The sequence below is a fragment of the Vulpes vulpes genome, chromosome 15 (assembly GCF_048418805.1).
Source record: "Vulpes vulpes isolate BD-2025 chromosome 15, VulVul3, whole genome shotgun sequence".
In the NCBI taxonomy this organism is placed as follows: Eukaryota; Metazoa; Chordata; class Mammalia; order Carnivora; family Canidae; genus Vulpes; species Vulpes vulpes.
The window spans coordinates 78,605,169-78,716,355 of NC_132794.1; the positions used below are offsets into that span (position 1 = coordinate 78,605,169).

At 47.3% G+C, this 111,187-nt stretch overlaps 1 protein-coding gene and 1 long non-coding RNA gene across 5 annotated transcripts; one reads left to right on the forward strand and one right to left on the reverse strand.

Annotated features, from left to right (window-relative positions):
- Positions 1-25,020: 25,020 nt before the first annotated feature.
- Positions 25,021-53,016, reverse strand: LOC140595677 (uncharacterized). The gene is made up of 5 exons (XR_011997479.1): positions 52,881-53,016; positions 45,388-45,424; positions 43,098-43,239; positions 31,292-31,454; positions 25,021-28,208 (listed from the first exon to the last, which is right to left on the reverse strand). It is a non-coding gene; the product is annotated as an uncharacterized lncRNA (long non-coding RNA).
- Positions 51,234-80,399, forward strand: C15H10orf71 (chromosome 15 C10orf71 homolog). 4 transcript variants are annotated; one of them, XM_072739284.1, is made up of 5 exons: positions 53,458-53,598; positions 70,383-70,485; positions 70,726-70,890; positions 74,908-75,026; positions 75,280-80,399. In XM_072739284.1, exon 5 carries the CDS (start codon positions 75,417-75,419, stop codon positions 79,683-79,685), a length of 4,269 nt encoding a protein of 1,422 aa, XP_072595385.1. In that variant the 5' UTR covers positions 53,458-53,598; positions 70,383-70,485; positions 70,726-70,890; positions 74,908-75,026; positions 75,280-75,416; the 3' UTR covers positions 79,686-80,399. The 4 variants fall into 4 exon arrangements, with proteins under 4 accessions (XP_072595386.1, XP_072595387.1, XP_025851307.2 ...); XM_072739285.1 differs by lacking the exons at positions 53,458-53,598; positions 74,908-75,026 and adding an exon at positions 51,234-51,396; XM_072739286.1 differs by lacking the exon at positions 74,908-75,026 and having other exon boundaries at positions 52,466-53,479.
- The last annotated feature ends 30,788 nt before the right edge of the window (positions 80,400-111,187 follow it).

Genomic DNA, 111,187 nt, shown 5'->3' on the forward strand with positions numbered 1-111,187 from the left:
GAAAGAAAGAAAGAAAGAAGAAAGAAAGAAAGAAAGAAAGAAAGAAAGAAAGAAAGAAAGAAAAGAAAGAAAGAGGAAAGAAAGAAAGAAAGAAAGAAAGAAAGAAAGAAAGAAAGAAAGAAAAAGAAAGAAAGAAAGAAAAAGAAAGATAAATAAATATAATTAGTTAAGTGAGGGAGGAGGGGCAAGACTGCGGAAGAGTAGGGTCCCCAAGTCACCTGTCCCCACCAAGTTACCTAGAGAACCTTCAAACCATCCTGAAAATCTACGAATTCGGCCTGAGATTTAGAGAGAGACCAGCTGGAATGCTACAGTGAGAAGAGTTCGGCTTCTATCAAGGTAGGAAGACGGGGAAAAAGAAATAAAGAAACAAAAGGCCTCCAAGGGGGAGGGGCCCCGCGAGGAGCCGGGCTGAGGCTGGGGCGAGTGTCCCCAGGGCAGGAGAGCCCCGGCCCGGAGAAGCAGGAGCTGCACCAACCTTCCTGGGCGGAAAGGGGCCCGCAGGGAGTTAGAGCAGGACCCAGGAGGGCTCCTAAGGGAGACAGCGCAGACACCTGCGCCCCGGGAGAGTGCACTGAGCTCCCTAAGGGCTGCAGCGCGCACGGTGGGACCCGGAGCAGCTCGGAGGGCCTCGGGCGGCGGCTCCGCGGAGGGGGCTGCGGGGCGGGAGCGCGAATCCAACAGGGCAGGCCCCGGAGCACAGGGCGCCGGGACACAGCCCAGGACCCAGCCTCCCCCGGGACAGGCAGAGGCCGAGAGGGCCCAGGACAGGGAGGACGCTCCTGCCCCGAGCTGAGCAGATCAGCGGCCCCGCCCCGGAGCCCCCAGGCCCTGCAGATGGAGAGCCCCGGAATTACTGCGGGGGCTGACTCCAGGGCTGCAGAGCTGGCCCCGCCACTGCGGTTGTTCCTCCTGGGGCCTCACGGGGTGAACAACCCCCACTGAGCCCTGCACCAGGCAGGGGCAGAGCAGCTCCCCCAAGTGCTAACACCTGAGAATCAGCACAGCAGGCCCCTCCCCCAGAAGACCAGCTAGACGGACCAGTTCCAGGGGAAGTCGAGGGACTTAAAGTATACAGAATCAGAGGATACTCCCCTGTGGTGTTTGTTTGTTTGTTTGTTTGTTTGTTTGTTTTTGCTTTTTGATTTCTGTTTGCTTCCCTCACCCTTTTTTTCCCTTTCTTTTTCTTTCTCCTTTTCTTCTCTTTTTTTCCTATTTTTCTTCCTTTTTTCTTTTTTCTTTTTCTCTTTCTTTCCTGCTTTCCTCTCTTTTTCTCCTTTTCCCAATACAACTTGTTTTTGGCCACTCTGCACTGAGCAAAATGACTAGAAGGAAAACCTCACCTCAAAAGAAAGAATCAGAAACAGTCCTCTCTCCCACAGAGTTACAAAATCTGGATTACAATTCAATGTCAGAAAGCCAATTCAGAAGCACTATTATAAAGCTACTGGTGGCTCTAGAAAAAAGCATAAAGGACTCAAGAGACTTCATGACTGCAGAATTTAGATCTAATCAGGCTGAAATTAAAAATCAATTGAATGAGATGCAATCCAAACTAGAGGTCCTAACGACGAGGGTTAATGAGATGAAAGAACAAGTGAGTGACATAGAAGACAAGTTGATGGCAAAGAGGGAAACTGAGGAAAAAAGAGACAAACAATTAAAAGACCATGAGGATAGATTAAGGGAAATAAATGACAGCCTGAGGAAGAAAAACCTATGTTTAATTGGGGTTCCCAAGGGCGCCGAAAGGGACAGAGGGCCAGAATATGTATTTGAACAAATAATAGCTGAAAACTTTCCGAATCTGAGAAGGGAAACAGGCATTCAGATCCAGGAAATAGAGAGATCCCCCCCTAAAATCAATAAAAACCGTTCAACACCTCAACATGTAATAGTGAAGCTTGCAAATTCCAAAGATAAAGAGAAGATCCTTAAAGCAGCAAGAGACAAGAAATCCCTGACTTTTATGGGGAGGAGTATTAGGGTAACAGCAGACCTCTCCATAGAGACCTGGCAGGCCAGAAAGGGCTGGCAGGATATATTCAGGGTCCTAAATGAGAAGAACATGCAACCAAGAATACTTTATCCAGCAAGGCTCTCATTCAGAATGGAAGGAGAGATAAAGAGCTTCCAAGACAGGCAGCAACTGAAAGAATATGTGACCTCCAAACCAGCTCTGCAAGAAATTTTAAGGGGGACTCTTAAAATTTCCCTTTAAGAGGAAGTCCAGTGGAACAATCCACAAAAACAAGGACTGAATAGATATCATGATGACACTAAACTCATATCTGTCAATAGTAACTCTGAACGTGAACGGGCTTAATGACCCCATCAAAAGGCACAGAGTTTCAGACTGGATAAAAAAGCAGGACCCATCTATTTGCTGTCTCCAAGAGACTCATTTTAGACAGAAGGACACCTACAGCCTGAAAAGAAAAGGTTGGAGAACCATTTACCATTCAAATGGTCCCCAAAAGAAAGCAGGGGTAGCCATCCTTATATCAGATAAATTAAAATTTACCCCGAAGACTGTAATGAGAGATGAAGAGGGACACTATATAATACTTAAAGGATCTATCCAACAAGAGGACTTAACAGTCCTCAATATATATGCCCCAAATGTGGGAGCTGCCAAATATATCAATCAATTAATAACCAAAGTGAAGAAATACTTAGATAATAATACACTTATACTTGGTGACTTCAATCTAGCACTTTCTACACTCGATAGGTCTTCTAAACACAACATCTCCAAAGAAACGAGAGCTTTAAATGATACACTGGACCAGATGGATTTCACAGATATCTACAGAACTTTACATCCAAACTCAACTGAAGACACATTCTTCTCAAGTGCACATGGAACTTTCTCCAGAATAGACCATATACTGGGTCACAAATCGGGTCTGAACCAATACCAAAAGATTGGGATCATCCCCTGCATATTCTCAGATCATAATGCCTTGAAATTAGAACTAAATCACAACAAGAAGTTTGGAAGGACTTCAAACACGTGGAGGTTAAGAACCATCCTGCAAAAGATGAAAGGGTCAATCAGTAAATTAAGGAAGAATTAAAAAGATTCATGGAAACTAATGAGAATGAAGATACAACCGTTCAAAATCTTTGGGATGCAGCAAAAGCAGTCCTGAGGGGGAAATACATCGCAATACAAGCATCCATTCAAAAACTGGAAAGAACTCAAATACAAAAGCTAACCTTACACCTCAAGAAGCTGGAGAAAAAAACAGCAAATAGATCCCACACCCAGCAGAAGAAGAGAGTTAATAAAGATTCGAGGAGAACTCAACGAAATCGAGACCAGAAGAACTGTGGAACAGATCAACAAAACCAGGAGTTGGTTCTTTGAAAGAATTAACAAGATAGATAAACCATTAGCCAGCCTTATTAAAAAGAAGAGAGAGAAGACTCAAATTAATAAAATCGTGAATGAGAAAGGAGAGATCACTACCAACACCAAGGAAATACAAACGATTTTAAAAACATATTATGAACAGCTCTACGCCAATAAATTGGGCAATCTAGAAGAAATGGACGCATTCCTGGAAAGCCACAAACTACCAAAACTGGAACAGGAAGAATAGAAAACCTGAACAGGCCAATAACCAGGGAGGAAATTGAAGCAGTCATCAAAAACCTCCCAAGACACAAAAGTCCAGCGCCAGATGGCTTCCCAGGGGAATTCTATCAAACATTTAAAGAAGAAACCATACCTATTCTACTAAAGCTGTTTGGAAAGATAGAAAGAGATGGAGTACTTCCAAATTCGTTCTATCACCTTAATTCCAAAACCAGACAAAGACCCCACCAAAAAGGAGAATTACAGACCAATATCCCTGATGAGCATGGATGCAAAAATTCTCAACAAGATACTAGCCAATAGGATCCAACAGTACATTAAGAAAATTATTCACCATGACCAAGTAGGATTTATCCCCGGGACACAAGGCTGGTTCCACACTCGTAAAACAATCAATGTGATTCATCATATCAGCAAGAGAAAAACCAAGAACCATATGATCCTCTCAATAGATGCAGAGAAAGCATTTGACAAAATAAGCATCCATTCCTGATCAAAACTCTTCAGAGTGTAGGGATAGAGGGAGCATTCCTCGACATCTTAAAACCCATCTACAAAAAGCCTACAGCAAATATCATTCTCAATGGGGAAACACTGGGAGCCTTTCCCCTAAGATCAGGAACAAGACAGGGATGTACACTCTCACCACTGCTATTCAGCATAGTACTGGAAATCCTAGCCTCAACAATCAGACAACAAAAAGACACTAAAGGCATTCAAATTGGCAAAGAAGAAGTCAAACTCTCCCTCTTTGCCGGTGACATGATATTCTACATAGAAAACCCAAAAGCCTCCACCCCAAGATTGTTAGAACTCGTACAGCAAATTGGTAGCATTGCAGGATACAAAATCAATGCCCAGAAGTCAGTGGCATTTCTATACACTAACAGTGAGACTGAAGAAAGAGAAATTAAGGAGTCAATTCCATTGACAATTGCACCCAAAAGCTTAACATACCTAGGAATAAACCTAACCAAAGAGTTAAAGGATCTATACCCTAAAAACTACAGAACACTTCTGAAATAAATTGAGGAAGACACAAAGAGATGGAAAAATATTCCATGCTCATGGATTGGCAGAATTAATATTGTGAAAATGTCAATGTTACCCAGGGCAATTTACACGTTTATTGCAATCCCTATCAAAATACCATGGACTTTCTTCAGAGAGTTAGAACAAATATTTTAAGATTTGTGTGGAATCAGAAAAGACCCCAAATAGCCAGGGGAATTTAAAAAAAAGAAAACCATATCTGGGGGCATCACAATGCCAGATTTCAGGTTGTCCTACAAAGCTGTGGTCATCAAGACAGTGTGGTTCTGGCACAAAAACAGACACATAGATCAGTGGAACAGAATAGAGAATCCAGACGTGGACCCTCAACTTTATGGTCAACTAATATTCGATAAAGGAGGAAAGACTATCCACTGGAAGAAAGACAGTCTCTTCAATAAATGGTGCTGGGAAAATGGGGCATCCACATGCAGAAGAATGAAACTGGACCACTCTCTTGCACCATACACAAAGATAAACTCAAAATGGATGAAAGATCTAAACGTGAGACAAGATTCCATCAAAATCCTAGAGGAGAACACAGGCAACACCCTTTTTAAAGCTTTTGAACAGTAACTTCTTGCAAGATACATCCATGAAGACAAAAGAAACAAAAGCAAAAATGAACTATTGGGACTTCATCAAGTTAAGAAGCTTTTGCACAGCAAAAGAAACAGTCAACAAAACTGAAAGACAACCTACAGAATGGGAGAAGATATTTGCAAATGACCTATCAGATAAAGGGCTAGTTTCCAAGATCTATAAAGAACTTATTAAACTCAACACCAAAGAAACAAACAACCCAATCATGAAATGAGCAAATGACCTGAAGAGAAATCTCACAGAGGAAGACGTGGACATGGCCAACATGCACATGAGAAAATGCTCCGCATCACTTGCCATCAGGGAAATATAAATCAAAACCACAATGAGATACCACCTCACACCAGTGAGAATGGGGAAAATTAACAAAGCAGGAAACCACAAATGTTGGAGAGGATGTGGAGAAAGGGGAACCCTCCTGAACTGTTGGTGAGAATGTGAACTGGTGCAGCCACTCTGGAAAACTGTGTGGAGGTTCCTCAAAGAGTTAAAAATAGATCTGCCCCACAACCCAGCAATTGTACTGCTGGGGATTTACCCCAAAGATACAGATGCAGTGAAACACTGGGACACCTGCACCCCGATGTTTCTAGCAGCAATGTCCACAATAGCCAAACTGTGGAAGGAGCCTCGGTGTCCATCGAAAGATGAATGGATAAAGAAGATGTGGTCTATGTATACAATGGAATATTCCTCAGCCATTAGAAAGGACAAATACCCACCATTTGCTTCAACGTGGATGGAACTGGAGGGTATTATGCTGAGTGAATTAAGTCAATTGGAGAAGGACAAACATTATACGTTCTCATTCACTTGGGGAATATAAATCACAGTGAAAGGGAATAAAGGGAAGGGAGAAGAAATGTGTGGGAAATATCAGAAAGGGAGACAGAACATAAAGACTCCTAACTCTGGGAAATGAACTAGGGGTGGTGGAAGGGGAGGAGGGCGGGGGGTGGGGATGAATGGGTGACGGGCACTGAGGGGGGCACTTGACGGGATGAGCACTGGGTGTTATTCTGTAATTTGGCAAATTGAACACCAATAAAAAATAAATTTATTATAAAAATTAGTTATGTAAAATGAGACGTAACAAAGGTAAGGAAGTTGCAAAGAGTGTTATGAAATCTGACATTGAAATTTCCTCCAAAGAATATAAACATTCAAGTAAAGTTGATCGATTTTCTGGGGGGATAAAAAAAAACATGATAAAAATTGGCTTTAGAAAATCAGGAAATCTGGAGGGGAGGTGGGGACAGACAATATTCATGTTGAAATTTTTTTAATACTTCAAAATATCTCCTCCAGAATGCCCCATGGCTAGACGACCACATCTGTGTGTTATCCTTCACATTTTCAAGGCAAAGTTGATTCCCATGCTATATACACTCTACAGGAACAAAAAAATATGGTGAGTTCTCCTACTCATTCTCCAAAATGGACTTGAATGTGATATTAAAATGTGACCCAGAGAACACAGAAGAGCAACCATGGACCAATTTCAACCTCATGCATAAATATAAATATAAAAACAAAAATCAAGCCCAGCTTCATGGTCATGGAACCTGTGTTAGCACAGGGCCCTATGCTCTCAGAAGGGCCCCATGGTTGATTTAATACTGCCACCCATTTGAGATTCTTAATAATTTTTCAACTACAGGCCCCACATTTACACTGGGCTCTAAGTATTGCAAATTATGTAGCCTGATGTAAATATTAGCAAATCAAATATGATAGTACAATAAAATAATCCCTACCTCAGTCAGGGCAATTTTCTTTGCAGATTCAAGGAGGACTCCACCTTAGGAAACCTACTAACTTACCTCTGTGATACATTAAGACAATAGTGTTACTCATATTGAGCAGACATTTGAGAAAACTGCATTCCCATTATTTTAAAAGTTGAATGACATATTCTTAAATGGTAAAAGCTAAACTTAAGCCAGAACAGTACTTAATTCATTAATATGCAGCCTCATTGCCTTTGAAATGAAGCACATTAAAAGAAGCAGTACAGGGAAGCTCTGAGAAGTTCTGTCTGCTGCAGTAAGCATGCAGGCTAGGAAGTGGAAGGCCTCCAGGAAAGTGCAGCATTATGTTATTTACAGACTATATGGTTATAAACTAAGAAGACTCAAGAGGGTTGACCAAAAAACTGTTTAAATCAGTAAGATCGTTGGGTGCAAGATAAACATAAATCAAGATCATCACTAAATACTGGTGAGACTCACTAAAAAGGAATAATAAGAAAATGACATCTTCATAATAGATTTTTTTAAGTAACCACAAATAACTATTACAATGACGTGCATAGTCAACATGAAAGTTTACTGAAATACATAAAGTATTATTTTTGTAAATGGAGAAAAATTTCAAGTGTATTGCAAAGTTGCCATAGGATTCTATAACCAGGCATTAGTTCCTTAATCAATTAGCTAATTAACATTGTTCTCCAATTAAATAGTTAATACAATTACTATCAATACATCAGTAGAATTTTTAAATGAAATGAATATTTATAAAATAATTCTGAACATTACCTGAAAAATAAACAACTGAGAAAGATTGGAAGCATTTTTAAAAAGCAGACTAGACTGTTGTGGCAAATTTTAAAGCATATTCTAAAGTTCCAGCAATTAAGTGTTTTGTTGGTGGAAGAATTTCAAACTGATCAATGGAACAGAGTAAGCACAGAAAGAAATCTCAAAATTATATAAGAATTGAGAAGTTGAGAAAAGGGAACATCACACCCAAGGAAAAAGGAATGGGTTAGTCATAAAATGGAGTTTTTATTCATAATGAAACCTTAGAAAAAAAGAAGGGAATACATGTCAATAATTACTGATATTGGAATGAGAAGGCACTTCTAAGATCAGCAATAACAAATACCACAAAGAAGGGGCACCTGGGTGGCTCAGTCAGTTTCTGTAGTCAGAAATCCAACTCTTGATTTCAACTCAGGTCATGATCTCAGGGCCGTGAGATCGAGCCCTGCATCAGGCTCAACAGTCAGTGAGGAATCAGCATGAGATTCTCTTTTGCTCCCTTTTCCTCTGCCCCTCCCCCTTCTTGTACTCATACATGCTCTCTCTCTCTCTCTCTCAAATAAATAAAATCTTTTAAAAAACACAAAGCAAAGTACTGATAAACTGTATAATCTATATTTGTATGTTACATGTATATCACATCAAAAGTGCCACATTTAAATAATAAAAGGTGAAGACAAGCTGAAAAGGAACACTTTTGACAAATATGACAAAAGGGGTTTCTATTCTTATAAAAAAAACTCTAAAATTTAGAAAGAAAAAATTATCAAGATCCCAATAGAAACATGAGTTAAGTTGAAAGCAGATGCCCAATAAGCCATCAGTATGTGAAAAAATGTTCACCTCACTAGTAATCAATGGGATGAGAACTAAAGCAATGAAATATTTTCTAGTGTATGTGGAGTTGATGATGAGGAAGGGACTAATTTTTGTTCTTGTTTTTAACATTGAAAGAGAATACTACTATGGGCACAAAACGAACTCTGAAGGGTTCATAAGTTGTGCACATTTTCTGGAAACAATTTGATAATATGTATTAGAAACTTCTAAAAAATTGTACCTTTTGATTCAATAATTCCATTTCTACAAATCTATACTAAGAAAGAGTTATCAGAGAAGCACCACAAGATATAAGAAGAGGAAAGCCAATACAATATTCACTTTTTCCCACGTACTTTCACCTTTAATTAGGAGATACATCCTTTACACTGATTCCCATTTTTTGGTTAGAAAATTTAATTTCTTAACTTTCTCTTTGAGGTAGCTGAGATTCCCATGCAGTTATAAGAAGATATAATAGAGATCTGGCCTATCCTTCCCTCAGTTTCCCCCACAGTAACATCCTATATAATTGTAGTACAATATCACAACCAGGAAACTGGCACAGATACATCATTATTCATACTGTCTCCTGCTTTACTTGCTCGTGTGTGTGTGTGTGTGTGTGTGTGTGTGTGTGTGTGTGTGTAATTCTATGCAATTTCATCACATGTGTAGATTAGGGGGCACCACATAACCAAAGTACCAGCAGTTGTCTCCACAAGGATCTCTTGCATTTTTATAACCACACCCCCTCCATCCCATCACAGGCCCTCTCCTCAGTTACTACTCTGTCCTCCAAAACTATCATTTTGTCATTGCAGGAATGTTGTATGAAGGGAATCAGACAGTGGGTAACCCTTTGGGATTGAGTTTTTTTCATTCAGCCTAATTCCCTTGAGATCATCTAAGTTGTGGCATGTATTAATATTTTATTCCTTGCTGAGTAGGATTCCATGGTATGGATGGACCACAGTTTTGTTTCATTGCTCACCTGCTGGAGGACATTTGAGTTGCCTCCAATTTGGGGCTGCTATGAACATTTATGTATAGGTTTTGCAGTATTATTCTTAAGAGTAAAAAAGTAAATAAATAAATACATACATACATACATACATACAACATGAATTCAGATGTCTAGTAGCAAGGAAATAACTATGTAGATTATGGCAAACTGAATATTTCAGTTATATGGACTTAAAAATCCATATATGGATTTAAAAATCCATATAACTGGGCCACCTGGGTGGCTCCATTGGTTAAGCAGCCGACTCTTGGTTTCAGCTCAGGTCATGATCTCAAGATCATGAGATCAAGCCTGGAGTTGGTCTCCACATTCAGGGCAAAGTGTGCTTGAGATTCTCTGCCTCTCCCTCTCCCTTTGCCCCTCCCCCCACTCATGCACCCTCTCTAAAATAAATAAATAAAATATTTTTAAAAATACATATAATAGGGAGATAAACCATAAGAGACTTTTAATCATGGAAACAAACTGATGGTCACTGGAGGGGAGGGGGTATGGGGATGGGGTAACTGCGTGATGGGCATTAAGGAGGGCATGTGATGCAATGAGCACTGGGTGTTACATAAGAATGACAAAACACTGACCTCTACTTCTGAAACATTTAGTTAATTACTGGAAGTTAAATTTTTAAAAATGTTTTAATTAAAAAACCATAATAGACATATTCAATGAGCTGGACTCAAAGGTACAAACAGAAAACGACTTTCTCCCCTCAACCACTGGGTTTAGGAAGGGAAGGTCTGATCTCCCTTGCTCACCCAGGCAGCATTGACCATACCCCTTAGCCTTCCATTCACTGTGAGGTATTTCATAATTTGTTCTTCAGGTATTTAAAGTCTTGTCCAATCAGAATCGAAAGCTCCATCTCTCATCCATTTAAAATCTCCCCCCACACACAATGGGAAATGAGGCATGGTGCAGCTTTTCTTGCTGAGGGTCCTGTACCCCTCCCTCTGTATTCTGCACCCCCTGCACCCCAGGGGCTGTGGAGAAGAAAGAGAACAGGATGCCCTCCTGCTACTGTGGGGTTCCTTTGCAGCCTCTTGCCACCCTCCCGTCCCTGTCAGCTGTGCAGTGCAAGTGCTCTCTCCCTCTCTCTCTCTCTCCCGACTCCCCTCCCTCCTCTTCCACACTTGCCCCCTCTCACTGTTCTCACTGTTCTCTGCCCAGCCCCTAGGCCCTCCAGGACAGTCAGGCTAAGTTCTCCTAAACCACCCCCTGCCCTAGTCAAAGAATCCTTACTCTGAGCCATTTCACACTGAGCATACATTAGGGATTGGTGACTGGCTGAAGGAACCAGGCCCTATTGTCATTGATCAGGTAAGAATATGTATAGAACCTCATTTTAGAATGTGTATACCCCATACCTTTGTTTGTGGCATTATGGTCTTATATGAGACAAAACAGAAAAGCACATAAACTTTCCATAGTGGACATGACAGTGCCCTTCCCTGGTCCCCTGAGATCTGTTTGACCAGATCTCTGCTCTCTCTCCCAGCTCAGTTATGCTTTCCCCCTCCCACTCAGAGCACGGCTGGGTGTCAGAAGTGCCCCTTAGTCTATAGCTGAAAAGTATAAGGGTCCAGAAACTGCCCCTTGGCTGTAGGTTGGAACAGCTGTAAGGTGGAAATAACCTTCCAGAAACCCCCAGAATCGGGCTGAGGCTAAGTGCTATGGGGTTTTCCCTGAAATCACACCACACTGGCCTTCTCACTCTCCCTGCCATCCCCCCACTCCCTCTGCAGTGTCTCCTGGGAGCACTGCTTTAGCAACCCTCATCTACCCCAGGAAATCCTGACCTAAGAGGTTTTTAAACAGATGACGTTAAACCCATACTTTGGGGATGTCAAAAATGCTTCCTTGCATTACCTAGGAGCTACGGATAAGGGGACCACATACGGAGCCTCTGTTACATAAGGGTGCTGATCACACAGCATCTCATTCAATCTGCACAGTAGCCCAAAGTGTAGGGATTGTGTTCCTATTTTACAAAAAAGGAAAATGGGATTTACTCTGAAGGTAAATACTGACTCTAAACTATATGTTCTCAGAGTCAGTGTGCCAGATTACTAGCAGCAGCAGCAGCATCTTGACAAGAACCAGGCCGGCCACCATTCTCAAGATAGTCCTGACAGATAAGGGTCATTATCCCCCTTTGGCAGACCAGGAACCTGTGGTTCACCACGTTGAGGGCTGGTATCAAAATCATTGTAGGACTTGAACCCATGACTTTCTGGCTCCAAAGTTGTACTACTCTCACCAAACCCCCAGAACTTTTCAGCAGCCCCCAAAACTTTCTTATAACAATAGGACCCAGGCAGACCAGAGGCACCCCCAAATTGCTGGCTGGTTGGCCCTGCAGCCCATGCTTTGAAAACCACAAAGGTGCCATCCATCAGAAACAGATCTGTCACCATGGTTTTTTCCCCTGGAAGAATGTCCGTGCCTCTGTGTGCTGGCTGAGTGCTAGAACAAGAAGTCCCTGGGAACAAGAACACCCTTGTCTCTGTAGACTCAATCCTAACAGGAAGAGGCACTCCATAAACAATTGCTAAATGAACAAGAGGTCACCCTTATGCCGCCTCTGTGCTTAAGTCTCAGTATGTTACCTAGTGGAATCCCGTGACAGAGACAGTGACTGTCTACCCCAACCATCACCCTTCTTTCTTCCTTAGTCATAGAGCCCTGGTTTTTTAGCTGGTAGAAAATACATCAGCAAAAATACTTGGTTCCCTCTCTCCCTTGCAGTTAAAGATAGCCTGTGGCTGACTCTGGCCAATGGAGTAGAAATGAGTTCTAGCATTCAATGGGAATGCTAGAAAATCTATTCAACTGGGCAGGGCAGCCTTCAATCTCTCCTTTCCCCCACCTTCCTTCCCACCACCAGCCTGGAATACTGATGTGATGGCTCAAACTTTTCAACCAGTTTGGACCATGAGGTGTCCTCATCGCTGAAAAGTACACATCAGGTGCACCATGATGGCACCATAGGACTGCCTTTCTACTGCAGGGATGCCCAGCTCCAGACTTCCTTAAATCATCATGATTTTTATTTTGAGAAAGAGAGATTTAGAGGGTAGGGGCAGAGGGAGAGAGAGAGGGAGAATCTCAAACAGCCTCCATGCTCTTCACTAGTGGGAGAAGAGGCAGAGGGAGAGAGGAAATCTCCAGCAGACTCTCCACTGAGCATGGAGTGAATGCAGGACTCCATCTCATGATCTTGAGATCATGACCTGAGCTGAAACCAAGAGTCAGATGTTTAACCCACTGAGCCACCCAGGCACCCCTAAACCACCCAGATTTTTTATTTCTTAATAAAAGAAATTTATTATTATTTTTATTTTTTATTTTTTTTATTTTATTTTTTATTCTATTGCACTTAAGCTTAACCCAAAATATTATAAATCCTTTCAATAATTCTGAAAGGTAGACTAGGAAGTTTTGCAGTTGATAGCTAAATTGTCCACTCCCCAAAAATTATGGCATTTGAGGGACTACAGTAAAGTCAGATTGAATCTTCAGATACCACGGAGCATTCTGAAGTGTCCCAGAGAAGTGCTCTTCCCCCACAGTGGGAAATGATGGCTGACTATCAAGAATTGGAGTGTGTAAGGGGTGTCCCACAGACGTTTTCTTCATGCCCTTTCTCGGCTATTTAGTTAAACAAATAGCAATAGGCTGCCTAGGCTTAACTTTGAAGGCAAAGAGAAAAGATATTTAAATACTTCCTCCAGACTGCTTTCAGCTACAGAAGAATTAACCACCATTAATTACAATGGTGATCATTATACAATGTGTAAAATACAGCTATGTAGATAAAACATGCAATTAAATAATTACCATTTTTCACGAGCTCTTATGGGTTCATTCCAGAATAATGAACAAGGTTAACAATGTTGTCAAATTAAGCCTACCTCATTTCCATGCCCATTGCCCAGGCATTTACCTTCCTGGACCTCAGTGTCCTCATTTATGAGATGAGGGGTTTGAGTGAAGTGTTCTTAGGAGCCTTTGGATCTCCTGGATCTGGCAGATGAAGCATGGCTGTTCTGCACCCTGGCAGAAAGAGGGCCCGTTTCCTTTGGCACATGGGATTTGACTTGGAAAACTGAGAAAGATGTTTATGGCAATGCAAAAGTGATTTTGTCTCCTTATTGGAGATACACAGCACTTTTTGCCTCTAACACTCAAAGCAAGTTCTCAGCGGCAAAAGGATTTACAAGGTACAACCCAATCTTTTCTAGGTTATGGTGCACATATAACATGGAAATAAAAAGAGGCTGCCTGTGGTTGTGCCCCTCCACAGCTTACCACCTTTCCCAGTGCTGAGGGAAGAGGTATGTTAGCACTTCTGTAACCTATGCATGGCACACTGAGAGGTGCCAGATTCAAGGACCAGAAAATCAAGAAAAGTAAACATTTCTGTCATGTTTGTCCTGCTATCAGATTTAGTTTTGTTTTTGTTTTGCCTAAAGGGGCTGAGACCTTGTGACAACCTATCCAAAGCCATGTCAGGGCAACTTGCCTCAAAGGCTGGGCCTGTATGTCCACAGGCTCTGTCCTCTTTGCCAGGACCCCAGCTCCAGGCTTGCTAAAACCCCTTGGGTCGGCCAAAACCATGGAACCATATCGTGGACAAAAGGGCCCACTCCTCACGGGGTGGGAAGGGTTCTCGAACTCAGGGCCAAGTTTGTTCAGCTTACTGGACAAGCTCTGTCCTTCCTCTTGCAACCATGACAATCTTCCACGCAATGGCTAACCTAGGTTGGGATTCAGGGAAAAACCTTGAAAGAGAGAAACCCTAGATATCTTCTTTGGGCACTGAAATGTGAACTTCATTTTGTTTGTCCCATCAGCCAGATGACCATCACCCAGATGTCCTCTTTCACATATGTCACTGTTCGTGAGTAGGGATAGGAGGCAGTGGCCAGGGCTAAGATCTGTTAGGGACATTCCTTCTAAGTCTAGTTCCATCATTTACTTTACTTTACTTTACTTTACTTTACTTTACTTTACTTAACTTTTTACTTTACTTTACTAAGACTGGGTGTTTTCTGTGTGAAATAGGTATATTCTAACTACATTAACAAATATTGATTAAAAAACCTACTTTGTACCAGATACTATGTTAGAGTCAAGGGAGATTTTGATGAACAAAACTGCAGAGGATGTTGCCATGTGCCATCCGGAACCCACCTCAGAGAAGGACTTGCTGCCCCAGCTGCAGGATGTGCTGTGGGGGAGGGGTTGCTGTAGTGGGGAGGGAGGATGCTGTGGGTGGGGGGCTTAGCTGTCAGGCCCGGCACAGGCCCTGTCAGGACAGAGCAACCTGGCACAAGGTTTCATCTTTCTGAGGGCAGCTCCCATCCAATGACTGACCAAAGCCAAAAGATGAAGAACTGGCTATCTCAGGCGAAAACACCTCTGAAGGGCCACCCCACCCCCAAAGCTCCCAAAGATGTTGGACAGGATCAAAGCTTGATTGTGCCTCCACCTCCACCTGCTTCTAACTCCTCCCTTCTACAGGAGTTGGTCCCAAGGGCCCTCATTAATAGACATCCTGCCCACTAAAACCCATCTGGGGAAGAGTCTGCTTCCCCAGGAAACCCAACATACAACATAAACAACCTTCCCTTTCTTAAGCAATAAGCTTGGGGAGAGAAATTTTAATTCTGTGAGGACTGTTGAGAAGGGCAAATGAGATGTGTGGGAAAGCACTGTTGAGGCTATGAGTAACTTTTATTTCTAGTGGTTTGAAGTGAGTCGAGTTGCAATGTGAAAACATCTCTGATTGCTTGTAAAGAAGATATGCCAACCAACCCAACCCATACCCCCATCCCCCATACCCCTGCCCAGCCACGGTGCCACACACACACACACACACACACACACACACACACACCCCTTTTCCCCCCTATCTTCAAAATCTCATTTTCAGTAGCCTGAAAGGGGTTACCCACCCAGACAGATGTGGCATTGTCCGGGTCCACTCTGGGGACAGGAGCTGAGGTTACTGCAGGCATTCCAAGGAGATCTCTTGGCTCATGCCTGTTAGGTACCTATCCTTAGCACAAGCCCGATTCCAGAAGCCACAAAAAGGAGAGAACCACATGACCCCAAGCCCAGCTGACAACTTTCCAAGTTCTACAGTGCTATAACCTACTGCAGAAGCAGAATCCTTGGCTCCAAACCACTAATGAACTCCTTCTAGCTCCAGGTTTAATTAGTTTTCATTGCAATATTAATGATCCTAACAAACCATTTCAACTTTCCTGTTGCACAGCTGGAATTCTTTTATTTGGCATTTGGTCTCTTTATAAGAAAATCCCACATGCATCCTCCTCCCTGCCTGTTCCATCGAGAGGGAATAAGATCACATTCTTACTTTGCTTATGACTTTGGCCAGCCCGGGGACAGTAGCTTTAATAATTGTGAAACTCAGAGCATCAAACACATCACAAACTGCCATGCAAATAACATATAATATAACTCCAGGATTTTAATTACAGTGACTAATATATGTACCAATCCTTAAATCTCTATAGTACCATTAGGGCACATGCATGGACATTATTGGGAGGCTTAAAATCTGCACAAGGTGTGTCATTAGTTGATCCAAGACCTTTTAGATCTAGAGTTCTCACCTGGGACTCAGAATTCATTTGCTGGGCACTTTGGACTACCCCAGTGAGAGGCAGAGCTATTTTCATTAGTGACTATGAAAAATGATTAAACCTTGCTACCAGCCCGAGTCAGTTCATGTTGAGAGCAGGTTTGGCTGCATGGCAGAACGGTCAGGCATTTGAGGGTGGATTCCAAAGCCTCTTTATTCTCTCTGCCTCTTCAAAGGAAGAGAGAAGCAACAGCAAACTGACATGGGATAGAACGATGTCCCACCTATTTCCAGACATTCTCTAGCCCAGCCCCAGTGGAAACTGATCTGGATTTATAGAAGAATCCACTGAATTATAAGCACAGTGTTCTCCCAGGCAGAAACTTGGACTTGGGTGGAACGGTTGGGTGATGACTGATAGAAATTGAGTTAGGTTCCCCAGTAGGCATCTCCAAAGGAAGACCAGCATCCCCAAAGTTCAAGGATACATGATGAACTCAATCTCAACACCATCAGCATCAGCACTTAGAGGCCATGCTGTGTGGGATTTGCAGTGCTGAGCTTGTGGTGAGAGTCCAAGCTCAGATATACAGCCAGTGTGACTCAGTCCCAATAGATACCCAGAGAAGGAATAAGGAAGAAGAGAGTCAGACTTGCCACATAGATGTGGCAAGGAACAGAGGCAATCATGAAGGTTCACATTAGAGATGAAAAGCAAGCCATTCCAGAGTCTGTTCTCTAGTGGGAAAGGATCTCCTCCTGTTCTTCCAACACCTCGGGAGGGAAAGTCTTCAGTGCCCATGGTTGGGGGAGCGACTTCAGTCAGGACATGGACATGGCTTCCTTAGGGAGAGGCCCCTCACCCCCACTACAAAGTCATGCAGTCTGGGACCACTCCCATGACAACACTCTCCAAACCACTGTCCTCTGCATGGCCCCACTCCCTGTGCTTCTGAATACTATATGCACTATGGCGAGAGGACTCTTTCCCAAACTTAGATCAGACTGTGTCCCTTTCCTGCTCACAACTCCTTGAAATCCATAAGTGTTATCAGCTACACCAACAAAGGGGACCCCAGGTCCCAGAGGGCCTCATGAGACTTGCCTACTTCACTGTCCAGGACTTCAAAGGGGTCTGAGAGCTCCTGGTGTCCTGATGAGGTCTTCATAATCAGTCAAAAAATGGAAAAGGATAAAAAGTCCCATGTACAACCATGACTATAAAGTGTTTATAAATAAACTTAACATGAAATGTGAAAGATGTATATTTCTTAAAAACTATTAAATATTAGTGAAGGAAATAAAAGACAATAAAGGAAATACCTTGTTACCATATGGAAGCTCTTAATATTTTTAATATATCAATTTGCTCCAAATTGTTCTATCCATTTATTTCAACCCCAATTTGTGGAAAGTGACAAATGATTCTAAATTTACATAGAAATGTGAAGACCTAGAGTAGCGAGGCTAATCTTGGGGGAAAAAAGAACAAAATTAAGGACTTAAGCCACCAGATTTCAAGACTTACCATGAAGCTATAGTAATCAATAATGTGTGGTTTTAGCATAAGAATAAACAAAGATGCCTTAAAATCCTGATAGAAAAGTATCTTTTGGGATGTCTGCATGGCTCAGCAGTTGAGTGTCTGCCTTTGGCTCAGGGTGTGATCCTGGAGTCCGGGAATCGAGTCCCACCACAGGCTCCCTGCAAGGAGCCTGCTTCTCCCTCTGCCTGTGTCTCTCTCTGCCTCTCTCTCTCTGTATCTCTCATGAATAAATAAATAAAATCTTTAAAAAAAAAGGAAAAATATTTTTCATGAACTTAGAGGTAAAAACCCTCAACGGAGTATAAGCAAATATAATTCAGTGATATGCCAAAAGAATTACATGCTGTAACCAAGTGCAATTTATTTCAAGCGCGCAAGGCTTCGTCAATATTCAAAAATTAATCAGTGTAATCCACCATTGGATTTCTAACCTGTAATCCAGGTTAAAAAATAAAAATCATGTGATCATATCAATTGACACAGGAAAAACATTTAACAAATCACAACACTCATCTATGATAATAATAAGGAAAATAAAACACCCAGTAAGTTAGGAATAGAGGGGAACCACCTCAACATGATAAAGGGCATTTACAAAAAGCCTTTAATTAACATCATACTTAAAAGGGAAAAACTGAGCAAGGGAAGGATGTCTGTCTCATCCATTCCTCTTCAACATAGTTGAAGTTCTATCCATTGCAATAAGGTAAAAAAATAAAACAAAAGGCATACAGATCGGAAGAAACAAAATTCTCCTTATTTGCAGATGTCTACATAGAAAATTCCAAGAAACACACACATAAAAAAACTAAAACTAATAAGTGAGTTTAGTAAAGTTGCAGAATAAAAGACCAAAAAAAAATTGCATTTCTACATACACAAATGAACATTTTGAAACAAAAATAAAAACAGTACCATTGACTATGCTTCAAAGAAAATGAAACACATAGGTATAAATTTGGCAAAACAGGTACAAGATCTATATGCTGAAATTATGAAATAGTGAAGGAAGAATCAAAGAAGACCTAAATAAGGGAGACATACCAGGTTTATAGATTAGAAGACTCAACATAATAAAGATGCCAATGCTCCCAACTTAATTTATAGGTATAATGCAACTCCTACCAGAATTCCAGGAAGGTTATTTTGCAGACATAGACAACATTTTTCCAAAATTTATAATGAAAGGCACAAACCCTCAAATAGCTTAAACATAAAGAAAAACAAGAATATAGTGGGACTAATCACTCTACTCAATATGAATCTTACTACAAAGCTACAGTAATGCTGCCAGTCTGGTGTTTGTGGAAGGATAGAAACATAAAACAATGAACATTATAGAGAGCCTAGAAATGGATCCACACTACTATATTTTCATTAATTTGTTAGGCCTGCCATACAAAGTACCACAGACTAAGTGGCTTAAACAATAGAAATTTATTTTTTCACAATTCCAGAGGCTAGAAATCTGAAATCAATGTGTCATCAGGGTTGGTTTCTTCTGAGACCTCTCTTTTTGGCTTGCAGATGGCTGTCTTCTCCCTATGTCTCCGCATGGTCTTCCCTCTGGGTGTGTCTCAGTCCACATCTCTTCTTCTTACAAGGATACAAGTCATATTGGATTAGGGCCCAGCCTGATGATCTCTTTTTAACTTAATCTCTTTAAAGACCCAATCACCAAATACAGTCACGTTCTAAGATACTGGAGGTTAGGACTTCCATATAGGAATTCTGGATGGATACAATTCAGCCCATAAAAATGCCCAAATGATTTTTGACAAAGAGACCAAAGCAATTCCATGGAGGAAGGACAGCCTTTACAACATATATAGTGCCAGCACAATTATACATAATTGGGGGAAAAAATGATCATCGACCTAAGTCTTCCAGAGATGAACACAAAATGGATCACAGATTTCAATGTTCAAACTATAAATCTTTTAGAAGAAAAGGAAAAAAGTATTGTGATCTAGAAGTAGACAATGTATTCTTTAACTTGACATAAAATGCACAGAATAACCATAAAATAAAAATTAAGCTACATCAAAATTAAAAACTTTTGTCCTGGGCAGCCCCGGTGGTGCAGCGGTTTGGCGCCTCCTGCAGCCCAGGGCGTGATCCTGGAGTCCCGGGATCGAGTCCCGCGTCGGCCCTGTCGGGCTCCCTGCATGGAGCCTGCTTCTCCCTCTGCCTGTGTCTCTGCCTCTCTCTCTGTCTCTCTCTCTCTCTCTCTCTCTCTGTGTGTGTCTCTATGAATAAATAAATAAAATCTTTAAAAAAAGTAAAATAAAAACTTTTGTCCTGCAGAAGACTTTGCTAAGAGGATCAAAGACTAGTCGAAAATATTTGCAAGCCAAATATCTAATAAATGTCTTATATTTCCATGTATAAAGAATTTTCAAAACCCAACTGAAAAGAGTAAAAAGGAAATAACCCAATTAGAAAATGGATGAAAGCCATGACCAGATATTTCATCAAAAATGATATGTAGAAGATACACTTGGACTATTTACACTCTCACTGTTGTGAAGCCAGGCAAAGTCATATGTGATTTTGTTTTTAATTTGCTAGCACATCCTCAAATCTGTTTCTCCGCTTGGTATGACAACTTGTCCTTCAAGCTATCTGGGATCTCTGGACACATGTTTTCTTCCACTGTCAGTTTGCAGCCCTTTGGATCAGGATGGCTGCACTCGACCACAGCTCCTGTCCTGGTTCTGTAGTGACCCTGAAGCTCAGAACATCAGGCCAATTTACCGCCTCACCTATGAGGCCAGCTGGCCACCTCCCAGAGGTTCCTACCCTTCCTTTCAAACCAGGCCCTTCAGTAAGATGGAAATGCCAACTGCATCCTCAAGACTTCCTTTCTTACCCAGGTCATGGGAGGCCCTGAATGCCAAAGCAGTGTTCTGTCTGATACCAACCCTGTGAGACTGGGGGAGGCTTTGGGGGGTGGCTGGGTCAGTCAGAAGCCTTTAAGTGGAGACTGGCAGAGCTCCTCACGAGCTCTCTGATCCTGATGCTTTACCTGTCACTTACCTGCCAGCCCTGCACTTGGACTAGCCCCATGGAGGTGGAGCCTCACACTCACCGCCTGGGCTTGGTGCTTCCAGTCACTGACCTGGATTCCAGTCTCAGCTGGACCCGCCTTGGCTGGACCTGGTGCCCAGTTTCTCTCTTCCTACCTAAGCTGCTCTATCCTCACTTCTTCATGTTGGTACCAATGGCATAAAGGGATCTTAGTCCCTACTAGGAAGCATTGGAGGCTGCGGCAGCGCCTTTGACTGTGGCATTCAGTCAGCCTTTATTGCATTCTTCTTTGGGATCTTCTTGGGTGGTCCCAGCTGAGACCAAATTAAAGGGTTGATGCAGGCAATGGCTTAGGGAAGAATCCCAGAGATATGGAAGGTAGGTCTGGGGGCCTGGACAAAGACAACATGAGAGGCAGCTCAGGGATTGGTTTACAGGTGACCCACTGCTGAGGGACATGGCACTCCATCTGGCCAAAACCTTCAGGAGAGCTTTTGAAATGACTTTCAGAATTATTCTCCCAGGGCTCAAATGGGAAGCAGCCCATCTTCCATTGTTCTCCCCCAAGACAAAGGCGGCCCAGGGACACACACCTCTGTGCTTTGGGACCTCACCTGTGTGAGTGCTCAGTGGGTTCCCACAGGTGTCCCCACATGTCCTGAGGGAAACCCTGAGACAGGAAGTGAGAGGCATGCAGTGTGGCACCCAGAAAGGGAAGGGGTGGTCCCCAGAGGGCTTGTTTATCCCAGATAGAGGCAGCAGCAAGCAGAACAAGAGGTGTCAACCATCTGATCAGCATGGTGCTCAAAAGGTATCCTACACCACAGAACCAGGGGTGTCAGTCTCTGAAAGGTATCGACAACCGTGACACAGTCCTGTCCTAGGGTGGCTCATGGCCTCTCAAGGAAGGCTGTTGCCATATCCAGGGGTCCTGGTTAATGAGGCACTCCTTCTTGTCCCTTCCCTGCAGCCATATTTCCCTTATCAAACGGAGTCATGAATACTTATCTTGCCTGACGTCCCCACTGGCTATAAAGTCCATGAGGGAAAGCGCTCACACAGGCCAACATACACAACCATGCTCAGGGCCCTGCATGTGTTAAGTCAGGGCAATGCAAGTCACAGAAACTTCACAGCTGACAAAAACGAGGCCCAAAGAGGGAAAGTGATTTGCCCAAGGTCACACAAGCGGTCCAATGTCAGATGTTGCGCTCCAGAGCTGGGGCCCTGGACCATGACCCTCCTCATCCTGCAGGAGAGCCAGCTAGGTGGGCTGCATTCGCTGCAGAGTGCCAGCACCTAGCCCAGTGCTCAGTCTGGACAATGGGGAGCGGCAGGAGGAGGGGGAGAATGAAGAGCTAAGGAGGAGCACAAAGAAGGGGGCTGACAGGAAGAAAGAGAGGAGAGAGGAGGGAAAATGACGGCTGAGAGAAGGAGGGGTGTGGAGGTGGGCTGGGGAGGAGACGGGTGCTCTGAGCTGGGTTCATGCGGTTTGGGGTGCAGGGCATGAAGGAGGAGCTGTGATCCCTGAGGCTGCCACGTGGGTGGAGCTGATTCTGAGGGACTTGATCCAGCAAGGGTGCAAAAGCCTCAACATGTCTGAGCAGGGAATGTGACCAAGCCAAAGCTATCGCTGGCCCCGGGCCACTAAGTGAAATGGGGCTACAGGAGAAGCCTGAGGCAAGAGCAGTGCCCCAGAGGCTGCTGCAGGGGCCCAGGGAAGCAGGCAAGGCACGGCAGGACTCGGAGAGAGGGAGGGGGAGAAGGAGGAGGCAGTGGGAAGTTTCAGGCTTCTGGGGACGGTGGGCAGTGGCACCCTCCCCATCCTGACATCAAAAACAACCGTTTAACGAGTGCCTACTATGTGCCAGGCCCTTGAAATACAATCTGCCTCCATAATGACAGCAATGTTTCCAGGTGGGTTTACCTCTTCTCATTTTACCTAGGAGAAAATTCTCAGAGCCTCGAGAAGTTCCCACCAGCCTCCGTGTTGGAGGGGACACAGCCAGGGTGTCTGTGCGAGTCCACAGACCACGTTCTTTCCGTGCATCGTGAAATTACACTCAGGTCATTTCAGTCAGCAGAGAGCATGACCAGGTGACAGCTGACCAGGCTTGGTGAGCTTCGTAGTGGCTGAGCACCAGGCCACAAATCATGCCACGTCACCATGAAAGCCAAAATAACAAGTGCCGATGTGTGGTCTGATTACTCCAGCTGTCTCAGCTCAACCGGATCTATTGACGATTTACTAATCCAGCCGATAGCCGAGGCTGGGCTGCGGACACACAAAGTGCCAAGCCGAAGAGGACACGCAGCCTGTCCTGAGTCCTCGGCTTAGCCAGCGGCAGTTCACTGGCAGAGTCGCTTTCAGGGTCAGCATGATTTACCTGGCGCCGGAGCTGGGAGGCCAGGCAGCAGACCAGTAGGCATCCCCCTGCTTGTGTCTCTCTGTTACAAATCCCTTTTCTTGGGCTTCCTCGCTGGACCCACTCGCAGATGGCCATCTCCAGCACTTTCATTCATGACAAGCTGCAGCGAGCTGATGGTGACACCCAAGCCATACTTTCAACATCCTAATCCCCAGAACCTGCGAATGTGAACTTAATTAGAAAAAGTTTCACTGCAGATGGAATTAAGGATCTCGTGATGAGGAAATCATCCTAAAGTATCCTGCTGGCCCTAAGTCCATAGACAAGTGTCCTTCTAGCAGAAAAAGGTAGAGAGACATTCGAGACAGACACCAAAGAGGTGATGCAGCCACAGAGGCAGGGACCGGAGTGGTATGTCCACAGCCAAGGAGTGAATGGTGCCACCCGAAGCCAGAGAAGGCAGAGAAAGGTCCTCCCTCTGGACCTTGGGAGGGAGAGTGGCCCTGCCAACCCCCGGATTTTGGACTTCTGGACTCCCAATATGAAGATGTGTGTGTATGCAGGGATCTGTTAGGATGGTCACAGGAAAGGAACTCACAGGCTGGCTTGCGCTTTGCACTGTCCAGGGCGAGTTGCTATTTGCAGGAGAATTTGTGACCTCATCCCTCAGGCCCACAAGCCCGTCGGGTCCTGCTCTGCCCTTGGCTGGAAAGGGAATCCCGAGGTTGCATCTGCTTCTTGGGTGTGGAGCTCTGGGCTGGAGCAAGATGAGAAATAGGCCTATTTATAAACAAATAGAACCAGAGGGCAGGCACAGAGTTTGCCAAGGGCTTTACCAAGGTCAGAGGCCCAGTCCCTAGGGACAGGACACATCGCTGAAAAGCAGTGCTCCCAGAAGAAGGGGGTGGGAGCAGGGGGCACTGGGGGCCTCTCTGAGCAGTGGGGCTGTGGTCCATTTCTGAACAGCCTAACTCAGGAATGTCCAGCTGGCTTCCAAGTCATATCTGGTGTCTCGAGTGAAGGGCAGGCCCGGCTGGGTGGGAGGGGATTCTTTCCCACTGCCTCATTGCTGCTCCAAGAAAGGAAGTGCAAGTGCCCGGGGCCGTGCAAGGAGCCTGCGTCCTGTCTGTGGGCTGTTGTGCCACCCACCCACCCACACTCCTGCTGCCTCAAAGGCTGCACTGTGACTGGGCCTTGGAACTCCTCTGTGTCATGGTGACTGGGCCTTGGAACTCCTCTGTGTTCCTCACTGTAAAGCCCACTCTGTCAGCAGGACCAAGTCAGAGGGACACACTGGGTGGTGTGTCAGCCCAGGCTGCCCCATGGAGAGTGGGGAGCTGTGCAGCAGTGCCAGGGATGAGGGTGGACAGTGGCTCTGATTAGTGGCTGGGCCAGGGTCCACTCTCATCTGGGTGGGTGCTGGGCCCAGCTGTCCAGAGGAGGCCGTGCTGCACAGGCTGCCTTACCCAGCCCCTCCCACAGGCCTGCGCTCAGTTGATGCCCAGCTATCTTGCACCAGGGCTCCTGGCAGACGGGTTTCCTCCATGTCAGGAGCAGCCTCTGACATGGCCAGGAGACCTTCCTCATTTATATCTGTGACCATATCACATCTTTGAGTCTTGTACTTGTTAACACTTCTCCCTGTGGGAGTAAATTTCTGACTGCATAGCTGTAGCAGGAGGAAGAACAGAGGCAGACATTCACCTGCTTGGGTCCAGAAGACATGACCTTTAGTAAACCTTCAATCCCTGCTTCATCCCCTTCTCATTGTGTGACCCTGGATAAGTCAACAACTCAGCCTCTCTGAGCCCCATTTTCTTTTTTTAATTTTTTATTAAATTTAATTAGTTAACATATAGTGTGTCACTAGTTTTAGGTGCAGAGTTCAGGAATTCATCAGTGGTATATAACACCCAGTGCTCATTCCATCAGGTGCCCTCCTTAATGTCCATCAGCCAGTTGCCCCATTCCCCTACTCCCCTCCCCTCCAGAAACCCTAAGTTTGTTCCCTAAGGTTAAGAGTCTTTTATGCTTTGCCTCTCTCTCCGTTTTCATCTTATTTTATTTTTCCTTCCCTTCCTCTATGTTCATCTGTTTTGTTTCTTAAATTCCACATAGGAGTGAAATCATAGGGTATTTCTCTTTCTCTGATCAATTTGTTTTGCTTAGTGTAATACCCTCTAGTTCCATCCATGTCATTGCAAATGGCAAGATTTCATTCTTTTTGATGGTTGAGTAATATTCATATGTGTGTGTGCGTGCGTGTGTGTGTGTGTGTGTGTGTGTGTGCTACATCTTTATCCATTCATCTGTGAGCCTCATTTTTTCATCTGTAGTGCGGATAACATGGCCTACCTCACCAAGCCCCTGGGGAGGTTAGATGGGTGGTGTGAGACTGAGAAAGCCTGCCACAGGTCAGGGGCCCTGTGCACTCTAGCTATGCACCCAGTCACATGGAACACTCAGCACAGCACCTTGCACTCAGGCTGCTCTCTGTCTGCTGAGGATGCTCATGGGGGCATCCATGCAGCTCATGTGATACCTGTAGCCCCCAGACGTCCTCTCTGCCTTCCCCTCCTAATTCTGGCTCTGGCCCAGCTGGTCCCCATCAGGGGACCTGTATTCCAAGCCTAAAACCAAACTTGTAGGGCACTTGGGTGGCTCAGTGGTTGAGCATCTGCCTTTGGCTCTGGTCATGATCTCTGGGTCCCGGGATTAAGTCCCACATCAGGCTCCCCACAGGGAGCCTGCTTCTCCCTCTGCCTATGTCCCTGCATCTCTCTGTGTGTGTCTCATGAATAAATAAAGTCTTTAAAGAAAACTCGTATCTTTATCACTCACTTGCCAAGTCCTATCTTTCCTGCAGAGATCTGGCTATGACCTTCTCACGTTGAAGGGAATGTAGACTCTGCATATGCTAGGGACTGACCTACCACCGCCACCACAGACTCATGGGACACTGCTCCATGTCGCATGGATGGCCCTGGATAAGTCATTTTTCCCTCCGTTTCTTCATCTTTAAAGTGGATATAATTATACCTACGTTTCAGAGTGACCATAGTTTGGTGGTTTGTTACTGGGCCCCACCCTGCCACATCGTAGGAGCACAGTTAACATTAGGTCCCCCCTCTCCTCTTGCCCAGAAGCCCCGTGCATGAACACAGTGATGTGATGCAGGCCCCAGCACAGGCCCTAGCTGGTCCAAGGAGGCTGCAAGACCCAGGAGCCCAATCACAGGAGGAAGGGCAATGCCATCGCTCCTCTGCCCGGAGCAGTGCTTCTCATCTGTAATGGCCAAGCTGAACTCACTCATCTTCCTGACCACCTGCCCCCACAACACACACACACCCAACACTCCTACCTCCCCTATGCTCAGGAGCATCCAAGTGTGAGGGCAGTTCTCTTCTGCCCCGTGCCCACTTGGTTGTCATGGGCTATTGTGGGACTTCGGGCTGCCTCCCTCTTTCCTCTGTTGCCTGGGTCGGACCCTCACAGTACCCGCCACACTGTCATAACAGCCTCCAAGGGCCCCCTGCCTTGCTTCTGCCCCTCTCAGACTGCCCCACATCAGGAAGGCTTCCTGACAGGCAGCTCCCAGAACCTCCATTCCCACCTCAGAAGAGGGCGTTAGCTGGATCTGGACATTGGCCTTCAATGTGCATGACAGGAGGGTCTCTAAGGTTGTTTAGCTTGGCAGCCTGCATTTTTCTGACAACCGTGACACTGGAGAAACAGACCCAACCCCTGCATGCTCAGACATTCCAGAGAAGAGCTCCACCACCCCTCAGGGGCCTGCCCTAGCACCCACTCCCTCCAAGCCCCAGAAGTTGGCACCTTGCACACTGAAACCAGCACCAAGCTGACAGCAGCACCTCCCCAACACACACACACATGCTCACTCATGCATACACACACACACACACACACACACACACATACACACTGACTTGCATGTGCACACACACGTACTCTCTTACACAACCATCTCCAGGGCAGGTAAAGGGGAAAGCAGGATGGAGGGGTCATGTCCCGCAGGTGTCCAGCTGGGAATAAGGGGCTCCACCTTCATGAATGGCTGCCCACACTGCTTTCTGCATGCACGTGATGGTGCCACCACCTCCAGTTCCCCACAGTCTGTGGGGGGCCCACTCAGACTCTAAGGGTGCAGCTGAGGCTGGAGCAAGCTGACCCAAATGGGGACACAGTGCTGTGGCTCAGCACGGGCCAAGCAATGTAGGTCCACTCTCCTCAGTCAGTCTCTAGGGCCCTGGGACAGCAAGGCAGTGCCCCAGCATCTGTAGAGCACCTGCCAGGAGCAGGCCCTGACCCCAGCAGCCGTTCCCATAGCAGGTGCCATGATTACAGGACAGCATCCTTGGGAGGCACATCTTCAGAACCATCATGGATCTGTGTTTAAAGACTGTCTGAGACTGCAGAGAGCTCCCTGACACCACCACACCAGGTCCTCATGACGTCCTCTATGTCACAGCCAAACTTGCTCCTTCTCTGTGAGTGCCACCGCCCCACAGTGCCGCTACTGGGAAACAGAAACCCAGTCATCCGAGTTCCTGGGCTTGAGCAGTCTTCCTTCCAGCCGGTCACATTAATAACTATGATAGAGGCCTCACCAGGAGGCACCTGGTGAGGCAGGATTTGAACCAGGACCCAGTTACCGGTATAGACAGCCATACATCAATGTGAACTGAGAATAACTAGGGGGTTACCAGAGCCAACCCTCAGGCCCAGAGTAAAAAATGGGGGCAAGTGAGTAGCCAGGCCCACTCAGAGGCATCTCCCCCAGCTTCTTATCCATCCATCTTTTCATATATTCATCAGATTTGCAAAGCAGTGGGCAAGGCAATACCACTCTTAGGAACCTTGCTTGAGCTTCTCAGCAACTCTGGCCATATGGGGAGGTCAAGTATCTAGAGATGGTGCTGTGGGGGGTTGTGTCCCACAGACCTCAATGAGGAGGTAGGGCAGGTACTCTCTGGGGCCGCCCTGGAGAGGGAGAGAAGATAGAAGCAGTTAGGGCAAAGCTTGTCTGGATCCAGGTGGTGCTACTGATACCTGAGGTGTCCAAAAGGGTGGACAGTGGGTTGGGACAACAGAAATCCCAGGGGTTGCTCATGCTTGCTAAACTGTGAGTATTGGCTCCTGTTAGAATTGATGCTAAAGCCCAGGCACCCAGGGTGGGAGACTGCAGCTGGGCGGGCAGGTGGCCAGGCTGGCCCCACCCACCAGTAGGACATATCTGAGGATGACATCTGCTGGTCCTACCCTCAAGGGTGACTGGGCCTGGCAAGGACAGAGAAGAGCCAGTGCATCTGACAAAGAGGTCTTTAAAACAAAAAATCTAAAAGATGACTCTCATGTAGGCAAAAAGATGTTCAGACAAATTAAACCTGCTTAGGCCAAATGCCTAGGTTAGAATCCACTACCTAAAGCCTTGTGGCCTTGGGCAAGTGTCCTGGCTGGAATGGGCTGAATGGTGTCCTCCAAAAATATATGTCCACACCACAACCCCTAGAACTTGTGAATGTGACTTTATTTGGAGAAAGAGTCTTTTTGCAGGCTTTGCATCCAAGGGCAAAGTGTTACAAGAGGCACTTGGGGGAGAGAGGCATACACAGAGGTAAAGCCCTGTGAAGATGGAAGTAGAGATTGGGGTGATGGCAGTCACAAGCCAAGAAATACTGGGAGCCACCAGAAGCTGGCAGAGGCAGGAAGTTTCTCCAGGAGAGCCTTGCAAAGCAGCTCAGCTCTGCAGGCACTTCAGCCATTGATGTCTGGACTCCAGAACTGTGAGAGAATAAGCTTCTATGTTTCAAGCCACTCAGATAATTTGTTACCGCAGCCACAGTGCACTAGCATAAAGAAAACAGGTTAATCATATCTGCTCTTCACAGTCATAGTTATAGAGGACTCAAACAGGAGTGCTCATAAAAGAAAGTATGTAAAGATCCAACAATGGGGGATCCGCATAGGTCACGTACATTCATCAAAAGGAATAGTATGCAGCCATGCAAGAAGCTTGTGGACAATTGTCACTGATGAGACAGATATTCACATTATAATATCAAGCCAGAAAAACAGAGCACCTGAATAGTAAAGTACAAATGCATGTGAATCCAATTTTGTTTTTAAAACTATGCCCAAAAAAGGAAAAAATCACACTGACCATCTTTGGGTGATATGATACCAGTTCTTTTTTTTTCTGCTTTATTTCTTGTATTTTCCAAATTCTCCTCAGTGACTATTACTGCTATTATAAGAAAATAAAAGAGCTGTCCCCAAATTTTCTTCCTGCAAATATCACACAACTGTGCAAGGTCGAGGGGCACTGAGGTGGCTCAGTCAGTTGAACCTCCATCTCTTGGTTTGGGCTTAGGTCATGATCTCAGGGTCCTGGGATCAAGCCCTGAGTTGGGCTCCAGGCTCAGCCAGAAGTCTGTTCGGGATTCTTTCTCTCCCTCTCCCTGACCCTGCCCTCTCTCTCTCTCTTTCTCTCAAAAATAAATAATTCTTTGAAAAAATTGTGCAAGTGTCACTAAAGACCCACTTTGTTTCCAGCTATAATCTCATGAGGTCCTTATAGAAGCCCTTATAGTAGCTCCCACTCTTACTCATTTTGTAGGTGAGAGAACCAGGCACCAAGAGGTGATGGCCCAACCCCAGAGCCAGCCTGTGGCAAATCTGGCAAGGAGCACCTCCAGCCTGCCTTCTGAGCCTTGGGGGGCCCAGCAACCCATAAGGATGGCCACCACTCTGGCCTCCTCTCCTTTCCCTGACCACTCCCAGGGCTTGGCCATGTCCTTCAAGTCAGGATGGCAGATCAAAGTCTCAAGTGCCCTCCAGGCAGAGATAAATAACAGAGAGAGAGAGAGAGAGAGAGATCCTAGGATTCTGCTTTCTTATTTTTAAATGAAATGAAGGATAAATCATTTCTGCTAACTGTTTTTACCTGGCTGTAGGAAATGATGCATCGCCATCTTTTAAAAGAAAATTAAGCCTTTAATTCCATGGCACATGTAATAAAATGGCACTTCAGCTCCCTGCCCTGAATATATGGCCCATCATGTCCTAATTTACTATTTCGAAGCTGCCTGAAATGTTCTGAAGTTATTAATGTGGCAATATATTCAAGCACAAAACCCAGCCTTCAAATGCTGTGAAGCACTCAATTAACGCAATGGATGGCCATGTGGGAGCCAAAGAGGTAACGGCTAGAGGCAGGCCACGTGAGCAAGGTGCACAGCTGGCCTGGCCCTGGGCCAGAGCCTCAGTTTCTTCCTCTGGAAAACAGAGATGATGGGACCTAACTCACAGGTGCAAGCTGCCTGATATGACCCCGAGATCCTGAGGAACACCCTTGCCCTCCCTTACCTGGATCTCTGACTGCACTACCATCTCATCTCTGCCAAGAATGCCCCAAATGCCATCCTCTCTATTCTGACTTGCTCACCATCTGCAGGGGAGCTGCTGCACATCCATGAGCGTACCAGTGCTTAGCACGTTCACGCAACGCACGCAAGGGGCAGTTCAACCCCAGGTTCTGAGCTGGCACATCCCACTGCACTTTGAAGACCAGGCATTTATGACCAGGGAACAGGCCCAATGATCCATGCAAAGGTATACTGGGGTGAAGTCTCAACATCAGAGAAAGGACGGGAGCCAGGGGCTTCTGTGTCTGTCCCCTTCTGCACGTCTCTTCTCTCCCCACAGAATGTGGTGCTAACCCACATGGCCATGGCCAACTTGCAGCCAGCTTCACGAGCTCTCCTTGATGGCTAGCACCTGGAATGGCCACTGCAGGTGTGCATCTGGATGGGCCCACCCGAGTGAGAGCCCTCCTGCAGTGCAGAAAGTTCCAAACAGGCTCAAAGGTACTGCTGGGGTCCCTGGGGTAAGGGACTCCAGACCTTTCTGTGGGCCCCCTCAGCAGGCTAGCCCAACCCCCGGAAGGCACAGGCAGCCCTGCCACCCTACATGTTCTCCAGGATAAGGCTCATCTGCTGTTTAAGGGACAGAGAGCGGGGACTGTTCAGTTAGTCCTCAGCAAACTTGTAAGAGGAATTACAAACCTATGTTTGGAGAAGGCAAATGTCAACTTCTCAGGTGTAGACATGATCCCTTAGCAATGGCGGTGAGCAGAACTCTCTCTGATTGTCAGAGTCTGTGGCCTGAGGAGAAGCTGACAGCTACTGCTGAGACCAATTTTCTGGAGGAGCCAGGATGCCTGGGCAACTGCCAAGTGAATAGAGCAAATTATTTACATAGCAATAGGACCTCTTTCCTAGGATTGCTGTGATTATTAAAATGAGTCAGTGTGTGGCGATCAATCAGTCACATAGACATGGTCACCACCTGTCAGTTGTGGATACCAGCCCCTTGCATGGCGGTTTCCCAAACATACACAGATTCTAGGTGGCAGACAGTGAGTAAATGCTCAGTACTAAGAGGCCTGCTTGTGTGTCTTCCTCATCCCTCACACTCAAGCCTTCAGAGCCAAATTCTATTCCAGATGACCTCCTCCTTGCTCTCCTTGAATCTCAGGGCCACCATCTCTTGCTCACCGGACCCCTACATGTCCTTCTGATTGGCGCCCTGCCCCCCATCTCATCCTACAACATTCTGCATTCCATTCAGCAACCAGAGAAGTCTTTCTAAAATGCCCATCAGATCCTGGTGGCCCTCCGATTGAACCCACCATTGGCTCCCTATAACACTGAAGAAAATGCAAACACTGTGCCCTTGTCCTTCAAAACTCCACACTCTTTGCCTCAAATCCCCCACCCCAATCCCCAAATTTAAGCTGCAGGAAAGCAAGGACCCTGTCTGTCTCCTTCACTGTTGTATCTTTGTTGCCTGGCCCACAGTGGTCCCAAAACAAATGCTTCTAGAATAAAGGAAGGCTACAAATCCAGGCAAACTCACTACACTGTGTTGCACCACTAAACAAGGGAAGACACTCAAAAGTAATCACTTCAACTAAGCTAAGTTCAATCCCTCCTCCTAACCTAGGCTATATCTCTAAAGGGCCAAGGTGGCCTGGAGGGAAAGTGGCCCTAGAGGGACCACCACATTCAGCGCACAGGCTGTGGACCGCACAAATCCAGGAATGCCGTTGATATAGGACAATGCTCTTAGAGTTTTCAGATGAGGCGGTGGAGCAGCTCTGTCCCCCCCACACACACACACAACCTGCTCCACTGGGGATGAGCCCCCTTTGAGCCCCCTTCCTCAGCCCTGTCCAGACCCTCCTGTACTCCTCTGCCCTCAGTTACTTTCCTCCCTAAGAATTTTCAGAACAATAAACCAGAGAAAATTGCAAGTGATCATCTCCTGGGAAGGGAGGAGGATAGAGCGTTGGACAGGGATTGTGGAGACTTTGGCACGATTAAATCCAGCTTTGGGTCCTGTCTCTGCTGCTCACTGTGTGCTCTTGAGCTCAGCGTTCTTCCAAGCCCTGGGCTGCCAGTGCACAGAAACGCTTAGAACCTGTGAGCTGTGCTGGACTGGGTATCCGTATGGCAAGGCTGGTAAAGACATGGCAAAGCCGGAACCTCGTGGCCGACTCAGGACACAGCAACTCCATCAGCATGAGGAGCTTCGCTTCCCGAGAGAGTCAGCACACCGTTGCCTGCTTTTATTCACCATAGAGGTAAGCACGAAGTTACCATGTCGCTTCTTGCACGAGGCCACTGCAGCTTAGAAGGTCAGTGGCTGCCCGCCACCCCACACTGGCGATGGTGGGACAGTAACTGCCCTGGCCCTACAGGTGAGCCTTACAGCTCCTGTGTGGCAGCGGTGTTCCCAAGGCCCTGGAGCATAGGAGTCAGATACCTTGCTCTTGACAACTCAGCCCACTAGGTCTGCAGGGCCAGGGACCGCCACTCCCACCCCACCCCACACCTGCCCTCCCATCTGCTCTGTGGGGTCCATCCCAGTGCCTAAAATCAGAGTGGGGAAGAGGGTAGGCCTCCCGAAAACAAAATCTCGACCCCATAACTGAGCTTGGCTGTCAAGTCACAGGCTGACGCTAAGTCTGAAAACTGGGGACATCACTGACAGTGCTGATGACAGCCCAGCTGGGAGAGTGGCTATATTTAGCCACATGCTTGACCTAAGATGCTATCGGGAGCAGAAGCACAAGGTTGGGGAACAGGAAGGAGGTGGTATAGAGAGCCCCCACCCTGTGCCGCCCCAGCTGTGCAGCCTTGATTAACTGCTCGGGTAAGTTTCCACTTCCCGAACAATCTTTGTTTCCAGCGTTAGGGAGGCTTTGTGATTTCCAAGTGCTTTTGGCCTGGAGGGGGAGGCTGAAACCAATCGGCTCTATTTGCAGCAGGAGGAATTCAGCACAAGAGAGTTAAGAAGCATGTTGGCCATGGGTGACAAAGCCAGGTTTTGCTTCCGTGGCCCTGGGTGCCTGCACCAGGGGGAGAGTCTCTGTGCCATGTTTCGGTGCCAGGAGGGGAACCCAGGCTATTTAGCAGGATGGATCCAAATCCCAGATTGCAATGCTCTCCCTCCTAAAATTTTTGAAAAGATCAAATGAAATAGAACATGAAAAGTATACAACACAGCAAACGGTGTGACTTTCTCCCCCTTTCCCTCTCCTACTGGGCCATTGTACAGATGAAGAAACAGAACAGAATACTCCGAGACGGTGATTTGCCTGAGGTCTCAGCCAGGGTCTCAGCAGTATCCGTGTTGCAGACACATCAATATTTCTCATCTCTGGGTTTGACCTGTGTTAAATGGTCCAAGAAAGTCGAGGTTGGGGCGGAGGTGGTGGTGCTAATTTCCCAGAAGCAATCTTACCTCTGCTCTTTGAAGTGTCACGAAATTGGCTGGAGACTGCTCCCATCAGCAGCACGGCACGAGGCTGCTGAAAACACTTTTAGCCCCTGATTAAAAAGGAGCCTTCCTTTCCTGAGCAATTACCAGCCTGCATCTCCTGATTTCATCCCAAAGACAAGGAAGATGAAAGGCTGGCCTCCAGATGCTCACCCTGCAAAATGCTGAATGCCCTGACCGCCCGCCATGAGGTATGCCAGGCCCAGCTTGGGCAGAGGTGGTTGGAGCTGCTGGACAGCAAGCAGGGTTTGCCATGGCGGTCACTTGTGTCCTTTCAAGCTCTGACACGGGCCCCCCACCTGGGCTGTAGCTGCTGTGGTCTCAGTCATAACCAAGGACATTTCTGTGAGTGGTATGCTCCATTTCCTACAGCTCATAGTAGCAAAAAGCCATAAAAAGGAAATACTCAATGTTGCCAGAGATGTGGTCAAACAGGCAGGCTTCCCATTGCTGGTGACCGCAGAAAACCATTTGGCAAGACGTGTGCAAAAATCTTTGCTCCAGTAATTACACATCTACAAATATATCTTAAAACAAGTCTAAATAAGATTAAGTCTTACCTAAAGACATCTTTACTGTGGCATTTTCCAAGGAGCCAAATACACTGAAATCCTAGAGTATGGAATATTAAACCATTAAAAATAATGTTTCTGAAGAAACCAGAGTAACACAGAAATCTTTTTATTATAATGCTCAATGGCAAAAGAGCATTATGAAATTGTCCTGGTGAAATTGGCCACAACTATATAAAAAAATTAGTGACCTCAACTGTATAAAAAAATTAGGGGGGCACCTGGATGGCTCAGTCAGCTAAGCATCTGACTCTTGATTTCGGCTCAGGTGATGATCTCATGGGTCATGAGATCAAGCCCCACGTCAGACTCCGGGCTCAGTGAGGAGTCCGCTTGAAAGATTCTTACTCTCTGCCCCTCCCCATTCTCTCCTTCTCCCTCTCTCTGTCTCTCTCAAAATAAATAAATATTCAAAAAAAAATTAGAGAACTTATGAGTGGAGGTTTCTGTAATTAACAGATTTTATTTTCTGCAGCAGTTTTAGGTCCACAGCAAAATTGAAAAGAAGTGTAGACTCCCTATACTCCCTACAAGCATAGACTCCCCCACTGTCAACATCCTGGATGGGGTTTCTCTTCCTACTTTTTCCTACTCTTCCCAAAATTGTCTATTATGATAAAACTACATTTTGTTAAGAAGGAAGTAGGAAAGAAGGGAGGGAGGAAGGGAAGGAAGAAAGGCAAGAAAAGGAACACCTCATACCAAATGAAGAACGCAGACAAGGTTATGGCCTTTCACTTTCCAACACTCCTCTTTATTTCACCAGCCATTAGAATTCCTCACCATTAAAAAAAAAAAAAAAAGAATTTCTCACCATTTTGACTTGTGACCTCATTCCCCTAGTCCCCATGCTTCTTCCCAGGGAGGGGAGACCATGTTAATAAGGCTCTATCAGCACTGCAGCCCTCCTGAAAACTCCAAATTCCAGCAGGCCTCCAAGGGAAGCTTCCTGAGCTCACTCTCCCACTCTCTACACCTTAGGCTGTACACACGTGCACACACACACATGCACACGCACCAAGGCCAAAGGGAGAACATAGCAGCAATGTCCACAATAGCCACACTGTGGAAGGAGCCTCAGTGTCCATCGAAAGATGAACGGATAAAGAAGATGTGGTCTATGTATACAACGGGGTATTCTTCAGCCATCAGAAACGACAAATACCCACCATTTGCTTCAACGTGGATGGACCTGGAGGGTATTATGCTGAGTGAAATAAGTCAGTCAGAGAAGGACAAACATTATATGGTCTCATTCATTTGGGAAATATAAATAATAGTGAAAGGGAATAAAGGGGAAGAAAGAACAAATGAGTGGGAAATATCAGAAAGGGAGACAGAACATGAGAGACTCCTAACTCTGGGAAACGAACAAGGGGTGGTGGAAGGGGAGGTGGGTGGGGGGTGGAGGTGACTGGGTGACGGGCACTGAGGGGGCACCTGATGGGATGAGCACCGGGTGTTATGCTATATGCTGTTGGCAAATTGAACTCCAATAAAAACAAAACAAAACAAAACAAAACAAAAAGCACATGACCTGCAATGTCAGCGGCCCACCAGCAGGGGCCGAGCGCTCCAGCTGGGTGGGGGCCAGGGCGGTGTCTGTATCTGAGCCTCCAGTACCCAGAACCAGGGACACAGGAATGTTAAATGAATGAGTGGATGCATCAACAGGCCCATTTTTGGCCCTCTCTTTGCAGCGTTAACTTGGGAAATGGGATGTTCTGGGCAGTGATGGTGGAATTTACATATATTAGATCCTGCCACAGGAAGAACATTTAATACCTGGCCCACTTTAATCTCTGATAGGTCATTCTAAGAGCCAATTCCATCCAATTCTGTGCCACAGAAGAGAGAAGCCAGGACTGAGGTTTACCACCCACACACCACATAACCTTGGAGCCCATTCCTTCTCTCACAGGGCCTGGCTCTCCCCAGATGTAGAATGAGGAGGTAGGGTGACCTCTTTCCAAGATGCTATGATCCCATTAAATATCACCTGAATATATGATGAATTCTCAGCCTGGAAGCATTTACAAAATATGACACATTTTATTTCTTGTGTCATACATAATGATATGTACAAAGAATCCAGGGTAAGTTCCTTAGGAGATTTTCTAATTAGAAAATAAGATCCTTAGAAAGCCATGAGAGCTAAGAAGTGAGCTAACAGTGGAAATCCACTTCTTGTTATTTTTTTTGGTAAGATAATAGTGCAAAGTCTGACCCCCAGGTGTGCCTGTGCCACACACATGCACACACGCACACACTGTCGCACACTCACACATATGCCCATAGGCATTTCCCTTCACCACCCCCACTGCCCCCCACAAATGACTGTATTGTAAGTGCACATGGAAAATGTTTAAGAATGAGGCCACCCAGTGGAATCTAAAAAGGGAAAGATGAAACATGGGTCTCAATGAGGAGGAAAGATACCTGGGAAGTGGAGGCAACCAGCTCCTTGTGGGATTTAAAATAGATCAAACACTGGGCTGTTTTCGTCTTTCTGGGGAGGAAAGCATTCAGGGGTGACCTGCTGACTTTTTGCCCAGAACATGTACTAAGGGCAAAGAGGCATCCTGGCACTGCTTTCTGTTGCCTAAACAGGTAGCCCCAACCAGGCAGGGTCTGTCCAAAGAAGCTTCTTGTTTCAAAGACCACAAGTAACATAGCACTCTCCTAATCTGAGCTGCTTCGCACGGAATGCCCATCTCAGGTTGAGCATGGAACAAAAGACTGAATACACATCGCTTATTTAACCTGTATCAAAACTGCCAGATCAATATTATTATGCCCATTTTATAGATCAGACCACTGAGGCAGAGAGTGGATTAACAATGTGCCAGTATGGTCAGTAAGAGGCCAAGCTGGACTATGTAGTCTGGTACCAGACCCTTTCTCTTGTCTGACTGCTTTGCAATCCCCTTTTATCTGGAAAAGTTGGGAGGGGCATGGAGAGGTGGCCAACATTTCTCAGGGGAAGTGGAGAACATTCCCTGAGGTCACAGCTCTGCCTTTTAAGTCTTGCTCTTCTTTCATCCCTTCCGTTCTTGCATCTCCACATCTCTGGCAATGGAGTTAGATCTGAGATAAGAAGCTGCTGAATACTCAAGCTCCACACCCATCTTTACAGACCCTCATGTTGTCTGGGGAAGAAGTTCATGGGAGTTCTTGGGTCCAGAGTCAGGAACCATGGCTCTGAGTTCCAGCTCTGTGCCCCCTCTAGTGTCTGACTCTGGATGAGTCATGCTGCTCTCTGGGTCTTGGTTTCCCACCTATGAAACATAAGGGATGGAAGAGGTCATGTGTGAAAATGCTTTGTTAAGGCCAGCAGTTGCAGGAGAATCTCCTGGAGGGCTTGAAAAACAGAACTCTCTGAGACAACCCACAGAGTCCGAACCAGTGGAGCCTGAAAAATCTTCATTTCTAACAAGCTTCAAGATACTGCTGCTGCCATTCCAGGGTCCGGCAAACATCCAGATAAGAGTGAAGGGACACACGGTGAGAGGTGTGTTATGGAACTGGAGGGCAGGGTCTGCATCAAAGGGAAGTTGTTCCCCTTGCCACCACCCCTCACTTTAATTCCACATAAAGATCATCTGTGGTGCTTATAACAAAACAAGACAGATTCTTCGACCCTGACCCAGATTTACCAAATCAGAAGCTCCAGGGGGAGGCCTGGTAATCCGTATTGGAACAAGCTTCCTGATCAGTCTTATCATCAAGGTGTTTGGGAAACACTGTAGCTTAACCACTAGTTCCAGATGGCAAAGATTTCCTGTGAAAGCTAATGGTTCATGTCCCCTCCAAGTGGGGACATGGTAATAAGTGTCAGCCTCTTTTCTGCAAGGAAGAGGTATCCTCCCGCCTCCTAGTGAATACCTTATAAGTCCTGCAGGGTAGACTTCAGGGGTTTCAGCATTAGGACAAGTGTCAAAGAAGGAAGGGGACCTTAGTGGACTTCAGTGTGGCCCTCATCATCAGCACCAGGAGAAATCTATCCGGAGCAATGTAGTCATTCACTTGTATGTAGGCAGCTGTGTCCCATCTCTGGTCTCAGAGATCCCCACACCAGGGAACCAACAGCACAGCTTGAAGCAATAGTTCCCATCCTGGCTGCACATCAGATTTGCCCTCCCCTGTATGTGTGGCTGAATGTGGCCCCAGACCGATTCTTTTTTAAAGATTTTATTTATTTATTCATGAGACACACACAGAGACAGAGGGAGAGGCAGAAGGAGAAGCAGGCTCCATGCAGGCAGCCCAATATGGGACCCTATCCCTGGACTCCAGGATCACGCCCTGAGCCAAAGACAGACGCGCAACCACTGAGCCAGCCAGGTGTCCCAGCCCCAGCAAAATTAAATCAGACACATAAGAGGGGAGCCAGCATCACAATATAATGCCCCACAGGTGATCACCATCTGTAGCTGGGCCTGCATTAAAGGGAAGAGGTGACACCCCAGCAGCTGCACACCTTCCTAGGCTCTCACCCTTGATCACCCATCAAGTGGTCAGCCCATCAAAAGTCAGTTACAAACCATATGGCATGTTCAATATAAAGACTCTAATTTAAAATAAAACCTCAAGGGACGCCTTGGGTGGCTTAGCGGTTAAGCCCCTGCCTTCCGCTCAGGGCGCGACCCTGGAATCCCAGGATGGAGTCCCACATCGGGCTCCCTGCATGGAGCCTGCTTCCCCCTTTGCCTGTGTCTCTGCCTCTCTTCTCTCTGTGTCTCTCATGAAGAAATAAATAAAATCTTTAAAAAGATAGAATAAAACCTCATTAAGTGATGTTTACATGCTTCTTTAAAAACTGGTATTTTTTAAAAGATGCTCAACATCACTAACCCTTAGAGAAATGCAAATAAAAACCATAATGAGATACCATCTCATACCCATTAGGATGGCTACTCTAAAACTGTTTTAAAAAGAAAGAAAATAACACGTGTTGGTGAGGATATGGGGAAATGGGAGCCCTTGTACCCTGTTGGTCCCACCAACACTAAGCCACTAAGAAAAACCGCATGGCAACTCCTCCAAAAGCTATAATTAGAATTACCCATAGGATCCAGCAATCCCATTTCTGGGTATATACCCAAAAGAAATGGAAACAAGATCTAGAACAGATATCTGTACACCCATGTTCATAGCAGCACTATTCATAATGGCCAAACCCTGGAAACAAACCAAGTATCCATGAATGGATGAGTGGATACACAAAATGTGGTCTATACACACAATGGAATATTATTCAGCCTTAAAAAGGAAGGAAATTCTGACACATGCTGCAACATGGATGAACCTTGAGGACATTATGTTAAGTGCAATAAGCCAGTCACAAAGGGACAAATACTGCATGGCTCCACTTATATGAGGTACCTAGTGTAGTCACATTCATAGAGACAGAAAGTAGAATGGTGGTTTCCATGGGCCAGGGGAGGGAGGATGGGCAGTTAGTGTTTAGTGGAGACAGAGTCCCAGTTTGGGATGCTGAAATAGTTCTGGAGACGGATAGTGGTGATGGTTGTCCAACTGTATGGACATTCTTACTGCCAAAGAATTATACACTTAAAAATAGTTAAGATGATAAATCTTATGTCAAATGTATTTAGCCATGGCTTGTTTTTTTAATTTATAAAACCCTGATATTTTGTGGAATTGACTGGGTGGGTGATAAGGTGGATTTTATTTGAATCAAGTGCCTAAATCAGGACTAATGCTAAGGGAAGTGTGGCATGCATGTGTCAGTGTTCAAAACACCTCCTATCAAAGGCACAAGAGAACCCAGACTCTTGCCAAACACAGAAACAATCCACCAGAGAAAAACTGTAAGGGAATAAAAGTTGGTCTCAGAGGGTCGGCGCGTATCAATGCCGGGCACACACTGTTTACCATTATGTTCTGTTCACTGACCCTTTCATGCTTTCATTCATTTATATACTCTTTTGCTGTACAAACAATTGCCAGGCCCTGGGGCAGGAAGGAGCAAGAGGAGCACAGAGTATAGGCTCTATGTTGGTGAGCTCACAGCCCAGCAGGTCCTTTTGGGGAGAAGTGGCCTAGTGCAGAGGAAGAAGGAAAATGACAAGTGAGGGAGAAACAGAGAGGAGAGGCCATGGAATCTCTCACAGGCTGCTTTGGAGCAGTTTGAGGGGAACAGATAGAAGTTCCCTGTGGGGCTTTGTCCAGGAACAAGGCTTCCAGGAGGCCCGAGGCAAAAGGTCTGGTACCTTCTGCAAACCCTGGCACACAGGAGGGACCCAGCAAATGTTGGCTTGTGACATGTCAGAGCAAGGCCCATCGTATGAGAAGTACAAAAGTGCCACCCAATCTGGGCCTGGGAATGAGTTTCAAACGCAGACCAAGCTGCCCGTGCCTCTTGGCCTGGGTGGACAGGTGAGGGAAAGAAACGGGGGAGGCTCTGACTCTGCCCACTGGTGCGTGCTAGGAGGCCTCGCTACTCATCAGAGATATTTTGGGGGGACAGCCCTTCTGCACGCCTATCTCTTTTCTAAGCCAGGGATGGATTGTTTTCATTTCATTCAGAATGAACAGCAACGCGAAACTGGATCCAATTTCTGATCAGTGTCATTTCTCAGGCTTGCTCAGAGAAGACAAAATCCATTAAACTACCCCCCCTGTTCCCCTATGAGAGGCACTGAGCTCCCCATAGCAGCAAGATGGGAGCTCTTGAGGGTAAAGACTCATTTTATGTGGATCAGTGACTGGCTTATTGTAGGTGCTTAATAAATATTCAATCATAACAATCTTAATTACTGGATTACATCATGTCTGTCTTAGGGTGGGATATAAATAAATAATGCCATAATAATAATGAGGCTCTAACGGAGGGCTGCTCAGTTTGAGCTCCTACTACTTCGCAGGCGGTTTTAATAAATTTGGGTGGATTTCATATTTCATAAAGACATATCTGCTCACAGCAGGTAAATGCTTCTGGAGATAAGCCTTATATAGTATTAATGCCTGCAGAACACGTCCTGGTTTATGTCCTGTTCAAGGTTTAATTCAACGCAACATAGCTCCCAGTTCTCCAAGCGATTGATGGTATCCAGTGGTGAGGAGGGTGGCGGGGCTGGGCATTCAGGGCTCTGGCCCCACTGCTGGCTTTAGGGAAGACGTTGAGACAGGCCAGCTTTATCGTGATGAGCTATCCGTCTCCAACACTCTCTAGACCACCCCCTGCTTAGAAAGCAATTGAAAACATCAAAGTCTTCTCCTGACAGGTTATGTAAATGAATGAAGTTATCTAAGGGCTAGCCGGAGGGCGCATGCCCCGCCCCTCCAAGGGGCAGCCCTAGCCCCTCCTCCCATGCATGGATGCCATCCAGTGGTGCCTAATCTTCCATTAAAAAGAGCCAAACAGGCCGCTGCCACCACAAAATCTCCTGGTCTTTAAATGCTGCTAACCAATCCAAATTATTTTAAAGCAAAACCCTCCTGCAGCCTTCTGGGCCACACCTGGCCATGGGCTGCTTTATGAGAATCTGGGGTTTGAAGCTGAGAGCCAGGGATGTGTAAGCCATGGTATGTGCTGGTCCCTCCATGAAGGCCAGGAAAGAGCCCAAATCCCCTTCCTAATTGTTGGGCACCTGAGGTATGCACTAGCTTTGTTGTCTGCTGGACACACCATGTGACTCCCATGAAATCCCCAATACCCTGCCCTCTCTGCTGGAAAGTGTGACAAGGTTGTTGAGCCTTCCTCAGAGGACTGCACTGAGAACCAATGTTTCATAAAGTGATGGGGAGCCCTCTGTAGACCAGACGGCACCATCTGTGCCAAGAGAACAGTGACTCATGGATGCCCAGGACATTGTGTGAAACCTCCCTGAAGTCCAGCCTCTGGAAACTTCTGGAAGCAGAGCTAGTCTTGGGGTATGTGGAGATCTGAATGTCCCAGTAAGGGAAATGGTGACCTGCAAAGCTACTCATCCAAGAGTGCAGACTGGTTCTGTCCTCACCTTGCAGGTTGCTTGAGCCAGCCCCTGTCCCACTGTGCGTGTCCGCTAACTACTCTGTGCCCTAAAACAGGACAGGAGAATGCAAATGAACCTCCCCCGGTGGAGCTGAGGTGCCTGGAGTAGGTCTTGGCATCCTCTATTCCCCAACAGGAAACTAAATTAAAGGTACATGAGCTGGGCGGCCCATCTGTGATTGGGAGCACCTTCCACTTCCCTCCTGGGACCCTCTGCAGCAGAGGCAATGCCTTAGGGACTTTGGGATATGCAAGGATCTGAGAAGCAGTATTTGCCCTAGACACGGTCATCACATCACAGCACTGGCCACAGGGGCGTGACCTCCCCAGCCCTTGGGAGAAAGTAGACAGCTACGGACTTTCTAGAGAAACTCCTGCCCTGGGGTATTTTTAGTACCACCATCCCATATAGCCATTCCAGGGGTGTTAACATCATGGGTGAAATTAGCCACTCACCTTTGCCAGGGGAAGGTGGCTCCAGCAGGGCGAGCAGGTGGGGGAGCTGAAAGTGCCCCACTAAAACTCTGCACTCAGGTTTCCTCAAGCTGGTCCAACTATGATCTCTTATCAAAAGTAGGAACAGGTTTTCTTCACCCTGCTACAAATCATCTCAATGAAAAATGCATTATCATTTTTTTAAAAAAGGAAAAAACACACACATTCTGTTTATAAAACAATATCTGTTCGTTTTAGGTATCCTTTTACCTCATGCTTAGTGATATGTTACTAGAGAACGTCTCTTGATGTGACTACAGTTTTATAGGGTTTTTTTCTTTCCATGAATATGCACATTTTTGCTTGATTACTTAATCAACCACCATGAATATTTTCTTCTATTTTAAGTTTTTAATTTTTAAGCATAGCCTTACCCAACCAAACTCTAAAATTGGACATTAATTGTTTCTGGTGTTTTGTATAGCAGCCAGCATTTGTAGAGATGCTGGCCTTCTTGAAGCCACTTAATATCAAATAACCCTAAGTGAGGTTACCAGACAGACTGGAGTCTACGGGTTGGGCCAGGCAGCCCCAGGTGCCATCTCCTTTGCCACATGGCCTGAGGGACAGTCTCAGATCTCACCCTGGATCCCGCGGAGCCACCTGACCACAGTGTTCTCAGACTCCCTGCTGTGTCTCTCTCCTTCCCCAGAGCTCCCATCTCCCCCTCAGCTCACTCTGGCCCTCTTTCTCTCCTCCCTGCCCTAGGGAATTTTTTTAAATTATAGAACTTTTCAAATGTATACAAAAGTTCAGAAGATAGTAAAGCAAATGCCCAAGGCCAAAAAATCATGGTTCATGTACTCTAACCCATGTCCCCATACTGCATGACTTAGAAGTAAGTCCTAGACATAATGTCATTCCATTCATAAATGAGTGTAGGTCTTGCTAGATAATAAAGCTTCTTTCTTTAACATAGTATTACCACGGCTAAAAATATGAGCCATGATCCCTGAACATTATCAAATACCCAGGCAGCACTCAGATTTTTCAAGTTGTCTTATGTTTACTATGTTTGTTGGAGTCAGGATCCAAAAAGAGTGTATATGTGGCATTTCACTACTGTGTCTCTTTAGGGAAGCCTGGATGGCTCAGTGGTTGAGCACCTGCCTTTGGTTCAGGGTGTGATCCTGGGGTACCAGGATCGAGTCCCGCATGGGGCTTCTTGCATGGAGACTGCTTCTCCCTCTGCCTGTGTCTCTGCCTCTCTCTCTCTCTCTCTCTCTCCCTCCCTCCCTCTGTGTGTGTGTGTGTCTCATGAATAAATAAATAATATCTTTAAAAAAAATAGTGTGTCTCTTCAGTGTCTTTTAATCAAGTGATCCCACCTACCTCAATTTCAATGGTTTGTGCGCAAAAGAAATTGACCACTTGTCCTGAAGAGTTTTCCATACCCTGATTTTGCTCCTTGCTTCCTCACAGGGTCATTTAGAGATTTTCTTGGTCCCTGTTATTCCTTTAATCTGGTTGTTAACTCCAGGGTTAGGAACTTGTTATGATTCAGGCTTGATTTTTTTTGGCAAGAATACTTCATGGGCAATATGTATTTTCATAGGGGCCCCATGGTGGTTGTCATCTTAACCCACTGTTTTGTCGGGGGGTTTGAAACTGATAATATTCCAATTCTATCCTTCCTTCTTTATTAGAGAGACTGTTCTTCATCCATCATCCATAGCTCCTTGAACTATTCTATATGGTTCCTTCGGGGAAGTCAGGCAAGGTACTCAACACTATTCCACTTTTCAAAAGAAAGAAGCTGCTCCATATATCTGCCCAGGGGGCCATGGAGGGTGGCTTGAGTTGTTATTTTTTTCAGTATTGTTATGAACTCATGGGCTCAAGCAAATTCAACGTGTTTCAGTCCATATGGTGTTTTCTTACACTGTTCTACTTTTGCTGGTGGGAACCTCTTCACGTTGGCACCTTGTTTTTTTGGTATCCTCTCAAGGGGTTTTCTTAGCCTGCCTGCCTTGCAATGTGACAAGGGGTTCCAGACTCTTTCTTATACATTTTCTGCTCAGGGAACTTTTGTTCTTTTTAATGAGAAATCATGTTTAGAGACAAATATCTTTATCCGAAGGAGATTCATTGCTATTATGTTAGTTATGCCTTTTTATTAAGCAATGCTTTTCTTTTTTAAAAGAAAGTACATTTTGATTTTACGCTTGATTTTTTTATGTTTGATTTTATATACTCTCTTTACTCTATATTGATATTCAATATAAATATAGCAGTACTGGGTTTTACTTACCATTTTGACTTTATATCTGCATCTGTTTTCTCTAACACTAAAAAACAAAAACAAAAACCTTTGCTTTATAATGTCATTAACATACTTACTAATTTGTTTTATCTCTTTCCATCTATATTTCTGAGAACAGTTCAAAATTTTACTTAACAGTTAATTTTGTATTAGGCTATGTCCTGATTATGGGTGTTAAGTCAAATTAATGTATTTCCAAATAATTCTAAATTATTCCCCTCTGTGAAATTAGGCCACCTACACACTAAATTCATTTGTTTCATTTTACTCTAATTTTTAGGGATTGCCTTTTTTTAAAGTTTTGGTTTAATCTAGCTTTATAATCTGGCAAGTACCTACATGGCTCCACATCAAATCCACCAAACACGGGACTCAGAGAAGCTCAGCTCCTATTCCCATTGCCGCACACACCTGTGCTTTCCCTTCCCTACAGGTAACCATTTATGGGTTTTTATTTATTCTATCGTTTTTCTATAATATAAGCAAAAATATATAAATACTCACAGATTTATATCTTCTTCTTTTTAAGTAAATGGCAGCATAGGGTCCTGAGAGTCTCCCTCTAGCCTTGGGAGCAATGGAGAAATGCTCCTCATTGCTTTCTACAGCTGTGCAGTGCTCTACCCTGTGGTGGAGCCCCACTCATGGTCCTCCATTCATCACCTTCTCACCGAGCTCCCAGGTTTCTCCATCACTGCAAACTGGCTGTCACTCTCCTACCCAACTGAGATCCAGCTCAGGTGCTCAGAATTCCATCACAAGAGAGCCTTCCTCAGCATGTCGCACTGTGAGTAGCTACCTGGGTCAACCATTTGCATCCTCTTGTTTACCATTAGCAATAGTCACGTGAAGGAATTATCAAACTGAAGTTTGGAGAAGCCAAATCACATGCCGGAGATCACACAGCTCTTGTTGGTAGGTCTGGGAATGGAATCTGTACATCTCTAAGGTCAAAATCTACAATCTTAGCCACTCAGCTATACATACTCTCCTGGCCATGCCTCCCAAAGTTCTGTCAAGTTCTGCCAAGTATCATGAAGATTACAAGTGGAAATAGGTGGCTGGATATACCTGGCACCTATGACCCACATCCAAAGGCTTCCAGGAGGTGAGACCACAGAGAGGCAGCAGGACAAGTGGGAGCCTACTGATGCTCAGTGCCGAACTCCTGAATTCAAGCCCCAGCCTCATCTTCTCCTATTTATTTAACTCATGTCCTCAGACCTCTTACCTGTAAATTGACCTCAGAGATTCAGTGAGGATAAAGCTTCACCCTGAGTGGGAAGCCATTCTGGAACAGTAACTCCCGGAAAATCACCTGTCACAATAGTGGAGTTGGCTGTGCTTGCTTAGGAGCAGCTCTTTCTTCTCCAGGGGTAGTTCCTGGGCTAGCAGGGTGAGCCCCACCTAGGAACTTGTGAGACATACACACTCTGAGGGAGGGTCATAGCAACCTGTGTTCTCAGCAGCCCTCCAGCTGCTTTGAGAACAGCTGCCCTGAGATAAGGCCCACACTCTTAGTTGGTAATGGTGGGGTGAGATGTAAGGCGGTAAGGAGCCCCCTCACCTGCACTGCTTTCCCATTCATCCACTAGCACGTGTTAGGTGGGGACAAGAAGGCAGACAAAATTAAAATCCTCTTGGAGCTTGAATTCTAGAGAGAGCATAGACAAGGCATAAACCCATGACCGAAGAAGGAGATGGTCCCATTAGGGATTGGTGCCATGAAGGATATAAACAAGATGGAGGATGGACGGGAGCTGAGAGAGAGAGTCAAGAAAGGTCTCTCGAAGGAAGTGACACTTGAGCTGACACTTGAATGGGGAGAAAGAAGAAGCATTGTAAAGATCAGGGGCAGAGAGCTCCAAGCAGAGGATCAGCAGGTGCATTGGCCCTGAGGCAGGATGGAGCTGCATACATGAAAAGGAGCAAGAAGCCTGGAGCCCGGGTGAGAGAAGTGATTCTTATATCGGTCCATCTCTGAGGTCAAAACAATCATACTACTCCTGGCCCAGAGGTGAGTATGAAACAGTTAAACAGTGGCTTTCCTCCCCAGCTACTGCTGGGGGACAGAGCAGGCAATGCCTGGGAGTACAGAACAGCAAGAGAACACATTTTGGCTTTGCACCCCAGCCCTGCCTTTTTTTTTTTAAGATTTTAAAAATGTATTTATTCATGAGAGACACACACACACACAGAGAGAGAGAGAGAGAGAGAGAGAGACCAGCCCTGCCTTATGATCCTCTTCTTCCACAGCCAGGCTGCTCTGTGAGTTCCCTCCACCACCTCTCTGCACTGTAAGGAGAAACAATTCTTCCAGGAGGCCCTGCTTCTAAGGGCACTTTAGTGATTATATCCCCAAGAAAAAGATTCAGTCTGGGGATACAGAGTGACCTGGCTTTGAGACCAGCTCTGCCATCAATTACATAATTTGGGACGAGGGATTTTACCTCTCTGACTTTGTTCTGCAACTGGAAATGAAGATAGGAATGGTCTGCCCACCCCCCTGGGTGATTGTGAAAATTAAAATATCCACTGGATAGGAGACAGGTAACCCAGTATCCAGTGGGTGCTTGGAAAATAGTAACTATCTCCCCTTTTCTTCATCGGCAAAAAGTTTAATTTCTTAAGGTTCAATATTTTACAGATAATGAAAGAACCAAATAGAAACAATGATACTACTAATCTAGGAATACACAGTTCCTGCTTAACTTCCGAACTCAGAGTGGTTGGCAATGGACACGTTGGGACATTTTCACCATAACCACATCAGCTCTGATCCCAGGAACAGACTGGCCTCATGGAAGCAGTGGGTAATGAGGGTCAGGGTCACAGCCAGAAGAGCAGCCCAGCTCTGCCCACTAGAAATACATGGTATGAGCCACATGTGTTATTTTAAATTTGCCAGTAGCCACATTAAAAGAATAAAAAGAAATATGTGAAAACAATCTTAATAATATATTTTATTGGGATGCCTGGGTGGCTCAGCAGTTGAGCATTGGCCTTCGGCTCAGGGGGTGATCCCAGGGTCCCAGGATCCAGTCCCGCATTAGGCTCCCCTCAAGGAGCCTGCTTCTCCCTCTGCCTGTGTCTCTGCCTCTCTATGTCTCTCATGAATAAATAAATAAAATCTTTTTTAAAAAAAATAATAATATATTTTATTAAAGCCAATATCAACACAAGACCCAACACACTATTCTATACAGAACACGACTAGGGAGATCTTTCACATTCTGTTTTGTTTCAGGGGGGGACTTTTTTTTTTTTTTTTTGCACTATCTTGGAAATCCAGTGTGCATAGTTTTACCCCCTTCAGCATGTCCCAGTTAAGACTGGCCAGGTTTCAAGTGCCAATAAGCCACACATGCTTGGCGGTGGCCAAAGGGGACTCAGTGGCACAGTAGTCGACACCTAAGACCCATGAGCCAATCTGTCCTGCCCCTGATTCTGTATAGTCTCATAAGCTAAAAATGACTTTTACATATTTAAGTGGAAAAATCAAAACAAGAATATTCTGTGATATGTGAAAATGATATAAAATTCAAATCTGTGTGTCCATAAATAAAGTTTTATTGGAACCCAGCTACGCCCATTTGTTTACAGATCATCTCTGACCACTTTGCACAGCCAAGCTGAGCAGTTGTAACAAAGACCATCTGGCCCGCAAAGCTGACAACCTTTACCTTAGACTACTACAGAAAAAGTTTATGGACCCCATGTTAAAGAGTAGAGCACACCTCTTCACCCCGTACTCCTTCTGACTCCAGACTTTCAGATCCCTCCATATAGGAGAGAAGACTTATATAAACTCCACATGCACTGTGGCTGACCTCTCAGCTGGCCACCAGGATTTCATTGGTGTTTGATAGCATTTTCATAAACTGGATTTACTTCATTTCATAGCACAGGTTCTATTTCTTGCATTGAAATCATTCATTGGAAAGTCCTAAGCAAAGAATTCTTAAGCAGAACCCCCCAGCCCAGGTGACTCTCAATGGACTATGACACTACCATCCTGGCACCGGGCTAGTTAGGCTAGAAGAGCAACACCCCTGGGGAAGGGGTACCAGCAATCTGAGCCAGTGGTCTGTTTTCCAGCTGTGAGCTGCAAACAGGATGCCCCCCTCCCACCTCCATAAATCCAGCCTCCCTGAGCTAGGCACGCATTATCATGTAACATCCCTTCCCAAAGGAGCCAACTCACCGTTCCTGGTAAGAAAATCCATCTGAAGGGAGGGGTCTGATTGCTCCAAGCCCTCAGCAGGTGAGTAGCCCAGCAAGGCTTGAGCTCCAGAAGTATCTTCCTACAGTGACGTCTCATCCTGCCATCAGCCCTGAGGATATACTTTCACTGTGGTGACACTGAGGTACAGAATCCCCTCAGTTCCCATAACAAATCAGTAGCTAAAGAGGTGCCCTGGCAAGACTTTGCTCTCTTGCCAGAGACAGGCAAGGAAACCAGGTGGATGGAAGACAGCCATGCTCCCTGGATGTCGGGGGTAGGGGGGCACAACAGAGGTAGACACACCACACCGGACAGGCAGACAGAGGGACTCTCATCTGCATCCTCAGTTCACTGAATGACATCCAGGACCACTGCAAGCCTCAGTCTGCTCAGAAGTGGAGGTGTGAACAGACATCAACACTGGGATATCATGAGGATTCAGTGAAAGAACACACAGGCAGTGCCTGCACATAACGCACACTCGGGAAATTACTGGTTTCCTTATCGTGTCTTTGCTCAGCTCCCTGACAGGTAGCAGTTTGTGGGCTAGAACAACATGGCGCCAGGCCCTAAGAGAAAGAGCGTACAGCGTCTAGGTTAATTTAGGTCAAGGCTCAGGATAGTGCAGGGCCTCGAGTACAGGTTTTGTAAGTGCTAGCTGGCATTTTTATTGTGTTGTTATTATTAGGCCCAGGAAACGCTCCACCCTCCTGAAGAACTTTTTGCAAAAAAAAGTTCCTAAAGAAGGCTGAGCGCTAGTGAAGAGCGGGCTGGGGCCTCCTGATGAGCAGGCCGCTGTAACCACAACCGTGGAAGAGGTGGGGAAAATGCCTCCCGCCATTCGCAGGGACATGTGCTTCAAACACCCTGCCCTGGAAATTCTGCACGGCTCTCGCTACCAACTTTTGAACATTCCTGAATAACACAGATGCAAAGCAGAGCTGATTTGCTGCAGAATTAGGTTAGTAAGCACCATGTACGTCCAGGCCAGAGCAAGGCCATTTTCACACTTGCTTTCAGGCAGGAGGGCCCTTCCCACAATGTTCCCGGGGTTCTGCTGCGAGCTGGGGCCAGGGACATCACTGCCAGGTCGGGATGCCGTAGCCCGCCGCCTGAGGACAGCTTTATTTATGCTCCTGCAGAATATACATGCAGGTCTTGTTTTTCTGGATGACTAGGGAGCCAGCTCACATAGCGTCCATGGTTCTACATTTAGAATCGTGTCTTCATTCACATTCTTTCCACGCAGCTCACGGCTCCTGGACTGGGAGAGAGTGGTCACTTTGCCTGGGCCTGGGCCCTGGAAGCCTGCCAGCTCCTCTCGAGCTCCCACTCTCAAGCTGGGGCTGAGGTCTCTGGCGGTGCTCCGTGCTGGGGTAATCCACACCGGTTGTGCCCACCGAGACGGAACCAGATGCAGAGTCCATGGCATGGGGTAGGTAGGGCACATTCTGGGATATGTCAGGTTCTACAGCGGTCAGCTGTGGTCAGGCGAACCAGAGAGGGCCCCTGGCCAAGCTCTGAGGGCTCCTGCTTCCAGGAGCGGGTCAACTGTGTTTTATTGTTCTCTCCCGACCCCTCCTGCTGACGCTGACAGAGCTGCCAGCCAGGGTCCTGCCCCCTGAAAGTCCCCTGGGTCACCCTACTGCTTTTCTTTCCTCAAACAGCCCCTTCAAGCAAACACCGCCAGCTCCTGCTGCACTTCAAAGCTCACGGCTTCTAGGACCCAAACCAGACATGTGGTCAGGCTCTCTACCTGTGAAGAATTAAAAGTAAGCTGGGGAAGGAATGTGCTAAGGAGCGGGAGGAAAGCAAGTTAGGAAGACCAGGGCCCTGCTAAATGGTTTCACACTCCAAAGCAAACTCCCCCATAAAATGGGGTTTAATGATGGAGCCTTCCCTAAAATCTGGAACAAAATGATTTGGGTCATACACGGATAACATGTGAACGGGCTATGAATTTGTTTCAATGCGTAATAGAGGGAAAAAATGAACCAGGACATCAAGCCTATGTTTTTGCAGGGATTGCTATTTACTGCAAAGCTCTATTTTTTAAAAAGTCAATCTACATTCTTCTTACAAAAACATAGTAAGTGATGGTATGGGTGGGTGAAGGTGTGGCAAAAATCATTTAAAAAAACCAAATGACTAGCATTTGAGAAGCTTTGCAATATGCGAGTATATCTGTGTACATGAATTCATTTGATCCTCAACCCAGCAGAGCTGAGGCAGTCTGTCCATCCTAAAGATGAATAAACTGAGGCCCAGAGAGGTTATGCGATTTGGCTGGTGTCAGATAGCTAGGAAATCTAAGAGTTCAGGGTTCCGAGTCTTTGGTGTTGTGTTGTGTTGTGTTGTTTTAACAGTGGCTCACATCTCAGGTTGATTCCTTTCATTGGCCAGGTTGGCTAGTGTTGGTTTTGATAAGCAAAGGAAGTGAGTGGTGGGATGGGGTAAAATCGGGGGGTTCAGTTTGAGCCTCCCTCAAACTGTCTCTGAGTCCTGATCAGTGAGTAGGTGTCCCTGGAGTCAGGTCCTAAGTGCTCAGGGGCAAAAAGCAAGTTTCAAGGCTCCAGGGAAGAAAAGGGGCCGGATAATCCTGCTGGCTGGGGTCTGGCCCCTCCATCTGCAGGGAACAAGGAACTGTTCTTTCTGAGCTGGTTCAAACTGAAGTGCATGGACCCGGGTCCCTGTGACCCTCGCTACCAGCTGATTCAAGGCTGGAGGTGGTGCCAAGCCCTGAGTTAGGGCTGGGACACAGGTTGCTGGCCATGAGGAGCCCACAAGGCCAGGGAGTGGAGGAGGAGCAGTTCACAAATAGATACAGAGATACAGTGCAGTGCAGACTTTCAGGGGCTTTGAGTACCTCATACAGCAGGGCCCCTGGCAGGGACCAGCACCCCTGCTTTTCCAGGCTACCAGGCAGGGGAACATGAGAAAGGGCTCTTGGAAACAAAGACAAAAACTCTTGCCTTAAATCCTGGCAGTGAGTGGACTGTCACAGGGCCGATTTGGGGAGGGGGGTGGGGGGCTCCCAGGGATTGGAACAGCGTGGGCAAAGGCAGAGGCAGGAAGATGTCTGGGGGTCTGCAGGCAGTATGGAGAGCAGGTGAGCCCCAGCCAAGACGGAGAGTGGCCGCCGGAAGCTGAGAGGGGCTCTCTGGGCTGGACAAGACCTGTCCCCTAGGACGTGGGGCTCGTGGGGCTCGCACACAGCGGGGTCTGCTGCAGCCGGGCTCGCCAAGTGGGCACTTACCTTGCCTCTTCCCCGATTATTCCCCATCTTTCTGAAACTGTCCCCCTGACATCCCAGCCTGGCCTTCCCCCAGCCTGTGGCTCGGCCTGTTATTTTGCTGCAAGGGCCCAGCGAGCGCAGTTCCTTCCTCGAGGAATGCGGCCGGTCCTCCGCGGGGATGATGAAACCGGCTATTTCTGCCCGGGACGTCAGCAGGGCCCCGGCCGCCCCGCTCCGGGCGCACCGGGCCTTTTAGCGTCTCCCGGACAAAGGTCGGCGGCCTTCGCGCCTCGGCCGTCGTATGTGCCTCTAAGTGCTGGAACCGCTTTGGGAAGCCACTCGGGGTGGAAGCGGGGCTCACGCGTAGGGCCCAGCTCAGCCGCAAGCCCTCGCTCACTCCCCAAGTTATCTATTACCCGCGGCCCGTCTGGATGTAAAAATAGCTGCTGAGGCTGTTTGTTTAATCTGACTGTTACTCGACACCACGCGGGTGCTGCGGCCCGACTGTTTGCCTCTTCCCCGCCGGGAGCGCGGCACTTGGCGGCTCGGGCCGGCGCCTGCTCGGGGACGCTTCGTGACCTTGCCGCGTCCGGACCACCTCGCGGCCCCGGTGTTCCCAGGTGCGCGGGTCCGAGGGCCGAGCGGCGCGGGTGCGGGGTCGGCCGAGGGGAGGCCGCCGGTCCGTCCCGCCCGCGCCCTTCCCGGGAGGCGGAGGAGCCGCAGCCGGACGCGCGCGGAGGTAGGCGGCGGCCGCCGGGGGGGCGTGGGGCGCGGGTCCTCGGGGCGCGGGTCCTGGGGCGCGGGTCCTCGGGGCGCGGGTCCTGGGGCGCGGGTCCTCGGGGCGCGGGTCCTGGGGCGCGGGTCCGGGGGCGCGGGTCCTGGGGCGCGGGTCCGGGGGCGCGGGTCCTAGGGCGCGGGTCCTCGGGGCGCGGGTCCTGGGGCGCGGGTCCGGGGGCGCGGGTCCTGGGGCGCGGGTCCTCGGGGCGCGGGTCCTGGGGCGCGGGTCCTGGGGCGCGGGTCCTGGGGCGCGGGTCCTCGGGGCGCGGGTCCTGGGGCGCGGGTCCTGGGGCGCGGGTCCGGGGGCGCGGGTCCTGGGGCGCGGGTCCTCGGGGCGCGGGTCCTGGGGCGCGGGTCCGGGGGCGCGGGTCCTGGGGCGCGGGTCCTGGGGCGCGGGTCCTCGGGGCGCGGGTCCTGGGGCTCGGGTCCGGGGGCGCGGGTCCTCGGGGCGCGGGTCCTGGGGCGCGGGTCCGGGGGCGCGGGTCCTGGGGCGCGGGTCCTGGGGCGCGGGTCCGGGGGCGCGGGTCCTGGGGCTCGGGTCCGGGGGCGCGGGTCCTGGGGCGCGGGTCCGGGGGCGCGGGTCCTCGGGCTGGGCCGGGCCGCGTGGGGCGCAGAGGGGCCGGCCGCCCGGGGCCCCGGCGCAGACGTGGGGGCCTCCGTCTCGCGCGTGTCGGGCTCCTCGCTCCCACACGCGGCCCGCGGACGTGCCGAGGTCTCACGGCGCCGGACGGGGGCAAGCCCACGGCCACGGGCTGACCCTGAGACTCCGGGTCGAGGCCAGGACCGAGGGGACAGCGGGTGGTGGGGCGCTCGGGCGCGAGCTCCGACAGTACCGGGCCTCGACCGGATTCACACTGGGCCAAACCTAAAATCGTATCTTTCCTTTCTCATGGAGAGGAACTGAGCCCTCGAGAACAATACTGAATAGGTGTGGGAAACTAGAGAGCCTTAAAAAATTACGATTTAGGACTTGGAAACTCTCCCATGAACGTCGGTCATGGAGGGGGCGATGCGTATGGGGAAGGGGGCGGCAAGGTCAATATGGGAAATCTCTGTACCTTTCACCAAATTGTTCAGTTTCACTGCAAACCTGAAACTCTCTAGAAAATAAAAGCTCTTTTTAAAAACTAAATTATAGACCACTTCTTTCAACGCATCTAGCCCAATTATAACAAACTGTATTTGAGGTAATATTTTCTAAAACCCGTAGTATAGGAATCCTAGAGAGTAGGTTAAACAAATGGTTTTGTTATATGAGGTCCAACTTGCCAGCATTTGAGTTCCCTCTGCAAGGGCGGCTGGTAAACCACAGCTGCGGGCTGGGCACCTGGTTTTGTAAATAAAGTTTTATTGGCACACAGCCACATGTGTTCATTTGCATTTTGCCCATGGCTACAAAGGCTGAGGCCATTCGGCCAGCTAAAAGGGAAACATTTACTATGAGGCCCTTTACAGAAAAAGTGTGCTGACCCCTGCTGTACAGGAACACTCCTTGAGATGGGTCATCTGGTACCCACACAAAAAAGGCAGAGAAATTTCCAGCTGTTAAAACAGCTAGACCCTTCAGTACCAGTGACCGGCTCAGGAACCCCAGTCTGGGCTGGTTCTTCCAGTCTGGCTGGTACAGGAAATGTTCCGTTTGCCCCTGGGATGTTAGTTTTGCTGTGGAGTGTGGCCTGGGCTGAGCAGAGCAGATTGTGCTTATCGGGATGGTTTATAAATAGACATCTCTGGGTGACCCAAGTCCAGCATGTTTCTGTCCCTGGGTCTTTGAGAGGAGAACAATTGTACCCGCTATTTGGTGGCCATAGGCTGGTTGGGATGGGAGCAACTGTGACTACTAGGAGGAAAGAAAGGAAAGGGGTTGATGAGACGCTGGGTCCTGGAAACAGGGGCTTGGATCTCCTGGAAACCTGGGGAGACAGGTGTGTGTGGAGGAGACTGGGAACGCTACAGAGGGCCGTCAGTCCTCAGAGGATGAATGCATTCACCAGTATGCAGGCAAGTGTCTTGGCCTCTCCTCCTCTTCTTTGCTCCTGACCCTAAGAAGCCCTAGATAGAGACCCTTACAGAAAGGGGAAGCCCCATGTCTAGAAATAGCCCTGTCCTCCAGCCTATGCCAGAAATCTCAGTAACCAACACCTGCCAGCCACCAGAGACAGGGCTAGGCCATCTTCTTCATTGTCTCTTGGGATTTCGCTCCGTCCGCCAACGGTTACTGGAGAGATGCAAAGGGCTTTAAGAGAAGGTGGCCCTCGTGGAGACATCAGAGCTGACGTTTCCCAATGAGCTACAGAGGATCTTGGTTTTATTTCCATTTGAGGGTTTAAACCACCTTTCACCAAATCCAGCCAACCTGTAACCCTACAAACTCAATTGTATGTTTCATTTAGTTACTTGAGAACACTGCTTGTCAAAATACCTCTTAGTTTCTGCTTGGTTCCCAGGGGTTGCAAGAGACAAATTGGTGAGGACAGACGGGGTTGGGGGGAACAAGGGATCTGTCAAGGCACATGGATCAAGTCCCAAAAATGGAGAGCATGGAGCACTGCTGAGCTGTGTGTCACCCCCAGCGTAAGTCATCGGTATCCTTATGGAACATCCCCTGGAGGGGTGCGTGTGGGAGCAATACATGTCTTTGATTTAAGGTGGAGGCAGAGCAGGTTCTCAGCTGACCTCGGTTCTCAAGTGGAAGCCTGCAGACCACTTGGCGCAAAGTGCATTCCCTTCTAAGCCTGTGTCTGTCAGCCTTGGAGAGCTTGACCACGGAGTCAGAGTATTCGGGAATCTGACAGCAGCAAGAGGATCTGAGGAGACCATCAAGCAATGATAGCTTTCTCCCCAGGACTTGACAGACAGACCTCCCTTTCCTGGTAGGAGAGGGCAAGGGACCCTTCTGGGCCAGAGCATGTGAAAGTGGGGAGCTTCCCTGTCCTCCATTCTCTACATGGCAGGCCCTCAAAGGTCTGGCCCAGAGAGGAGGAGCACAGCACAGGTGTCTGAGGCCTAGAAGGGCTTCCAAATCCCACTGAGACACCTGTACATGGTGGCAACAGCAGCCCAGGGGCTCTGTCGCCTGGATGCTGTTTCCTGCCTCAGTTGGTCCCTTCGGTCCCTGAGGAGCCCCTTCCAAGGGTGGGGCTTGAGTTTCCGAGTGACTGCAAGGCTGAGCTAACAAGAATTTTATTTCAGCCATGTCTTCACCTGGAGCCTCAGGAAGGCCCGGGGCAGAGGAAACCTTGAGATCAAGTTGAACGACGCACTCCCTGCTGACTGCCAGTGCGGAGGCCGGGTCATGCTGGAGTGGCCCCTTGGTCTGCCCTCTCCTGGGGCAGTCTGGCCACATGCAGCACCAGGTCCCCTCACTTGCCTGTTGGCTCCTCTCTGAGGCAGGTCAAGCCTAATGGCTGCAGAGGCCCCAGAGTCAGGATTCAAACCCACTGAACTAAACCCACCGGCTCAGAGCCACTTCTCTCCCTTTTTCCCCATCGTTTCCATCAGGGCTGGCCCTGGCTGCCTTATTCTCATGTGCAGAGCGCTTGCATCGATTGTCTGAGGTTTACTGCCGGGGTCGTCCAGCGTGGTAGGTCTTAGGATCCCCTTTGCAAAGGCAGGCACTGCAGTTCAGAGAGGTTTAGTAACTTGCCCCGGGAGGCACAGCTAATGAGATGCTAAGATGCAAACCCAGGACCAGAGTCCAAAACCCACTCCTCTTCTGCATCCAAAAGAGTCTCTACGAGGAGGCCAGTCCACTTACCAAAGGGTCAAAACTGTCCTCCAAAAAGCCATGCATACTCAGACAGGCTGCTTCCCTTAGAGCCTCAGAGGTTCCCTGATGCTCCCAAGAGGCCTGCTGGAGGTGCTCTGCAGGGGCTTTGGGGCAGGGCATATCTGGACCAGCTCCACCCTTCTTAGCCAGCCCCTGGGCCTCAATTTTCCTCCTCTGTCAAATGGGAATGCCAACCAATCAGAATCCATCTCAAGGGCTCCTTTATGCATTAACTGAGCAAACATGTGAAAAGTACCAGGCACATAATAAACAGGATAGCTGGTTTCTCACTGCCCTATTTGTCAGTTTCTTTCCTCTCCTGCTTAGACTCCAACTTGGATCTTTTCCTTCCAGAGGTCACTCAAGAGAAACCCCACTGCTAATTCATGTTCCTTGCTTAGCTATAAGGTAGCTGGCACCATGGAGGACTGACCCATCCTCACAGTGACTGCTGGACATTCACACATCATTGTTACCTTCCCTCGTATACCAGATAGCATTGTGGACCTATGCACCTTCCCCACATACGGTGGAAGACTCTAGAGGGGAAGCGAGGTTCCCACCCACACAGCAACCTGGGCAGTATCTGGGCGACTCAGTGCACATCAACATCAGTCCCCTGCTCTGCCCCCCAACCCCTCCCAAGGGAGAGAAAGGAGATTAAAACTAATTAATTTTAGGTAATTTAAATTTACCTAACTTTAACTTAAATCTCAAGGGCAAGGATAGGAGTCTAAATTTTAACTGGAGTAGAAGGTTTCCCCCAATTGCTTCTGGTGACTGCCTAGGAACTCCAGACTCACTGTTTATGGGGAACGCCCTACAAGCACCAGTGCTGTGAAAGGTCAGCCAAGATCCAGTCTGAGAATGAGGGAGCTGAGTGGTTTGCTAAGGCAGAGAAACCAGGTGGAGAGGACACACATGGCGGCGGATCCCAGAGCAGGGAAGCCCGATTGGCATGCTGGTCAGTCACCACCTTGCTTAGAGCCCCCTTTTACATTGGCAAAAGGCAATGGCATCCTAGTGACCTTCGCGCTTCTGCCCTAAGTTGGGCATGATGCATGGTGGCAAAGATAGCAACATTTACAGATAGTTACCAGGGCCCGGCCACCTTGCACAATGCATTAGGTCCTCACAATGACCCCATGAGGTAAGTACTTCTGTTAGTCTCACTTTACAGATGAGGAAACCGAAGCACAAATAGGGTGTGTAATTTGCAGAGGGTCACTCACAGCTAGTATAACCAGGAGCCGTGCCCAAAGGGATCTGGCATTGGTCCATGCCCTTCCCACTATGCTATACTTCCCCCTCTCTGGGGATTGGAAATGATGCCAGCTGGCATTTAGTGAGCACCTACCATGTGCTTTGCACATGTATACTGATTTAATGCACTCAGCAATCTTGTTGGTGGGTGTTAGCAATACCGTGGTCGATACGGGATTCCTTCCCTGCACTGTCAGCTTCAAAAACCCAAGGTCACTGGACTGGTGGAAGCTTCCATTCATTGAGTCCTCATGCTCTGTAAGTCTCCTCTGGGCTCTTGATATTTTTTCTTTTACCCCCACCCTTCACAACTACCCAGTGAGGTGGGAACTGTTGCAGATGAAGCATCGGAAGCTCAGAGAGGGGAGATAACTTGTTGAGATCACCCAGTGCTAGGAAAGGGGAGCCCTGGTCTGATTCTAGATCTTGTGCTCTTCCCACCACCCTCTGCTTTGTGCCCAGGCAGGACCAGGTGGATGCTCATGCACACACTGGCAGCCAAAGGTCTCCTGCAGCTGCCTTCACACAAGCCCCGCCCCATGACACCTCTTTCCTTCCAACTTCTGGACCCACAGCTTGCATTCACCTCTGCTGCTCTCTCCTCCTAGGTGATTGTCCCTTTAAGAGGACAGCATCTCTGATCCACCTCTGTACTCCACACAGGCCCAGCTTGCCCAGAGTTGGGCCTTGAGTGAGGCAGACACAGCCCAAACCACAGTGGTTGATGACCATGGGGCCCAAGTGGCCCAAGAGCCCATGGCTTATCAGTACAACCTCCCAAAAAAAGGGATGCAGCCTCCAACCTAGGGCAGTGGTGTTCCAAGTGCGGTCCCAGAACTGGCAGCACCAGCATCTCCTGTGCCCCACCCAGACCTCCTGAGTGGGCATCTCTGTGGTAGGGCCCAGCACTCTGACAAGCCCTCTGGGGCCTTCTGAGAAGGACCACTGCCTTGGGGAAAGAGGGGACATTGTTCCCAAACATAGTTCAATCTTTGGGAACATTGTTCCCTGCATTGTTCCCAAACATAGTAGGAGATGCTCCGAGAAGCTGATCTTTTCCCATCAACTTAAGCTGTAATCTTAAATAACTTTGCCTGTTGGAAGAGCATTGTTCAGTGTTAATTTTTAGAAGGATAACCTGGATGTCCACATCTGATTCTTTTCCAAGCTTCCCCTGAGGAATTCCACAAAGAAAGCAGGATGATTGTCTCTCCTTCCCTGGAAGAGCTGGGCTCTCTGCTGCCACTCCCCTTGGAGAAAGGACAGCTGTCATCTACCAAACAGACGTCTCCCATCTACTTCCAACTTCCAGCAGGAAGTGGGAAGGCCAGTGACAGCTGGGCTCTGACAAGTGTGTGTGTGTGTGTGTGTGTGTACACATGCACACCCACATGGGGCTTAGAAATTCCTGGGTTTAGGACTTCCTTGACTCTCCATCCCAGAAAGTCATGCCCTCCTGGCTGTGCAAGGACAAGGAAGATGGCACCCTGCAGTATGCTCCCTGAAGGACAGCCAGATACGACAGATGCCATTTCTAGCTTTGCCAAAACCAATGCTCCCTGATGGGAAGAAGAGGAGAGCCACTGAAGGTAGAAGAGAAGGTACTAAGTGAGAAGTTGTTGTCCCTACCCACCCCATGTGGACACCATGGCAGATGGAGACACCCTCAGCAACTCAAGGCGTCCCTCTGCCTTGGCTGCCTAGGAAGGGCAGAGCCATGTAGCACCTGAGTCTGACTCCCCACACGGGCACTCTCTGGCTATGTGACCTTGAGCAAGTTCCTCAACCTCTCTGACCTTCAATTTTCCTGCCTCAAATTCCTTTGGCACCAGCCCTACCTAACTTGCCTCTGGTTGTGACTCCTGAGCAAGACCTTGTAGCAGGTAGTAGGAGCTGGATAAATGGGATGGACACCCAGAATTATCCAGCAGAGTGCTGGTACTCAGCAGGGCCTCTTCTAGCTCTGCTTCTGCCCCTTTGCTGCCCAGCCCCATGGTATCAGTTTACAGATGGGGAAATTGGGCACATGGTGAAAGCTGTAGCACCCCTGACCCTGTGGTCTGGATGCCCTGCCCAGAATCTCCCCTCATCACCCAAACCTGGGACACTCCAGGGCTGCTCTTAGGGGGTTCTCTTCCCCAAATTTCTTGGCTATCCTTCCAGGGGCTGGAGAGAGGATGGGTGCTGAGAGACCTCCACTCTCAACAAAGCCAAGTGTCTCTTCCCCTGGGACACCCTGAAGGGGCTTCCTCTTTGGACAAGGCTCTCCAAGATGGAGTTCAGGCCATTGGCTACAACCCTTTCTCCCTGCAAGACTGTTTCATGAGTCATAGAGATGTCGTGAGTCCTGGGCTGCTGGGACTACCCATAAGCCCCAGCCTACAAAAAGGAGGTGGAGGCTCAGAAACACAAAGAGATTTGCCCCAAGTCTGTCTGACTACAAAGCTCATAACCAGAGAGACCCACTTTCCAATGAGACACAGGGTAGGCTTTCATGGCCTCTGCACCCCTTATGCAGAATCTCAGGTGTGACGGGGTGTGAGCAATAGGACAGCCTGTGACCAAGGGTCTTAAGATGCGCTCCAAAGAAAACCAGGAATGGAGGCTACAGGGAGCCAGGGGTGGGGTAGTACTGAGCAAAGGTTCTCAGCCTGCAGGAGGCATTTCAGGAGCTCCTGGAGGAACCCTTTGAAATGCAGGTTGCAGGCACCCTCTCCCTCTCAGCAGTCCCAGGGAGTGGGACTCAAACTCACTCAAACCCCATGCCCTCAGGGAGTAAACTTCTCTGGACTCCAGGTTCCTCCTCTAAAGAACAAGGCTAATTTCCACCTCTCAAAGCTGTTGCAAATATTAATTGCATAGTAATAAACATGAATCAATAATATTAGAGTATATAAAGTGCTTGTCTTATGCCAGACATACTTAGTACATGGGGATTTCTCTTATTCATTCATTTGCTCCTTTGACAAAAGCACAGGCACTGAGCAGGGCCAGGAGACACAGCAAAGGCAAGGCCCAGCTTGTAAACCCACCACCCGAGGTGGTCTCCTCCCCTGCCCAACAAGAATCTGATCAGATCCTGCCAGTCACAGCGGCTATGCCTGGGGTCCCTATTTCTCCATCCATATGAAAACCCAGCATTGCTACAAACGGAGCAGTGGCAATGGAACCAAAGCAGGAATGCCTGGTGTTACTGGTCCAGAGAAGTTCATAAAAAACACTGTAGATCATAACTCATTATTAGGTCTGAAATCACCTACCTACCAAATTGCAAATAGGTTTTTTTTTTTAATGAAAAAATAGAATAGAACAGAAGATATCAGAGTAGTACAGATAAGTAGGGTGAATTTTGCTTCATGGACTTTCCTTGATGTCTAGTTGATCCTTAAACAATGGGGCGGCGGGGGGGTTAGGGGCACCAACACCCAGCCCACGCAGTAAAAAATCTGAGTATTTTGACTCGCCAACAATGTAACTACTGATAACACAAACAGTCAATGAACACATATTTTGTGTGTTATATGTATTATACGCTGCATTCTTACAATAAAGTAAGCTAGAGGAAAGAAAATATTTTTAAGAAAATCATAAGGAAGAGAAAGCCCACTTACAGTACTGTACTGCATTTACTGAGAAAGTCTGTGCATAAGTGGACCCACGCAGTTCAAAGCCATATTGTTCAAAGGTCAACTGTATGTCTCTGAGAAGTTTCCATGCCATTAATGTAAATATATTTCCTATTACATGTTGAGGGAAAAACAAGCAAGTCTGAAACATCTGCTCCTGAGAGATGTGTAGCAAAGGGCATGCACATAATTCCCTTGGTGCCTGTGACCAGAAGGTAAAACACAGATCTGTGGTGCCTGGGGATCCCTGGGCCTCCTTCTGGGGCAGGCATCCCCCCCGCCCAGGGAGAGAACCCAGGACCTAGTGAGTCAGGGGGCTCCAATCATCTCAGGGACTCAGGCAGTGGCTGCCACAGGGACCAGTTTCATGACCATTCCTTTCCCCATTCTCTCCAGCACGGGGAGCAGCCCTGAAGGGGTGGGCAGAGCCAGAGCCAAGGTGGGTCTTTACTATTCCTATTTTACTGGTATATGTAGAAGTAAAGTGACTTGCCCAAGACCACCTTGGCTTGGCACCAAGTCCCCCACTCTTTCTACTGCCTAAAAGTGCTTATTTGATTACCATCTCACTTCAGCTACTACCGTTTCCACAATTCAGGGCAAGCTGTTCTTGGGAAATATGAAGGGATGACCAGCTGGACTGACTGACTGACTGATGTTCCAGGGGTGGGTCTATGCTTTCTCTTTGATTCCATAACAGCAGTTCTCAACTGGGGTGATTTTGCCCCAGAGGACTTCAGCAAAGTCAATACTGCCAAGGTTGAGAACCCATTTTTTATACACAAGGTAGGTAGCGTTGGCTCCATTTTACAGATGAGAAAGCTGAGGCTCACAGACTTGCTGTAATTTGCCAAGACCATCCCCAGTGACTGTATCAGACCCCCAGGACCTGGCTCACATCCAAGTAGACCCACCATTTTGGTGGTCCCCATGTTTCTGAAAGAGCTGTGTGTCCCCCTTCCAGAGGCTGCTCAGCCCCAGGTCATGCAATCAGGGAATGGGAACAGAAGCCAGGATGCGCAGCTCACTGCATCTTGGAACTCAGCATTATCCACCTCTTTCATGTACCTCCCCTGGCCTCCAGGTCTTGCTTCTCCCCTCTCCTCCTGCAACTGGGCCACCCACTGGGTGTGCGATGCCAGGTGCTGTCACTCTCCTGTTGTGGTGAGCTTGGCGAGAGCAGGCCAGGCATTCCCTATGCCAGGCTCCCTGACCTCTACCTGCAGACATGGGTGATGCTCAGAGGCTCCTAAGGAAATGTCCCCTCCAGTCACAGCACACTGATAACCCAGGTGGGAAGGGGATGCAGGCTGGCCTAACTGTCTGTCGCGGGCAGCAAAATGCTCACAGTAGCTATGATTGCCTGCCCACAATGGGCTCTATGAGCCCAGCAAGTTCAGACATGCTGGTTCCTTCAGCCACATTCCTTTTGACCACTGGACCCCATGCAGCAGGGCTTTGAAGTTCCTTGTGCATGTGATGTGATTCAGGGAGGATCCAGACAATGCCAGGCCAGTGCCCAATCAGGGCTCCCCAGTGCCAACCACACTGTACTCCCAGGGCTGGAGGAAACTGGCCCTGTCCTCTCCCAGGGCACAGGGGTCTGGGGATCAGCCTGAGAGTCCTTGGCTTCCCCAGTCCAGTTCCTAGGTTGGGGCCATTCAACCAGGCCAGGATGCAGGTCAACACTCATCCCCTGCTCACAAGTTTCAGACCAGAGGAGCCAAAATGGCCAAAGCAGATGCACGATGACCCATGAGCAAATCAAAGCTGTGCTTTCCGTGCATGAGAGACACCATCCAGTGGAAGCCAATCAGAGGCCATCTGAGGTAAATGTGGCCCAGTACTCTCAGCGACTCACCACAGCTCCACAAGGTGAGGTCCAGGTCAGTCCCGGCAGGGCCACATCTCCAGCACCAGGACAGGTTTGGCACACGGTGATGCTCTGTGGGAGGTGGCCAAGGGAAGGAGTGCGTGTGTGACAGACCTTCAAGTTTGCCTTATGAGAGCCCATGTGTTCTTCCAGCAGAATGTAATGACCTTGAAATTTCTGATTTCCAAAAGTTAAAAGGATAGAGCAATCATCACACTAGGATAGCTGAGGAGGAATCATCATGGGGCCAGGAAGCAGGACCCTGGAGCCAAAAGCAGGCAACCCCAGCTCCAGCACTCGGCACGACACAGCAAGGAACCCAGGTGGTAGCCTCAGTTCTTGGCCCTGTAAGGTAGGGAGAGGCACTTACCCTGATGTGTTTTCACGAGGAATGGGTGAACACAGGCACACATAGTAGTGGGCCTGAGGCCTGCCACACTGTAGACACTCGACAGGCATCTGCTCCCCCTTCTGGAGGACCCCGACTGTAGAAGCCGATTTTGCCATCATTGTTCACCATTGTCTACAAAATGTAGACAAGGGCATTGTCTCTGAAACTGCAAGGTGAGAGGGCTATTGGCAATTGCACAGAGAGGTCAAGAGCTTGGCCCAAGATTGATCAGCAGGGCAGAGTTCCAGAGCAAGGCACCTCCCTGGTTTGGGGTAGGGTGGTGAAGGCTGCATGTGGGATGTCTGTGTATTCATGAGCTGGACCAGGACCCATCGGCACACAGACAGGGGACTGTCAAGATTCACTACACTCAGCTGTTCCTCAAGGCATACCCGCCTCAACATCTCAAAAAAAACCACCTAGATAGAAGACCAAGAGGCATCAATTCCAATTTGTTAGGGCTTTCTGGGTGTGGTAAAGCCAACCCCTGTCATCTCCACCAGCTTCCTGCTTCCCCTTACTGAGAAGTGAAAACACCATTCAATTAAGGTAATTAAATCCACCCAAAGAGCTCAGGCTCAGAAACCACACTACAGGCAAGTGGTCAAACCCAGCAGCAAAGCAAACCCCAATGGCTTCCGGTGCAAAGACAGGCAGGGACCAGAGGGGAGTGAAACAGCCTCCTTAGCAGGTCGAGAGCATCCTTGCCGGCTCTACAAGGCCCACCCGAACCTTCCTGCTGTCTGCCTTCCCCAGCAGGAGGGCCCTCTGCTTACCAGCTGAATCATCACCTCCATTCCCAGGGTTGTCACCGAAACGTGAGCTGAGGAGATCCATAAGAGGTGATTAGAAACAAAAACCCTCCTTTTCTTCATCCCTGCCCTGGATTCCCCACTGAACAGCAGCCCACAAGCCCACGAGCCCAAGACACACGTGTCTGCCCCTGACCCATGGACCAGAGGGTCAGGGCTGCCTCTCAGAGGAAGCGTGGGGTAACCAAGTTGCAAGCCTGAACTGAATCCCAGCCTGCGTTCTCTTCTCTACATGCTGTCTGCGCCTCTCTGTGTTTTTCCTTCTCCATCCGGAAAATGGTGACAATAAGGCCTGCTCGCCCCACTTCATAGGGACTGCAAGGTTCAAACAAGATAATGTCCACTGAATGTGTCCTGAACTGCAGGGTGATATGCAAACATGAGTCATCCCATACTGACTCATGGTGTTGGCCTCCTCTGATGGTGATTCACTTTGGGTCCCAAAAGCTGGTGAGGACCCCAGGTTGTGAGATAAAAAAACAGGATGTCCAGTGAAACTTAAATTTCAGATAAACAGTGGACACCTATTTTTTAGAAGTATGTGATGATTAACTTTAGGGAGAACTCTAATACAAAGCATATTCCACTATTAGACAAGACACACTCATACTAGGTTGGTTGTTTATCTGGAATTCAAATTTCACTGGATGTCCTGTATTTTTAATTTGCTCAATCTGGCAACCAAGCCAGGACAAACCACCAATGGCTCTCTCCCTTGCTATGTCCAACTCCAGAACCACAACAGGCCCGGATCCCAAGCCCAGCTCTGCCACTCATCAGCTGTGTGACATGGAATATTCGCTTCACGTCTCTGAAGGTCCACAGTCTCATGCCAGAAAGGAAGCTGATAGTGCACAGCCACGCAGGCAATTACGGGGCTGGGGTTGGGGCCTTGGAGCAGGGCTCTGGTTCTGTGGGCCCCTCACACTTCTTCAGCTTTGGATCTTGGATGAGTAGCTATAGGTGGAGCATCTGAAGAAGGGCCTGTAGAGGGTGACCAGAATGAGTCCCTCCTCCAGCCACCTCCTGTCCTCACTGTCTGGGACAGACCAGCAGAAACCGAGCTGCATGCTCTCTCAGGCCTGGGCCAGCCCCAGCCAGGAGCCCCGTGGGAGGAAAGGAGAACGTGGGGTGGCAGTGCTTTAAGCTGTCCTGCACCACACTGCATGCTCACCGCAAAGCTCTGTCTTCCAGACCTGGCATCCAGGAGGCCCACTCAGGATCAGCAGCTGGAAACCCTGGTATGACCACCATGCGCTAGCAATCCTGTCAGTCAAAGACAAACCAGGTCAGGGCTCTCTCTCCCAGGAGTTCAAAGCCTTGTTGGAAAGCTGGATTTACAGCAGATAAAGTGGAATACAGCAGTGCAAGTGGTTAAAAAACCCAACAGGGAAGAGGAGAGCTGAGGATAAGCAGTCAGCCATTGGTGGCCAGGAGACAGAAAGAGACACAGCAGGCAGGTAGCACTCCTAGGAGCCAAGCCAGGACCCACCTGGGCCTGTAGCTGCTTCCCCAGTGCATGCACCACAGGCCTGCAGGGAGGCAGTGTGAGGAGAGCTGGCACTTCGTGAGGGTCACCCAGAGACATTTGTAAGGGACCAGGAGAGAGAACACTGTACCTGCAAAGAGCAGTGTATTCCAGTTCAACCACGTGACATGGGAAAAAGCATCAGGTGAGGAAACATTTCAGAAGAGGTGGAATTCAGTAAGGACCATGCAAAGGATATTTTGTTGCTCGTCGGGAGAAAAAGCTGATTCACGAGGATGTACGCTCAGATCTGCTTTATTTGATATATTCTGATTCAAAAAGATGACCCTAGTTGGGCACCTGGGTGGCTCAGTTAGTTAAGCATCTGCCTTCAGCTCAGGTCATGATCTCAGGGTCCTGGGATCAAGCCCCATATCAGGCTCCCTGCTCAGGAGGGCGTCTGCTTCTCCTTCTGCCCCTCCCCCTGCTCATGCGTGCCTGCTCTCTCAAATAAATACAATCTTAAAAAAAAAAAAAAAAAGATGATCCTGGCAATAAGGGAAAACAAAACACATCCTCATGTATAATTCTCCGTGTCTCAAGGCCACAGGAGCACATACAGGCCCCCAGTTCCCCACCGAGCAACTATAGGATGGGGTGTCACCAAACCCTCCTGACCTCTCCCCAAGGGCTGAACTAGAAAGTCCAGTCCCCTAACTTCTGCATTCTGATGCTTTACAGAGCCTGCTTTACCTGATGCAAGCTTGACCAACATTTAGCATCAGTGGATGAAGTGCTGGAGAACCTGATAACCAAGCCAAGGCTGTGGGTGTTCTCCAGGGTTGCGTGTACAACACAGGGCAGATGCCAACAGTCATCTGCTGACACCTGCAATTTAGATAATGTATCAGTTAATGACCATTTGCAATGCGGTTGTAAACAACACCCCAGTTAATGTACTCAACAAATATTTGCTGGATGCTGGCCCTCCAGAAGTAATCAAATTATCCCCGACTGGAGTCCTGAGTGCAATTCAAATGACAACCAGGAAAATGGAGAAGTCACGAAGTCACTTCTTACTTCTCCCTGATTATCCTGAAACTCAATCCTGACTTAAATGGTCTGTGCCATGGTACAAATGAATACCTTTCACTGTGCCAACCTGGGAGCCGTCTCTAAGACTGATCTGTTCCACCCGCTTCCATCTCTTACCATAGGCAGATTTTATAAATTTTAGGGCTTGGAATCAAAAAATAAGTTAAATGCACTTGAATCCAAATTCACTGATTTGAAATTTGTGATAATTCTGGAATTATCCAATTACGATTGACTTTCAATAAAATTAGTCCTGCTAAGCAGTCAATAGTGTAAATAGATGACTGAGGTGGAATGATTTGCCTACTCATTTAACAGATTTCTCTTGTGCTATGCACTATGCTCCCTAAGGATAGACATATCCTTAGGATATATCTCTCTCTGGAGAGCCAGACGGACACAGACTGACCCAGACTCCTTGAAACTCCCAGGTTATCAGGAAAGATACACATTAAATAATAATCACCCAGTTAACCACTTGAGTACTTGAGTACGTTACAGTAAGTATTGCAAGGGAGAGGGTATAGCAAGCTACAAAAGCATATAACAGGAAGACTTAAAATAGCCTAAAGAAGCTGCCTTACTGAAGGATCATGTGAACTGGGTTCTGAAGCATAGGTAAGACCCAAGCAGGTAACAGGAGAAAATAAAAGTAAAGAATTCCAGGGAGCAGGAGCAATGTGTGCAAAGGCCCTGAGGCATGCTCTGAAAGCCAAGCATGAGGAGGGAGACAGCCCAAGAGGAGGATGGAAAGGGAGGCTCTTTTTAAGGAGGTTCATTTTCATTCTTTAAAACTGGGAGGCCGAGCAGCCCTGGTGGCTCAGCGGTTTAACACCGCCTTCAGCCCAGGGTGTGATCCTGGGGTCCTGGGATCGAGTCCCACATCAAGCTCTCTGCATGGAGCCTGCTTCTCCCTCTGCCTGTGTCTCTGCCTCTCTTTCTGTGTGTGTCTCTCATGAATGAATAAATAAAATCTTTGAAAAAAAATAAAAAATAAAAATAAAACTGGGAGGCCATGGAGGGATTCTAAGCAAGAGCCTGACATGAACAGATTTGAGTTTTACAAGCTGTTCTTGAATGCAGTGTTGAGAATGAATACAGAATAGCCCAAGGGAGTAGCCCAAAGCAGTGAGCAGGACAGATCCACACTGGCCTCTAAAAAGTGTGTTTCAGCAGCAATGACAGAGATCCTGTGAGTCCAAGGACAGAGTGACAGTTTCCCTAACTGTTCACAGAGCAAATGCTACCACATCCTTCTGCGCCCACATCTTAACCAGGTGCAAGTCGGATTGGTTCCATCCTTAGCCCTAAGCTCTATACCTCGGGGGAGCAGCAGGCAGTGGAATGGGCCCACTATTCCGTGACACAGAAGGGTCAGTCCGAAATTTTCTGATGGCCTTAATACACAAGGGCAGTGGTTCTTCTCAAGAGAATGTGTCCTTCAGTCTCACTCCTTCTTTTCTCTGCTTCAATTTGCCCTCCAGAAAAATTGAGCATAAGGATACCCAGCTCAGAACATTCCCACATTTATTCAGTTTCTATGTTGACAAACTGACTCCGCAAAAGTAAATCAGACTTCTCTTCTGAGTCAAGCAATTTTCTTTGTAGTTGAGGAGAAAACAAAACAACCACCCATTCCCAAGACATATGGATTTTTATGTGTGACCTGTGAAAATACAGCATGAGCTATGGAAACAGGACGCCCAGCATGGTGTGAGGACAAATGACAGTCTGGGAGTCAGGGACGAGGCCGGCCCCACGGTAGTAGACACAGGGCCCTCTGTGGGCCTCCAAAGAAATGTCCTCCACAAATCTGAGTGACTGTGATTATTAATATTATTAATAAAATACCATGGACTAGGTTAACATCCAGGAGCTGAGAAGAGGAAGGTCCTTCAGGAAGCCCCAATGGTCTGCATTGAAAATTTGCATAATGGATTTATTTTAATTAGTTTACACTTCATTCTGAGTACTCATAAAATTCTCCTGGGCAGCTTTTTGGTTCTTTAAGCTGTCAAAATAGATACTCAAGCCTCCTGCCAACAATAAATCGAACACTGTGCTACTGCTTGCTGAGTGGATTCAAGTTCTGCCACTTGAGTTCTCTTTATTGCAAAACCTGAGTTATTAATCCACATGGGAAAAGGCCTTTGGTCAGATTCGACTAGCAAAAAATAGTCCACACCCGCGCCAACCATATTAGAAATCCCAAAGGCTTAAAACAGGTTCCTAAAGATTTAATGAATATTGAAAGCAATAGATATGGGCTCTATATTGTTTTCACCAAAAATGCCTATGTCTGGAATTTTGTTGAGGTCAAGTGTGGATTCAAAAATATATATATTTGAAAGCCAACTGTATTATTGACATTTAAAGACATGTTTTGCACCTGATGCATCTTGACCAGTTGGTCAGTTGGGGCCACTGACACTATTTTTCTTCTTTCTAGATGGGCTATGATGATAGCAAATGTAAGCATGAGAAGAAGTTTTAAAACTACAGATCCTAAATCCCAGCAAAGCAGGCACATGCAGCCCCCACTGCTGTAACAGGTATGGAACCAACCCAAAGAAACACCTTCCATTGTCAGCTACAGTGCTGAAGGGCTCCACTGGGCGTTGGGAGAAGAGGGAGTGGGACCAGGCTTGGAGACTACTTTATGAATGTCCCATCCCAACCCAGGAAAATCAAATCAGAATTGACAAAGCTATCTGAATAAAGGTCTCCTTCCTGAGCCAGAAGAAATGTGGTTACAGCAGCTCTTTCTAATCCATGGTTTTGATATTTTGCAGTTTCAGCTACCTACGGTCAACCACGGTCCAGAAGCACATGATCCTCCCTCTGACATATGGTCAGAAGTCAATAGTAACCTAATCCTACATCACAGTGCCCAAGTCATTCGTCCCTCATCATCTTGTCACGTAAACATTTTATCGTCTCACATCATCACAGGAAGGGTGAGTATGATACAATAAGATTTGAAAGAGAGAGAGAGAGAGACCACATTCACATAACTGTTATTATAGTATATTGTTATAGTTGTTCTATTTACTATTGAGTATTGGTAATCTTGTACTGTGTCTAATTTGTCAACTAAATTTTATCATAGGGAAATCGTAGTATGTATAGGATTCAATACTACTATTCGTAGTTTCAGCCACCCACTGGGGGTCTTGGAATGTATCCCCCATGGATAAGGGGGGACTACTATATTTTCCAAATAATCCAATATCAGTGAACATCTTTTATTACTGTTTGGAATTATGACACAAACTTCAGATCAGTTAGGGTTCTTTGACTATGCACAAAAGAAACAGAAACTGGACAAACTCAATTGAAATAGATAGGTAGTAAAAGGAAATTGGAGCCCTTGCAGACTCAAGGTGAAGGCTGAAGTTCCAGGCTGGGAAAAGATGAGCAGACAGACAGCCACTGGAGAGAACATCCAAGCATATTTCCATCCTGGTGTCATCCCAGGAGAAACAGGACAGGGGCGTGGCCTGGGTCTCACATCTGCGCTTGGCCCAGGGAGGTCTCAGCAAGCACCTTGACTTTCAGCCCCACCAACACTAAACACAGTGGGGAGAAGAAATTGCCCCCAAAACTATCAACTGTTTTTACTCAGGGGAGAAGGATGGAAGCTGAGTGTTCAAAAAAATAACAAGTATCTGCTAACAGTGAGGCGGGGGCAGGGGTGGATTTCATTGCCTGGAGGTTTTTTACTTAACTCCAAGATTCTAAATTTAAATCCCCAACTATTTTATTTTCCTCTAAAATGTGGAGGTATAGAAACCCCAGTATCACCATTACCAAGTACAGCCATTGCTAAGATTAAGATCCCAGCATTCAGGACACCTGAAGCCTCCCCTAACTATATACGTAGAACCTCAAGGTCCAGAAAACTTGACTCACAGTGGTCGAAGCCATTAAGATCTCCCACCCTACCCCAATAACACAACTTCCAGAAGAGGTAGTCCTGGCACATGCTCACAGCTCAGCAATGCTGTCAGGGACCCAGGGCTACTCTGCTCACCAGGCCAGCCTCAGCAAGTTGCCTTTTAATTGTCATTGCAAAGTCAATGCCCTGGTGTTATGAGTTGAGTTGTATCCCCCAGATTTTTATATGTTGAAGTCCTAACTCCCGGGGACCTCAGAATGTGCTTTTACTTGGGAAATGGGGTGATTGCAGATGTAATTAGTTAAGATCAGATCATAGGGTGGGCTCTACTCCAACAGGACTGGTGCTTTCATAAAAAGGGGAAATTTGGACACAGAGACACAGACACAGGAAAGACAATATGAAGAGAGAGAAGGTGGTCATCTAAAAGCCAAGGAGAATAGCCTGGAACAGAACCTTCCCTCACAGCCCAGAGAAGGAACAAACCCCACTGACACCTGATTTGGGACTTCTAGCCTCCATAATTGTGAGATACTAAATTTCTGTTGTGCAAGCCAGCACTTTGTGGTTCATCGTTGGCCATAGCAAACAAACACACTCTGTCTCAGGCTTTGTGTCTGCATTAGAAGCAGGAGGAAACAGCACCAACAGAATGGAAACAACAGGGACTATTCCTTTGATCAGAAAGGCCAGGGACTCCTTGGGGGCTCAGTGGCTGAGGGTCTGCCTTCGGCTCAGGTCATGATCCCAGGGTCCTGGGATCAAGTCCCACATGGGGCTCCTCTTGGGGAGCCTGCTTCTTCCTCTGCTTATGTCTCTACCTCTCTCTGTGTGTCTCTCATGAATAAATAAATAAAATCTTTAAAAAAGAAGGAAAAAAGAAAGGCCAGAACTTTCCCCGACATCAGAATGCTTCCATCCCTGTGACAGGAGCTGTGCAACCCAGAAGGAGAAGCCAGTGGGAAAGGGAGTGAGGTTGGCCAGCCAGCAGGGTCTGAAAGCTGAAGCTGAAGTCCTTGGCCTTCTAAACCGCCTGGACTCTCCCCTCTGGGGAGACACAGCCCTGATTTTCAAGGCAGGGCTAAGGAACATGTAAATAGAAGCTTTCACAGAGCTGGCTCATCCAGTTCACTAGAACTCAGGGTCCCTCCTTCCTCCAGCACAGCCAGCTCAGTTTTCTCATTCACAAAACCAGGTCAGCCTGCCAACAAGTCAGCACTGGAAACTCACCATTAGGCTGTGGTCAAGATACAGGAAAACAAACAAACAAAAAAAAGCCCAAAGAAGGCTGGCCTTCAGGACCGAAACACAATGCCACTGGCACAGCAGCAACAGACCTGGGTGGGACATGTCATGCACTATCCCCCATGGGGGACCAGGAGAGGGCATGGGATGCCTGATGTGCAGGCCCTACCTCCCCCTTGGGAGCATCTTCATCTTCCATCCCCTAAAGCCCTGGCGGTGTCATCACTCTGACCAGCCAGGCAAGAAGGGAAGCATGCAGCCTTGCCAGCTTCTGCTGCTGATGTGAACGGAGCTACCGTGTGACAATGTCATCTGTCAGCTGAGGACTCAGAGCACCCTGCCAGATGTTCACTGTCCCAAATGCCCACCACTTGGGCCCACTCTAGGGTCTATACTTGCTATTTTATCTAACTTTTAATGTACTCATTGACTTGTTCCCTGTCTGGGCCAGAACTGGTCCAGGCAGTGGAAGGAGGTACCACAGCAGTAGTGGTCAGGGTCCCAGCGGAAGCAGCTTCCTCAGACAGGACCCAGAAGGAAAAGCAACATACCACCTCACACCCATTAGGATGGCTACCATGAAAAAAAAAAAAAACATAAAATAACAAGTGCTGGCAAGGCTGTGGACAAGCTAGAACTCTGTGCACTGCTGGTGGGAATGCAAAGTGATAGAACCACCATGAAAACAGTAAGGAACTTCCTCAAAAGATTTAAAATGGAATTACCATATGATCCAGCAATTCCATGTCTAGGCAATTCCACGTGCCCAAAAGAATTGGAAGCAGAATCTTGAACAGGTAATTTGTATACCCACGTTCATAGCAGAATTGTTCACAGTAGCCAAAAGTGGAAACAGCCTAAATATTCATTGAGAGATGAATGGATAAACAAAAGAGAATAAACATTCAGTGGACTATTATTCAGCCTTAAAATGGAAGGAAATTGAATGGAAGTGGATGATCCTTGAGGACATCATGGTAAGTGAATCAGCCAGTCACAAAAAGACAAATACTGTGTGATTCCACTCATATGAAGGACCTAGAATAATAAAATTCATGGAGACAGAAAGTAGACAGTGGCTGCCAGGGGCTGCATCGGCGGCAGGTGGAGGGTAGAGTGGAATTGATACCTGACGGATACAGAGTCTCAGTGGGGAATGCTGTCAAAGTTCTCGAGTTGGATGGTGGTGATGGCTGCACCAATATGAATGCACTTAACACCACTGAACTGTATACTTAGAATGGTTAAGTTGGTAACTTTTATTTCATGTGTATTTCGCCACATTTTTTTTTTAAAAGAAGAAAATCTAATGAAGGGACCATAACAGAGGTATAAGAATTAGGGAGAGCCCAGCATGTGGAGCCACTCAGGAAGTGAGGAAGCCCTCCTCCCCACATCCCCAGGGGGCAAGGGGAGCAGTGAGAGTCTGAGCCCAGGGGAGGGGCCGTAGTTAGAGAAGACTGCAGCATTGCCAGGACCCCATGCCACAGCCAGGAACAGGGATGGAGGGGAAATGCTGGGAATCTGGCTCCCTCTAGGCTCCCCCCAGCATCTTCCACTGGTCACCCAACTCTCTAACTGGTAAGTCAGAGAGTTCAGGAGCCCAGGTGCTACAGGCTCTTGGGCACAGTGAGAGAATGTGGGGAGGGGACACCCTCTGGAATGTCAGGGAAGACCTCTCCACAAAAATGGCACATCTGAACCATAGGCACTGTACCAGGCAGGGTTCTCCAGAGGAACAGGACCAATAGCATGTGTAGATATAAAAAGAGATTTGTTTTAAGGAACTGGCTCATGTAGTCATGGTTGCTGGTGGGTGTGACATCTGCAGAGCTGACTGGAGACCCAGGCGGATTGGTGTTGCAGCTCCAGTCCGGAGACCTGAGGCAGAATTCTCCCGTCCTCTGGGGAGCTCAGTCTTTGAGATGCGGCGCACCCACATTACAGAAGGTGGGTAATCTGCTTTACTCATAGTCCATTGATTTAAATGTTAATTACATCTAAAAAATACTTTCATAGCAACATCTATGAAATGCAGCAGAGATATATTTGCCCAAAAACTGGCCACTGGGGCCTGACCAGGTTTTAACACATAAAATTAACCATCAAAGGTACAATTATCCATCTAGACCAGCATGTAGTTCTCATATGGAGCCACTAAGTTGGATATCCTATTCATACCCTACACGTCTTTCTTTTACAGAGGAAAAAAAAAATCACACTGTGCAATTGCATCTGGTCAATAGGAAGCTCTAGTTTTGTGGGAAGAGGGCTGCTCTTCCAGAATCGTCACACAGAGGCACCCTCTGGCTGACCAGGGACAGTCTTCCCAGCTGGTGGATGATGCAGGGGAATAAGAAGTGCACGGACGGGTTCAGCGACTCCTCAAGCATCGGCAGTGTGCTGGACGATGCGGACAGGGAAGTGAGCAGCCTCACAGACCGGGCGTTCCGGAGCTTGTGCATCTCAGAGGACACATCTTTTAACGACTCTGACCTGACCCTGTCCCCGGATATCAGCCGCCAGGTGTTTGGAAATTTTCACCAGGGAACGGTGAGCCACACCCACAGGAAAAGCAGCATTTGGAGCCAGTTACCATCACAAGGCACCGAGCACGCAGGCTGGGCGGCCACATTCCAACAGCTACCCAAGTATGTTCAAGGAGAGGAAAAGTATCCCAAAAGCAGCCCCCCACTGACACCAGCCCAGAGGAGACTGGAGGTGCCAGTTTCTGGCCTGAGGAGCAGCAACAAGCCTGTTTCTAAAGTGTCATCGCTAATTAAATCTTTTGACAGGACCGAGAGCCAACACTGTGACAGCCGGCCTCCTACCAGTAAGCCCCCAGCTCTCAAAAATCCCCCCAAATTTGCTCCTCTTCCAGAAAGTGGCATCAACTTCTGCTTCGATTCTGCCTTTCTGACTGTCAGGAGGGTGCCTGCTGAAGTCTCTAGTGCCCATCAGAATAGCCATCAGCCTGGCAGGAAGCACGGAGAGCAGGAGTCCCCCAAGAATCCTGACATGGCCAGTCACAACTCCAGCAGCTTCCTCCCAACACCCGAAAATGTGGCCAACTCGTTTGAGCCAAAGTTCCCTTCTTCACCCCACAAGCCAGCCAAGGGCGAGCCTGGAAGGGGTAAGGACTGGCCTCGCAAAGGGACCTTTCTTCATAGTGAAAACAGTGCTTTTGAGTCATGGAATGCCCACCAACCGAGGCTGCCTGAGAGAAAGGAGGCTGCTGACCCTGTCCCAGAAAGCAAGGCTCCCAAGCACTATGAGGACACACCCCTGTTAAGAGAGCCCCTGGCCCCTGAACACCATGTCTCCCCCTGCCAAGCCCAGGCCAGCTGTAGTCAGGATGAGAACAGGCTGACAGCAGGGGCTCTCACCACATCTGGATCCTGGGGAGCTAGAGATCCAGGAGCCCAGATATTCCCTGTGGAGGGAGAAGCTTCTAGCTCACAGCCTGACCCTCAGGTGAAGCCGACCCAGGCCCCATGGAGGAAACCAAAGCCTAGCAAGGGAAGGAAAGAAAGTCTACCAGATGCTTCGGAAGAGAAGAAGCAGGCCACCAGAAGAGGCCCAGCCTTGTATACAAAGCACAATCCCCAGGGACAATTTCCAGAAAACGAGGCTCTTGACATGCCCATGGACCCCAATGAGCATTACAGTCCTCCTTTTAACATCAGTAAGCTTCTGACCCCTGTCATACCCACCAAGCATGTCTTGGATCCACCTGACAGTCAGCTGGTGGAGATAACCCCATCTCCCTCAGGACAGCTCAACGGGTACCAAGAGAAGGAGCCCAATGAATGTCAATCTTGGGACACCTACAAATCCAAAGCCCCTAGCCTGTTGTTCAACCTTAAGGATGTGCGGAAGCGTGTTAAGAGCACATACAGTCCATCACCTCTCTTGAAAGGCCTTGAGGAGAAAACCAGAGGCAAGCAAGAACCCATGAGCAATGGCGTCATCCTTCCCAATGGGCTTGAGGAGAGCTCTCCAAACGAGCTCTCTAAGGAGAGGCCAGCTGACGGCCCTTCTGTGTCACACATCAGTACCCAGAAGGACCCTAAGGCTGACCCTGGTGCTGCCTCTGAAGACAGCTATCTAACTCTTAGCTCACCTCCAACTACCACCCAAGCCCCCTTCTGTGTCAATGGGGAGGGAGATGACAGAAACAGCTACGAGAAGGACGATGGAGAACCAGAGATGGGCACTGCCAAGTCCGGCGAGTGTCCAGACTCTGGGGAACGCTGCCCCAGAAAGCACCTGTCCCTCAGGCTTTGCAGCAGAGAGCCTGAAGCAGGGAAGGCTGCAGAGAAATCAGGGACCTCCAGCCTAGAGAAGGGGTTCTTGAGATCCGTGTCTCAAGAAACAGAATCCGAGAGAGAGGCAGGATTCCAGAATCCAAACTTTAACCAGAAATTCTCCCCAGGGCCCCTCTCTCCCGAGGAAGAAGATGTGTTTTACAGTGACACACAATCTGATTTCATGCCAGGCTTCAAAAGTAAGGCCAAATTCAGCACCAGCTCTTCAGACCAGTCCTTTGCCTCATTTGAGGATCAGCAGAAAACGTGGTTCAGTGAGAGCCAGCAGGAAGACAGGAGGAATGATGGAAGTGCAGGAGACAGTCAGAAGGATGAGAAGGAGGAGACGATGGAGAAAGATGAGCTGCTGCACTGTGCCCTACGTAACGGGCCGGTGTGCATACAGGAGCACAGCAAGGGGCGACTGCTGCAAGGAGAAGGGGAAGGTTTGTCTGGATGTAGGCCCAGGAAGACGTCAAGAGAGGAAGCTAACTTCAGAGGCACTTGGACGGGGGGAAGTAAGGATACATGCAAAGACCTTACCCCCTCACCATCTTCCACTTCAAACAAGCACATACTGTTTGCAATTAAAGACAACACCCTCAGGGCCACCCCCGTGATAAAACCCATCATGCTGCCCCTTCTGAGGACCCTGTCATCAGAGGACCCACTGGGCAGTAGCCACAAAGAGGAGGACTTGCCAAAGCCAGACTGGGGAGAAGAGGCTGGTGGTCTCTGTGGCCCTGAGAGCCAGGAAATGGCCAATACCCCAACACCTGCTAGCACGCAGGGCACACACTTGAAGCACACAGCCTGCGAGGGCATGGACCATGGGCAGGTGCCCAGCATGGCCTGGATGGAGACTCCTCAGCCAGTCCCAACAAGAAATGTCCCATCTCCTCCACTCATGGGAGAGGATAAAGGGCTGAAGCCACGACAGGTTGTGGCAAAGGAAGGCAAGAACAGTTCCATGGACCAGGGGAAGCTGGATGCTCCAAGGTGCATCCCCACCATCGCTTTGCCCCAAGGCGACCCAGAAGACCAGCCCCCCCCACAGCAGCTGGGGATGTGCTGGGAAGAGCACATACAAGATTTCAAAAGTCACTTATTGTCTACACTTAGAGCAGGGCCCCCAGGGAGAAGATTGGTCCCTGGTGAGATGGCAACTTCCCCTAATGCCAGCTCCCTGGATGAGAGCAGCGCGTGCTCCCCTGCCACCAGCAGCATTTGGGACGATGCTTCTCAGGCCCCCACCAAGCCAGGCCTGCTGCCAGGGGAGCCTCCTCACCCCAGCCCCTGGGCCAGCCCCTACTCTGCCGGGGTTGCCCGCAGGGAGGACCTGACACATGCCCTCACGTGGGAAACTGGCTCAGACCCCCAACTTGAGCCAAGCACAGAAGACCTCCGGACACTTTCTCCAAGAGTTTTGGTGCTGGACACGGCCACCAGCTCTGTAGGCCTCCCTGAGAAACCAGAGCTTCCGGCTCACCTGGAGAGAGCAGCCGGCAAGCCACCTGCGGTGCCCCCCAAAACAGAGAAGGCCCTACGGCGGGCGAAAAAGCTGGCCAGCAAGAGGAGAAAGACCGACCAACTGCAAGAAAAATATGGTGAAACCAGAGAAGAAAAGCCCTCCCTGGAGGACTGGGAGCAGAGGCCACCATCCCCTGGAGAGAGACCCCGACCCAGGTTCCCCACGGTCCGCTCCCTGCCGCCTCCCATCCACCGCCACTCAGTGTCTGCCTTCTCAGAGCCACTCAGGAGGCAGCCTGGGGGACCCCAGTCCCTTACACCTCTGCCCCCTTACCCTGCCACCCAGAAGGTCCTCCAAGATCCCCAATCTGGAGAGTACTTTGTCTTCGATCTGCCACTCCAGGTGAAAATCAAGACCTTCTATGACCCAGAGACGGGCAAATATGTCAAGGTCCCCATCCCATCCTCTGAGGGAGGTTCCCCCGAGCTGCCCCCACCCAACACACCTGCTGCTCGCTACATGCTGTACCCCCACTTCCGGCCCCTGCCCGTGACAGCCTTGATGCCCCTGCGCTGCTCCTCTCAGCTCTCTGCCCCCACCTTCTTAAGGCAGGGCCTTCACCCCACCGAGGCGGCCAGCCCTGGGTCCCAGAGAGCCTGTGAGGCCGGCCTGCAGCTGGCCCCAAAGCCTGGAGGCGACCCCACCCAGCACCCCGCAGGCCAGTGCCCTGAAGCACCTCCGCGGTGCCTGGGGGAGGAGGGAGATGCTTCACACCTGGGCATCATCTCCACCAACGACCTAGAGGACTTTGCCACAGAAGGCGTTTCTTGAGAACTACAGCAGACTAACCCCCCTCAAATAAACCCAGAAGAACTTACTTCCCCTTGCCCCAAAACAATCACTTACATACACACACACACACACACACACACACACACACACACACACACATCAACACACACTTAGCCATGTAGGATCCCTAAAGTCTCAAAGGAAGTGGGGATTCTGAGAAAACCCCAGCTGAAAGGCTTCCTGGGCCTCCCCTCCCTGGGAGGGCACTGTTTGCATGACCGGGTCCCTCCTAGGCTCCTTCCCTGATCCTGGATCTGGCCTCCTTCCCTCTTCCTTCTCCCCTCCCTTACTCTGTCCCCCTCTGGCCATGCCACTGCGGTGGGTCCAGCCTATTCCTAATGACCGTGACTGCTCTGCTCCGGCATCCCACCTAATTCTTCTCAAGGGCCAGCTCATGTAGTGAGCAAGCTCCCAAGGCCCCCAGAAACAGCACACTGCACTGTGCCCAGCCCTGCCCAGCGAGCAGACCACCCAGCCCAGCCCCTCCAGGTCCAGCAGGGCCCAGAGAAGGGCCTCCATCCCTCCGCACTGCAGGAGCCATTTCCAGCTCACACAGGCAGAAATGGCTCAGGACTGCCCCCAGGCAACCCCGCAGAAATGTTTATTTGGATAGAATGGGTTTTCTTTACTGAGGAAGCTTTCCTCTGAAAGCTATTTTCTGATAAAGAAAAGGCTACCTTTTAAAAAGTGAAACAAGCTTGTGGATATGGTTCTGTCCCCGACTCCCACCTGCCATCTCTGGGCAGTGGCGGGTCTCCACTGGTAGGTTAAGTGCCTTGTGCTCTCCCAGCCTTCCCCCACCGCCAGCCACGCGGGGGCTTCACATTTGAGCAGAGCAGCCTTAGCACCTAATGTCATTCTGATGTTCCTCCTCGAGCTCCCAGCATCATCCCTGCCTTCCCAGGGCTGGGTTCCCCATCAAGGCCTGAGTCAGGGCCCAGGTATCCCAATTTCATGACTGTTATCTGTGCCCTATGCTCAAAAGGAAATTGTATTTTCCCAACTCCCTGGCCTTCAAGGAAGTGGAGGGAAGTATCTGATCCAGGTCAAGGGAGCAAAATGCAATAACCATCTCTGCACCTCTGAGAACAGGGACAGTCTGTGAGCACATGCCCACTGTGGGCAACTGTGCTGAGAAGGAAAGCAGGCTGGTCCTCATGGGCTTCCACCCAGGGCATTTGCTGAAGCAACTTCATTCTTGTGCTATGGGAAAGACAGGGGCAAACACGTCTTCCCTCCTTGTTTAGCAAGGGCAGCTGTCATGGCAGCTGTCGGGACTGTGCTGCCCATATCCCATGGGACCCCACTAAATGCATCATCCTTGTTCTTTTGGCAAAGATGCTATTCCCAGGCTAGAAAAATGGCACAGAACTCACCAAGTCCCAGATTTGCACAAATACAAGGGCTCTAGCTTATTCTTGGTCATGAATTGGATTCAGGATTTTCTACCTATTTGTTTTCCCAACAAGTACAGCCACACCTTAATTTCATTGTGAAAATACTACACCAACCCCCTGGCTCAATGCCGTGATGAGTCAACCAGATGATTAGCCAGGAACACAGGCAGGCTGCCGTCCGAGAAGTCTGGTTCCCAGGAGTCACTCATCGGGGTGCAAGTGAGACAAACAAGCTATGATCCTGGCTCTGCCACTGTGGCTTAAGCATCCTCCCACCTTGCTTTCATCTTATTCAAATAAGAAATGTGATATCTCATTTTTAAATTCTCAGGGCCCCGGGGAAAAAAATAGCCTAACAAAAGTAGAATCCTTCTGTTAAATAAATAAATAAATAAATAAATAAATAAATAAATAAATAAATAAATAATTTTTAAAACCATAGTAATGGTAACTGTGTCCCCACAAGGAAAAATATATTTTCCTTAAGGGTAGCTCATGTTTGGGGAAGCAGTCATCATCTGTCTTAGAAACAACAGAAGCAGAGCTACGGGTAGAGCTGAAAGCGTAAAGGCAGATATTTGGAGATGAAGGCCAACTTCCCTGTGAATGTGCCAGAGGAACGCGAGAACTGCGTCTGGCAGAAAGCAACATCCACTCAGGGCGCAGGGATTCCTGGGACACCTGGCTCTGCAGCAGGTCAGCCAGAAGGAAGACCTCCGCCTGACAGCAAGGTGCCTATGTTCCTAGGAAGCAGGTAATGCTTCCAGGGGACAAAAGCAATGAACACCAACTCATTTGGAAATCATGTTCTCTTCCCTCCTTCCTCTTTCCCTCTCTTCCTCCCCTCCTCTCCTTTTCCCTAACTCTCTGTTTTCCTCTCTCCCTCCTATTACAAACATTTTCAGAGTCCCCACTCTGTGCCAAGCACTTCACTGGGCACCGAAAGATATACCATGATAATAAGATCTGGTCTTCACACCCAGAGAATTAAAATCTAACAAAGAAGAAAGACAGGTATAGTCCTGCATGGTAAGCAATTTAATAGAGTGGTCTGAGGAGAATCTAACTCAGCCTGGAAGGATAAGGGGCTTCCTACAGGGGATGGCACCCAAGCTGAGTCAGCAAACACCAAATAGTACATGAGCTTCTGAAGAAACCAGAATTTCCCCAGCTTTAATCTATCCATCAAACAAAGATGACATTTGTTAAATACTAATAGATATGCCTTATGATGTCAAAGTATAATGGCTTAGCTAATTGTTAATTTTTTTTTAGCATTTTTAATCAGCACAAGAATGAAACCAGGGTAGCCTCACAAGATAGACCTTTGTTGATATATTCCTTCAGCTTCTGAATTAATATTTCACTCTTCTGAGTTACCTGGAAAAAAAAAAAAACATTGTTTCTACTATTGTGTTTAATAGAACAGTGGCGAGAACTGTGAAAACATTATTTGTGGAAATTATGGGTCAAGGCCATGCTTGCATCTTCTATTTAGTGCACGGCCCTCCTATGAGTTATGACTCCTTCAAAAGTCCTGGGGCTATTCAGTAGAAAGTGACCAAGAATTCACACTGTCAATCGCATGCTATGTGCCAGCCCTGGAGCCGGGAGCTTTGAGACTGGCCTCCATCCTCGCAACAAACCTCTGAGAGGTATCCTCGTTTGCAAAAGCACTGATCTGCTGAGTAACTCCTCACAGTCACACAGTCACTGAGTGAGGGGGCCACACCAGGAACTCAGGCGGCTCTCACTCTCAGCAGGTGGACACTCTTAACACCCCTTATGCTTCTCGAAGTGTGGTAAATGGATAAGGAAGCTTCCACATTACCAGGGAGTTTGTTAGAAATCCAGAATCTCAGTCTGCATTTTCACAAGAGTCCCCGCTGATTCATTTGCACATTAAACTTTGAGAAGAGCGAGGAGACTCTTTTTGGCCTGGAAGGGTAAAGATTCCAGGAGATGCGCCCATGCCTTCATGTCTACAGCTTCTCCAGGGGCATGGAAAGAGAGTCTTACACATTGCGGGGCAGAGCTGCAGGGAAGCCGATTCACACCCCCTATAGGAAGGGTGTGTCTAGTAATACAGCCCTCTCTACCTGGCTACAGGGGCTTGAGGTGCACTAAGCTCCCCAACACTGCAAATGTGCCATAGAAGCTAGAGACCCTTTTTCCAAGACAGGGATAGATTCAATGCCAAATATGTCCTAACTACATCTTTTGAGTCCCCAGGCTGCATGTGGGACTCGGGTATGACAATGTCATGAGTCCAAAGTCAAAACAGGGCATGGCCACAGGAGTGAAATATAGAAGTGAAACATTTGCAATTTGAAAGAGGAGCTCTAGGGATGCCTGGGTGGCTCAGTGCTTGAGTGTCTACCTTCAGCTCCAAGGCATGATCCTAGGGACCTAGGATCGAGTTCCACATCGGGCTTCCTGCAGGGGAAACTGCTTCTCCCTCTGCCTGTGTCTCTGCCTCTCTCTGTGTGTCTCTCATGAATAAAAAAATAAATAAATATTTTTTAAAAAAAGAGCTCTAGGCAAAACCCAAATTCTATGCAGGCAAAAAGCATTTTGGCCCAAATAACATTATAATATTGCACACGATTGTCTTATGTGGGCCTTCTATATCATTCAGATATAAAGTCCAAGGTAAGCAGAGCCCCGGGCCATATCACTAGAGCCTGTCACCACCTGCTTACATGTCCTTAGTATCACCCTAGCAGAGCCATCCAAGCAGAGGCCTCCTCCTTGCACTCCTCTGTGTAGATCCAGAACTGCAGCTGATTCTGGTGGGGTTTATCTCCTTCACCTGCCAGCTCTCAGACAGGAAGCTCAAGCCTTTCTGGGCTTTACCATCACCTGGGCACTTGTTAAGGACAGCCCCAGCTCCACTTCCAATTCACCTCATCAGCCTATGTGGGAAGTGTAAGTGGAAAAGCTCCCCCAGAGACTCTGGTACATTCAGATTCATAAACACCATCCTAAGAAGTGTTCCCACACAAAGGGCCCTGCACTGCCCAGGCCTAGAGTTCTAGCCAGTGGAGAACTCAGTGGAGGGATATGAGGAGGAAGGGCACATCTGGGTTTGCCTATGGGCAGGGAGAACACACAGGCACTCCCTCTCCGGGTGGAAAGCTGTGGATGGGCAAAGGCACAGCCAGGGTCTGGGACTGTCCAGCGTAGCCACCAGCCCTGCCAGAGCCAGGTATTCCTTGAAGTTCTGAAAGGAGGCATGGCCTGATCTCAGAGGAGAGGAAGGGGGCATTGTGAGGAACGGGGCTCCCTTCCAAGGTATTTCAGGGTGGTTCTCTCAAATGGCTGCTACAGACAGTTTCTTCTCAGTTCGTGAGCAGAGATAACCTGCAGGTTTTACTATGGGATTTGGAGCTGCAGATCCTGAAGAACATTACGCACTTCATTTCTGTGACAAAGCAGGTCCCAGATTCTGAAACTGTAGTATCTGCAGCAAACGAGGCAGGGATTTCCGGAATTACAGAAGCGCAAGCTCATGTCCTTGAAGCTCTGAAAGGAGGCCATGGCCTGATCTCAGAGGAGAGGAAGGGGGCATTGTGAGGAACGGGGCTCCTTTCCAAGGTGGTAGAGCCAGCACTCCTGGCACACAAGGAGATAGTGGGGGGTTAAGGAGCCACACACATCATCATTGCCAAGCAAAGTCAGTCTTGTTGTTTGCATCATTTGCCCAAATGCAGTCTAGATTTTAAGTCCTTTCACTGTTCTAGCACTGTTCTCAAGCTCAGTTTATTTTGGGCACTGCCACACAAACACCATCCTCCAGGTCCTCCCTGCCATCGGTTCTCCTCCTGGGTCCCAGCCCTGACCTCCATCTCTCATTCCCATCCTTCTTCCCAAGTTCTGAAGTGTTCCTTGCTCTCTTTAGAGCCCTCCCTTTCCCCTTTGTAAAAAGGTGCTGAGTGATGTTGTTGGTGCCTATCATCCTGTCTTCAATGGCTAGTCCTATATTTTCTTCTGAGCTTGGAAAATTTTAGGCTGATGTGCTCTTCTTTCACATTTACAAACTCTAGATGACATTATCAGTCTCACTCTGCATTCCTGTGCTTCCAGCAGCCCATTCTTCTCCGCTGATGGAAAGTCCCAGCAAGCCAAGTCAAGTACTGACCAAGCGGTCTGCTTTCAGCAGAGACTCTCAGCCAACACTGCCATAAGTGGAGCCCTACCTTTGCTCTTCCTTGCAGGGGTCACCTATTGTGTACCCACGTGTGCAGAGTATATGGAGGGCCCTCTGTCCAGCCAAGGGATCCACTACACTGGGCAATGTGATTTCAGTGGCCTCTTCACCAGTCCTGACCCATACACATTCACCAAATCTTTTCTGACAAGTTTGCTGACTTCCCAGAAGATGGATATCTTCTGATGGAAACTTTTTTGACACATGTTCAACATCACAATTCATTGGGAAAATGCAAGTCAAAACCACAAAGAGGTATCACCTCACAGCCATTAAGATAGCTAGTATTTAAGAAGAGAGAGAGAAAGAGAAAGAAAACAACTGTTGGTGAGGATGTGGAGAACTTGGAATCCTTATGCACTGCTGGCAGGAGTAGAAGGTGGTGCAGCCACTGTAAAACACAGTATGGCAATTACTCAAAAAGCTAAACAAAATTACTATATGATCTAGAAACTTCACTCCAAGGTAGATACACAAAAGAATTGAAAGCAGGAACTCAAACAGATATTTGCACACTTGTGTTCATAGCAGCATTATTCCCACAACAGCCAAAGGTTGGAGGCCACCCAAATGTCATTTACAGATGAACAAACAAAATGTTGTCTATCCATACAATGGAATATTATTCAGCCTTGAAAAGGAAGGACATTCTGACACACGCTTTACGGATGAACTTTGAGGACACTTTGGTGTGTACAGTAAACCGGTCACAGAAAGACAAATACTGCATGATTCCACTTTTATGAGGTGCCTGAGGAGTCAAATTCAGAGACAAAAGGTAGAATGGTGCTTGCCAGGGGCAGGGGAGGGAGGATGGGGAGTTGATGTTTAATGGCTGCAGAGTTCCAGCTGGGGAGATCACAAGGGTCTGGAGATGATTGGTGGGGAATGTACTTAAATGCACACTTAAGGATGGTTAAAATGGTCAATTTTATGATGTGCATATTTTTTCATGATTTAAAAAACAGAACAGAAACATAAATAAAGCCTTTGTCCAGCACAAACAGCCCATTCACCTCGAGGCCTTAGAGCAGGGTTGGAGTTCAAAGAAAACCATGCCCCTCGTGGGGATGAGAACAGACTGGGCTCCACCTTCTCCTGGAGACAAAGGTGCAGGGGCCAGAGGAAGGCAGGATTCAGGACTGTGGGCCAAACCAAGGGTGGGAGGCCTGTTCAGACCCACATTCTGGTGATGGCAGAGCAACTATATCTAACTCCAAAGAGAGAAAAGGGGAAAGAAAAAGCTCCGGGGCTCTCCTATTAAACAAGGTCCTCCCCTTCCTGACTTCTCAGATCAGCGCCACAATGGCCATTCCCTGGTGGCCAAGCCACAGTCCCCATCCCACTGCTCCCAATCTCTTGCCCCCATTTCAGTCAGACCCCAAAGCTGTCAATTCTATCTCCAGGCATCTATCAATATGCACCATTCATCTGCACCCACCATCAACCCTCATCCTGACTGCTCTTAGAGCCTCCTCACTGCTCCCACTCCCAATATCACCCCTTTCCAAACCACTCTCCCTACAAGGAATCCAAAGCCCTGAATAATGCCCCACCCTGGGGATACAATCTGAAGATGGCAGAGGAGTAGGGTCCCCAAGTCACCTGTCCCCATCAACTTACCTAGATAACTTTCAAATCATCCTGAAAACCTAAAATTCGGCCTGAGATTTAAAGAGAGAACAGCTGGAATGCTACAGTGAGAAGAGTTCACGCTTCTATCAAAGTAGGAAGACAGAAAAATAAATAAATAAAAAAGCATCCAAGGGGGAGGGGCCCCCGCGAGGAGCCAGGCTAAGGCCCTGAGGCGAGAGCCCCCAGGACAGGAAGGCCCAGCCCCGGAGAAGCAGGAGCTGCACCAATCTTCCCGGAGGGAAAGGCGCTCAGTAGGGAAATCGGGCAGAACCGCAGGAGTGGCAGTGTGGCCTCCAGGCCCCCGGGGTCACTAACAGAGGAGGGGCCCCGGGGAGAGTGCACCGCACACCGCGGGGCCCAGCTGGGTAAAGGGCTGGAGCGCCCGGCGGGGCCCCGGGAGCAGCTCGGGCGGCGGCTCCGGGCGGAGGGGGCTGCGCCCTGCTGCCTTGGGGAGCTGCGCCCCGGGAGTGCGATCCAGCAGCGCAGGCCCCGGATCCCAGGGCTCCAGGACACAGCCCACAATACTGGGCTCCCTCCCGGGACAGGCAGAGCAGGGGAGGGCACAGGACAGCGAGGACGCTCCTGCCGCCGGGCACCCCCCAAGCTGTGCAAATCAGCGCCTCCCGCCCCCGGGAGCATCCAGACCATTGTGGACTGGGGGTTGTGGGTGGTTACTAGGGGAGCTGACTCCAGGGCTGGAACGCTGACCACCACCAGTGTTGTTGTTCCTCCTTGTGTCACCCTGTGCCTGGGACGGAGCAGGATGGCGGGCGGGGGGGGGGGTTGCCAGGGAACAGGGGCCTCACAGGATAAACAGCTCCCACTGAGCCGTGCACACACCTGAGAATCAGCACAGCAGGCCCCTCCCCCAGAAGACCAGCGGGAAGGACAGGGGAAGAGCAAGTTCTTGACCGAGCAGTGCTGGAAAGCTCCAGGGGGAGGTCGAGGGATTTCCAGCCCCTCCTTGTTTTTGTTTTTGTTTTTGTTTTGTTTTGTTTTGTTTTACTTCCTTTTTCCAGTACAACTCGTTTTTAGCCACTCTGCATTGAGCAAAATGACTAGAAAGAACTCACCACAAAGGAAAGAATCAGAAACAGTACTCTCTGCCACAGAGTTACAGAATTCGATGTCAGAAAGCCAGTTCAGAAGCACAATTATAAAGCTACTGGTGGCTCTGGAAAAAACCAAAAGGATTCAAGAGACTTCATGACTGCAGAATTTAGATCTAATCAGGCTGAAATTAAAAATCAATTAAATAAGATGCAATCCAAACTGGAGGCCCTAACAACAAGGGTTAATGAGGTAGAAGAAAGACTGAATGACATAGAAGACAAGTTGATGGCAAGGAAGGAAGCTGAGGAAAAAAGAGAAAAACAATTAAAAGACCATGAGGAAAGGTTAAGGGAAATAAATGACAGCCTCAGAAGGAAAAATCTACCTTTAATTGGGGTTCCAGAGGGTGCCAAAATGGACAGAGGACCAGAAAGTGTATTTGAACAAATCATAGCTGAGAATTTCCCTAATTGGGGAGGGAAACAGCCATTCAGATCCAAGAGATAGAGAGATTCACCCACTAAAATCAATAAAAACCGTTCAACACCTCAGCATTTAATAGGAAAACTTGCAAATTCCAAAGATAAAGAGAAAATCCTTAAAACAGCAAGAGACAAGAGATCCCTAACTAATATGGGAAGAACTATTAGATTAACAGCAGACCTCTCCACAGAGACCTGGCAGGCCAGAAAGGGCCAGCAGGATACATTAAGGGTCCTAAATGAGAAGAACATGCAGCCAAGAATACTCTATCCAGCAAGGCTCTCATTCAGAATAGAAGAAGAGATAAAAAGCTTCCAAGATAGGCAGAAACTGAAAGAATATGTGACCACCAAACCAGCTCTGCAAGAAATATTAAGGGGGACTCTGTAAAAGAAAGAGGAAGCCCAAAGAAATAATCCACAAAAACAGGGACTGAATACGTATTATGATGATACTAAATTCATATCTTTCAATAGTAACTCTGAATGTGAATGGGTTTAATGATCCCATCAAAAGACACAGGGTTTCAGACTGGATAAAAAAGCAACATCCATCTGTTTGCTGTCTACAAGAGACTCATGTGAGACCTAAGGAAACCTACAGCCCGAAAATGAAAGGTTGGAGAACCATTTATCCTTAAAATGCTCCTCAAAAGAAAGCAGGGGTAGCAATCCTCATACCAAATAAAGTTTATCCAAAAGACAGTAGTAAGAGATGAAGAGGGACACTATATCATACTTAAAGGATCTATTCAACAAGAGGACCTAGCAATCATGAATATTTATGCCCCTAATGTGGGAGCTGCCAAGTATATCAATCAATTAATAACCAAAGAAAAGACATACTTAGATAATAATACACTAACACTGAGAGACTTCAACACGGCACTTTCTGCATATGACAGATTTTCTAAGCACAACGTCTCCAAAGAAACAAGAGCTGTAAATGATACACTGGACCAGATTTCACAGATATCTACAGAACTTTACATCCAAATGCAATTGAATACACATTCTTCTCAAGTGCACATGGAACTTTCTCCAGAATAGACCACATACTGGGTCACAAATCAAGTCTTAATCGATTCCAAAAGATTGGGATTGTCCCCTGCATATATTCAGACCATAATGCTTTGAAACTTGAACTCAATCACAAAAAGAAACTCGGAAGAAATTCAAACACATGGAGATTAAAGACCATCCTGCTAAAAGATGAAAGGGTCAACCAGGAAATTCAAGAAGAATTTAAAAGATTCATGGAAACTAATGAGAATGAAGATACAACTGTTCAAAATCTTTGGGATACAGCAAAAGCAGTCCTGACAGGGAAATACATCCCAATATAATCATTCCTCAAAAAATTGGAAAAAAACTCAAATACACAAGCTAACTTCACACCTAGAGGAACTGGAGAAATAACAGCAAATAAAACCTACACCAAGGAGAAGAAGAGAGTTAATAAAGATTTGAGCAGAACTCAATGAAATAGAGACCAGAAGAACTGTGGAACAGATCAACAAAACCAGGAGTTGGTTCTTTGAAAAAATTCATAAGATAGATAAACCATTAGCCAGCCTTATTAAAAAGAAAAGGAAAAAAAGACTCAAATTAATAAAATCATGAATGAAAAAGGAGTGATCACCACCAATACCAAGGAAATACAAATGATTTTAAAAACATATTTATGAGCAGCTATACGCCAATAAATTAGGCAATCTAGAAGAAATGGATGCATTTCTGGAAAACCACAAACTACCAAAACTGGAACAGGAAGAAATAGAAAAGCTGAACAGGCCAACAACCAGGGAGGAAATTGAAGCAGTCATCAAAAACCTCCCAAGACACTAAAGTCCAGGGCCAGATGGCTTCCCAGGGGAATTCTATCAAACGTTTAAAGAAGAAACAATACCTATTCTACTAAAGCTGTTCTGAAAGATAAAAAGGGATGGAGTACTTCCAAACTCATTCTATGAGGCCAGGATCACCTTAATTCCAAAACCAGACAAAAACCCCACCAAAAAGGAGAATTATAGATCTATATCCCTGATGAACACAGATGCAAAAATTCTCAACAAGTTACTAGCCAATAGGATCCAACAGTACATTAAGACGATTATTCACCATGATCAAGTGGGATTTATCCCCAGGATGCAAGGCTGATTCAACACTTGTAAAGCAATCAACGTGATAGATCATGTCAGCAAGAGAAAAAACAAGAACCATATGATCCTCTCAATAAATGCAGAAAAAGCATTTGACACAATACAGCATCCATTCCTGATCAAAACTCTTCAGAGTTTAGGGATAAAGGGAACATTCCTCAGCATCTTAAAAGCAATCTATGAAAAGCCCACAGCAAACATCATTCTCAATGGGGAGACACTGGAAGCCTTTCCCCAAAGATTAGGAACAAGACAGGGATGTCCACTCTCACCACTGCTATTCAACATAGTACTAGAAATCCTAGCCTCAGCAATCAGACAACAAAAAGAAATAAAAGGCATTCAAATTGGCAAAGAAGAAGTCAAACTCTTCCTCTCTGCAGATGACATGATACCGTACATAGAAAACCCAAAAGACATATATTGATCTCTGTACAGGGGATAAAAAAAGAAAGAAAACCCAAAAGACTCCACCCCAAGATTGCTAGAACTCATGCAGCAATTCGGCAGTGTGGCAGGATACAAAATCAATGTCCAGAAATCAGTGACATTTCTATACACTAACAATGAAACTGAAGAAACAGAAATTAAGGAGTCAATCCCATTTACAATTGCACCCAAAAGCATTAAGATACCTAGGAAAAAACTTAACCAAAGAGGTAAAGGATCAATACCCTAAAAACTACAGAACACTTCTGAAAGAAACTGAGGAAGACACAAAGAGATGGAAAAATATTCCATACTCATGGATTGGAAGAATTAATATTGTGAAAATGTCAATGTTACCCAGGGCAATTTACATATTTAATGCAATCCCTCTCAAAATACCATGGACTTTCTTCAGAGAGTTGGAACAAATCTTCTTAAGATTTGTGTGGAATCAGAAAAGACCCCGAATAGCCAGGGGAATATTGAAAAAGAAAACCAGAGCCGGGGGCATCACAATGCCAGATTTCAGGTTGTACTACAAAGCTGTGGTCATCAAGACAGTGTGGTACTGGCACAGAAACAGACACATAGATCAATGGAACAGAATAGAGAACCCAGAAGTGGACCCTGACCGTTATGGTCAACTAATATTCAACAAAGCAGGAAAGACGATCCACTGGAAAAAGGACAGTCTCTTCAATAAATGGTGCTGGGAAAATTGGACATCCACATGCAGAAGAATGAAACTAGACCACTCTCTTTCATCATACACAAAGATAAACTCAATATGGATGAAAGATATAAATGTGAGATAAGATTCCATCAAAATCCTAGAGGAGAACACAGGCAACACCCTTTTTTGACCTTGGGCACAGCAACTTCTTGCAAGATACATCTATGAAGGCAAGGGAAACAAAAGCAAAAATGAATTATTGGGACTTCATCAAGATAAAAATCTTCTGCACAGCAAAATAAACAGTCAACAAAACTAAAAGACAACCTACAGAATAGGAGAAGACATTTGCAAATGGCTAGTATCCAAGATCTATAAAGAACTTATTAAACTCAACACCAAAGAAACAATCCAATCATGAAATGGGCAAAAGACATGAAGAGAAATCTCACAGAGGAAGACATAGACATGGCCAACAAGCACATGAGAAAATGCTCCGCATCACTTGCCATCAGGGAAATACAAATCAAAACCACAATGAGATCCCACCTCACACCAGTGAGAATGGGGAAAATTAACAAGGCAGGAAACCACAAATGTTGGAGAGGATGCAGAGAAAAGGGAACCCTCTTGCACTGTTGGTGGGAATGTGAACTGGTGCAGCCACTCTGGAAAACTGTGTGGAGGTTCCTCAAAGAGTTAAAAATAGACCTGCCCTATGACCCAGCAATTGCACTGCTGGGGATTTACCCCAAAGATACAGATGCAGTGAAACGCCAGGACACCTGCACCCCGATGTTTCTAGCAGCAATGTCCACAATAGCCAAACTGTGGAAGAGCCTCAGTGTCCATCGAAAGATGAATGGATAAAGAAGATGTGGTCTATGTATACAATGGAATATTCCTCAGCCATTAGAAACGACAAATACCCACCATTTGCTTCCACGTGGATGGAACTGGAGGGTATTATGCTGAGTGAAGTAAGTCAATCGGAGAAGGACAAACATTATAAGGTCTCATTCATTTGGGGAATATAAAAATTAGTGAAAGGGAATAAAGGGGAAACGAGAGAAAATGAGTGGGAAATATCAGTGAGGGTGACAGAACATGAGAGACTCCTAACTCTGGGAAACAAACAAGGGGTGGTGAAAAGGGAGGTGGGGGAGGTTGGGGTGACTGGGTGACAGACACTGAGAGGGGCACTTGACGGGATGAGTGCTGGGTGTTATGCTATATGTTGGCATATCAAAGTCCAATAAAAAATACATACAAAAAAATAAAATTAAAAATGCCTCACCCTGATCCAGAATGTTCCAGGATTTCCTGATCACCTCAGCAGAGCTGGCTCTAAAGGAAGACATGCAAGACTGTCACATACTGGGACCTCAGTTCTAAATGGCCTCATGAATTGCCTCCTTGAACTCCAGTTATACTGGGCTTCTCTGAGTAGATCAAATGGGCCATTTCTAGCCCTTTGCACATTCTTTGACCCCTCCACAGGAGGTTGGATCTGTGTCTCCTTGCCTGCTGGTCCATGCCCAACAGGATAGAGTTGGTGTGCAATGCCAAGCCCAGATCAAAAAAACACCACACCAACTTCACCAGTGCCCTGGAACATATACTCAAGTCTCCAGCTGCCATGGAGCAGTCCATATAGCCTGGCTCACTCTCCTGTAAAGAAGCCAACACTGACCATGTTAAAATGGTCTGGAGAGGCCCTGAGACCACATGGAAAGAAAGGGAGAGACCCCAGCTCTCCTGTTCCAGCTCCTACTTCTGGCTGCCTGAGCCAGAACCATTTCACCAAGCCATTGCCAGATTGATTCCTCACCCACAAGACCATGAGAGATAATAAAGTGATTGCCACTAAGCTTCAGAGTAGTTTGTGACAGAGCAAGAGATGACTGGAACTCTCTCTTTCCGCCAACTTCCATTCCCTGTCCACTCTCGCCCTCTCCCTGCCAGCTTCCTCTTGTCTAACTTCTGTGTACCCTGGGGCCCTCCAACTTAGACTGCATCTTCTTGGAGGCTGTCACCACCGCCCTCGCTCCTTCCTGACCAGGCACCTCACTTTCCATGGCTGCTGGTCTGTGTGCTTCCCCCATTACAGCATAGATTATAATTGCCTGTTTAACTGTCTCCCTCACCTACTCAATGGTCAGTTTTGGAGGGAGGGATTTTGCCTACATCATCATCTGCATCCTTGATGCCTAGCACCACTCCACCCTTGGTGCAAGATCCACTGTAGGCAACAGGTGAACATCACTTAATTCAGTGGTATTCTTATTTTATTTATTTTATTTTATTTTAATATTTTATTTATTCAAGTAATCTCTACACCCACACGGGGCTTGAGCTCACGACCTCAAGATCAAGAGTCCCATGGTCCTCCAGCTGAGCCAGCCAGGTGCCCCAGGGATTCTTATTTTAAATAGAAGTGTTGAAGCCAGTGAAAAGGATCTTTTGGGAAAGCAACCCATGTGCCATCTTGATCTTATTTCCTTACCTTCCCAACTAGTTGTTGACACCATGTGGATGAGTCAACCCACTCCCAAACCAGAGCAGGCACTCTGCTCTCCTGACCCTGTAGGAGGAGCAGCTGGGCAGGCTGTGCCCCACAAATGGGGTCTCAGGGACCTGAGGCTCAAGAACAGATGTCCCACAATGTATCCCATAAGTCAGAATTCACATTTAACTCATTTTCTTTGATGAGAAATTCACACCTGCCAACAAAAGGAGGCCAACGGCTTGCCTGGTGCTCACATCAACATCCAAAACTCAAATTAGAAACCAACTATTATTTGGTTTGGTGATGATGAAATGATGAGGATATTAGACAAATTGCATTAAGTGAAAGCAATGAGTGGACCTGAACTCTGTGTTTATTGACATGGGAGGACTCGGCACCAGACCCCAGTCTTCTGAAGCATTTCACCATGTTTGGCTGCCAAGTGGGAAGGCCAGGCTGGTTTAGATGGGGTTTAACTCTTAAGGAACTGAAGGAAAATCAAGGTTGCCCTCCTTCACAACAAGGAGGATAAATTCACTTGGTTGTCCTCTTCTCATTTCCCCTCAATCCAATGAAACTGTCTCGTTTTAGTTCCATAGATGGAGCAATAAGTATTATGACAAGGAAAAAAATGACTCTAAAAGACAAATAACATCACAACCTAAAATGCCTACACATCCAGTTTAACTCTGTAGATAGGATTTTAATATATTTTTTTTAAGATTTTATTTATTTAGTCATGAGAAACAGAGAGGAGAGAGAGAGAGAGGCAGAGACATAGGCAGAGGGAGAAGCAGGCTCCATGCATGGAGCCTGACGTGGGACTCGATACCGGGACTCCAGGATCACTCCCTGGGCTGAAGGAGGCGCTAAGCCGCTGAGCCACCTGGGTTTCCCCTAGGATTTTAATATTATCAAGCATGGAAGAGCTTTAGAAATCCTAGAGGAGACACTGCTTGACATCATCACATCTCAATTTCTCTAAGAGGTTTTGAAGTAAGGTGATTCCAAAGTTTCTTGGGAAGTCAGATCAGCCACTAAGATGGCTCTAAAAGTCTCAACAGCTGCCTTTGGGTGCATTCTTGAGGCTTTAAGAAGTTAAAATTAGAAGACCCCAGCTAAGAACATTAGTTAAAGGCCCCCTTACCACACCATCTCCCCAGAGCATGTTATTATGCTGATAGGTCCAGTCCAGGGAGAGACCTTTCCCTGTCTGCACTCTGCGGGAGGGATAGAGAAAGCAAGGCAGGAGCCACCAGAAGCAGGAGGAAGGAAGAGAGAAGCTGTATGATATTCCCCCCCCCAAAAAAAAATTCCCACAACATATTTGAATATAATCTGAATCTTCCAAAAGATATAATCTTTTGGCAAATCTTCCATCTTTTGGCAAAAGATGCTAAGAAAAAGAATTTTTCTATATAAATCTGAGTGCCCTTATTGCTGGCCCTGGGGGAGATTTGCTAAGTCCAAAAGGACTTTCAGTATAGCTCCCTTTTCTGTGCCACCTGAGCAGGGACTTCTGTCTGCCACTTGAGCAGGAACCCCAGCAAGCCAGAAGAGATGTGTCCCTCTAAGGTATGTCAGTAGGCCTATCCAACTTGGCCATCTTTATTTAAATCAAGAATCTTTGGGATTTTTTTAATGAAAACTTGGTATTAACAGATTAACAGAAATCTGCTTAAAAATAATTTTATCATATTTCATGAATGACCTCCTAACTGAATTTACCAAACATTGAAATGAACCATTATCACTACTAAGTTACATGTTGTGAAAGCATGCCTCATCTGCCTCTCCTGTGGCAGCAGGGATTCCTCTACATTAAGCAGTTTTAGACACTGGACAGCAAGAAGCATAGGACTGTGATCCTGAAGAGAAGGGAAACAGATAAGGTGAGCCCCAAAATTTCACCAGTTTATTGTCTAAAGGCAATTCCCAGGCTGGATTTCAGGAACGGCAGTCTGGCTTTGGGGTACAGAGATCAAAGTTTCAAGAGACCAAGAAAGCCAGAATTTTTAGGGTAGAGTACTAGAGAGGAGGGGCCTGTACAGAAGGAAAGCTCTGGAAATCTGCAAAAGGGATCCCCTCAAGTCTTTGGCCAAGTACAAATACACATGTTTGAGAGAAAACTACCAATGCCAGGAAAAGAATCACCAGAAATTCATAGATGGAACACTTTTCAGAGCTCATACAAAGTACAGACAGTTCATCTCCCACTAATTAGAGTGGAAATGCCTCCCACGACACAGGGCATTATATGGAATTGTCAGGGGAACATCACCTTAATAGTGGAGTGAAATGACTCTTAGAATAAAGACTTACTAGACCTGCCCTTAAAAAGCTGGTAGGTGGGGTGCCTGAATGGCTCAGTCAGTTAAGTAGCCAACTCTTGATTTTGGCTCAGGTCATGATCTCAGGATCCTGGAATTGAGCCTCAAGTCAGGCTCCACACTCAGTGGGAGTCTGCTTGAGGATTCTCTCTCCTCCCTCACCCCTTCTGCTGCACTCTCTGTCTCTCTCTGTCTCTGTCTCTGTCTCTCTCTCTCTCTCTCTCTCTCTCTCTCTTTTTCTCTTGCACGTGCGTGCTCCCCCTCTAAGATAAATGAATCTTAAAAAAAAAAAAAAGCTAGACCGCAAGCCTCTAAAGCTACCATGACCAATATGATAGCCACTAGCCAAACATGGCTATTTAATACTATTCACTAGCCATATAGGAAGTGCCTATCATTTTGAACAACAGAGATTATAGAATGTTTTCTCATCAAAGTAAGTTCCAAAGGATCCAATGGATTCCAAGTAACTTAGCTACTTACCAGACAAAACCTAATTCCATTTAAAGGGATGCAATAAAATCTAGGCAACCAACAATATGAAAATCACAATATTCACTATTCAATCAAATATTACCAGGGATGCAAAAAAGTAGAAAAATATGATTCATAACAGGGGTGGGGTGATCATTCAATAGAAACAGACTCTGAAATGAAAGGAATAGTGGATGAGCAGATAAGGACACTAAGCAGCTATTCTAAATATATTATATATATTCTAGTATGCAGAGAAAAACGTGAGGGTAATGAGGAAAGAGATGTAAGATATACAAAATTACCCAATGGAGCTTCTAAAGTTGAAAAATACAATAGCAGGACACCTGTGTGGCTCAGTGGTTGAGTGTCTGCCTTTGGTTCAGGGCATGATCCTGGGGTCCTGGAAATGAGTCCCACATCGGGCTCCCTCTGGGGATCCTGCTTCTCCCTCCGCCTGTGTCTCTGCCTCTTTCTCTGTGTCTCTCATGAATAAATAAATAAAATCTTTAAAAAAAATAGAAATGAATAAACTTAAGTTACACATAGAAACACAGATAACTTACTGATTTAATGTTCAAGAGCTTAAGTGAAAAATACACTGGATGAGTGAAAATAAGACTATATAATCAAAAGAAAATATTAGTGAACTAGAAGATATAGCAATGGAAACTGTGCCAAATACGCTACAGAAAAAGACTTTAAAAAATTAACAGAGCATCAGCAATTTGTGGGACAATATCAAGAAGTTTAACATACATTTATTTGAAATGTTTTTTTTTTAAAAAAGAGAGAAGACAAACATTGAAGGAATAATGATTGCTTTTTCCCAAATTTGGTAATAAATATCAACCCAAAGATCCAAGAAATTTAACAAACCTCAAGCAGAATAAATCTAAAGAAAACCATGCCAATCAATGGGATTTTTAAAAATTTTAATTCCAGTTAGTTAACATACAGTGTTATATTAGTTTCAGGTGTACGATATAGTGGTCCAACATCTCCATACATCCCCCAAGGCTCATCACAAGTACGCTTCTTAATCCCTATCACCTATTTCATCCAACTCCCCCCACCCCCCTTCTGGTAGCCATCAGTGTGTTCTCTGTAGTTAAGAGTTTGTTTCTTGGTTTATCTCTCTCTCTTTTTCCTTTGTTCCTTTTTTGTTGTTGTTTCTTAAATTCCATATATGAGTGAAATCCTATGATATTTGTCTGTTTCTAACTGATTTATTTCATTAAGATAATACTTTCTAGCTGGCAAAGTTTCACTCTTTCTAACGTCTGCATAACATTCCATTATATATACCATATCTTCTTTATCCATTCACAATCAATGGACATTTGGGCTGCTTTCATAGTTTGGCTATTGCAAATAATGCTGCTATAAACATAGGGGTGCATGTATCCCTTCTGTTTAGTGTTTTTGTATTTTTGTGTAAATACCCAGCAGTGGAATTGCTGGATCATAGGGTAGCTCTAAAGAATTATAATTTGTGGGTAAATAGGTGGGTAAATTTAAAAGACTTTTATCTTATATTTACTATAGTTAAGGGGTACCTGGGTGGCTTAAGTGGCCAACTCTGATTTCAGCTCAGGTCATGATCTCAGGGTCATGAGATCCAGCCCTGCACCAGGCCCTGTGCTCAGCACAGTCAGCTTGGGATTCTCTCTCTCCCTCTGCCCCTCTCCCCACTCATGCGAGTATGTGTGCACGTGCGCGCACTCTCTCTCTCTCTCAAATAAGTAAATAAAATCTTAAAAAAAAAAAGATAGCTGTTTAAAACAAAAATAATGGCAGTGTGGTGTTGGGTGCACAGCATGAGCAGAAGTAAAATATATGTCCACAGTAGCACAAAGGATGAAAGAAGGCAAAAGGAAAAATGCTGCTGTCAGGTTCTTATGCTATAGGAGAGGCAAGATAATCTCTTTTTTGAGAAAGAGAGAGAGAGAGAGAGATTATGCTCATGTGCATGAGCAGGGGAAGGCGCAGAGGGAGAGACAGAATCTTAAGCAGGCTCCACGCCCAATGTGGAGTCCAATGCAGGGCTCAATCTCACAGCCCTGAGATCATGAACTGAGCCAAAATCAACAGTTGGACACTTAACCAGCTGAGCCACCCAGGCACCCCAGGATAACCTTATTATTATAAGTTAAAGATCATATTGCAAACCTTCAAGCAACCATTAAAAAATAAAATGAGATGGAACTAATAAGCCAATAGTAGAGTAAAATGAATGGATATCATACGGCAAGAAGCATGAATAAACTTAAGTTACACATAGAAACACAGATAACTTACTGATTTAATGTTCACAGGAATAAAATCAACTGGCAAAAGAATAAAAATTTAAAAAAAACTGAAGTGGCCATAGTCATATCAATCAGAGTAGATTTTACAATAAGGAATAACTAGAAATCTTTCATAATAATAAAGGGGCCAATTAATCAAGAGGACATAACAATCCCAAATGTGTATGCATCTAATAACAGAACTCTAAAGTAAATGATTCAAATTAAAGTCACAATGAAATAGCACGACCTACCCATCAGATTGGCAGAATAAGAAATCCCAATGATTCCAAGCGTTGGCAAGGACACAGAGTGATGGGAATTCTCATATACTGCTTGTGAGAATACAAATTCATACAAACACTGTATTATCTATATGTTGATGTGTAAGAAAATAACACAAAACTTAGTGGCTTAAAACAAATGTTTATTTTCTCACTGAATATCACAGGTCACAAATGCAGGAGCGAAGACATGGTTTAGCTGCATTTCTCTCATGAAATTGAGTCAAGATGTCCATTAGGGCTACATTCCTATGACTTTCCTCAGTCAAGGAGTCTGAGAGGATGTAGAGGACCCTCCTCACCCCATCCTCCAGAAGGGAGCCCCTGAAGACCTGCAATGAAAGCATGCCAGGGTAGTAAAAACACTACTTATCCTCATCCCACAGAGACTCACCACAGGCATTACTGACAAGAGGCCCCACTTGTGAGGAGCTCGGGCAGGGTCTGGAATCAGGATGCCTGGACTTACATCCCCACTGGTCCACGTACTCAGTGATTGAGCAGGTAGCTCTAACTCTGACCCTCAGTATCTTTGTCTATAAAATGGAGATCATTCTAATCCCAGTCTCATCTGATGATAATGAGGATTAGGTGAGTTACTACCTGTAAAGCACTTAGCCCATTACCTAAAACCAAGTGCTCATCCATCTGGTTCCCTCCACCACAACCCCTCACTGCTCAACAGAAGCCCCACAGCCTGGCTGGGCCCTCCAAGGACTGGGTCCTCCCCTGTACACCCACAGCTCCCATTCCTGGATGCTGAGCTCATTCATTGGCTGCTTCCCCCCACCAAGCAGGCTTGAAAAAGCTGCAAGAGGAAAGCCTCCAGGAGTGCAGGGCCACACAGCACCAGGGGGGACTGCTCCTGATTCTGCTGCAGCTGCACTTCCAGCCTTGCACACACAGGAACGGCCCGGGTTTAATAAAGGATAATTCCTAGACTGCGAGACTGAAGGGGAATTGGATTCAGATGACAAAGCAAATGCAGCTTAATTGGAAAAAAGTTACTCCCTCCTTCCTCATGCCAACCCCCCCCCCCCGCCCCCCCCGCCTGCCACGCTAGTGCAGCCCTGCTCCTGAGGCAGAACCAGAGATACTGCCAGATGGGCGGCCCGGCCAGAGCTCTGCTTCTGGGATGGTGTCCTGGGCTCGAGCTCTGGCCCTAGGCAGAGAACTTCCTTGAGCTCCCTGTGAGAAGTGGTCACTGAGGAAAGGAGGCTGATGCTCTGCCCAAAGCTCCTGGGACAGGCCCTGATCTTTACAGTGACTGGTGTCGGAAAAGCCACATGTCGGAAGGATTCAGGCTCCTATCAGCTCCCCAACCCCCATCAGGGCTCCTCAGCCTGTCTCTTTCCACTCCTCCATCCTCCCTAAGCACGGGGACTTCTTACTGCTCTTCTAATGCTGCAGCCCCTTTGCACTGGCTGCCCTGGCAGTTTCCTTTGCTATGAATGTTCTTCCCCAGATGATCACCTGGCTCCTTCATTCCCCTCGTTCAAGTCTTCACCTTCTGGATCAGGCCTGCTCTGACCATCTTGCTATCTGCCAAAACCTGCTCAGTGCCCACCTCATGCTAAGCCCCCCTCCCTTATTCCTCTTTGCTACTTTTCTCACATGTGTATCACCCACTAACATTCCATGTAATTTAGGATTAAACCATGTCTATTATTTATTGTCTCTTTCCCTTCTGTGATAATAGAAACCACGGAACAGGTGTCTCTATCTATTTTGTTCTTGGCTGTTTCCAAAGCACCTAGAACATAGTAGATGCAGAGATGCACAGTAGATGTGAATATGTGTTGAAGAGAGAAGAGAGGGAAGAAGAAAGGAATAGAGAAAAGGGAAAGACAGTTATCTGTGATGGGATTAAAGGAGACGCAACTCTTAGAGCCAGCATGGAGGAAGCAGCTGGTGAGCTCTAGAACAAGGGAAGTCTCTGCAGGGGCAGGTGTTAAGGCTATGAGTTCTGGCCTTGAGGAGCTGGGCTCACTCTTGAGGAGCCTGGTGAGCCACTTACAGGTTAGTTGTTATTCTCTCCATTGTGAGGAAGAAAAGTCTAAGGTCCAAACAGCTCAGTGCATACACAGAGAGGAGCTGGGGTCCAAACACCAGGCTTGTCCAGCTTCAAAACCAGAGCTGCTCCGACAACACCATGGATCTGCAAACAAGAGCCCAGCCATGCCATGCAGGCTGCACCAGTACAGGAGCAGGTAGGGAGGAACCCTGAAAGGGCATCCAGACGCCCTCTGGGAACCAGCCTTGAGGAGGTCGGTGTGCTACACAGCAGCTGGAGCCTCTTCCTGCCCCGCCCTCTACCTTCCCCACAAGCAGACATAACTACATCCATCCACAGAAATATATTCCTCCCCACAAACCTCTCACTTTCAACCTGCTTCACCTCTGCAGCTCTCTGTCTTCTCCATAAAAGCAGAAGAGGTTCACTTGATAGCCCATTTAGCTCTCAGAATTCACACAGGGAACAAGTGTTTCTGGAAAGATGCATCATGCTGAGGCAGGTCATACCAGGGATCAGAACCCCACCTCGGACCCCAGCCTGGAGTCCTGTAGGTCTCAGGACATGCCTGGAGGCAGGCTGTCATCAAGGGCATTGCAACAGAAGGTCAGATTCAAAGTTAGAAAGCTCTAACCCTGGGACATGGGTTGGTTAGGCCACAGGGAATCTCACCCTGTGTGGTATCAGTGCAAGTAGCCCAGACCTCCAGGTCTGCAACAGGGACATCTCCTCAGCTTGAAAAGTCCTCTTAAGAATGTGATGCTAAAGATAGGGCTGGGGAGGGAGAGAGAGGGGAGGGAGCCCAGGGATATTTTGACTGTAGATACTCCTAAATGGGGGCAGGGGTAGAGACAAGCCTCGTCCCTCCAGATTCATCCCATTAGTAAACAGAGATGAATATTTCCCATAAAGAAGGACTCCAACTGCTGCCATTACTAATCACTGGCAATAAAACTACCAAATAAAGAAAAGACAGAATGATAAATCTACAGGCGGGATGCCCGACAGAACAATTAGATGTGGGAGACAAACATTCATTCACAGACATCACCACCAGGCATGTATTATTAATAAAATAGGCATTGAGCTCTGTCAATAATAAAAGGAAAGAGACCTCAGCCTTCCCCCTCCCCCAATAAAGTCATCCACTGTCCCTCAGCCTTGACATTGCGCTCTAGCTAATATCAGCTCCAAGATAGGTGAGGCTGTCACATGACGCCACAGCCATGGAGAGACCCCTGGCTCCCTTTATCCCACTCCTGAAGGCAGGCAGGCCTCGTACTATCCCACCACCAACTTACACCTAGGGTCAGCCCCTCCTTTCTATGCTTTAATGAACCTCCCTTCCTACTTTTGCATAACAAATTATCTCAAAACTTAGCGGCTCAAACAACATTTGTCTCACCGTTCTGTAAGGCAGGAAGTGGGCACAATGGTGTCTGGTTCAGGGTATCTCATGAGGTTACCATCAAGCTGTTGTCCCGGACTGTGGTCTTATCTGAAGACTGGAGGGGAAGGGTTTGTGCAAGCTGACTACATGGGTCTCCAATCCTCGTAGCTGTTGGCTTGAGGCGCCCTCAATTTCTCACCATGTGGCCTCTCCACAGGATGGCTTCACGACTTGTCAGCTGGCTGCCTCACATACACGCACACCCTGAGTGAGCAGTCCCCAAGATGGAAGCCACCATCCTTTCATAGCCTAATCTGAGAAGCCACATCCCAGCCCAAGTGTCCATGGATGGATGAATGGATAAAGATGTGATACACACACGCGCGCGCGCGCGTGCGCGCATCCACACACAGGATTATTATTCAGCCATAAGAAAGAATGAAATCTTGTCGTTTGCAACAACATGGATGGATCTAGAGAGTATTATGCTAGCAAAATAAGCTAGTCAGAGAAAAACAGAAACATAAGATTTCACTCATATGTGGGATTCGAGAAACAAAACAAATGAATCATGGGGGAAAAAAGAGACAGACCAAAACACATCCCATAACTTCTATTCATTAGAAACAAGTTACAAAATCTAGACCTACCCAAGAAGGGGATTAAGTGGGAGGTGGGGATCACTGGGGGTCCATTTAGAAGCTGCCTTCCAAAATCATTACATGTGGGTGAGTGGGGTGACAAGATGGGGCTGACAGGCAGAGGAGCCTTCTGGCTGAGAGGGAGTCACAGCCAAAGAAGGTAAGGAGGTGGGGGGAGGGGGGAGGGAGAAACAGAAGGGGTGGTGAAGGAAGTTTATTAGCAAGATGCAATATTGTCTCCCAAGTTGTGTTCCATTTCCCCCAGCAGTTACAAAATGCTCAGAAAGTAACAAGGAATCCGGGAAATCATGTCAACCCCACATCTGCTCCTTAATTCTCCCATAAACATGGCAACATAGATTCTAAAAAACAGAGAATGAAGAAGATCCTTGGGGAAAATGGGGCAGTGGCCATGGCCTGCTATCACATGCCCGCTCTCTTCTCTCCCAGGACTCCTCCAGCCACACCCACAACCCCTGCACCCGTGAGAGGGGTTGGCCCATGGAGAAACAGGAACCGAGAAACAAACCACCTTTTCAGGACAAGAACAAGCCACCCCAACTCGTGTGGCAGTTGGGGTCCCCCTCCATCCTCAGGGCTCCCTCTCACGGGCTCCACACAGGCTCATCCCAGAGCAGCTGTTGCTCTACCTGGTTCCTGGGAGGACGGAGCTCAGAGGAACACGGGCCTCTGGGCCAGGACTGGCAATGGGGAGTCAGCTCTGAACAGGCATCTGGAGAAAGAGATATAGACATTAATGAAAGCGTAAGAGTGGCCATGCCGTCGTTTCCATGAGTAATCAATGACTACTGAAACTGTAAGGGAAGGGCAAGGCAGAGCAAGAGTAGCGGGCAGCCTCAGTGCTCCCCAAAGATAGGACAGGGGGGCCCCAAAGGCCCTTGTAACTCTGCTCAGGACCTCCCAGAACTCTCACACTGTCTTCCACTTCTTGTCCTCTATTTGCTACCTACCCATGCCTGTCAGGAAGTCAGGGAAAGGTTGACGAGGGTCAAGTGTTCCTTGCTATGGAGGTGAAAAGAGCAGGAGGCCCAGTCAGGGCAGTGGAAGACTGCACCAGAAGGCAATGGAAAACTGGCAGGAATGTGGGCCAGGAATATTTATTCCCCTGGCTCTCTTGCTGGGAAGCTGAGGGCTGGCAGTGTCTGGATTCCTCTCCCCAAGCCCCATCTCCTACCCAGCAGCCTTCTCCAAGTGACACAGCCCACTTGTTCCAGTACCATCCTATCGTGCTGGGTCTGCGGGTGGGAATGGCTCTCCACCGTTGCCAATCCCTCAGGGCTTTGCCACCTCTTGTTGGCTTCCCTTGACTCCACCTACGTGCTTGAAAACAGGCCCTCTCTTCAGCTCTTCTCCCTCATCCACAGGAGGAGACCTGCTGGACCCTGACTGCTAGAGATGGACTGGAATCTGTCAAGAGCTGGGAGCTGGTGGAGTAGGGCAGGAGTGATAACTGGACAGAGGGGAGTGAGGCCCTGGTGACCAAAGGCTGAGCCGGCCAGGCATAACCCATGGCTGTGCAGGAGTGTCCTGCTGCTTCACAGACTGGGGTCAGACTGAGGTCCCACTTCCCACACTCTGGGAAGCTCTTCCAGCTCCATGCTTAGGACACCTAATCTGCTCATAGGGAGGGACATGATCCCCACAGTAACCTTGGAGGGATGGAAAGTGGGGCACCTGGTTTGCCCATCAGCAGACAGGGAATCAGGCTATCTGGTTGGACTGGGAAGGGCTGAGGGCCTGCCTCTGCTTGGAAGCCCAGGGAAAGTGCACCAACCAATACACTGACCAACACTGCAGCCAGCAGGATGCTTTCCTCCCTCCAACCAGAAGGGCTTATAATAGTTTGGTGCTCACCACAGAACCTGCCACCACTTTGAGGCAGCAATAGTAGAGAAGGAAGTACTGCAAAAGGCAAAGAACTATGGCTTTGGTGTCAGATGGCCCCAAGTGAAAATGCTGACTCCACTAATCACTAGCTGTTTGTCTCTGGAGAAGTCACTTAAACCCACTTAGCCTTGCTTTTTTTTCAGATGTAATGTGAGAAAGACAAACAAACCTTGTAAATTCATGTGAGCATTAGAAATAATACATGGAAAGCATCTTGTCGCGCTCCTGGCGCATAGATGGTATCCATCAGTGATCATTACCTTTACAATAAAAGACAACAACCCAACAACCCTTCAGACACCAAGACTTCCTGCACCACCTCCAGGGGAAAGCTCACCCTCGTCACAAGGTCCCTCCTGTCTGCCCTCAGCCTATGTTCTCCACTCCTCTCCTAACACCCTAGTCTGCCTCGCTTTGCTCCTCTCTCTTGGGACTACATTGGCCCTTGACGTGAATATGTCAACACTCCCACAAGCAGAATTTTCATACATTGTATCAACCTCCAAATCAACTTTCTTGTGCCAAAGGTAGGACTTTTAAACATTAGCTGATGAATGGATATTGTAATCTAAGTAATTAACAATTTGGTATCAATATAGCAATATTTGTGTTATAGCGGATACTGGTCCTTATCATCTTCAAAAAAAAGTAAGATGTAAAGGGGGGAAATCAAGTTTTTAACTGGAATTAAGACAGGAAAATATTAAAACCAGGCACGCTGCTGCCATCAAACCTCTGCTTTGACCATAGTGATGGGTCACCGGGCCAGTCTAAGCACTGAATGTCCACCTGAGCAAGGAATAAACCAGTAGAAGAGCATTGGCCAGATGCTGGAAGGAAATATAAATGGAGGGAATGCAAACATATGGATTGAGAATTAGCTTCAGAAGTACATTCCAGAAGCTGAACCATACACACTAATATGTGACTCTCCCCAAAATATGTATTTAAGAGAAAAAAACACTAGTGTGTTTTTTTAAAAACAGTTAGTTAAAAAAACTAGTTAGTTAAAAAAACTAACCAGTGTGTATGATACATGACTATTTATGTGAAAAGAGGTATATGTCCATGTGCACATCTCTGGATGGATACACAGAACCAGGTAGCAATGGGCATCTTTAGAGAGAGAAACTGAAGAGGAAAAGTTGGCAATGGGGAGAAATATAATTCACTTCCTTTTTTCATAGCATGTGATTGTAAGTTGTATAATGATCCAAATGCAGAGAAAATTTACGCACTCATATGTTAATAGCTTACCACAGATTCCTTGGCCAAGACAAACAGGCTGGCATTCTGTCTCCTCTTGACAATTATTCCAAAAAGTTAATAAAACATCACCAAAGTCAATCTCACATTCTTCTTCTCACTCCTTTCCAGAATCCCCTTCAGCAAGGCTTTTTCACATCAAAGACAATTTCCTCCAGCGAGCACATGAAAAGATGCTCAAGATCACTAATCATTAGGGAAATGCAAATCGAAACCACAATGAGATACCACCTCACCCCCCTTAGGATGGCCACCATCAACTAAATAAATTAAGAAGCGTTGATGAGGCTATGGAGAGACTGGAACGCCTGTACAAGAGGGAATGTAAAATGGAGCAACCACTGTGGAAAATAGTATGGTGGTTCCTCAAAAAAATCATATAACCTGGAGCTGCCATATGATCCAAAATCTCCCTTCTGGATGTATACCTAAAAGGATTGAAAGTGGGGTCTTGATGAGATATTTGAACACCTCTATTCATAGCAGCATTATTCACAATAGCCAGAAAGTGGAAGCAACCCAAGTGTCCACCGATTAATGGATAGACAAACAAAATGTGATGTACGCCTAGAATGGAATATTATTCAGCCTTAAAAGGATGGGGATTCTATTACATAACGGCTACATCTACAACATGGATGAACCTTGAGGGTATTATGCTAAGTGAAATAAGCTGGCCATAAAGGGATAAGTACCACAGGGCCCCACTTTTATGAGTTCCTAGAATAGTCAGACTCATAGAAGGTAGAACGGTGGTTGCCAGGGGCTGGGGGGGGGGGGGGGGGGAGAGGGAAGTGGGAGGCTATTGTTTAATGAGTATAGAGCTTCAGTTGTGAGAAATGAAAAAGTTCTGCAGATAGTCTGCACAAGAATATACTGAAGAATATGTGGATATACTTAAGACTATTGAACTGTACACTTGAAAATGGTTAAGATGATGTGGCGCCTGGGTGGCTCAGTCAGTTAAGCATCTGCCTTCAGTTCAGGTCATGATTCCAGGGTCCTGGGATGAAGCCCCACGTCGGGCTCCCTGCTCAGCGAGGATCTTGCTTCTCCCTCTCCCTCTTCTGCTCCCCCTGTTTGTGCTCTCCTTGCTATCTCTGTCACTGTCTTTCCGTCTCTCAAATAAAAATAAAATCTTTTTAAAGATGGTTAAGATAATAAATTTTATGTTACATGTATTTAACCACAAGAAAAAATAAATAAAAATACATTTCCTTTTATAAATGTCACCGTTTGTTATCTGACGGAGCCCTGAGAAGTCATGTTGTAGAGAGTTAATGTTTACTCTATGTAACATTTTACATTATTATGAATTATCATCATGTTTAACACTCATTTTTTAAAACACGTGCAGTCACTCTATGACTCCAAGTATATAGCAGTTTAGAAATGAGAAAAGTATAGCAATGACAAACATCAGTGGTTGCAGGGGTTAGGGGTGGGGGACCATCTCTGGTGTGATAGAACAGTTTTGTACTCTCACTAGCATGGTTACAGGAAAATATACGTGTGATGAGATTTCAATATCCACCCCCTCAAAAAAAATTAGCACATGACAATAATGGATGAAATCCAAACTAAGGTCTGTAATTTAGTTAATAGTATTATACTAATGTCAATTTCCTGGTTTTGACCATTGAGCTAGGGTTATGTAAACTGTGTCTCTGGGATCAAGTGGGTGACAGGTATGTGGGAACTCTTCTGTTTTGCAACTTGCATGTAAGAATAAAATTAGTTTATAACAAAAAGATTTAAAAAGTATGCCTCCAATATTTGAAGAATTTGTGATATAGTGCAGCTTTCTGGAGACAGGGCCAGCTTTATAAGGAGTAAGTTGCAGTTCAACCTCTACGCAGGACGTTCATGCCTTCTAAGGTGCATCCGGGGAGAAATCAGGGCCCGTCTGCACAGCACTATTGGTGCCCCAGGCTCTCACTGTGCATCCCCTTCCACCCGCAAGGGCTTCTCCTTCAGATAATAGGGTTCTTCTCCCTCATCAGTCTGAACCTCTTCATCATCATCACTACCTAGAAGAGCTTATATGCTCCCTTTACAGCAGTAACCCCTGAGCACCAAGCACAGTGCCCAGCATCGCTTCATCCTGCCTAATCTTTGTTGTTCCCATTCTATAGATGAAGAAACTGAGCCTTGAAGAGGGTAAGGGACTTGCCAAGACCCCAGAGCCAGTGGGTGGTACAGGATTCTGGATTCAAGGCCAGGTCCCATGACACCCTTAGCTGGGTTCCCTCACCCCTTACAGACCACCTCAGCTGCCACCTGCAGACTGGCATGTGACAGCAGGTGTGAGGCAAGCGGTGGGAACAGCTGTTCTCTGAATCCCAGCGGCCTGGGGCCATGCTGCTCTTATGTTCCCCAGTAGACAAAGTGCTCCACTTAGGAGAAGCTCTCTCCAGGCTGCGGGAACATTAGCTCGCTGACTCTTGGAAAACCATTTGGTCAGTGCTGACAGATAGGGCCATTACACCGCCACTTAGCCCCTCTCACTGCCCCATCCAGACCTTGGGAGAGGGAGGGTCTTTGGGACACGCAAGGCTCAGGGGAGGGTCCACATGCTTCACTTCCTGGCCACCCGCTTCCTCTGGCCTTTAGGCTCCATTTTGCCAGGCCCAGATTGCAGCAGCAAATGGCAGCTTCCAGCAGTGAGGCTTCAATGTGCGGCCAATGACCTTGTTCTCCTGAGGGTTGCTCGCAATCTGCCTTCATAGGCACAGAGAGCTTAGGTAGTTTGCCCAATGTCACACAGCTAATTGCGTTGCCTACCCACACTGCTATGATCCCACTGGGCTGTTACCATGTATTGGGAACTCAGCCTCAAAGCAGAGTCTCCAGAGCCAGAGGCAGGGCAAGGGCTGCTCCCCTCCACAAAGTGGAGGCACGAAGCTGCCAGAGGATGCAGCCTTGCCCCCTGGGAACACCTGGTCCATTGACAGAGCTCACACAGCCCTTGACCTGGTAGGTTCCCAGTTTAGGTCAGTTTATCCTATATCTCCCACGCTCTCTAGATCCTTTGCTCAAGCTAAATGAGTGCCCTAGGTGGGGCTTCACAGCCATTCAACAGCTGGCAATCCTCCTCTCCCCGCCAGCTGTACAGGCATCTCGGGATAGGGGTTGCCATGACATCCAGGGCACGCAGTAGATCCAGGCCAGGATCTGCAGCCCCAGCCATAGCACTGACAACATACTCGGGTCCCTGTCCCAGCTCTGGAGCCCAGGTGTACCCTGCAGAGTCCGGGGAATCAGTGGCAGGTGCCCAAGTGCTGAGGAAGAGCAGAAAAGAGCGAGAGCCCATCTCCTGCACAGAGATAAAAAGGTGTTTTGCCCCAGACCCAGGCTGGCAAGATGCCAGGCTCTCTGCCATGAAGGGGCCTGCAAAGGGATTGGGGACTCCACACCCACCTCCTGAGAAAATGTTGTGGGTTGTGGGAGGGTAAAACTCCGGGAGAAGGCACATCCTCAGGCTGAGAGAGCCAACTCAGCTCAGGCTGAGAACATGAGCTTTCTACCTGAAAAAAGGGTCTTCAAGCCCTGGAGGTATGTAAGGCCAGTTGGGACAAGAGCTAGCATTTACACTGCACTTCCTCTGTGCCCAGCACCATTTAGCAATTAACTCATGGAATCCTCAGTGAAGGCTATGAGGCTAGTTCCATTATCATCCCCATTTTCCATAAGGGAGAACCAAAGCACAGGAGGTTAAGTGACTTGCCCACAGAACACAGTCGATGAGAGCGGACCTTAACCAGTAGGAGCCCTCTAGAGAACTCCAGGCAGGTTCTGGAGTCGTACAAGTTTCACTTTTCTGGTGAGGCCAGAAAATTAGGAAGAAGAGAGAGTTTTTGTAACATGGAATGATCTGCCCCTTGTTGGTGCCCTTCTTGCTAGAAAAGCCATTTGAGGGGTCCAAAGTTCTGGCCACCATCAACATCAGGAATCCCTGCTGGGCCTACCCTTGGACAGGTTGGCACAGACACAAAGGCTGAGTGTGCTGACACAGAGGCAGATGAAATGGGGCCAGGCTGACCTGCCCCTACCAGAATGGACCCAGGCAGGAGAGGGAGATGCTGGGGTGGCATGTTCCCCCCTCCACAGGCCAGCCTAGGACAGAGCCCACAGAGCGTGAGCCCAAGGGAAAGAGAGTGATCTCAAGTCTCCCCCTGTCAGACTCCCCCGCGAGTACAAACTGGCCCTAGGTACCCCTCCACTGCCCTCTTGGGCCTTAAAGACTGAGCCCCGTTCATTTCATTAACTCATTTGTTTAGCACTCCCTGTGTGGCTGAGAATTAAGCCAAGTTCTGTCTCTCTCTTCTCATTG

Coding starts and splice junctions, on each gene's coding strand:
- C15H10orf71 (XM_072739285.1), top strand. CDS start 75,417: ATGATGCAGGGGAATAAGAAGTGCACGGACGGGTTCAGCGACTCCTCA.